General features: G+C 39.9%; 2 protein-coding genes across 2 annotated transcripts; one reads left to right on the plus strand and one right to left on the minus strand.

Moving 5' to 3' along the window:
• Positions 1–70887: 70887 nt before the first annotated feature.
• Positions 70888–101592, minus strand: LOC139468007 (ubiquitin conjugation factor E4 A-like). The gene is made up of 19 exons (XM_071249657.1): positions 101477–101592; positions 99770–99902; positions 98144–98284; positions 96147–96250; positions 92634–92798; positions 92079–92220; positions 91351–91562; positions 88482–88667; positions 87024–87141; positions 85763–85978; positions 83632–83898; positions 82012–82268; positions 80390–80550; positions 79078–79270; positions 77460–77573; positions 73754–74005; positions 72851–73102; positions 72051–72208; positions 70888–71031 (listed from the first exon to the last, which is right to left on the minus strand). Exons 2-19 carry the CDS (start codon positions 99879–99881, stop codon positions 70908–70910), a joined length of 3174 nt encoding a protein of 1057 aa, XP_071105758.1. The 5' UTR covers positions 99882–99902; positions 101477–101592; the 3' UTR covers positions 70888–70907.
• A 220-nt stretch (positions 101593–101812) lies between these two features.
• Positions 101813–117153, plus strand: LOC139469031 (uncharacterized). Its single transcript, XM_071251164.1, has 6 exons — positions 101813–101995; positions 104217–104327; positions 105398–105467; positions 113910–114042; positions 116005–116113; positions 116744–117153. Exons 1-6 carry the CDS (start codon positions 101876–101878, stop codon positions 116879–116881), a joined length of 681 nt encoding a protein of 226 aa, XP_071107265.1. The 5' UTR covers positions 101813–101875; the 3' UTR covers positions 116882–117153.
• Positions 117154–123316: the final 6163 nt, after the last annotated feature.

Genomic DNA, 123316 nt, shown 5'->3' on the forward strand with positions numbered 1-123316 from the left:
AGCATTAACAAATATTAAAATGAACTAGACAAAAGAAACTATTTGGAGCTGAAAGTCTTCACATGGTTTTCATGATAATGAAAAAATATAAAATTGACATGGCGCCCAAATGGAGACTGCTCAGTATCGCTTTTGCATGAATCTGGAAGGGAACAAAGTGTCAATAAGAGCTCGTCCCTTGAATTCGTTGATATTGTAATGGCAAAAGTCATACTAAGTCTACAATTTACTCACATTCGTCAAAGAAGCATTGACAATCCAGCTGCAGGTAACATAAAAAACAGACGCGATCCTAAACATAAGAAGCACCATGGGTGCATCATATGTCTAATGACTCAAGACAATAGCTGGCAGGTGTAGATATCTACAATGTATCTCTTTATTTTAATGTACGACATTGATAATTATGTTTGATGACAATTAGGACACGGCCTTTCCAAGGTTTCTTGAAGAACTGCCGACTTTATTGTATTGTATTGATACAGAGTAGGTTGGCATATGCCTCCGATCCTATAATGTTGGTAGGATCTATATACTAAAATGTTCATCAATAAGATGCTTTGTTACGGCACATTAGTTGGTTGCGCCTCGTTAGGGTTAATCTCAAAGATGTAAGGTAAATGGTGGGTTTGACTCGTCGTTTCAAGAATTGAAGATCCGGGTTAGAGTATTTCTTCAGCAACCCATGCTGGCCTTAAAAGGCGACTCTGCTTGTCGTAAGAGGCGACATACGGGATAAGGTGGTTAGGCTCGCTGACTTGGCTGATGCATGTCATCGTATCGCAATTGCGTAGATCGATGCTCATGATGTCAATGACTGGATTGTCTGGTTCAGACTCGATTATTTACAGACCATTGTCTTAATGCTGGAATATTGCTGGAGTGCAGCGTTAAACAACAAAGAAGCAGACATTGGAAAAATTATTCCTGTCACTGTGTATCAGGGATTACTATCGAGAGCATTTTACAATTAAATTGTGATAGTTAAGATAGTTACTACGTGTAATATTTTAGCATGTCTGAAAGGGCACAGAAGGAACATACCTCATACACATACATGCACACAGATTAGTGTCGAAAGTCCAGAGTGTAAGTCCACCAGAATACCACTCACGTGTCCACTCTTCCACCAGATCCGTTTATGGTCACGGTGACTTTCCTTTGAACAAGTCTTCTAAGGCAATTTGCTTTGCAGAGTTGCGCACCCTAAAATGCCAGAAACCTATGATCGTGGGTTCGGATTCCGTTTCGCCTTGATTATGTTTCCTTTGTAAGTCAGCACCATACCCATGCTCTTGGGATTCACGAAAGTGGCAAATGTCTACGATCTGCATCACTCCAGGCGTTCCTCCGCCATGACGTTGACACGCCGTAATATAGCTGACGTTAAACCAAACTACTTCGCTGACTCACTTCTTTTATCTCTACAGGCCTATGATATAGATATAGTTTTTTGGAGTTACCCACCTTATACGTGCAAGGATCCCGTAATGGTTTCTCCAAAGCGGTTTGACAGTCATTCGAATGGTTACCCATCTTATGCGTGCAAGGATGCCGTAATGGTTTCTCCAAAGCGGTTTGACAGTCATTCGAATAGTTACCCACCTTATACAGGCAAGGACCCCGTAATGGTTTCTCCAAAGCGGTTTGACAGTCATTCGAATAGTTACCCACCTTATACGTGCAAAGACCCCGTAATGGAAGGTAAATGCTTTGGCGAAGCCATCAAGAGGTCCTTGCACGTCTAAGGTGGGTAATTCCGAACAACGAATTCCGCCGCCTTTGTCGCCCGAGCCACCCGTGTCACTGCATAAAGCGATGGGCGGGGCACACTTTAGGCTTCACACAAGATACCCATATGAGGAACTGAACGCTTTAAATATTCTGGCACACACACCACCTCACGCGGGGGCTGTGGTGTCTACACTTGTGAAATCAATTAGTACTACTTTAGGGTTGATTATTACCCGATTAGTTTCAGATTAGTTTTCAATCTGTAGCACAGATCATTTCACGTTCTGTGTGATCTGGAAACTGAAGCTTCCTATTTAGGAACCTGAAACGGGCATGGGCCATAATAATTTGCCTAAAGGTACTTCGAATTGATTCAGACCTTATTAAAACAAATTTGATCGGAATTTACTCTCCTGTCGTCATCCCGTGTTAGAAATATAACCCAGCTATATGTAGCTGCCTGTCTTGCTAGATGACGTGGTGTCTTGGTTGATTGTGTGTCAACGTGCCCGACGGCGTTGGTCGTTGCTGATAATGCCCATCCTTGTGGATTTTAATCACTTTATTATCTTGTACAGACTCCATTATTTACAGGATACCGAAATATACAGTAAACAACATTTATAACGAACTGACGGATATAACTAATTATTTTGGTCCCGTCCATTTGCTGCACATATGCAATATATCTGCTCATAACGAACTACGGTTATAACGATTTATGTAATTAGTGGTCCCTTTGAGTTTGTTATAACCGTAATTTACTGTAACTGGAATGTTATGCGTTATACAGAAAGCAATCAAATGAAAAATGAACATTTGGGCCCACTAGGGGAGTTAGCTGAGCCTAGAGTGAGTGTTTTGAGCCTAGGCTCAGATGACTCCAGAATGATTTAAGGCTAGGCCCATATGACTCTAGAGTCAAATTTAGGGGGAGTCGTTTGAGCCTACTACACCGTGACCATGGGCAGGTCTGAGAGCAAGTGGGTCACATGAGCGTTCTCAACACGTCGAGGATTCTGGTGTACGTGACGCTATGGACTTTCCACACTATCATTAGATCTGAGTACATATATATGTATGAGGTATGTGTCTTCTGCGCCCTTTCAGACATGCGTAAAAATTATACGTCATCGTCAGAGAATAACCAGTCTCGATTATCCGTCGAAACAGACTCCACTGGGCGTAGAAAAAAATAAAATAGCGGTGAAAATTATATGAACGGAAAACAGGAAATCAGTGATGACAACAGGTTTTCGCCAATTGCCACGGATCATGGTACTCGGTTTGACCCAGTCTAAAAGGACTTCGACCATCGCTGCCAGGAATTCCTATAGGAACTGCTTTCGTCACTAAAATTCACCAACCCCGAAGTCCCATTTCTTTATGCCATTACGAAAAAAAGCGGTGACACTGTAAAAAAGTCACCAAACATTTCACACAAAACTTTAAATGATGCAAGTAACAAAAACAATAATATGAGGAAAGAAAACTAGACGGAGGAAGCTATTGTTGATTTGATTTTACATGGACTTCAATCAATGGAAAATCGACTGCGTTCTTTCAGAAAAAATACCATAAGAAATTCTTGTTTATTTCGAAGAAATGGAGTTTCTTGTTTTGATTCGATTTCTAGCTCAAATAAACTCATTCTTTGATCGCCTCTACTTTTGTTCCCTTGTTGACAGCAAGAACATCAGATGAATTCCGAATAAGATGGCAAAAGGTTTGAGCGAAGTCATACTGAATATTGTAAGGAGAGTTTATAGAAGCGTTAAAGGTAATCATTTTGGTAGTTTTATTTCAAAGAGTACACAAGCATAAAATATATTAACTTGTGTCGCAGACATGGGACCCTTGCTGATTCTTTTGCATATTCATTTGGGTTGATAAATGTAAACTGATGATTATTAATTAATTAAAAACAACATAGATCGTAACAAATACTCGCCTCCTTGTATTGTTTTGATATAACAGGGTTGATATACAGTTCGAGTATCTACATGTGCAATCTTACTCTTGTTCTGATAAAACGGGATGGATATATACCCCAAGTTCCCTCTTTTGACAGATTCTCACCGACTCCGGATTACCGGGTTGATACGTACCTGTATGTCTACCTTTACATACTCTACCCCGCGTTTTGTTCGAGTATGACAGGAAAAAGAGGTGACAGAGGGAGGGGTACACAATGTAGAAGTCGCTCGTGAAGTTGCTGGTGTAGTTGCCGATGTATTCGTTGGTGTAGTTGCTGGTGTAGTTACTGGAGAAGTTGTCGTAGTCGCTGGAGTAGTTGTTGGTGTATTTACCGATGTATTCGTTGGTGTAGTTGCTGGAGGAGTTGCTGGTGTAGTTGATGGAGAAGTTGTCGTAGTCGCTAGTGGAGTTCTGGAGTAGTTGCCGCATATTCGTCGGTGTAGTTGCTGGTGTAGTTGCTGGCGTAGTGGCAGAAGTATTTGCAAGTGTAGTGGCTGTAGTAGTTGGTGGTGGGGTCGCTTGAGGAGTAGTTGGTGTAGCTACTGGTGTTATCGCTCGTCTACTGGAGTAGCTGTTGTAGTCTCTCGTGTAGTTGCTGGCGTAGTTGCTGGAGTAGTTACTGGGATAGTTGCTGGAGTAGTTGCTGTAGTAGTCTCTGGTGTAGTGGCAGGAGTAGTTGCTGATGAAGTTGCGGGTGTAATTGCTGGAGTACTCGCTTGTGTAATTGCTGGAGTAGTTGCTTGTGTAATTGTTGGAGTAGTCGCTGGAGTAGTTGCTGGTGTAGTTGCTGGTGTAGTTGCTGGTGTAGTTGCTGGAGTAGACGCTAGAGTAGTTGCTGGAGTAGTCGCCAGAGTAGTTGCTGGAGTAGTTGCTGGTGTAGTCGCTGGAGTAGTTGCTGGAGTAGTCGCTAGAGTAGTTGCTGGAGTAGTCGCTGGAGTAGTTGTTGGTGTAGTCGCCGGTGTACTTGCTGTTGTAGTCGCTTCTGTAGGTTCTTGTGTAGTTGCTGGTATTATCATTGGTGTAGTTGTTGATGTAGTTGCTGCTGAAGTCGCTGGTGTAGTTACTGGTATTATTTATTCATTGTCAATGGCCCATGTAAGGACATTATAAACTCCACGAATCCTCATCACTGTCAACAAACCGCATCGTCTGTGTTGGGACATACACCGACCGACAGGAAAGATACTGCCACATTTCAGTGTTGTGTGTAATGTGATAGAGAGATGGGCGACCGAAGCATCTTCCACATGTGGTTTGTCTCAAACGCAAATAGAAACTTGAGATGTGTGTCAATATCCAACGTGAACTTCGGTGTGATCAGATTTATGTCATTAGGTGTGAATCTATGGTTGATCCTAAAGCCATTACAGTCTGGGCTGTAGCCATAACGACTTAGGATGACCTTCCTGTGACGCCGGCGACTTCGTTGACGTTCTACAGCACACTAAAGTATCAAACTCCATACACTCATATTTGGATGTATGAGGTGAGATAGGTATATAATGATGACTTTAATCTGTCTTCATGTGTGAATTACCTACTTTCGTTTCACTTTCAGTCCACTGATCAGGGAAAGATCAATTTTTAACGTTCAATTTTGACGCTTTTTCGCTGTGGGTCAAATGCATGGAAGATTGATTTTGTAGCATGACGCGTTTTCTTTGCGAACGCGTTAATTCCTGTAACAAACTTTCAACTAGATATGTACCCTGTATATCTAATGCTGTATCGATTCAATGAGGATTATTGATGATTAGCTCTTGGGTACGCTGTATCTAAGATTGATTGCAGTACAATCACTCACTAGTTATTAACGAGGGCTGGTCAAAAAGTTCTAAGCCAAGCAAACAAACCAACAATTGTTAAAGTGGTTTTCATTTATTTTTCAACATAATCTCCCTGCTTTTCCACACACTCTCATATCAATAGTGAAGCTCTTTAAATCCAGTCAGGAAGAAGGTTTGTGGAGCAAACCTGAAAAAAAATTCACGTGGTCATCGGGGGTCACCCAGTCATCTACTGTGTCCCTAAGTCGTCTCCCTGGGTCGTCTCTTAGACTATCATCGTTGGTTCGAATCCCAGGTTCGCTGTGGCTCTGTTGCTACATATTTCAGCACCACGTGCACATCCTTGCTCGTAGGTTCACCAGAGTGGTGATTACGTTAAACGTCTGAACCTGCATCTCTTCCGTCCCACCTGCGCCGTGATATAAGTGTATTGTTCAAAGCGGCGTTAAGAAAAATTCTCTCACTATTAATTCAACCGCATTTGCAACGAGGTAACTCTTAAACACGGGACACATTTACATGTGATGTGTATGATTCGTGTCGTTTCTTCTTGGTGCATTTTGTTCTCTCATGTTTTCCTCGAGGATATTCGCAAGAAAAAGATATTTCGATTTAATTCTAAAAACCTAGGGCGGTTGACCTCTAAGATTGGAATCTGAAAGGCTATATTTTCCATTGAATGATGGCTAAACATGAAACAAACAAGAAATGATTATTCGATGTTGACGTATTAAATACGGGTGAAATCGTTGTGGTGGACGTATGTTTTCGTTTTGGTCAAATCCAATTTTCAAGTGTGTACTTTTTCCCCCGACAGTGTAATTTTACTAATTATAGTGGCAACACTAACAATTCTATCTGGATAAGTTGTATTTCCTGGAGTTACCTGTTTAATAGGGAGATGTATACCCATTCATTTCAAGATTTACAGTATTATCGGGATTTTATTGGAGAAAATAAATTGTCCCCGAAAATACTTGGAATTTTTTTAAATAATTTGCTTCATATTGTAGGAATACAATGAAATTGTCTGTCACAAAAAATACATTGCTGAAATGTGATTTTTAGAAAAGAATATTTTGGGGAATCAACTCGCCACAGTTTTAAATGATTCGGAGACATCGATACATTTGTTCCAGTTAATGATGCTGTATTTCACCACCACCACCCCCCCCATCCACCCCCCCCCTCCCCCTCCCTGCCAAAAAAACCCAAACCACAATGGACAGACCCACTAACTGACAACTGTTTCCTGATTAGGAGGTGATACTAAAGTGGGCCTTTTTTAGGCATCATTTTTGTTCATGATTAAATATGACGTTTTGAAGTTCTACTGAATTATTTATAAGAATTAACTTCCATATTGTTTGCATTTCTGAAGATGTACACGTTAAAACCGGCGTGCGCACTGCAAATCACCGAATTTACCCAAAATGTGAACACCGGTTTTTACGATTATTTTGGATTTATATTGTACACTTAAGGCCTGCATGATTACAAGGACTTTCTGATCTTTCCCTCGTTAATTCCTAATGTAACCCAGTACCAAGAAGCAATCCACAATTTTATATCCTAGAACCCAAAGGAAGCTCTACCCAGCGACTAAGGAGGCAAACAGTTGTTCAGACATACACAGAACTGATCACCATATTCACCAGCATTGTAACGAGTGTTCCCAATCAGTTTCTGCGAAATATAGCCTACAATCTCCATAAATACAGTTGTAGAGCAGCATCACATGTAAATACGAGCCAGGAACTGGAGTCATCTCCCATAAATGGCTCATTTAGAACTGAGTGAATATTCCTAAACGCTGCATTGCACTTTTTTCAGGCGAGGAGCAAATCGGGAGACGGCATCTTAATCTGTGTGGGTGCGTGGAAGGCGTCCATGATCACAATCTGGTTGTTTTTCAAATATTTTATATTACATCATTATTTGATAATATTCATAGGATATGTGTTTAACACAAAGGCCGTGGGGTGGTGGTGCTTGCAGTTCCACTGATCTGTCCGTTGATTTCTGTATGTGTACCATTTACATGTATCATGGACGGTAAACTATGGCCATTGCTTGAGAATGCATGTGTGAAGGTAATAGGTTCTGTGTGATGTCTTTGTGAAGAAATAAGTGTGTCCGTGTCACAGGTACAGTGTGGCGGTGTCTTGTGACAGGTACAGTGTGTAGGTGTCCGTGTGACAGGTACAGTATGAAGGTGTCCGGGTGACAGGTACAGTGTGTAGGTGTCTGTGTGACAGGTACAGTATGAAGGTGTCTGTGTGACAGTTACAGTGTGTAGGTGTCCGTGTGACAGGTACAGTGTGTAGGTGTCTGTGTTACAGGTACAGTATGAAGGTGTCTGTGTGACAGGTACAGTGTGTAGGTGTCTGTGTGACAGATACAGTATGTAGGTGTCTGTGTGACAGGTACAGTGTGTCTGTGTCTGTGTGACAGGTACAGTGTGTAGGTGTCCGTGTGACAGATACAGTGTGTAGGTGTCTGTGTGACAGATACAGTATGTAGGTGTCTGTGTGACAGGTACAGTGTGTCTGTGTCTGTGTGACAGGTACAGTGTGTAGGTGTCTGTGTGACAGGTACAGTGTGTAGGTGTCTGCGTGACAGATACAATGTGTAGGTGTCTGTGTGACAGGTACAGTATGAAGGTGTCCGTGTGACAGGTACAGTATGTAGGTGTCAGTGTGACAGGTACAATGTGTGTCTGTGTGACAGGTACAGTGTGTAGGTGTCCGTGTAACAGGTACAGTATGTAGGTGTCCGTGTGACAGATACAGTGTGTAGGTGTCTGTGTGACAGGTACAGTGTGTAGGTGTCTGTGTGACAGATGCAGTGTGTAGGTGTCTGTGTGACAGGTACAGTGTGTAGGTGTCTGTGTGACAGATACAGTATGTAGGTGTCTGTGTGACAGGTACAGTGTGTCTGTGTCTGTGTGACAGGTACAGTGTGTAGGTGTCCGTGTGACAGGTACATTGTGTCTGTGTCTGCGTGACAGATACAATGTGTAGGTGTCTGTGTGACAGGTACAGTGTGTAGGTGTCTGTGTGACAGGTACAGTATGAAGGTGTCCGTGTGACAGGTACAGTATGTAGGTGTCAGTGTGACAGGTACAATGTGTGTCTGTGTGACAGGTACAGTGTGTAGGTGTCCGTGTAACAGGTACAGTGTGTAGGTGTCCGTGTGACAGATGCAGTGTGTAGGTGTCTGTGTGACAGGTACAGTGTGTAGGTGTCAGTATGACAGGTACATTATGTAGGTGTCTGTGTGACAGGTACAGTGTGTAGGTGTCCGTGTGACAGGTACATTATGTAGGTGTCCGTGTGACAGATACAGTGTGTAGGTGTAGGTGTGACAGGTACAGTGTTTAGGTGCCTGTGTGACAGTTACAAAGCGTGTCTCTGTGACAGGTACAGTATGTAGGTGTCCGTGTGACAGGTACATTGTGTTTCTGTGTGACAGGTACAGTGTGTAGGTGTGTAGGTGTGTAACAGGTTTAGTGTGCAGAGTTCTTTGATTCTTGAACGAGTGCTTGGGTTCCTCACTCCATATTCTTCTTCGAGGTTGAGATAAGTAAATATGTTGTGTCGTTCATCATCCAGACCTAATCCCTCCGGTCTCTCAATATATAGACATTATATATAATCGTCACGAAGAAAACAGTTTACCCGGTTTCTATTATCGTGTATATTTATACTTCTGGTGGATTACATTTACTCAGTAACAACTGATTCCAGACAGGCCACAGATGGCCGAATATTCACGTTATGTAGAAGCGAATTGATATCGTGTGATGATAATGTCATAAACCCACTGCCCTAATGCCTGCTGTCACGGAATGTAAATGGAACAACATATAGTTCCGATTAATACACATATGCATGGTACTTCAATTTTTTTCGTTTCCAATCGTGAGTGGAATGTGGCGCCGCAAATCACTTTATCATATATTACAGTACATTACTGCTCCAGATTGAGAGTGAGTGAGTATTGTTTTACGCCGCTTTTAGACACCCCCCCCCCCCCCCCCCACACACACACCCAACCCTTAGCTAGTGGGCAAAGCGTCCGCTCGTCACTTCGAAGGCCCGAGTTCGATTCCCCACATGGGTACAATGTTTGAAGCCCATTTCATGTATCAGAAAAGCACTATCTAAGGTAGTGTATTTCAGACATTCGTCATACGGGTGGCCCAGTCGTCTGAGGCGCCGCGATTCGCTGTGCAGAGGTGCGTCCCTTGGGCACGCCAGAAACCTATGATTGTGAGTTCGAATCCCGGTTCGCCACGATTATGTTTCTAGGTTTGTCACCACCATACCCGTGCTCGTGGGTTTCACCGAAGCGGTAAACGTCTGAGACCTGCATCACTTCGGACTTTCCTCCCACATTTAGCTGACACGCCGCGATATAACTGGAATAGTGTTAAACCCGGCGTTAAACCCAACTCACTCACTGATATTAATTCATCCAGAAATATTTAAGCAGTGACACAATGGACAGTGAGTGTCCCGTGCCTTAATATTGCTGCAATGTTGCCCAAAGTGGCTTAAAACCATACACACAGGAATATTTCACATGAAAGGACCATTTTCCAATGCTCAAACAGTGGGAATGGTGGTCCCTACACACTCTCCTACCCAGAGTTCCTTGCGATCAGCCTAGTACCCCTGCCACAGGCCAGTAGTATGTAGTGTTTGTCACATCTCACAGTCCATTCAACAAATTACAATATTTCTTCATCTGTTTCATTTTATGAATATCCACACATTAAGAAAAACAAATGTCTTTAAATGGTGAACTTTCACTGTGTAAATATCCTGCAAAGTGAAAAGATATTTTCCATTTGCGCCTGTGTCACTATGTTGTACGATTCCATGTGCAAGCATCGAAAATAGCGAAGCCTGAGGGACAACTGGCATGTGTAAATATATATACTGCTTTACTCCTTGGTGTCGCAGGTGTCGTAGAATTTATTTATAACTGTTCAAAACAAGATGAAAGAACACTGACATTCTTCCATTGGGCATGTCAGCTCTGCTTTCTGAATACGTGCGTTTGTTTACAAACAAGTAAAATAACATGCAGATTAGCTTGAAGTAGAGGTATAATGATAATATAAAAAAATGAACTTCATACGGATGGACTGCTGAAAGCAGTGATGACACCAGGTGTTCGCAAAAAGGGTAACATGTCCTCCCCTACCGGTAGCACCCGCCACAATTTGAATAAAAATATATTTATTGCCTGACACCGCACAGTATACGTAGTAGTCATATCGAGCAACGACGGCCTGTATACAAACCAGACACTCAAGTGATCGATCCACCAGAAAAACCAATGACACGAAAGTGCATTTACTGAATTTGTTGAAACAAATGAAAACGATATGGGAGTTTTGAATTACGTCTGTTGTGCTTAGTCACCGATGCGCCGGAGTGTAGACCCAGAAGTGAGACGCCGTGAAGGACCTCCCAATTCATACCCCGGGAGTTGGGGATGCTGTTTGCGACATATAATTTAAGTCAGTACTTCATATAATCAAGACATACACATTTGTCTCAGAAAGTAGGTTCCAAATAATTAAATTGACCCATAACTCCTTATTCTTTTTGACAACATCTCCTGTGCAGTGATTGACTACTGTGTGATCTAAAACGAATGGGGCGGTCGGGTAGCCTAGTGGTTAAAGCGTTAGCTCGTCAAGCCGAAGACCCGGGTTCGATTCCCGACATGGGTACAATGTGTGAAGCCCATTTCTGGTGTCCCCCGCCTTGATATTGCTGGAATATTGCTTAAAGCGGCTTCATATCGAACTCACTCACTCTAAAACGAATCACACCCCCCCCCCCCCCCCCCCCCCTCCCGCAACAGTATCAACGTGTCCACCTGTAATTTGGACTCTTTAGTTCTTGGTTCGATTCCTAGATTGCCTTCGATCGTATGTTTCATTGGAGTGGACAGCATCCCTAACCTACGTCACTGCTCATGAAGCTTACCCCTATCGGCACCAAGACGAAGTATACAGATTGCTGAACGTGTGTTTGTGCACCAGCCTTTGGTGTCAGCAATTTGCAACTTTTAGGTACCATCGAACAAGCTCTATCTTCGAAGATTTCGCAGAGCGTCAAACGATGCCACAGTAAAGCCTTCAAAAAGTGGTATGATCGACAAGTTGAGGACATTTCAAATAACAATAAACATGTCCGATACAATTCCCTGTTTTGACTAATACCATGCATGTTACTTGGTTTTTCAGGTGAATAATTGACTTGCCTTTCCATGTGTTTGTGACGGGTGCCACCGTTGGGATATGTACACCTTTTCACGAACACCTGGTACCATCCCTATTTGTTAATGCTTCATAAAGAAAGGCTTATTATATACAATGGATTCTGCTTTCAGCAGAGATTTCGTATGAAGGCAAAATAGTGATGAAAACAATATGAACGGATCCCTCAAAACCAGTGATGACACCAGGTGTTCGCGAAAGAGTAATTAACATACCCTGCACTAACGACAGCACTCGCGACTCATAATTTTCATTCAAAAGAATTGCCGCACCAAGCAATACTACGGCTACCTCTAAACAATCAAATCTGAACCAGGTATTATAACACTTTAAACAGATGGTACCAAATCTCGCATGTAAATTTGCTCTTTGAAATCGTCCCTTTTACTCATTTCTTCCAGACATTTCTCGCACTGCTACTTTAAATACTGAAAGATAAAAAGATAAAAGTGAAATCACGGCGGCGTACACTAAGAACGGGAAACACATTGTTCCAAGGCAGAAGATATGCCAATGCTCTAGGCACTCGTCCATGCCTCCGCCATTCAGTCCAAAAAATGAGTGAATGCCAAAACTTAACACAGCATTATTCTTAAAATAGAACTCTCTCTCTCTCTCTCTCTCTCTCTCTCTCTCTCTCTCTCTCTCTCTCTCTCTCTCTCTCTCTCTCTCTCTCTCTCTCTCTCTCTCTCTCTCTCTCTCTCTCTCTCTCTCTCTCTCTCTCTCTCTCTCCACTGCATCATAGAAACACGTGCTCATTGTTTATCACATGCCCCTAAAGGAATTCACCTGCTAATTAGATAATTAGCAATAGGTTGACAAGTTCTTCAGTAATTTTCATTGAACATTTTATTTTATGCTTGTGGCTTTCGGGTGTTATATAAGGTAACTGAATAGGGACTTACACCACAGGTGCACTCGGCAGGGCAGTGCCTGCTCTCCCATATTACGAACACCTGGTGTCGTAAAAAGAGTCGTAAGTGAAGGTATTTTAATTTCTGTCAAGGTCGTCAGCCGTCCCTTCAAATATATTGGCTCGTCACGTCGAAGACCCTGGTTCGATTCCCGACATGGGTACAATGTATGAAGTCCATTTCTGGTATTATTGCTGGAATATTGCTGTGTGTTGCGGCCTTGGATGTTTGTTAGAGATAGAATATTATTGATTCATCCTCTGCTTCATGATATACAAGAAGCACAAATTACTACACACTTTTTTCGGGCCATCAATCACGTCCGAAAAACAATTATGTTCTAAAAGAAGAAGCAAATTGTGTTTCCAGTACTTCTGGCAGTCCCTTAAAATATGTCACAATGAAGCAAAACGCATACATTTGGCTGTGTATTGTCATCAGGAATACATATGTAAGGATATTCTAGGTTACTCTAGCTGATGCAGAAAAAAAAACAGGATTCAAATGTGTTTTGTTCGTGCATTCACTGTTTTTAGATTCTCACAGCCAGATACCTGTACCCACTTCTTCATCACCAGCTGCAGTCTCCCTTTAGGGTAAATACAATCTAATCATCTCCTGTTTCAGCAGCTGAATCCTCAGGAGGAACGAAAAAACAGACACAGAAGGTAGATGCATCTATAACTTAATAAACACATAATACAAAGTTACCGGTGGCTACAGGTATTTATTATGCGACGGTGTTTAAAAAGTTTAAACAATTTAATTTATGTAAGATAATATCTATCAACAGTACACAGAAAAAACCCTCCGCTGGCTTGTCACGCTGAAAACGATTCCCAACATGGTCGAGTCTTGAGTCCGCTGACCCCATGAAGATCCGGATTAGAATTGGTCTTCAGGAACCTATGCTTGTCGTAAAAGGCGACTAACGGCATCGTGTTTTCATTCTCGCTGACATGGTTGATGCATGTCATCGTATCCCGTTTGCTTAGATTGAAGCACATGATTCAATCACTGGGTTGTCTGTTCCAGACTCGATTATTTACAGACCGATGCCGTATAGCTAGAATATTGCTGGAGTGCGGCGTTCAACAACAACAAGCAAGCAGACTTGAGTCCGCTAAGATATGGTTGGAATAGTTCTAGAAGTGACGTAAAAGTCTTGGTGAACGTATTGGTACGAGCCTGGACAAATTAATAGACTAAATGCTGTATTTTTTTATGACAATGATTTCATATTATCCTAACCACGTAGAACACACATAGTGAAACTAACATAGGGGTATTCACGGCTTGGTGGACATCTACGGATTTGAAGAGGTGCCCAGTTGGAAGCCATGTTTGTATGGAGACAGGGAAGAATCAGTTGGTGCAGTGTTACAAACCTTAATATAAAAATTACTCTTAATGCATTTGTTTTACATTAAAGGTTATGTGTTAACTCTTAATGTAAAAGAAAATACATTAAGAGTAACAACCCGCAACCTTTGATGTCAAAATTATTTATTAAGGGTTAATATCGTACATATCGCCCCTTAATGTAACATATTCTTACAAACAATGTTTGATTGGAAATATTGCAACTATTCGCAATAAGCGATAGCGTGAGGAACTGACTTTGTTCAGATCTGAGAACAAGTAGGGCTATTATAAGCATGAGGACATGCCAAGACTACATGCCAGCTACTACTCTGGAAGGTGATGAGCATCAGTTGTCGGCTCCAGTCGCAGATCGCGACTCAAGTGGAACATCGTCAACTGTGGATCAGAATCGGGTGCTGCCGTCAAGGTCGAAGGTTATGCAAAAGCTTATCTTTAATATAAGTTACACTGCAAGGAATATAGAAGATTTAACCAACAAACTGTCCGACATTGGCTTTGTTTCTTTTATATCTGAAGATGACATTGTTTCTTTATATGAAACACAGTCAATAGAAAATTACTTTAGTGACATTTTTCGCGAATATGAATTTTATGGTTTACAAGCCACAAAAAGGTCCAAGTTCGGGAGGTATTCGGGAGGAATACTTTTGATAAAATATTCACTGGTAAGGTATGTTATTGATGTTCGATACAGAGAACATGCTATTCTTACTATTCTGTTGGATAAAAGTATGTTTGGTTTCAGTAGAGCTACATTCTGTGTATTTACATATATCCAGTCGGAAAGATCGACCTGGTATAATAACAAAGATAGACAAAATGGGGTAGAGATTTTGCTGTATTTTGTATTGAGTACACTGGAAGAGTACCCAGCTATTTCTAGCATTGTACTTGGATTTGTTTGTTTGCTTGTTGTTTAACGCCGCACTCAGCAATATTCCAGCTATATGGCGGCGGTCTGTAAATCATGGAGTCTGGACCAGACAATCCAGTGGTCGACATCATGAGCATCGATCCATGCATGTGGGATATGATGACATGCATCAACCAAGTCAGTGAATCTGACCACCCGATTCCGTTATAATTAGTTGCCTCTTACGAGCAGCATAGTCGCCTTTTACGGCGAGAATGGGTTCCTGAAGACCTATTCTATCCCGGATCTTCACGGGTCCATTGTACATGAACAGTAGAACCGATGTTACGCGGGACTATGTGGAGAACGATGTTATTCACCATGTTGAAAGTAACAATTACTCAGAAGATTTTTTTACACAATTTGAGATGGAAAGATATTCATGTGATAAATTACTAAAACACTTTGGAAAAAATCTTTTTGAAATGTGTTCAATTCTGAACATACATATTGTGAATGGAAGATTTGGAACTGATTATCAAATCAGTGACTGTACATTTATTGGACATATAGTGAGTGAGTGAGTTAGTGATTTGGATTAAACGTCGCTTTTAACAGTATTCCAGTTATATCACAGCGTGTCAGCTTAATGTGGTTGAAAAGGCCTCAGACGTTTACCACTTAGGTGAAACCCACGAGCACGGGTATGGTGCTGATAAACCTAGCAACATAATCGGGACGAACCGGGATTCGAAGCAACAATCATAGGTTTTTGGCGTGCCTAAAACATTTTACATCGAGAGTAATATTTACATTAAGGGTTGTAACAAGAGTCAACCCGCAACCCTTAATGTAAAAATATTTACATTAACAGTATTTTATACATTAAGGGTTGTGACAAGAGTTAATCCGCAAACCTTGATGAATTTTTTTTCACATTAAGTGTAATTTTTACATTAAGAGTATTTTTACATTAAGATTATGTTTTACATTAAGGGTTGTAACAAGAGTTAACACGCAACCCTTAATGTAAAAATATTTACATTAAGAGTAACTTGGCTCATTTATCATACATATGGTGTGTATACAGTCACAAATACATTTCATAGTCATCCATGATCAGGGTCACGGTTATGTAATTGCCAGCCCTGATTGGGCATTTCTGAAAAAAATATTGCTACCCTCTCATTGTTTTTTGTTAAACGCACTTGAGAGACTTGCACAAGAGGTGTGACAACCTGGACAATGTGAGCACACGAATGCATTGTCTCATGTAAACATATGGATCAGTTGTAATATGCGACGATCGATGACATCACCCCTCTTGGATAGGATGTGAACAAAGTCACACATGCATTTCGTGATTATCCACATTGGGGACACAATTACGCGAGTGCTTGCCCTGATTGTGGATAGTTAGCCAGTCGCTTCCTGTTTATGGTAGAATCACTGGAAAGGTTTAATCAGCCATGTGCAAGAGCATTGAATCGATAAAGTGTCTCGAATGTTTTAAAAAAAATAAATAAACGGTTATGTTTTGTTCCACCCACAATGTAAAGGTTTTAAAAGCTCATAGAATCCACCATGGGCTTAAGTGAATACAAACATATATAGTCCAACCAATTCTAACCCGGATCTACACGGCGGGACTGACAGTAGAGCATTTGACAAATACACATCAGTTCAATCTTAAGTATATCGTGTCGTACTAATATATATTTTGTTGATCTTAAAGTTATATATACATACGATCTTCTGTTCAACAAATATTATATAAATCGGATTTTAATCAGAAAGCCATTTTTGTGAACACCCAACGTATTGTTTAATCTTTACCATAACCTTTGCTTCGAACATAAATCGATATCACATCTCACCCCTAAAACAAGTCTATTTTTACAACTCCTTAACATTGTGCTGTTCTAATCATTATCACAGAGATGTTGTGCAAGGGACCGTGTTGTGATGTTATACAGGTTATACCTGATACTGTTACAGACACAGGTAAGTGTTCGACGAGAAGAAATCAGAAACCTCGTTAAGTGGCTGACAGTATGGAAAAAAACCGGGTAATATTGCCAGATAAATCCGTTAACTGCGTCCTCTTGTGGTCCCAGCTTGCATGTGCGACATCACGCTGTCACAAGACTTGACTTAGTTCTCTCTAATGGTGTAATTGAAATAGGAGAGAAGGTCAACTTTGTTGAGTATCCTGTCCAACGAGGCATCCAGACAGGCTTTCATGTAGATTTTGAATGACGTTTTCATACAACTATGCCGAAACGTTAGGTGATGTATTACTTGGATAGAGATGAAAGCTTTCGGTCCTTAGTTTTATCTTGTGAAATAAACGTATTTATGCTGTAAGACGAAGCAAGGATCTTTACATTGCACTGAGTCTGTACATAGTTTTTAGTTCAGTGTATTACTAGGGTCGTTTCAGTGTGCATGAGAGGACAGGGTCAAGTGAGTGATGATTCCTGGTTGTTGGGGTGAAGTAAATGTTCTTGTGCTTGAAATATGTCATGGCTTTTACAGTTCATCTGTTTCAATGGGCAATATTACTTTATGTGGGGGCATGGGTGGCCCAGTAGTCTAAGGCGCCGCGATTCGCTGTGCAGAGTTGTGTCCCTTGGGCACGCCAGAAACTTATGATTGTGGGTTCGAATCCCGGTTCGCCCCAATTATGTTTCTAGGTTTGTCAGCACCAAACCCGTGCTCGTGGGTTTCACCGAAGTGGTAAACGTCTGAGACCTGCATCACTTCGGGCTTTCCTCCCACATTAAGCTGACACGCCGCGATATGACTGGAATACTGTTAAAAGCGGTGTTAAACCCAACTCACTCACTCACTCACTCACTCACTTTGTCATGGTGGACAATTGTAAACATTTTCCACTTTTTATCTACGTTGTATATGATTCAATTCATGAAGATCCAGAAGGTAATAAATGAATATTTAACTGTTTAAAATGAAGAAATACGTTACTCTAATATAAACATAAACACTCCTCAGTAAATTTAGTTTGTGTACGAATAGGTATTACCTTAAATATTTTCTTTCTGGTTCAAAGTTTTGAACTTTGGACGTTTCATAATACGATGTCGCAAATATAAGTAGTAGGATGAGGTGTGGATTCCTTGAAGTGATATCGTCGCGTTGCCGCATTGTCTCATTGTCACCAATTCAAAAACAAGCAAAAAGTGTCAAAATGAATCGAAGCGCGACAATGCCACATTTGTAAATGTTTATGCAAATGTTCTTGCCACTTTTATTTAGGAGAAAAGTGATTCATGCATATCTTGTTTCACAGAATGCTCGTTGGTTGTTGGTTGTTTTGTTGTTTAACGCCGCACTCAGCAATATTCCAGCTATATGACGACCGTCTGTAAATAAATCGAGTCTGGACCAGACAATCTAGTGATTGATAGAACGGTCGTTTTCGTCATATCGTTAGTATATTGTAAAGAAAGTTGCGTCGTGGAGCAGTGCTGTATTTTTCGAGCACCAGCCTCAGATTGCATTGTCATTGCATTTAAGGGCTTTTGATAACCATTAGAGTGTTGGTTTGCCGAAGTGCCTGAATTATTTACACAAATTATGGTTTATCATGGTGTGGCGCTCTAACGCTAGTCATTACTGATTTATGTGAAGGTTTTGACATTTCAGTATGAAAATAACATTTATCTTCATGACGACAATAAAAAAAGATAATTTACTAATTGCTGCAGCTTGGCATGTTACTCTACTGATAAACATTTTTAATTATTTTTTTAATTTGACCAATATGAATTTTTCATTTGCTTTCAATGTCAGGTAAAGGGTAGAAAAGGAGTTGGGTTTAACTCCGCTCTGAGCATTATGTCAGGTACGGTGGGAGCAGAGGTTAGTGTGAAATAGAGTGTAGACATTTTTGTTTGGGCTACATTCACGATTCTCGGTGATAATAATCAGGGCAAACCTGAGACTCGAACTCCCGACCAGCGGCTAAGATAACTATACAGCAAAAACTGCTCACATGGGAAACGTCTTTATTCTTGGTAAGTTTTGGCTTTTCTCCCAACATCAATCTGACACGCCTTGATATTTCTGAACAAAACACAGCACAACATTATGTCAACCCAACCCAACCAAAATGCGTTGGTGCAAAATATGAGGGAATTGCGCTTTGTTATTTGCCTGTGACGCCTTTTCGTGATAAAGGGGTACATCTGACATATTGTCGTTCACACTGAAAGTTGTCTTCAGTGTGCCTGAACCTACGATGATGAGTATGATGATGACATGGATGCGGAGACAGACTTAAGAATGAACAAATCATTTAGACATAGTTTGCCATATGTGCTCAAATGAATGGGAACAAGACTTAGCTCATTTCAAAACATATTTATCGGACTTATAACAACACCAAATGTACTTTCTAAATTGTGTCCAAAAGGCTGATGTTGAGAATAACAACCTTCGTCAGTTATTCAAACGTGGACCAACATATTATCATGAGCAGCCTCCTACCAATTGGTATCAAAACTTTAAAATCATTCCGGATGCTGTCGAAGCATATGCCAAGAAACGGGCCAAATGAGAAGATGAATATACTGAATGCCTTTTCAGAGCGGTCAGTGTGGGATGTTGTCATTGGAAGAATACACAAATCCCAAAAGGGACAATAAGCACATTGTCTTTCAGACACCTGCGATCCAAGGTCTTGCTCCCCTTTAATTAATTTAACCATTTTATGCATGCATTCCTACATAAATTGTTTGACCAAAGAGCATAAAATAATGCCATATATAAGTCAAGGACTTAATTGAAGAAGAAATCTGCTGAAACCATGCATAAAGTACCATCAATTGTTTACTTCACGCTAGATCCTGAAGACATGTCCATTCCTCATTTGTACTGGATTCCAAAGCTCCATTAAACACCCGTACACAGGCATGAGGCGTGAGGCATTAGTTACATACTTATCTTTTCAGAACAATTTGACAGTGAAAGCGATGCCATCTGAAACCTACTGAGAAAACAGTACGTGAAATGCTGGACTTCCGTATTGATAACATTTATAAAAAATATGGGGTAAGACATAGGGGCAAAAGAAGGCATCCCCATGGGCACCAACTGTGCTCCCCTTCTTGCTGATCTGTTTCTTTTGCATATGATTCGGAATTTCGAAACAAGGGAATTTGGCCATTAAGTTAAACTTCAGCTTCAGGTACATGGATGACCTGACACAGATCCATAACAGTCAAATAACTAATTCCCCTCCTCCTGCACTAGAAATAAAGGAGACCAGTGAGAGCACCTCGTTTGTTTCATATTTAAAGCTATGCAAAAGGATACAGGGTGAGAAGCAACTCTCGACAAGACTGTATGAAAAGAGGGATGACTTCAACTTTCCAACAGTCAACCTTCCCTTTATGTCGAGCAATATTCCAACAGACGCCTCTGGTGTCGACATTTCACAACGTTTGGGGTACAGTCGAGCATGCTTTTTATGCGAATATTTCAAAGAGCATTATATGACTCTTGCGCAAAAGTTGTTTGATCAAGGTTACAACATTCACGACTTCGGTAAAATTCAAATCGTTAAGGAGGAATTTTCCATATTTGACGCTTGAGTGACCAAACTTTGCTATTGTGACTTGTACCATACTGTTCCCGTGTTTTTTCACGTAAACAACTGACTTGCTTTTGCATGTGTTTGTGATGGGTGCCACCGTTGGGGCAGGATACGCTCACCTTTTCGCGAACATCTGGTGTCATCACTATTTGATAGTGATTCATAAACACATGTTCATGATATAGTCGCAATCGCACAATCGGCTCTTCTGATGAATCGGGATTTCTTATGAATTCGGAAAGGGTTTTGTCGCTTAAATATACAGTGGCCACCGGAGGTCCAAAAAGAAAAAAAAATAGAAATCGAAGACTAGTTGTGAACTATTTGTAGATTAACATAATAGCAATATTTCAAAGTTTTCCAAAAGTTCAATTACCTACAGTGTATCAAGACTAATCTTGAGTCTGCAGACCCAGTGAAGATCCGCATTAGAATTGGTCTTTAGCAACCCATGCTTGTTGTCAAAGACGGCTATGCTTGTCGTAAGAGACGACAGACAGGATCGGGTGGTCAGGTTCGCTGACATGGTTAATGCATGTCATCGTATCCCAGCTGGGTAGATCGATGTCAATCACTGTATTATCTGACCAGAATTGATTATTCACACAGATTACATAGCTGGAACATGCGGCGTGAAACATCAAACAACTAAGCAAACAAACAAACAAACAAACAAACTTGAGTCCGCAGTTATATGGTTGGATTAGTTTTTGGATTAGTTCTAGAAGTGGCGTAAAAGTCTTGAACGTGTTGGGAACAGGCTCGACTAATCAATAGGGGACTAGATAATGTATAAAGGACGAGAAGGATAACGATGTCATATTACCCAACCATGTAGAAACTAACAGGCATTCACGATGGTAAAAGGCGACTAACGGGATCGGGTAGTCAGGCTCGCTGACTTGGTTGATGCATGATGTCATCGATCCCACTTGCGTTGATCGATGCTCATGCTGTCATTTACTGGATTGTCTGGTCCAGACTCGATTATTTACATGTAGAGCGCCGTCATACCTCTGGAACATTGCTGAGTGCGGCGTTAAACAACAAACCAACCAACCAACTAACCATTCACGATGGCGTGGACATCTGCGGACATGATCGGACACTTGATGCGTCATCAGGGTGGGAGCAAGCTTCTGCCTCATGTATGTACGGAGACAGGGGGATTCAATGTGTAACAATAGTAACAATAGTAGCATATCTGGAATATCGCATGCGTTGCAATAGGCGGTGATCGATGCCACTTTACCTTGTCTGAGCCATCATACATATAGAGTGCATACAGTGAAATATAAGCCCTTCATAACCATTCACGTTCAGGGTCACGTGATTGACAGCCCTGATTGGGCATACCTGAAACAATATTGCTTTCTCCTCACCGTGTTTTTGCTACCCCACGTGGGAGACTTGCACAAGAGGAATAACAATCTAGATGTAAGTACAAGGAGGCATTGTCTAATGTAAACAGATCTAACTATCGACCGATTGTAATAAGCGATGATCAGGGACACTTTACCTTGCTTCGTTCTCGTTGATAGGATGTGTAGTCACACATTCATTCCAATGTGGTGGTGGTGGTGGTTTGTTGTTTAACGCCGCACTCAGCAATATTCCAGCTATATGACGGCGGTCTGTAAATAATCGAGTCTGGACCAGACAATCCAGTGATTGATATCATGAGCATCGATCCCCGCAATTGGGATCGATGACATGCATCAACCAAGTCAGCGAGCCTGACCACCCGATCCCGTTAGTCGCCTTTTACGACAAGCATGGGTTGCTGAAGACATATTCTACCCCAAAATCTTCACGGGTCTCATTCCAATGTACTGGCCATTATACCATAACTGCTTGTCTTGAAAGAGCAATATTTAACCATGCCAGCTGCTTCCTGTTTATGGTAAAATCACTGAAGAGGTTTAGTTTGTTTGTTGTTGTTTAACGCCGCTCTCAGCAATATACCAGCTATATGACGGCGGTCTGTAAATAATCGAGTATGGACCAGACAATCCAGTGATTGACATCATGAGCATATATCCACGCAATTGGTTTAGTAAACAGTTTATATGTGTATATCTGGATTCGGTAAAATACACTGGTAAGGCGGATATGATGTCTCGTTACATGTATGTTAAATAAAAGTTGACCCGTGAAGATCCGGGGTAGAATAGATCTGCAGCAACCTATGCTTGCCGTAATAAACGACTATGCTTTTCGTAAGAGGCGACTAACGGGTTTGGGTGGTCAGGCTCGATGACTTGGTTGATGCATGTCATCGTATCCCAAATGCGTGGATCGATGTTCATGATGTCAATCACTGGATTGTCTGGTCCAGACTTTATTTACAGACCGCCGTCATATAGCTGGAATAATGCGGAGTGCGGCGTTAAACAACAAACAAACAAATAAAAAAAAAAGTTATTTTGTCCCAACCTCAATAATAGTTTGCCATTTTACAAAAACAAACAAATACTATTTACTTTGGTACATCAGCATCACAGATGGAAATTAAGATCACTTCATTCCGATTGGCAGGAACAATTTACAGATTATTAAAAAGGTCAAGTGCGTCAAGTATGGCCAACTTCAGCATTAAACGTGAAGTGGCTGATTGACCCGTGGTCATCATGATCTATTGTATCAGTTGACCACCAAGGAGATACTTCCTACATCAGTACTAATGCCCTTGTGTCCGTGAAAACTCTTGTTGAATTGCTCAGGGTTGAATGAGAAATATGAGGCAAAGTTCTTTATGAATGTGCAGTCACAGTTCAGCAGTGATGTGACGAATTTGTAGTTCTCCCGAAGCGATGTTCGGGTCGGGCAAAACAGTCTTCATAATTATTGCTCCTCGAACAATTTCAGTGGGATAAGGCTAATTGGGAGATCTCCCAAGGTTTTTGTGAGATCCCTAAAAGCGATGTTCAAACAGAACGCTGCACATGTTTCTGGGGGTCAGTTGAAAGTCAGTGGAAGACAAACGAAGGATACTTTTTTTCTTGTTAGCAAATATGATAATATAATGAAGGTTAAACTGATATATAGAGAGTATCTGTCTTTCATTGTCAATTAACATATTATAATTAAGGAAGATAATTTGTGGATGCCAACTTCTTTATTATGAGGAACACATAATTATATACTTACTCCTTCATCAGGTGAACCTCGTGTTCCTCATTATAAAGAAGTTGGCATCCATAAATACTCTTCCTCGTGTATATTACTTCTAAATGCAATAATATATTCAAAGACTTAATTGACATATTAATCTGATTGTTGACATTTGATATTTTCTTGAAAAACATACACGTAGCCAAAAGTGAGAATGACATCACTCGTTGAGAATATTTTTATTATCATTATTTGACAAGAGTGAGAGAGTGAGTGAGTGAGTATGGTATTACGCCGCTGTAAGTAATATTCCAGCAACATCACGGCGGGTGACACCAGAAATGGGCTTCATACATTGAATGAATGTTGGGAATCGAACCCGGGTCTTCGGCGTGACGAGCGAACGCTTTAACCACTAGGCTACCCCGACCGCCCCTACTTGACAAGAAAATACATATGTTTTATGTATCATTTTTTTCTCAATTAACATTCCAGAACTTTGTCTCAAAACAATGGAGTCACAGGGGCAGAGTGAAAGTAGCGGGGGCAGATTGTTTTTCTTTCCACGGGTGAGATATCAATTTGATATATTCATATAAATTGGTAATTCGTCCCTGAATAAGCATGAAAGTGAATGTTTGTCTTTGCATAATAAATGTAAAATTCAGCCAACGTTTGGATACACCAACGCCCAAACATGATTTATCATTTTGCAAAGCTCTTATAAAAACCTAAGTGTATTTGTCAAGAAGTGATTGCTGGGCTTGGATTTAACGCGACTTTGAAGAGTACTTGTCAGCTTAATGAGCGAGGAATCGCTATGTAATATTATACACGGAATGATATAACTCAAGAACTCAAAGGCCTCAAAAGCTAACGACTTGAAACCTCTTTCATCTTGAACGCAGCCATTTCTTACTTTAATCTGAAAAGCCGTTATTGTGAACACCCAACGTATTGTTTAAAGATCAATTCTTTATCATAACTTTCCCTTCGAATATAAATCGATATAACATCTCGCTAAAGAAATAGGCCCATGTTTTTCTACTCCTTTACATTCTGCTGAGATGTGCTTTCTACTCCTGTCACAGAGAGGTTGAACAACGGTTCCTGTTGTGATGTTAAACAGGTAAATATCTGATACTGTCATAGACACAGGAAAGTGTTACACGGGATATAATCAGGGACCACGTTACATCGCTGGCAGAATTAAATAAGCAGTAGTATTGCCAAATCAATCGTGTTCTCTTGTGGTCCCAGCTTGCATGTACCACATCACACTGTCACAAGACTTGGCTTAGTTCCCTCTAATGGTGCCGGCACAACATGAGTAAAGGCCAATTTTGTTGAGTATCCTGTCAAACGAGGCATCCAGACAGGCTTTCATGTAGATTTTGAATAATAGTTTTACACAACTATATCTAAACTTTAGGTGATTTGCTACTTGCATAGTCGAGATGAAAGCTTGTGTGTGTGTGTGTGTGTGTGTGTGTGTGTGTGTGTGTGTGTGTGCGCGTCTCTCTCTCTCTCTCTCTCTCTCTCTCTCTCTCTCTCTCTCTGTGTGTGCTTGTACAAGTCCGTTCTACTGCCGGTTCAATAGTACTGGCCAACTGAGATACCATGCCGCAGAATACTTGTATATCTTCTGCTCTCCGGGCAGACGACGGAGGCGGTCCTTGGTGATCAGGACGACGACAATGTCACGTTTTGATATATATGTATAAAGATTGGTTTTCATAGCCATGTATAACATTGATTGATTGTTTGTTGTTTAACGCCCGCACTTAGCAATATTCCAGCTATACGACGGCGGTCTGTAAATAATCGAGTCTGGACCAGACAATCCAGTGATTGACATCATGAGCATCGATCCACACAATTGGGATTCGATGACATGCATCAACCAAGTCAGCGAGCCTGACCACCCAATACCGTTTGTCGCCTTTTACGACAAGAATAGTCGCCTTTACACGACAATCACGGCTAGCTGAAAGCCTATTCTACCCCGGATCTTCACGGGCCCCTTGTATAACACTAAAACGTCCAGTGCACCGCCCCGTGTTCACAGAAGTACCACACATGGAACTACAAACTCTGTGACATACTCCCAGAAACAAGATTCGAGGAATTAGTTCCGACGGAAACGCTTGCATCTGTCAGTGTAAACACTAGATTCGAACATGGATGAAATATTCAAACAGTAACGACTACTGTGAGATGGATTGATAAATATTTGACAATTATTTGCTTTCTGATAACCATCACCGTGTTTGTTCTCCGAAGCGCTTGAATTATTTATGCCAATAATGGTTTTCTATGATGCCGTGCGCTAACGCCACGAATTTAGGTGAAAGTTTTGACATTTCAGTAAGAAAAGGACATTTATCTTCATGACGACAATAAAAAATATAACTTGCTAATTGCCGAAGCTCGTGATATTTCTCTGTTGATTAACGCAATTTGATTATAATCAATAATGCATATATCATTTTGCTTTTAATGTCCGGTAAAGGGTAAACGTTAACATAAGAAAATGAGTGAGTGAGTTTAACGCCATTCATTTCAGTTAGTGTGGGAGAAATGTAGACATGAATGTTTTCCCGTAAAATCCACGAGCCATGTCTATGGCGATAATATTCAGGTGATTTTTTCATATCATATATATTATAGCATATCATAATTTATCATTTGAGTCTCGAATCCACTATCAGAGGATGGTGGCACAACAGAGGGACGTACGCATCCCTGTAACACGTCAACAGAGATATGTATACCACTTTAACGTTCAAACTACTCTTTACAATATCACCTCACAGTATGTCCCGAATGAATCCGGGCGACAATCTATACACTATTTGGAATCTTAGAAGGCGCTTGATAAAAAACCGTACAATCATAGCTAAACTGGTATAAATTGCAAGTTAAATGCATCTTTTGTTCAAGGAGAAATCTTCGTTTCTGAATGGAGTCTGCGTGACAATTGTTGTGCCCAATGCTTTGTTCGTTTGATCGTGATCAATGTCAATCACCTTGCGTGTTTGATCTTAGGAGCAGGATCCATGAACTGGGAATGATTGGTTTTCGAGTGATTAGATTTGCTTGCTGAAACTAATTTTTGAAACTGGTGTCATTTGTGTTTTCTGTCGATTATTGCGCTATGTTATTTAATGAACCAAAAAATATATGTGTCGTTGTGGAATCTTTGGCTTTCTTTTCTAGAAATGTTGTCACTGCGTTAATTAACAGAAGCAAGAGGACATATATGTGGCATCGTTTCCGTCACGTTTCGAGTTGTTATTGACTTGCGTTGGTTTTCCTCTGTGTTTCTCGGTATTCAGGATTACTTGCTTATGTCGGCCGTGTGTTTTTGATAGACACCTTCCATAAAGGGACCAATCATTTAATATTCTGGTTGGGGACTGAGGGGCTGAGGGGCTGGGAGTTTGTATCGAGATTAGATATTTTTTTTTCAGCTACAGCTATAAAACCAGGTATACTTTTTAATTTAAAACTTTGAGACTGATTCCGTAAAAAGAAGAACACACTGAACAATGTAATTTTTTGGGCAAGCCATTAATTTTCTTTCTTTTTCAAAAGTTTGAAGCCTATTTATTTTCAAGAATTTTATTGGAGAGTGTATTATTTTCGATACAATTGGTCTGTTTCTAAGCATTTCTCAGTGATTTGCTGGAATTAAATTAAACTGACAAAACCCTTAAACACATTGAAACATTTCTGAACTGTACCATAGCGAATAGTAACGCGGAGCAGTAATGGTTATGTAGCATATATTTAGTGCATAATATTTTTATGTTAGTTAGTGTCAATTATGCTTTGAAATACAAGTATAAAAATATAACTATCAAAAGTAGCAAAAACTTAACATGATATTTGAAAACATTCCCTGCATACATCTTACATGACACAACCTTTCAGCCGTCTAAGTAAGGCATAAATATCACCCTGCTCAAACTAGATGTGTATCACGTCCCTTGCAAATTGAATCTGACAGATACCAACATCCAAACAGGCATTGTGTGTGTGTGTGTGTGTGTGTGTGTGCGTGCGTGTGTGCGTGCGTGTGTGTGTGTGCGTGCGTGCGTGCGTGTGTGTGCGTGTATGAGTGGATGGATGTTGGCGTGTGCGTGCGTGTACGTGCGTGTGTGCGTGCGTGCGTGCGTGCGTGTATGCACGTGTACATGCTTGACTGTAAAGGGAAAGTTGACTTGGTAAGATGAAGTCACCCCTCTTGTCATGCAGCTTTATGGATACTTTATTGTCAATATGAAACAGACGAGGCGATTTCTCTGATTTCTTCTATTTCTACGTCAAGTGGATAAACCAGTGCAAGCGAATTGGTAACTTGACCACTATTGAACGATATTTGACCACCGATTTTCCTGAAGCTTAAGTTAAACTTCTTGCCAAACCATCATAATCGTTTTATTACATTTGTATTGCACACGGATCATTCTCACAATAACATTGTTAAACAGAACTTGTAAACTTTATCAATATTGCTTGCCATGACACCTGAGCATTTTGCTACATTAAATTATTCTGATAATTTAAGTTGACTATTTTGGAAAGTTGGCAGTCTTAGCTGTTTTTTTAGCAAATGGGTTTGTGTTTTTACAAATATATCCAAAATATAAATAGGGTTATTATTTCTTTCCGGGAAACCATTCATTCTCCTTGTGAAGAACGATATTTAACTCTGTTTTCTCAAGAAGCCAACTTTCCAAGTATGTCCAAAAGGGACTCCTGAATAAGACTCGAATGCATAAAGAAACACACAAGAAAACCTTTTTATGCGAGGCATCAAGACGACAGTGGACCAAACATCATGTCTTTAATGACAAGCACTTAAAATTTACAATGACATAATTTTCCCAAAATGTTTCATCAACACAGGCATGTTTAAAACAATATAAACAATGTTGTATAATATATAATACTAAACGAGCTCCTGTGTAATACCAATTTAATGAAACTCAGATCCCACAACTATTCACGAGTTTCATAAATTGGTTTTACACGGGAGCGAGTTTAGTATTTTATTTATTACTTGCCATATATAACGTTTTAGAATTATACTGTTGAGTGTGAATAGGCAGACACCTACACGATCCACGGCATCCATTAAACGGGCGATCTCTTCACGGGCAAGTAATAAATTGTTGTACATACATCCATACTTAATTTGATAAAGACGTTCTTTCCACAGTAAATGAGAGCAATAGTCTATTCAAGCCACATGGTCGCCACTTTAACTGTTGTGATGAACCGGCACGTAGACGCTGTCTCATTCCCATTATTGCGATATGCTTTCCAACAAATGTCATGCATTTCGGGTTTTAAATGAAACTTAAACTGACCAACTAACACTAAATCGGGTTTTAACATAAAGTAGATCAAATATGACATGCTGTAAACAAACATTTTAAAAACCTGTTTACGGGTGTACTTTCTATTCTATTACCAATAAGGTCCATATAGTTTTCAGAAAATTATCACAACTAAAAACAACCATGGCGGTATGGCCGCCGCTGAATCAGCAAGGAGGGGCACATAGTTGGGCCTATAGGCTATTTTTTGCCTGAATGTCCCATCCCCAAATTTCACATTGATGTTTACAATGACAAAGTCTAACATTTCAACATAGTTTTCTCAGTAAACCTCAGATTACATTTGCTTTCGTTTGAAACGAATAAATGCCTCATGAATCGAGGAATACAGTTTTCCCTTAAGTTTGTCATGTGGGATAGTAGTGGACAAATTTGAAAAGTCAAATGTTTGAACATAACTGAACTTAAGCTTGGTTCTTTTCTGGGGTTGCAAATCAATTAATGTTTTGAGAATCCACATGGTATTTCTCTTATCTCAGATGCTTTCTGTGAATATAAAGAAAGTCTTTCCATGATTGTATTAAGGATTATGGTTAATCTTTGAGACAGGAATCTGGTGGTTCATTTGCTGGAACTAATTCCGATTGTACAGATTTTTAGAGAGCTTTGGGAATCAAATACAAAAGAGGTATGGAGATTTTAGAGTCAGGCCTAACGGTGACATTACTGATGGGTGTCTTTTGACAGATTTCTGTCTATGTTAACACACCGAGGAGACATGTACCACTAGGTGAGAAACGTATATATAAAGTCTCACATAATATTTCAGCGAGATTAGAGATATGAAACTAATTCACAACACATAACAGCTGTAGAGACTAGGATTGACGGGGTTCCACGTGGTCCCGACAATGTGTGGCAGTTCCACTGTAATAGTGAATTAATTGTCTCACTGTATTACAGTAACTTGTCCTTTCTGGTGTTAATTGGACCACAAAATGTCAGCTAGCAGAGAAGTATCGTGTTGGTTATCGCCCTGAAGTAAACTTATTGCGTATGAAATATTTCTGTAGTCAACTCTCCGTTCCCTTCTATATGTTCTTAAAGGGACGCTATGCTCCAGGCCTTGGTGTCGATTTCCAAGGTCTGTAAATAAAGGCGATAGAACCATTTCCAAAATCATAAGAACTCCACCGTACGATTCGGACTATATCATAAGCATATGTTCATGAATCACTATCATGTAGTGATGATACCAGGTGATGCAAGATCACTCGCACAATTTGCATAAAAAGAAGTAAGTGAATGTTAGTCAGCTGAAATAATGGCCCAATTTATAGTACAAAAGTCTGTCATGCACTGCATAATTAGGGTAACATATTAATGCTTCAGTACGCATTTAAGGAATCCATGTGCACATGTACTGATTTCACCAATAATATGTCAAGGAAAAGTGTTTTGGAATACACTGACCTTGTTGAATCATAAATATCAAGGCATCTGTGACTTAAAGCAAAGGTATGTCTCCTGAATGCATAACCTTTAAACTTCCAAACTTCGGGGCGTATAGAAAGTTATTGTCGTTGGTGTCTTGTTGTAACATGAGAATGTAGACTGTAAATACCATTATTCCATCAATACAACAACATCCAAACAATTAATACCAAAATGAGTAGCAATGCTGGACATGTAACTGGATCGTTGTATTTAGTTTTGAAAACTATACAAACATATATGGATGGACATGGAGTGTATACGGTACCTTTCGTGAAATACCTTTGGATCGTGGGCACTGGGTTAAAGGTTTACTTTGCCTGGGAGACCTACTGAGAAATTGGTAAAAGAACACTGTATATGCCTCGAGATTGTCGTAAGAACTGTGTCATATCATCTGATGAAAAGAAACAGAGAAAAAAAATTGAAAGAGTAGTCAAATAACTATTAAAGTTTCTCCAACTTTCCAGATATTGATGCAAAATCACACATTGACGGTTTCGAGTGGGAAGTGACTGGTCCTAAGAGCAAACAGAAAGCCAAGCGAAGGACTCTGCAGGGTTGCTGATCTTCTCAACACACTGCATATAAACTCGATGCAGTGGCCGTTCAGATAGCTTCTTCTTGACAAACACTGGGCCGATTTGATAAGACACTTCGCCAGGTTAACACTCATTTCTGTACCGTCCAGCAGCACAGAACCATCAACAAAATCAACACTGACATTGAGATTATGTCCTACATCCTTGGCTCGCTTAAGAAACCTGTGGAATGCCTTGTTTTCATCATGAGTCTTGTTGCCCTAGGTGCCCTGATATTTACATTCCCTTCTCTTGTCAATCTATCTGTGATTGACATTGCTTATGATAGTAATATCGGTTTCTATATTTCAATATGTGTACCACCTGTGACTAGCAGTATATAACATAATAATAATCATCATCATTTATACCAATATTGCAGATATGCAACTAGACACATACATCTTTTATGCGACAATATATGCACCTTGCGAGTCTTATGTCGGAAATACTACGTCTGGACAAAGTGTTTCACAGTGTATTGACCTTCTTGTAACCTTAATGCCATTTATGTCATGCTTATGGCGTATGTACGTACACTGAATATATGACCTTTAACTTCTGAGTTATTTTGGATCTTTCAAACTCACCTGATCCTCTCCAGGGGAAAGCTGGTTAAATGCTAAACCTGACATGGTGCAATCTCCTGACAAATCTAAAAGTGTTTTTTTGGCGATGTGTCGTGACCTCTTTCCACTCTGTCCCACCTCTGTCCTTGCTACAAGTGTCGGCCTGTAATAAAATCAAATTCCTCACCCTTACAACATTTTCTTTTTCTCCTCCCGGAGGCTGAGATGGTTCCACCATGCCCCAGGTGCCCTGTCAAGAAGAGCGCCGACACTCCCTATCTGTTCAATCTATCTGTGATTGCACCGATCCCAATCCTGATGAATTTCTGCGGTGTCCCCCTACACTTAAAGAGAAGCTGACATATCGTTGGGAAAACCTGTTTAATCCCCTTTTTTTTGCTTGGCTTTACATGTAACTAATATGAAAAAGTTAAATTTGATCCTGATATCTTTTCACAACTGGATTTAGCGTTGCCCATTTGGCCTCGGCACGTTTTGACATTCCGGGCCATGTCATGAAGCAAATACCGTCCGGTTCCCCTCAGACAATGTAACCCTTCAAGCCGCGATCTGACGATTAGCAGTCGTTTAACGATCTCAAGGTTATCATTAATTGAAAACTCTGCACACGCCTCCAGCCATGGCTTTACGCGAATTTTTGAATAGTTACGGAAGAAATACATTGCCGTTTCGCAACACTGTTTTTTGTCATTCGTATCTAACTTGTCTAACAGCTTATCTCACCATGCAAGGAATCGACCACTGATTAGGAGTCGAGTAGTCCACTCAAAATAGTGGTGTGGTGTGGTGTGGTGTGGTGTGGTGTGGTGTGGTGCAGTGCTGTGTGATGTGTGATGCATGATGCATGTGTGTTGTGTTATATTGCTGTGTGGTGTGGTGTGGTGTGGTGCGGTGTGGTGTGGTGTGGAGTAGTATTGTGTTGTGGAGTGGTGTGGAGTAGTATTGTGTAGTGTATGGTGTGGTGAGAGATATGTGGATAGATGTGTGTTATCTCGTGTTGCCGTGTGATGTGATGTAATGTGATGTGTGGTGTGTTGGGTTGTGTATGTGATGTAGTGTGATGTATTGTGTTGTGATGTGTATATATATTCACGCTTTCGCGTGACACACATTATGAAATGAACCAAAGATCATTATCGGTGCAAATCTGGGATTCGAACCCTCGATCGGCGGATCCTTGCACAGCGACGAGAATCCTAACGCGTTTCACCACAAAGGCACGCATGTCACTTTTGTACTTTTGTCACCTTGTGAGTAGAAGTGATACAGAACAGTAATGACGCCTGGTGTTTTAGATCACACATCCAGGACACCAATCCCCTGTTTTCAGCAGGCCAAACGTCATTCATTTTTGTGACAACATTTCCTCGTGAGTCAATACATGTGTCTACAATCTTTCCAGGACAGATGAGTTTCTAAATGAAGACAACAGCAGTCTTCCCAACATGGTCATCATCAATCTGACCTTGCCCTCCCACACCACAAGCTTCGGGATGCACTATAGTCTGGAGACGATCTTCCTGTCTTTAGTTTTAAACATCACTGGTGATTAGATTGAGCAAATAGATGGCTGTCTTCTAGATCGCTGAAGCGTTATCCAATCTAGAAATTACACAGATGTGTGCATGATAGTCTGTTAAAAAATGTATGAGGAGGAATACCGTGTTAGTCAGCTCAAATGATTGATGCCCCTTTAGACTAAACCTATTTAGCCGGAGGGGCGATCTTCCGGATGGCAACATTTCCATTTGGTCTGATACAATTAATTAGATTTAATTTTGCTTGCACTATTACATCCTATCAAAGTTAAAATGTCCAGGATACCATGACTCTGGGCTGTTGTGTTTTATGGCTGTGCATTATCTAAGTGCCTACATCTACGATGGACTGACATTTTACATTTACCATACACTTCCAGTCTCGTCTTCAGTAGACGTGTTTTGTTTACATGTGTTGGAGTTGGATGAAACACATTGCCTGTGAATTTGATAAAGCAAAGTCGTTGGAATACACAGGTATGAAGTATGGTACATACAGTTCGAAATACAGATCAATGGTTAAAGCCATCACATTAGCTTATTTCATACATGATTTATGTTTAATGACGCAAACAATTAAGACGATCTTGTTGTTTCGATAGAACTAAGATGAACGACGCTTTGAACAGTGTTAACTTTTCCGGTTATATAACGGCGTTTCACCTCAATGTCCGAGAAAAGTTCAAACTGATGCAGGACTTGGGTGTACAAGGCAACTTGGTGGTGAAAATTATACGAGTGGATCACTTTGAATCAGTGATGACACCATGTGTTCGCGAAAAGGGTAAGTATGACATGTACTGCCGGTAGCACCCGGCATGATATGATTTGCATGAAAAAGAAAGTTGTTGTGTCCCCTTCTCTCTTTCCATCAGTGTATTCCGATGGGGATTCCGAGTTCAAAATGGAACCGAACAACCTATGCTTGTCGTAAGAGGCGATCTCATTGATCGGATGGTCAGTCTCGGTTTCTTCGTACCCCGACGGCGTGGACCTTTGTTCAGAGTATCAATCACTGGATTGCCTTACGTGGCTCGAATATTCCGGAGTGCAAATCATTATTGTACTACACATCAAGAAGAAATAAACAGCAACAATTAACGAGTGAGTGAGTGAGATGTACGTTAACAGCAATATTCCAACAATGTCACGAGGTGGGACAGCAAGAATGGGCTTAAAGATTGAGCCCAAAGTATTCAACTTGGCAGCGAACGCTTTAACAACCAAGCTCAGATTATTCAAGTGCATTGAAGACACGAGTGAAACATTCGCTTTATCGCAATGTTGCAGTGTTGCGGGGAAGGAGTCTTTGTAGAAGGTGTTTCAGGCTAAATTAATAATCAGATCTTAAAGCGTGTGGGGAAATGGTGGTCGGGCGGTGTAAATGTCATTTACACGGTCCGTACAATACACTGCATTGGGACGTTGACTCCCGGAGAACGTAGATAATTGGGATGTGGGAACATGAGCGCAAAATCAGGCGTAATTAGTAGGGGAAATACCGTTACGTCCAGGAGCGTGAATCTCAGCATCGGGATGACCGCGAGCGTCAAAAGCTGGATCTCAGAAAGTGTGCTACTACTAGCTCTTACCTTTGCATACGCACAATACTGTAGATACTATGTACACGATAAAGAAGAAACGATCTGGTACTATCTTTCTTTGTTTCTTTTGTTGGTAATATAACGCCACGCTATTCCAGCAAAATGATGGCGGTCTGTTAACAATGGAATCTTGACCAGACAAATCAGTGATTGTTATTGTGAGTAACGATCCACTCAGTCGGGATACGATAACTGACAATCACAAAAGTCGACAAGCCTGACCACCCATTCCATTAAGTCGTCTTTTTGGAAAATCCTTGCTGGGAACTAATTCTAACCTGGAATGCTCAAAGGAAGTACCATAGAATCACGGATTATCTGTCCAGAAGGAATATAAGTCCCGAACCTTCAAGAGGAACAAATACCCAGTAGTATCGTGAAGGTCATTCTACACATTACCTTCTGATTACAAAAAGAAGTCTAACATCAAAGGTTAGAGAGGCAATGATTTAAGGAATGGGAATGACTTTCAGGAAGGCCTCGATTTGAAACAGATATGAGTTACTGTCAAAATAGGTTAAATAGTGGGATTTTAGTTCATATGCTTAGGTGCGCATGCTTCCATTAGCTTGAGTGCACACATTGCCAGCCTGCACTCATGTATCATAATACGTTTGTATCCACCATGACATTGGACTTTGACACCATTTGGCGTAAAAGTTTCCTTACGTTAGACGATTCCTGCTTTCCGGCTCCATACATTGTGGTTAAAGCCTTTGATGTTTGTAATTAATGTGATTAACGTCATCAATCATGTAATGTTCAATACACACTTTTTGAGACAGAATAAATAAGGAAGGAATCGTTGAAAAAATCGTAGAATTCAATAGTTTTTAATGCAAAATGTTGATCTCTTTGGTGCTGACCTGTTTAACTTAATACGACACCAGACTATTTCTGTTATCATTCAACCCGTGCAAAAACACACGTGACTTTTAAACCTTTTGTTGTATCATGCTCTCGAATGAAAAAGAAAATTGAAGATGGTTTCGTCAGGTGACGTTTCTAATCAGCCAACCAATGTCACGGCTGACTTTTCTATCTCGAAAACGAACCAAAACGGATGGTTCTGAATGTAGTGAAATAAGGCAGACTGCCCGATCTTACGGTAAACAAGATCTGACTGATTTTTATATACTTCTGGGAATAAATTTTAAAATATAAATATGGTTTACTATTATAACAAAGGTGTGTGTTGTTGTTGTTGTGTGTGTATATTCATGTATAACACAACGGACTCCCAGTTCACCGTCACGTGTCATGCGCCTCAATTATTCATACCAATAATGGTTTCCTTTGGTGCCAGTGATAAAAGAATTTAGGTGAAAGTTTTGACATTTCAACATGAAAAGAACATTTATCTTCATGACGATAATAAAAAAAGATTATAGCTTGCTGATTGTAGAAGCTCGTGATATTTCTCTATTAATTAACACAATATAATAATGGCAAATTAGCATTTTTCATTTCGCTTTTAATGTCAGGTAAAAGGTTAATGTTATTATGAGTGAGTGTGTGAGTTTGGTTTAATGCCGCTTTTAACAGTATTCCAGTTATATCACGGCGTGTCAGCTTAATGTGGGAGAAAAGCCCGAAGTGATGCAGGTCTCAGACGTTTACCACTTCAGTGAAACCCACGAGCACGGGTATGGTGCTGTCAAACCTAGAAACATAATTGGGGTGAACCGGTATTCGAACCCACAATCATAGGTTTCTGGCGTGCCCAAGGGACGCAACTCTGCACAGCGAGTCGCGGCGCCTGTGACGGCTGGGCCACCCATGCCCCCTAATGTTACCATGAGAAATTGAGTGAGTGATTTGAGTTTAGCGTCACTCTGAACATTATTTTAGTTAATGTTGGAGAAAATACCAAACTGTCAAAGAATGTAGACATGAATGTTTCCGTTAAATCTACGATTCGCGGCTATGGCGAAAATAATAACTCGAATTTCTCAAAACACTTCATACCTTATCATAAGGGACTTGAATTTGCGCAGAGGCACAATAGAGAAACAGAGAAACTCTGTATGTTGATATGTCTACAACTTTCAAACTACGCTTTACAATATCACCTCACAGTATATTCCGACGTTATCTGGGATACAATCTATACACTTTGTGGAATCGTAAAAGGCGCTTGATAAAAACTGTATAATAATAGTTAAACTGGTAACAATTGCAAATTATATGTATCTTTTGTTTTAGGAGAAATACTTCACATCATATTTTATTATTTGGATTCGACGATTACTTCCAGGAGGCGACTGTATGCGATTTATGACTTGCAGGATCGAGATAAATAATGTCTATCCTAGTGAGATCTTTTGGACATGTGTTTGTACTGTAAGACGAAGCAATGACCGCTAAAGTATCTTTACCTAGTGCTTAGCTTTATGTATGATTACACTAGTTTCATCTAATGTTTACTGAGAAAACAATATGTGAAAAGCTGGACTTCCTCATTGATAACATCTATGTGAATGTGTTTGTAACACATTTTGGCAAGAAGTAGGCATTCCCAGTGGGCACGTGTGTGTGTGCTGCTTGTACTGGTCCGGACTACATGGACCAAATGTGGGATGCAGATGTACTTGAAGGGCCTTGCATTACATTTCTTCTGATGCTAGGGGTCGTGATTTGGTTGAAACAGTGTCATGTTATGTTACTTTGTCGCACTCTGGTGGTTGGGGTTTGGCCTTCCACAACTCTTGTTGAAACAGACTGATAACGTGTGATCACATTTGTATAGTGCAAAGACACGTTAACCACTGCGAGCATCAATATTCGAGCAATAAAGTACCAGTAAACAACACATTTGCTTAAATGGACCTACCAGCCACGGAAAGAAAAAGCTGTTCCATCTTTAGGAATGGTCTGGCTGGGTGACTTGGGTGACTGCGTTTCATCATACCCAGACGGCGTGAATCGATACTCGAAATATCAATCAATCACAAACAAACACACAAACATATGTTCCTTCCGTGATGCACTGATCAGAGAATTCTTTTCTTGAAGATTTCAGCGTCTCTCCTCAATAACAGTATATTAACATATAAAGGAACATCGGTCTTAATCAAATACTTTATGTTGCTGTGGCATTTCTTTGGTCCAATCACCCTAAAACGTCAATAAACAAATGTGTGCTTGATAATAAGGGCATTGCATCGAGAGAGAAACACATTTAATCAATATTAAATATGGTTCTCCAACGAATCTTGTATTCGGGTCTCCAGGAAATTGGTTATGTTTGGTTCAAGGGAAGGTTGTGCCTAATTCTCAATGGACTGACGGTGCACGTTCTCCAGGTTTCAATAGTCCCTCAACGTAGGAAGTTGCTGGTTCATAATGTTGTGTGTAGATGTTATTGTCAAAAGCCTGAAATATGAGAACCTTATTTATCATCCAAAACTGGCTCCCACAGGAGATATCGCTTGGATGAGATCAAGCGATATCTACACTGTAGATATCGCTGCAATGAAATTACATCACAATGCTTTGCAGACCATTGTGACGTCACTGGTTACCATGACGTCACAATCAAATGACATCACTAATGGCTCTGCTACTGAAGCTGTTAGCAGTACTTTTTACACTGAAGACACTGTTAATTACTGTCTACAAATTGAAAAAAGTGGAAGAATGATGTTGAATGATAAATAAAATCTCACCCTCGTGTCTTTTGATATCAAATATATCAACACTCGTTGATAAAAGTGGCAAAAATCCTCGGCAAGCCTCGGAATTTTTCCACTTTTATCAACTCGTGTTGATATATTCGATATCAAAAGACACTCGGGTGAGATTCTCTATATCATATTGGCTTTTGTTATATACTGATCAATAGAAATAGAGGAACACTTGTTTTTTCATATGACTATCATTCTTTATCTTTTGAGAAGTATGTTTGTCTTATCATAGTCGTATAAAAGCTAAAAACTTTCATTGTCAACGAGAAGGGAAATGTCTTTAAAACATCTGGGGAAATTATTTTTTTTAAAAAAGGCTGGTTAGGTTCATTTCCCATAACAACATATTGTAATTCGTGACTATCGTTTTGACACCGATACTATCAATGTAATTCTCATCGAGACACTCAAATATATCTTCAACCGTTATTTTTCATATCAGAATATTTTTATAGAATATCAATTTCTGATGATCTATATATTTGCTGCGCTGAATATAAGCTATACAACAGGTTAATCTGCAAATAATAGGTTAATATATATAGGTTAAACTACGTCGTTAAACGACGAGACCTGCTCAACCGAAATAAATACCCATGGCAAAATGGTCATATATTTATCAAAGTTTTAATATAATTCTATAAATGAATTTCCACAGTTGTTCAGTAAACAGAAACAAGATCATATTTGACATTCTGCCAGAAGGCGTATTTTATATCAATGATATTTTCTTTTATTTACTTATTATCATTTGTCTAACTAAGGATGTACATATTTAGCAGTGGCAAAGGTGGCGTGGCAAGGGCTAGCAGATGCGCTATGTTTCCAGTATATTGGAAGTAGTGTGTAGAGAATTGATCTGTACGTTCACTTCCTTGTGTTGATACTGGACATGGAGAAAGTCAGTGGTGTGGTCATTGGGTGCAGTTAGATTGTGTGTCTACTAATCAACGACCAAGAAGCCTGTGATTTGCTTTATGAATAAAAATCCCTGCACACTCTGAAGTAGTACGTGGATTGTGTTCCACGTCCGTCCTGTGATTATTTCATGAACCAAGATAATATATGTGTTGTTGTGGAATCTTTGGCTTTCGTTTCTAGAAATGTTGTCACTGCGTTCATTAAAAGAAGCAAGAAGGCATATATGTGGCATCGTCTCCGTCATGTTTCGAGTGTTTATTGAATTGTGTTGGTTTTCCTTTGTGTATCACAGTATTCAGGATTACTTGCTTATATCGGTGTTTTTTATACACACCTTCCAATGTTTTTAAAGGTACTGTCCATTCGATATTCTGGTTGGGGGCTTGGATTTTGTATCGAGGTTAGATAGTTTTTCAGCTACAGCTACAAGACCAGATATATTTTTTTAATTTAAACTTTGAGCCTGATTTCGTAAAAAGGAGAACTCACTGCAGTAATGTTAATTTTGTGGCTGGCCATTTCTTTCTTTTATAAAAGTCTGAAGTATATTTTTTTCAAGAATTTTCTTGGAGAATGTATTGTTTTCGATGAAATGGTATGTACCTCAGCATTTCCAAGTGATTTGCTGGATCAAATTCCTTGTAAATTAAACTAACAAAACACATTGAAACATTTCGGAACTGTACCATAGCAAAGAGTAACGCGGAGCAGTAATGGTTATGTTACATATATTATTTTAGTGCATAATTTTTTTATGATATTTATTGTCAATCATGCTTTAAAAGAGAACTATAAAACTATAACTATAACTAAAAGGAGCAAAAACTTGAATCTGACAGATACTTGCATCCAAACAAGGATAACAGATTCCGTGAACCTTTAAGCCTTTATGGTATATCATTTTTCTTAAGTAAGTGTTCTGAAAGTAAATGTATGCATATATGTATAAATGGATGGATGTGTGTGACATGAGTGTCTGCGTGCGTGCGTGCGTGTGTGCACGTGTACATGCATGACTGTAAAGGGAAAATTGACTATCGGTAAGATGAAGTCACCCTTCTTGTCATACAGCCTTATGGACACTTTATTGTCAGTATGAAACAGACGAGGCGATTTTTCTGATCTCTCCTATTTCTACCAGTGCAAGTGAATTGGTTATTTGACCATTATTGTGAACGGTATCTGATCACCGATTTTCCTGAAGCTTAAGTTAAACTTCTTGCCAAACCAGCAGAATCGTTTTATTACATTTTTATTGCACACGGATCATTCTCACAATAACATAAAAAACATATGACATGTTGACCAGAACTTGTAAACTTTATCAATATTGCTGGCCATGGCAGCTGAGCATTTTGCTACATTAAAGTATTCTGACAATGTAAGTTGACTATTTTGGAAAGTTGGCAGTCTTTGCTGTAATTTTCGTAAATGAGTGTCTGTTTTTACAAAATATAGCTATTATATTTAAAGGGTTATTTTTTCCTTCCATGAAACCAATGTGTATTCATTCTCCTCGTGAAGAACGATTTTCAGTTCTGTTTTCCGTAAACCGTAAAGAGGTGTACTTTCTATTCAATTACCTATAAGGTCCATATATATTTCAGAAAAGTATTACAAATAGATCACGGCGGTATGGCTTCTGTTGGCTATTTCTTGCCTGAATTTCCTATCCCCAAATTTCACATCGATGTTTTCAATGACAAAGTCCGACATTTGAATATAGTTTTCTCAGTAAACTTTAGATTACATTTGCTTTCATTTCAAACGAATTGTCTTGAACTTGTGAAGATGGAGATTTCTATGTATCTATGGTCACCGCGTTTAGTAATAAATGCTCCATGAAAAGAGGAATAAGGTTTTCCCTTTTGTTTCCCATGTGGGATAGTAGTGCACAATCCCAAGCAAGTACAATTAAGAGGAATGGCGATATCAGAGTCAAGACAAACAGTGGCAGTACTGATGGGTGATTTTTGACAGATTTCTCCCCAAGTTAACATACATGCACTGAGGAGACATGTACACCTAGGTGACAAACGTATATATAAAGTCTCACATTATATTTTAGAGAGTTTAAAGATATGAAAATATTTCACAACACGTACCAGCTGTACAGAATCACGAGGCTTGATGGGGACTCCACGTAGTCCCGACAATGTATGACAGTTCCATTGTAATAGGGAATTAATTGTCACTCTGTATTACAGTAACTTGTCCCTCTGGTGTTAATTGGACCACAAAATGTCAGCTCGCAGAGAAGTAACGTTTTGGTTATCCTGAATTAGACTTATTGGATATGAAATGTTACTCTAGTCAACTCTCCGTCCCCATGTATTTGATACATTTGCTATGCTCCATTCCTTGGTATCATTGTAAAGAAAGACGATAAAACCTTTTCCAAAATCATAAGTCCAACGTACAAATCGGACTGTATCATGAGCATATGTTCATGAATCACTATCATATAGTTATGATACTAGGTGATGCCAGATGAAAAGGTGAACTTATCCTTCCCCACTGGTGGCACATGTCTCAAACACATGCAAATGCAGGCCAATTGTTCACAAGGAAAAACACAATGAGAAAGTTGCATCGTACATCATTTTTGTAACTGATCCGTCAGTTTGGAAATGTAGGTGAAAGATGTTTTCATCCTAAATGGGGTATTATTTGACTGTCAGATTTATCTGATGTTTTATTTATGTTATAAAAGTTAAAACGTCAGAAAAACTGATAAGTGTTTTCCTGATTTGAATCAAACTAGCTGGGGCCCCAACCTAATCCCACCTTTGCTTTAATTCCTCGGATCATAAGAAAGGCATTGGGCAAAGAATTTGGTTTGTAATACCTACTTCAACAAGAACATGACAATGTTAAACAATTAAAAACCCTACCGCATTTGGAATGTAGTCCCACAGTTCCTTATTACTTCTCACATAACAAAGCGTCAACGTCAGAGAATATATCAGTCTCAAATAACCTGTCGAAACATATTACATTTGACCTGAAGGTAAAATAGCGAAATACTAGACTGTAAATACAGTTATTCCATCAATACAACAACATCCAAACAATTAGTACCAAAATGAGTAGCTGGAAATGTAACTGGATCGTTCTTTTTGGTTTTGGAAACTATACAAAAAACATATATGGATGGACATGGAATGTATCGTGAAATAGGATGACAGGTCCCTAAAATACATTAACAACATATTAAGCTGGAACATGTTTTAAAATTCTGATTTAAACTGACTCATCCAACTTCTATATTTTCGTATATTCCGAAATTGCACGTATCCTTTGTTTATATCTACATATGACATTGTGTTGAAGGTTTACGATGCCTGGGAGACCTGCTGAGAAATTGGTAAAAGAACACTGTATATGCCTCGAGATGGTCGTAAGTACTGTGTCATATCATCTGATGAAAAGAAACAGAGAAAACAATTGAAAGAGTAGTCAATTAACTATTCACGTTTCTTCAAATTTCCAGATCTTTAAACGCCGAATAAAGATACGTCATTTACATCTCGCCTTCACTGACTGAACTAAAAGCTTTCCTGTGCTCTTCGAGCATACATTGCGTGTTTTGCCCTGATATTTACATTCCATTCTCTTGTCAATCTATCTGTGATTGACATTGCTTATGATAGTAATATCGGTTTCTATATTTCAATATGTGTACCCCCTGTGACCAGCAGTATATAATATAAGAATAATCATCATATATACCAATATTGCAGATATGCAACTAGACACATACATCGTATTTGCGTAATGCACCTTGCGAGTCTTATGTCGAAATACTACTCCAGGACAAAGTGTTTCACAGTGCTTTGACCTTCTCGTAACCATAATTCCATTTATGTCATGCGTATGGCGTATGTACGTACAATGTATATATGACCTTTAACTTCTGAGTTATTTTGGATCTTTCAAACTCATCTGATCCTCTCCAGGGGAAAGCTGCGTAAATGCTAAACCTGACATGATGCAATCTCTCGACAAATCTAAAGGTGGCTATTTGGCGATGTGTCGTGACCTCTTTCCACTCTGTCCCACCTCGGTCCTTGCTACAAGTGTCGGCCTCAAATAAAATCAAATTCCTCACCCTTACAACATTTTCTTTTCTCCTCCCGGAGGCTGAAATGGTTCCACCATGCCCCAGGTGCCCTGTCAAGAAGAGCTTCCACACTCCCTATCTTTTCAATCTATCTGTGATTGCACCCATCCCAATCTTGATGGACTCTGCGGTTTCCCCCTACACTTTAAGAGAAGCTGACATACCGTTGGGAAAACCTGTTTAATCCCCTTTTTTGCTTGGCCTTACATGTAACTAATATGAAAAAGTTAAATTTGATCCTGATGTCTTTTCACAACTGGATTTAGAGTTGCCCACTTGGCCTCGGCACGTTTTGACATTCCGGGCCATGTCATGAAGCAAATACCGTCCGGTTCCCCTCAGACAATGTAACCCTTTAAGCCGCGATCTGACGATTAGCAGTCGTTTAACGATCTAAAGGTAATCATTAAGTGAAAACTGTGCACACGCCTCCAGCCATGGCTTTACGTGAATCTTTGAAAAGTTACGGAAGAAATACATTTCCGTTTCGCAACATTTTTTTTGGTCATTCGTATCTAACTTGTCTAACAGCTTAACTCACCATGCAAGGAATCGAGCACTGATTAGGAGTCGTGTCCACTCAAAATATTGGTGTGGTGTTGTGTGGTGTGGTGTGGTGTGGTGTGGTGTGGTGTGGTGCAGTGCAGTGTTGTGTGATGTGTGATGCATGTGTGTTGTGTTATATAACTGTGCGGTGAGGTGTGGTGCAGTGCTGTTTGGTGTGTGTTGTGCTGAATTGCTGTGTGGTGTGGTTTGGTTTGGTGTGGCGTGGCGGGGTGAGGTGTGGTGTGGTGTGGTGTGGTGTGGTGTGGTGTGGTGTGGTGCAATGCTGTGTAATGTGTGATGCATGTGTGTTGTGGTTTGGTTTGGTGTGGCGTGGCGGGGTGAGGTGTGGTGTGGTGTGGTGTGGTGTGGTGTGGTGTGGTGTGGTGTGGTGTGGTATGGTGCAATGCTGTGTAATGTGTGATGCATGTGTGTTGTGCTGTATTGCTGTGTGGTTAATTGCGTTGCGGTGTTGCGTGCTGTTTTGTACAGCAGTGTGTTGTGTGTGATGGATGTACAGATTTTAGCCTGGTTAGTAACACACATGACAAAATCAGCCAATGATTCATCAACTATCCCTTCTCTGTTCAATCAACATGCACGAGTATGATGCTGACAAACCAATTATAATAATCGGGGTAAATCTGGGTGTTGTGTGTGATGCATGTGTGGAGCGATGTGGCGCGGTGTGTAGTGGTGTGGTGTGTAGTGGTGTGATGTGGTGTGTAGTGGTATGGTGTGGTGTGTAGTGGTGTGGTGTGTAGTGGTGTGGTGTGTAGTGTTGCGGTGTGTAGTGGTGTGGTGTGTAGTGGTGTGGTGTGTAGTGGTGTGGTGTGTAGTGGTGTGGTGTGGTGTGGTGTGTAGTGGTGTGGTGTGTTGTGTAGTGGTCTGGTGTGGTGTGGTGTTGTAGAGTAGTATTGTGTTGTGTATGGTGTGGTGTGTAGTGGTGTGTAGTGGTGTGGTGTGGTGTGGTGTTGTAGAGTAGTATTGTGTAGTGTATGGTATGGTGAGACATATGTGCATACAGGTGTGTTATCTTCTGTTGCCGTGTGATGTGACGTAATGTGATGTGTGGTGTGTATGTGATGTAGTGTGATGTATTGTGTTGTGTTTATATGTTCGTGTCTGACGTATGTTCACGGTTTCGCGTCACACACATTATGAAATGAACCAAAGATCATATGCGGTGCAAATCTTGGATTCGAAGCGTCGATCAGCGGATCGGATACAGAACAGTAACGACGCCGGGTGTTTTAGATCACACATCCAGGAAACTAAAGTACTCATGGAAATGAACAAAATATGGTGTGGTGGATTTAATAATCGACACAAAGCATTACGTAGATGTAAATACGAAATAACAAGATAACTGGAAGAGTACTAGTCTGGATTTGCTAGTTTTATCTCAGTGCTCAATACAAATTGTACTTTACAGGAGGTAATTTGTAGGCACTTTCAACATTCAAAAATAAAACTAAGCCCAAATTGACATGGCAGAAACAGGCTATAGGCATTATGCAAATTAGCCAGGAAAAAAGTTATTGAAACAATAAAAATAACAGCTATGTTTATGTACATAATAATAATGACATGTAAGTTGTTGTTTGAGAAGGGAGTATGTTACTTTTACATTCTGATATTTTGACGATGATTCACTATCCCACAATGCCACTCACAAATCACTAACCACTGACAAATCACATGCACGTGGGTTTCAAGCACCTGTTTTCACCTGTCGTCAAGGTGCCATAGGTCATGGACATTCACCTTGATCTACTAACACCTGGTTATGCTCAGTTTCACAATAGTCTGTTTTGTTCATATTTTTACACACTTTTACGTGTAAAAAGACATAAAAACCTTTGATACGCTGTATTTGTGCCAAGGCCCAATTAGTACTAATTGAGTTGTTTGAATATTTATATATTTTGTATATAAACTGCATTTATCTAAAATCTGAGATCGAAAAAACAGTTTGTTTTTTTCCATTTCCGTGAGTACTTTAATCCGCTCAGGCCAATTCCTCGTAAGTCAATATATGTGTTTACAATCTTTCCAGGACAGATGAGTTTCTAAATGAAGACAACAGCAGTCTTCCCATCATGGCCATCGTCAATCTGACCTTGCCCTTCCACACCACAAGCTTCGAGATGCACTATAGTCTAGAGACGATCTTCATCTCTTTAGGTTTAAACATCACTGGTGATTAGATTGAGCAAATAGATGGCTGTCTTCTAGATCGCTGAAGCGTTATCCAATCTAGAAATTAAACAGATACGTGCATGATAGTCTGTTAAAAAATGTATGAGGAGGAATACCGTGTTAGTCAGCTCAAATGATTGATGCCCCTTTAGACTAAACCCATTTAGCCGGAGGGGCGATCTTCCGGATGGCAACATTTCCATTTGGTCTGATACAATTAATTAGATTTAATTTTGCTCGCACTATTACATCCTACATCCTATACACTTGTAAAACACTCGCTTTATCGTAACGTTGCAGTGTTGTGGGAAAGGAGACACATAGTCTTTGTCGAAGGTTTTTTAGGCTGAATTAATAATATTAAAGCGTGTAGGGGATTGGTGGTCGGGCTGACTAAATATCATTTAAACTGTCACGTACAATACACTGCACTAGGACGTTGACTCCCGGAGAACGTAGCTAATTAAGGTAGGGTCAGGAGGGCGAAATACCGTTATGTCCAGAAGCGCGAATCTCAGCACTGGGGATGACCGCGAGCGTCAAAAGCTGGATCTCAGGAAGTGTGCTACTACTGGCTCTGTGGATAAGCACAATACTATATATACTATTTACACGATAAGGGAGGAACTACCCGAAACTATCTTTCTTTATTTGTTTCTTTTGTCCACCATCCATTCCATCAGGTCGTCTCTTTGGAAAATCATAGGTTGCTGGGAACCAATGCTACCATGGAATCCTCAAGGGAAGTACCATGGAGTCACGGATTATCTCAGTATGAATATAAGTCCCGAGCCTTCAAGAGGAACAAATAACCCGTAGTTTCGAGAAAGTTACCCTTTGATGACAAAGAAAATGTAACAATGATCAACCGAACCTATAAATGTTGACGGGCGTAATTTGACAATGAGAACTATATCTTTAGATTCGATAGATTATGAATAATGGTATGGGAATTGCTGTAGTATCTACCCCGGAACAGAACATAATGTAACTTTCAACAAGGACCCTTAATAAGACATATTTTGTGTGATCGTAGGTTTTGCGCATGTTATATACAAGAAAACGCTATAGGACAATCACTATGTCCACCAACTAAGCATCAAGCATAATACTAAACGCAAATTCTAAAAACGACAGGATTTTGGAAGATAATCTAATATTTCACAAGTCAACTCCAAAAAGACACCCACTCCCTTTCACACTTCAATATTTCTGCAGGTCTGTTAAAAAAGCTTCAGTCAGCGGTTCATTACGTCCTACTGGGAATTTAATCACACCATCTGTTTAAGACAGTATAAAACTAAATGGTCCTCAAGCAAATCTCTTCTCTGGAGGGGACAACTGTAAATCAGAACCAATAAAATGACTGGCTTCTTTTATCTGATGTGGCCAATCATCACGCTAACAGTAGGACATTTTCCTGATTTGCCACAAGCAGGTAGGTGTCTGTTGCCCACAGTGAGAGCGCGTGGTAATCAAACACGACCTGCGCCCTGAAAAAGCTCATCAGTCGTCCAACAGTCTCATATTAGTGGTGATCAACTGTGCTAGCAAATTGGAGCTTTTCTCCTTGATTAGCAACACTTTGTGGAATTAACTCGATGAGAAAACGTCCGTTAATATGAACAGAGGGCACAAGTAATTCATTTTCCCAGAAGTGATCTTTGGCCCAGACAAGGTCTAATATCAAAGGTTAGAGAGGCAAAGATTTAGGGAATGGGAATGGCTTTCAGGGAGGCCTAGTTTTTAAACAGAAATATGAGTTATTGTCAAAATAGGTTAAATAGTGGGATTTTAGTTCATATGCTTAGGCGCGCATGGTTCTGCTTCCATTAGCTTGAGCGAACACCTTGTCAGCCTGCACACATGTGTCATCATAAGTTTGTAAACACCATGACATTGGATTATGACACCGTTTGGCGTAGAAGTCTTCTTAGGTTAGACCATTCCTGTTTTCCAACCCCATGCATTGTGGTTAAAGTCTTTGATGTTTGTAATTCCATGATTAACGTTTCCTAATAGCATTCATTTCTATAAGGTATTGACTGTAAACCAACGCATCGATTATGCAATGTTCAATGCACACTCTCTGAGACAACAAAGATAAGGAAGGAATCGTTGAGAAACTCATGAAATATTAACCATTTTCTGTAGAATTCAACAGTTCTTCATGCAAAATGTTGATTTCTTTGGTTCTGACCTGTGTAGCTTAATACGACGCCAGATTGTTTCCTGTTGAAACAGTGCAAATACACATGTGACATTTTTTTAAACCTTTCATTGTGTGATGCTCCAGAATGAACAAAAAAATTGAAGATGGTTTCGTCAGGTGACATTTCTAAAAAGCCAAACGACGTCACGGCTGACTTTTCCATCTCGAAACCGAACCAAAACGGATAGTTCTGAATGTAGTGAAATAAGGCCGACTGCCCTATCGTACGGTAAACAAGATCTGCCTTATTTTGATTTAGTTCCAAAACGGAAAGTTCTGAAAGTAGTCAAATAAGAACGACAGCCTGATCTTACGGTCAAGATCTGACTGATTATTTAATATAGTTCTTCAGGAAATAAATTTTGAAATTTCCTTTGTAATGGAAAAATATGAATGTGGTATACTATAATACCAAAAGTGTGTGTGTTGTCGTTGTGTGTTCGCTGTTGTTGTTGTGTGAGTATAGCCATGTTTAACACAACGAACGTCCAGTTCACCGCCACATGTTAACAGAAGTACCACACATAGAACTACAAAGTCCGTGACTTACTTTGATTAGAAACATTGATGAAATATTCAAACAGTAACGACTGCCGTGAGGTGGATGGATAAATATTTGGCACTTATTTGCTTTTCGATAACCATTACCGTGTTAGTTCTTCGAAGCGCCTGAATTATTTATACCAATAATGGTTTCCTGTAGTGCCGTGCCCTGACGCCAGTCATAAAAGAATTTAGGTGAAAGTTTTGACAGTTCAACATGAAAAGGACATTTATCTTCATGAGGAAAATAAAAAATATAGCTTGCTAATTGCAGAAGCTCGTGATATTTCTCAGTTGATAAACACAATATATTAATGACCAATAATCATATTTCATTTTGCTTTTCATGTCAGGTAAAAGGTAAATGTTACCATAAGAAATTGAATGAGTGGGTTGGGTTTAACGTCATTCTGAACATTAGTTTAGTAAATGTGAGAGATAATACCAAAACTGGTATAGAATGTAGACATGAATGTTACCGTATAATCCACGATCCCCGGCTATGACGACAATAATAAGTCGAATTTCTCAAAATATTTTATACCTTATCATTTGGGACTTGAATCCACTATCAGAGGATCCTTGCACAACAGAGAGACGTGCGTTACTCTGTAACACTTCCATAGCGATATGTCGACAACTTTTAACATTCAAACTACGTTTTACAATATCCCATCACAGTATGTTCCGACGTAATACGGGCGACAATCTACACATTATTTGGAATCGTAAATGGCGCTTGATAACAAATGTATCATCATTGCTACACAGGTAACAATTACAGGTGACAGATTTTCGTTTCTGGATGGAGTCTCCGTGACAATTGTTGTGTGCTATGCTTGGTTCGTTTGATCGTGATCAATGTTAGTCACCCTACTCGTTTGATCTTAGGAGCAGGATCAATTAACTGAGAATGATTGGTTTTCGAGTAAATTAGATAACTTGCTGAAACTAATTTTTGTAACTGGTGTCATTTGTATTTTCTGTTGATTATTGCGCTGGGTTACTTCATGTCGTATTTAAATACTTGGATACGACGATTACTTCCAGGAGGCGACTGTATGTGATTATGACTTGCAGGATCGAGGTGAAAAGTTTCTATCCTTCGTTAGATCTTAAATGTGTTTGTACTGTAAGACGAAGTAATGAACCCTGAACAATCTTTACTTAGTGCTTAGCTTGATTACAATAGTCTGATGTTTACTGAGAAAACAATTTGTGAAATCCTGGACTTCCTCATTGATAACATCTATGTGAATGGCAAGAAGTAGGCATCCCCAGTGGTGTGTATGCATGTGTGTGCTGCTTGTACCGTTCCGGATTACATGGACCAACTGTGGTCTGCAGGTGTACTTGACGGGCCTAGCATTATAATTCCTCTGAAGCTTTGGGGCGTGATGCGGCTGAAACAGTGTCATGCAACGTTATGTATAGTGCAAAGACTCGTTAACCACTGCGAGCATCAATATTCCAGCAACAATGTACCAATAAAAAACACATTTGATTAAATGGTCCCACCAGTTAAGGAAAGAAAAAGCTGTTCTATCTTTACGGACTGGGTTCTGGGATTTTTAGATCATCCTTTCAACACATGTTTCTGTTATTCCACAAGACAATTTATTTACTTCATCAATAACCCCGCGAGGACTCCTGGTTAAAATGTATCCCGAGCAATGTACGCTGGTCGTTAGAGGTGTCTAAAAGGATCGAATGGTCTGGGTGGCTTGGTTGACTGCGTTTCATCATACCCAGACGGCGTGAATCGATACTCATAATATTAATCAATCACAAACTAACATATCTTCCTTCAGTAATGCACAGATCAGATGATTCTTTTCTTGGAGATTTCAGCGTCTCTCCTCAAAAACAATATGCACGTATAAAAAGAAACATCGGTCTTCAACAAATACATTATGTTACTGTGGCTTTCGTTGGTCCAATCGCCTTAAAACATCAATAAACAATCAAATGTGTGCTGGTTAATAGGGCATTGGATCGAGAGAGAGAGAGAGAGAGAGAGAGAGAGAGAGAGAGAGAGAGAGAGAGAGAGAGAGAGAGAGAGAGAGAGAGAGAGAGAGAGAAACACATTTAATCAATATTTAGTATAGTTTTCCAAAGAATCTTGTATTCAGGTTTCCTGGAAATTATTTATGTTTGGGCCAAGAGAAGGTTATGCCTAATTCTCAATGGACTGACGGTGCACATTCTCCGGGTTTCAATAGTCCCTCAGCGTAAGAAATTGCTGGTTCATAATGTTTTGTGCAGGATACTATTGTCAAAAGGTTGCATGATAACCTTTATCCTCACATACTGGCTTTTGTTATATATCAATCAATAGAAGAAAAGGGACACCCGGTCTTTTGGGGAGAGGCTGGGATTCTGTATCGAGATTAGATATTTTTCAGCTACAGCTATAAAACCAGATATATTTTTTTAATTTAAACCTTTGAGCCTCATTTCGTAAAACGTAAAGTGAAAAAACACCCTGAAACAATGTAAGTTTGTGGCAGGCAATTTCTTTCTTTTTCAAAAGTCTGAAGCATATTTATTTTCAAGAATTTTTAGGGACAAGTTATTGTTTTCGATAAAATGATCTGTCCATAAGCATTTCCCAGTAATTTGCTGGACCACATTCTTTGAACATTAAACTAACAAAACCCTTACACACGTGTATACATTTCTGAACTGTAGTATAGCGACAAATAACGCGGGGCAGTGACAGTCATGTAACATATGTTATTTTAGTGCATATATATTTTATGTAACTTATTGTCAATCATGCTTTAAAATACAACTACAAAACTATAACTATCAAAGGGAGCAAAAACTTGAATCTGACAGATACATGCATCCAAACAAAGATAACAGATTCCGTGAACCTTTAAGCTTTTGGTTTATCATTTTTCTTAAGATAGTGTTCTGAAAGTAAATATTTGAAAACATTCCCTGCATACATCTAACATGACACAACCTTTCTGCTGTCGAAGTAACGATGCTCAAACTAGATGTATGTCACATCTGACAGATACATGCATCCAAACAAGGATAATAGATTCAGTAAACCTTTAAGTCTTTTGGTATTGAGATTTATCATTGTTCTTAAGTAAGTGTTTTGAAAGTAAATGTATGTATATATGTATAAATGGATGGATGTGTCTACATGCGTGCGTGCGTGCGTGCGTGCGTGCGTGTATGCACGTGTACATGCATGGATGTAAAGGGAAAGTTGACTATTGGTAAGATGAAGTCACCCTTCTTGTCATACAGCCTATGGACACTTATTTTCAATATGAAACAGACGAGGATATTTTTCTGATCTCTTCTAATTCTACCAGTGCAAGTGAATTTGTTATTTGACCATTATTGTGAACGGTATCTGATCACCGATTTTCCTGAAGCTTAAGTTAAACTTCTTGCCAACCAGCAGAATCGTTTTATTACATTTTTATTGCACACGGATCATTCTCACAATAACACAAAAAGCATTTTAATATATGACCAGAACTTGTAAAACCTGATCAATATTGCTGGCCATGGCAGCTGAGCATTTTGTTACAATATAGTATTTAGACAATTTATGTTGAATATTTTGGAAAGTTGTCACTATTTCCTGTTTTATTAGTAAATGAGTGTACGTGTTTTTACAAAATATAGCTTCTCAAGAAGGCAACTTTCGAAGTATTTCCAAAGTATACTAATGAACATGACTCATATGCATATTGAAACAGACAAGAAAACGTTCATTCGCGTCATCAACACGGAAACACAGGACATCATGTCTTTATTGACAAACATTAAATTTACAATAAAATCATTTTCCCAAAATGTTTCATCAACACAGGCGTGTTTAAAACAATATAAACAATGTTGTATACATTGTTGTACATACTTCCATACTTAATTTGATAAAGACGTTCTTTCCACAGTAAATGAGAGCAATAGTCTATTCGGGCCACATGGTCGCCACTTTAACTGTTGTGATGAACAGGCACGTAGACAATGTCTCACTCCCTTGATTGCGATATGCTTTCCAACAAATGTCATGCATTTCGGGTTTTAAATAAAAGTAATACTGACCAACTAACAACATATCAAGAAATGTTTACAAAGTAGACCAAATATGACATGCTATAAACAATAATTTTTAAAAAACGTAAAGAGGTGTACTTTCTATTCAATTACCCATAAGGTCCACATATCTTTTAGAAAACTATCACAACTAGAACACGGCGGTATGGCCGCCGTTGAATCAGCAAGAAGGGGATCACTATTTCTTACCTGAAGGTCCTATCCCCAAATTTCACATAAAATTTTCTCAGTAAACTTAAGATTAATTTGCTTTCATTTAAAACGAATTGTCATGAATTAGGGAAGATAGAGTTTTCACTGAATCTATGGTTTATGGAACCACGTTTAGTATATAAATGTCCCATGAATCAATTTCTATTCAATTACCCATAAGGTCCATACAGTTTTCAGAAAACTATTACAGATAGAACACGGCGGTTTGGCCGCCGCTGAATCAGCAAGGAGGGGCACATAGTTGGGCCTATAGGCTATGTTTTGCCTGCATGTCCTATCCCTAAATTTCACATTGATGTTTACAATGACAAAGTCTAACAATTCAACATAATTTTCAAAATAATTTTCTCAGTAAACTTCAGATTTACATGCCTTCGTTTGAAACGAATTTTCTCAAACTTTGAAGATAGAGATTTCACTGCGTCTGTGGTCACCACGTTCAGTAATAAATGCATCATGAATCGAGGAAAAAGTTTCCCGTTAAGTTTCTCATGTGGGATAGTAGTGTACAAAGTTGAAAAATTAAATGGTTTGACATAATTGAACTTGGTTCTTTTCTGGGACTGCAAAGACTCAAGCAAATCAATTGAGGTTTATAGAGTTTATATGTCATTCCATGATTGTATTAAGGATCGGTTAATGTTTGAGACAGGGATTTGGTGGTACATTTGCTGGAACTAATTCCCGAAAGACTTTTATAGAGCTTTGGGATCAAGTACAAAAGAGGAATGGAGATTTTAGAGTCAATGGTGGTTTTTGACAGGATTCCTCATAAGTTTACATACTGAGGAGACATATAAAACTAGTTGACAAACGCATATATAAAGTCTCACATTATGTTTTAGGTGAGTTTAAAGATATGAACATATTTCACAACACATAACAGATGTACAGAATCACAAGGCTTGAATCGTCCCGACAATGTATGACAGTTCCATTGTAATAGGGAATTAATTGTCTCTCTGTATTACAGTAACTTGTCCTTTCTGGTGTTAATTGGACCACACAATGTCAGCTAACAGAGAAATAACGTGCGGGTTATCGACCTAAATTAAACTTATTGGATTTGAAATGTTGCTCTAGTCAACTCTCCGTCCCCATGTATTTGATCTTAAAGGGACGCTATGCTCCATTCCTTGGTATCATTGTAAATAAAGGCGATAAAACCATTACCAAATCATAAGAAGTCCAACGTACAAATCAGACTGTATCATGAGCATATGTTCATGAATCACTATCATATAGTGATGATACCAGGTGATGCCAGGTGAAAAGGTGAACGAATCCTGCCCCACCGGTGGCACACGTCACAAACACATGCAAATGCAGGCCAATTGTTCACAAGGAAAAATGCAAAATAGGAAGTTGTATCGTACATTGATACGTCAGTTTGGAAATGTGGGAAGATGTGTGACATTTTTCATTATCATTAGGGTACTATTTGACTGTTAGATTTATCCAATGTTCTAGTTATGTCATAAACATAAGGAAAAACTGAGAAGTGTTTGGGTGATTTAAATCAAACTAGCTGGGACCCCAAAATGGACCAAACCTAATCCCACTTTAACTCCAACTTCTGGGACAATTAGAAAGGCATCGGGCAAAGAACGTGGTTCGTAATACTTACGTTACCAAGAACATGACAATGTTAAACAATTAAAAAACCTATCGCATTTGGGATGTAGTCCCACGGTTCCTCATTACTTCTCACATAACAAAAGGTCAACGCTACAGAAAAAATCGGTCTCGATTACCTACCAAAACAGATTATAATTAACAAAAAGGCACAAAAAACGAAATTACATAAATGGGTCACTGAAAATCAGTGATGACACCAGGTGTTCGCGAACAGGTAAAGCATGCCCCACCCTACCAGTGACACTATCATCAGGGGAATGCTGGCTAAATGTTAATCATGACATACCACAATCTGCTTTTGAATCTAAACTTGAAATTTTACCCACGTAACGTGAAATCTTTGCCCACAGTCCTTCAATTATCTTGGTCTTTCTCCTAAGTGGTGGACAGTAATGAAATCCACTTCTTCGTCCTTAAAAGATATTGTTTTCTTTTCTCGGAGGTTGAAGTGGCTCGACCTTGCCCTAGGTGCCCTGACAAGAAGAGCATCAACATGTACACTCTTCTCTTATCAGTCCACTTTGGTAGAGATGTTTTATGATTATGGTTGTTGTCGCTCTTATTAATACCGATCTCAATCCTGATTAACAATGATGTGTCCTGGACACGTAAAGAAAATGGGAGCTGACATTTAGTTCTGAGATAATGTTTAATCAAGTGTTTTGTTTTTTTGCCTTTCATATAACTTATATGAAAAAGTCTTTGAGGCGTGTTGTTGCGTGGCGTGGCGTGGCGTGGCGTGGCCGTGCGTGGTGGGGCGGGGCGGGGCGGGGCGGGGCGGGGCGTGGCGGGTCGGGTCGGGGCGGGGCGGGCTATTCTGGTATAGAAAGTTGCCTTGTTGTGACATGAGGATGTAGACTGTAAATAAAATTATTCCATCAATACAACAACAACCAAGCAATTAATACCAAAATGAGTAGCAATGATGGACGTGTAACTCGAACGTTTTATTTGGTTTTGAAAACTATACAGAACATACATTGATAACATTGAATACATTGATAACATATTAAGCTGGAACATGTTATAAAATTCTGATAAACTGACTCAAAAAAATTCTTTATTCTCATACATTCCGAAATTGCATGTATCCTTTGTTTATATCAACATATAACATTGTGTTGAAGGTTTACGATGCCTGGGAGACTTGCTGAGAAATTGGTAAAAGAACACTGTGTCTGCCTCGAAAAGGTCGTAAGTACTGTGTCTTATTACCCACGTGGAGAAGATACAGGTTGTAAGATACTAAATCCGTACGTCACACGTGTGTCGTACAAGGTTGACCTTGTTTTATTCGTTTTGATTGGATAACCGTGACCTCTGTCACACCGGGACTACTTTTTTCATTCATAAAAAATCGCGAGACGTCATTCATTTTGCGATTACAAGGCAGAACTGAAGAAATTCATGAGAACGAGAGATATTTACAAACACTTTATTAAACCAAACAAGATAGTCACACGCATCAAATTCGGTTTGCATTCTATATAAGTTATGCATAGAGCTCCTACAGACATATAATCGAGCTAGATCTATAAATCGATTTACAATGTACGACTGCCGATCGAGCGCGTCCCTTGAGCGTGACGCACCCGACCATTTTCGCAACTTTCAATTTGATGTAACGTAAAAGGATAAGCGTGGTGAAATGAAGTCTGTTTAAACTATCTGGACAGATATCTAGACTTACTTGGGATGATCCGGTTGTGCCATCGGTGTCCCCTTTGAAGCGTATGTTGTGGCGCTGTTTCGGGAAGTGTTGTTCATGAATGAACGAACACGACAGCACGACCAGATCACTTAAAGTTCACAGTTCCGATACAAATCATTCGAAAACTCCGTGGAAGTGTGCCTGACTTCTGATTTTGTGGCCCCAAACATCCCAAATGTGAATAGTAACATTCCCTATCTCTAGCGTAAAACGCTGTGAGTGGATCGCGGTTGTCTTTTCTTATTCCGGTGGCGACCTTGCCCTTCGATCGTTCGAAGCTGTCACTGACATGCAAGCAGATTTGAGTTTGTTGATTTCCACGTCTTCAGTAAAGGGTGGTACAGTTAACATGAATGTCTTTGGCGAACAGTCTGATTTCCCTCTTCCAAAATGGTACGGACATGATATAAATTCAGCTGATAGATCAAGGAAACCGAACCATTTTGATTGCACAGACGGGACCCCGGCAGTGTGATGCGTGTGACTGTTGGTCCGATATTCAAAGCGCGGCGCTAATGTGACATTTCAAATTTTCTTATCGGTGTCCTGCGTACTAACAACATGGCGCTTGAATTACCATAAGTTGAAGACTTTCTTCCAAAAGGATCTTGAGCGTCGGTGCTGGTTTGTTTGCAAACAGATCAGCAGGCGCATGTTGTTAATACGTATGCATAAACATGTCAACAATGCCCATATTTGGTCATATACCAATATTCATGCGCAACCAAATTTTGCAACCGGTTTCAGTTTGGTCTGTCAACGAACGCAAGTTGTTATGTATTTACGCTTTAATATATATTTAACGTGGGTAATAAATAAAATACCACACTCATTCTCGTTAGATACCATTTTTACGAAACTCGTGAACTTTCTATGGTATCTGACCTCGCTTTCGCTCGGTCAGATACCATAGAAAGTTCACTCGTTTCGTAAAAATGGTATCTAACGAGAATGAGTGTAGTATTCTCTATATATCATCTGATGAAAAGAAACAGAAAACAATTGCAAGAGTAGTCAATTAACTATTAAAGTTTCCAGATCTTTAAGCGCCTATAAAAGATACATAATTTAAAGCTCGCCTTCATTGACTTAACTAAAACCTTTCTTGTGCTCTTCGAGTATACATTACTTGTGGGTTTATGTATCTGGGCTATTATTATTATACTTTTCGGAGAATGTGAAGACTCCCGAACACTGCAGCCTTCTGCATTACCAAAATTGTCAGAAGAGCTGTATTCCTGGTAGCAAACCCGGGTACTCTCCCAATGTCAGTCAACAGATTGGGAGGTACCAAACCTAAGGCACCGAGAACAATGGGGAGTCGGACAACTTGGTTCTTAGGATGCAAGCGTGACATTTCGTAAGTGAGGTCTGCATATTTGGCATGTTTTACCTCAATCTTGTCAATCACATTAGTGTCAAAAATGGCAGAAAATCCAATAATATATATGATTTCATTGGATTTATGAAAAAGGACAAGATCAGGTTTGTTGGTCTTGATACATGAGGCTGTATACGGGCTTATTAAAAAATTACAGAATTTTGTATTTATCATTTTCCATGACGCCCTCTTCATATTCTGGGTCGTACCATGGATGGATCTCTGTGTCAAAACAATAAACATCGCGAAGACTGTAATAAAATGATCGAGCCACTCCATCATGTCGCTTAAGATACTGAATTTGTGCCAAAGCTGGGGATCCACTGACAATGTGTTGGACAGTCTCATTAAATTCATTACATAATTTACAATTTGATGCAAAATCACACATTGACGGTTTCGAGTGGCAAGTGATTGGTCCTGAGCAGCAAACAGAAAGCCTTCTGTTTCACTTTTCAGGACAGCCGACTTCATCAAAGGGAAAGACTCTGCGGGGTTGCTGATCGTCTCAACACACTGCATATAAACTCAACGCAGTGGTCGTTCATATAGCCTCTCCTTGAAAAACTGAGTCTGGGCCGTTTGATGAGGCACTTCACTTGGTTGATACTCATTATTATTACTATTAGTGGTGGTAGTTGTAGTAGTTGTAACAGTAGTAGTGATATTGTCATGGAACTTTTCCAGTTGCCCTAGGTGCCCTGATATTTACATTCCCTTCTCTTGTCAATCTATCTATGATTGACATTGCTTATGACAGTAATATCGGTTTCTATATTTCAATATGTGTACTCCCTGTGACTAGCAGTATAAAACATACTAATAATAATCATTTATACCAAATTGCAGATAAGCAACTGGACACATACACGTTTTTGCGACAAGGCACCTAGCGAGTCTTATGCCTGAAATACTACGTCTGGACACAGTGCATAGTATTGACCTTCTTGTAACCTTAATTGATCCGACATCTTACGCCATTTATGTCATGCGTATGTACGTACACTGAATATATGACCTTTTTTAGTAATTTTGGGTCTTTCAAACTCACCTCATCCTCTCCAGGGGAAAGCTTGGTAGATGCTAAACCTGACATGATGCAATCTCTCGACAAATCTAAAGGTGGCTATTTGGCGATGTGTCGTGAAATCTTTCCTCCCTGTCCCAATTCTCGCCACAAGTTTCGTCCTGTACTAAAATCAAATTATTCAACCTTACAACTTTTTCTTTTCTCCTCCCGGAGAGTATGGAAGCTGACATATCGGTGGGAAACCTATTAAATCAGATGTTTTTTTCTTGGCCTTACATGTAACCAATATGAAAAAGTTAAATTTGATAGTGATATCTGTTACAACTGGATTTGGCCTTGCCCACTTGGCCTCGGCACGTTTTGAGATTCTGGGCCATGTCATGAAGCAAATACCGTCCGGTTCCCCTCAGACAATGTAACCCTTCAAGCCACGATCTGACGATTAACAGTCGTGTAACGATCTAATGGTTATCATTACGTGAAAACTGTGTACACGCCTTCAGCCATGGCGTTACGTGAACCATTGAATAGTTGTGGGAGAAGTGCCCTTTCGCAACATTGTTTTTTGCCATTCGTATCTAACTTGTCTAACAGCTTATCTCACCATGCAAGGAATCGAGCACTGATAAGGAGTCGTGTTATCCACTCAAAACATTGCTTCATATCGACAGGTAATCGTTTAAGAACGAACTGATGGGTTCAGGAGGTAACAGGCAATACACAGTGATTGGGGAGACGAGACAATGAACTCATTTGTGCCAGATGATTGATCGACTGCTGTGTGGTGAGTAGCGTTGCGGTGTGATGTGTTGTGTTGTGGCGCGTTGTGCTGTGCTGTGCTATTGTTTTGTGGTGATTTGCGTTGCGGTGTGATGTGGTGTTTGGTGCTTTACTGTGCAAGTTTTCATCTGACTTGGGACACAATTTATAAAATCAGCTAATGTTTGATCAACTATCACTGCTTGGTTTGGCGTGGCGTGGCGTGGCGTGGCGTGGCGTGACGTGCATGTGTGATGCGGTGTGGTGTTGTTTGTGATACGTGGGTCACTTTTGTACAAGAGTACAATACTATTATAAGATAACATATGAAGTGATACAGAACAGTGACGACGCCTGGTGTTTTAGCTCACATATCCAGGAAACCAATCCCCTGTTTTCAGCAGGCCAAACGTCATTCATTTTTGTGACAACATTTCTTCGTAAGTCGATATATGTGTCTACAATCTTTCCAGGACAGATGAGTTTCTAAATGAAGACAACAGCAGTCTTCCCATCATGGCCATTGTCAATCTGACCTTGTCCTTCCACACCACAAGCTTCGGGATCCACTATAGTCTAGAGACGATCTTCCTCTCTTTAGGTTTAAACATCACTGGTGATTAGATTGAGCAAATAGATGGCTATCTTCTAGATCGCTGAAGCGTTATCCAATCTAGAAATTACACAGATACGTGCATGATAGTCTGTTAAAAAATGTATGAGGGGGAATAACGTGTTAGTCAGCTCAAATGATTGATGCCCCTTTAGACTAAACCTATTTAGCCGGAGGGGCGATCTTCCGGATGGCAACATTTCCATTTGGTCTGATACAATTAATTAGATTTAATTTTGCTTGCACTATTACATCCTATCAAAGTTAAAATGTCCAGGATACCATGACTCTGGGCTGTTGTGTTTTATGGCTGTGCATTATTTAAGTGCCTACAGCTACGGTGAACTTACATTTTACATTTACCATACACTTCCAGTCTCGTCTTTAGTAGACGTGTTTTGTATACATGTGTTGAAGTTGGATGAAACACATTGCCTGTGAATTTGATAAAGCAAAACCGTTAGAATACACAGGTTTGAAGTATGGAACATACAGTTCGAAATACAGATCAATGGTAAAAGTTATCATAAAAGCTTATTGCAAAATACATGATTTGTGTTTAATGAACTAAGATTAAAGACGCTTTGAATGGTGTTACTATTGCAGTTGTATAACGGCGTTTCACCTTAAAGTCCGAGAAAGGTTCAAATGGATGCAGGACTTGAGAAAACAATAATTATGATCAGTGAAAATCTGGATTCGAACCCATGGTCACAGATTGTGGCACGCCTGAAAACAGAAATGTTCATAGAGAATTGCGATGACTGAAACAAGTAGGCGACCCGTGCCCCTTATGGCATTGTTATGTACAGGGGTAATATACTGAAGGAACGAAATAAGGGTACATTAATCAACAAAGGGAACAGATACAGTTCAAACACCATTGTGTCCAACTCCAAGGTGTCGACCTCTCGATTGTGTGCCGGGAAATTCTATCCATTTTTATCATTACTGGACAACTCATAGATAGTCAATAGAAAGAGAATAACTAGTTTCGATTAACCGCCGAAGGTGATTTCATTGGGTGGCAAAAATTATATGAATGGATCACCATAAATCAATTTTGACACCAGGTGTTCGGGAAAAGGGTAAGTATGTCCTGTCCTATAGGTTGCGCCCGCCACTGATTTGCGGAAGAAAACGCTTTGTTGCCTGACGCCGTACAGCAGCATCCTCTAAAAGTATCTGTGTCCCATTCTCTCTTTCCATCAGTGTATGATAACGGCTCTTATGGGGATCCCGGGCTCAAAATGAAACCCAGCAACCTATACTTGTCGTAAGAGGCGGTCTAATGGCTCGGATGGTCAGTCTCGGTTTCTTCGTACCCCGACGGCGTGGACCGTTGTTCATTATATAAATCACTGGATTGCCTGTGCAATGTTAAACAACAAACCATTACTGTACTACAGACGATGTGAGTGAGAGAGGGTTACTTTATCAGCAACATTCCAACGTCATGAGTCGGGACAGCAAGAATGGGCTTAAAAATGTGCCGCGGCTGTCCCATCGCGTACAACAAATAAGGTCAGATTCCGTAGGCAGTCAAAAGCTCGCTACAAAAAATTCGTGCCCTGATTATTCAAGTGCATTGAAGATATGTGTAAAACATTCGCTTTATCGTAACGTTGCAGTGTTGTGGGAATGAGTCTTTGTAGAAGGTGTTTTAGGCTGAATTAATAATCGGATCTTAAAGCGTGTGGGGGATTGGTGGTCGGGCTGTGTAAAGATCCTTCACACTTTCCCACAATACACTGCACTAGGACGTTGACTCCCGGAGAACGTAGCTAATTGGGGTGTGGGGCCATGAGCGCCAAAATCAGACGTAATTAAGGTAGGGGCAGGAGGGCGAAATACCGTTATGACCGGGAGCGCGAATCTCAGCACTGGGGATGACCGCGAGCGTCAAAAGCTGGATCTCAGGAAGAGTGCTACTACTGGCTCTTACCTTTAGATAAACTCAATACTGTAGATACTATTTACACGATAAAGAAAGAAGTACCTGTGACTATCTTTCATGGTTTGTAGTATAACGCCACGCTATTCCAGAAAATGTATGTAATAATCGAATCTTTACCAGACAATTTAGTGATTGGTATTGTGAATACCGATCCACGCCGTCGGGGAACGATAACTGGCAATAAAAAAAGTCACCGAGCCTGACCACCCATTCCATCAGATCGTCCCTTTGGAAAATCATAGGTTGCTGGGAACCATTGCTAATCTGAAATACTCAGGGGAAGTACCATGGAATCTCGGATTATCTGTCTAGAAGGAGTATAAGTGTCCGAACCTTCAAGAACAAATTCATCGTAGTTTCGAGAGGGTCATTCTACACATTACCCTTTGATAACAAAGAAAATGTAACAATCATCAACCAAACCTGTCAATTATGACGGACATAGTTCGACAATAAGAAATATATCATAAGATGATGTCGTTTCGTATGATTATGAATAATGTTATGTGAATTGTTATAGTATCTACTTCGGAACAGAACATAATGTACCTTTCAACAAGGACGCTTGATAAGACCTATTTTATGTGATCGTAGGTTTTGTGCTTGTTATATATGCTATAAGACAACACTATATGGCAATCACTGTGTCCACCCACGAGGCATCAAGCACAACACTAAACGCTTAAGACGACAGGATTATGGAAGGTACATCTAATATTTCAAAACTCAACTCCAAAAAAGCATCCAGTCCTTATCACACTTCAATATTTCTGCAGGTCTGTTAAAAAGCTCAGTCAGCGGTTCATTACGTCCTACTGGGAATTTAATCACACCATCTCTTTGAGACACCTACAAAAATAAATGGTCCTCAAGCAAATCTCTTCGCTGTTGAGGACAACTGTAAATCAGAACCAATAAAATGACTGGCTTCTTTTATCTGATGTGGCCAATCATCACGCTAACAGTAGGACATTTTCCTGATTTGCCACAAGCAGGTAGGTGTCTGTTGCCCACAGCGAGAGCGCGTGGTAATCAAACACGACCTGCGCCCTGAAAAAGCTCATCAGTCGCCCAACAGTCTCATATTAGTGGTGATCAACTGTGCTAGCAAATTGGAGCTTTTCTCCTTGATTAGCAACACTTTGTGGAATTAACTCGATGAGAAAACGTCCGTTAATATGAACAGAGGGCACAAGTAATTCATTTTCCCAGAAGTGATCTTTGGCCCAGACAAGGTCTAATATCAAAGGTTAGAGAGGCAAAGATTCAATGGCTTTCAGGGAGGCCTAGGTTTGAAACAGAAATATGAGTTACTGTCAAAATAGGTTAAAAAGTGGGTCTTTAGTTCATATGCTTAGGCGCGCATGGTTCTGCTTCCATTAGCTTGAGTGCAAACCTTGACAGCCTGCACACATATATCATCATACGTTTGTAAACACCATGCATCGTTTGGCGTGAAAGTCTTCCTTATGTTAGACGATTCCTGCTTTCCGACTCCATGCATTGTGGTTAAAGTCTTTGATGTTTGTAATTCCATGATTAACGTATCCTAATATCATTCATTTCTTTATGGTAACGAAAAGAACGAATCGTTGACAAACTCATGAAATATTAACTATTGTTATCGAATTCAATAGTTTTTAATGCAAAATGTTGATCTCTTTGGTTCTGTCCTTTCAACGCCAGATTGTTTCCTGTTATCATTCAACCAGTGCAAATACACATGTGACTTTTATACCTTTCATTGTGTTATGCTCTCGAATGACCAAGAAGTGTAAACATGGTTGGATCCCCTGCAACAACAAACTTTGTGTTTCAACGAAGCTGTCGAACGTTTTGTTTGTTGTTTAATGCTGCACTCAGCAATATTCCAGCTGTATAATGGCGGTCTGTAAATAAATTGGGTCGTCTGTTACGGCAAGCATGGGTTGCTGAAGACTTATTCTAACCCGGAGCTTCACGCGTAGAACGTCAATGTGCTCTTCTTGAGGAATACCACTGTTGAGAATTCAGCGTTTGGTGACAAACGGTTATGCTGCAAACAGGAATGACGCAAAACTAAGTCACCGACATTTTAATGTTCATCGCAACTCAATATCACATCTTTGGGGACGTAGGTGTAATCTACAGCAGGGCAACACTCACTGAGTTGCCACAGGCCGGTCGTCCACTTGTAACAAGACAACTCTATTCGGTTATCAATGCATGCGTTACTCAACGTCGTCAGTATGGGGCTGGAAGTGTAATGGCATGGGATGGCATCACAACCCATGGGAGAAATTAATTACAATTATGACTTTGAGGGTTCCGGAATGGTAAATAGATTATGCACTTAACATTGAGGCTGGTCTAGATATTGAATTTGAATTTGTTCATCCTCGTTTTACTGTTATGTTCTATGAAGGTCCTTAGACAATTGGTACCATCTGATCTAGTAGGTGGCATAGCAATCCAGTGAAACCTGGTTAGTCTGGACCCGCTTATCCGTACCATATGTTAATCTGTTAATCTGTTAATCCTTACCGGCGAGTATCAGTGGGAACTGCTGGGAACGTGTACATATATGAGACAGAAACTGCCCATACCCAGGATGCGTTAACCCAGATATTTAATCTGAATATCAGTTGGGATGCTACCATCAGGATTCTTGGTGTCTCATTGTATATTTGTTTGTGTCAATAACAGAATTAACACCACATTCATTAATATTCCATTTACAGGTAAATAATTGAACCTGAATCAGACAGTCCAATGACTGATATTGGCAGCAATGATCCCCGCTGTCGGGGAAGATGACAACCGTTCAACCAAGTCACTGAGCATGAACAATCGATCCTGTTACGGTCATTGCATGTTGCTGTGAATCAATTATAACTGAGAAACCCCATTGGGCCACTGCATATAATAAGCAGGATCTTGCCTTCAGAGACCTTCTGGTCGTTTCAACACAGGTATTGGTAAAACATGAGCTGCAGGATGCAATGTCAGGAAACTCTCTGAGAATGTTTCACACAATGAAGTCCACAATCACATCGGAAGATGTACCAGTAAATATCAACTAGAAGTATTTAAATACCATACAAAAAAGAGACAAATCCTGTAGATGATTTGTTGATTTAATCTCAGTAGTATCACATTTAACATCCGGCAAAAATGACAATCCCTGTTGAACATTCATATCCATCCAGTGAGTGAGTGAGTTGGGTTTAACGCTGCTTTTAACAGTATTACAGTTATATATCGCTTAATGTGGGAAGAAAGCCCGAAGTGATGGAGGTCTCAGACGTTTACCACTTCGGTGAAACCCATGAGCACGGGTACGGTGCTGACAAATCTAGAAACATAATCGTGGCGAACCGGGAATCGAACCCACAATCATAGGTTTCTGGCGTACCCAAGGGACGCAACTCTGCATAGCAAATGGCGGCGCCTTTAGACGACTGGGCTACCCGTGATGAAAGATATCACCTCAAAGCAACTGTAATCTATTACGTTACCTCATACACCATCCTGGATATAGTATCCTCAATATTCCAGCTATGTGATGGTGGTTAACACATATTCAAGTCTGGACCGGACAATCCATTGATCATCCCAATGAGCATCGATCTAAACATTTGGGATACGATGACATGCATCAACTAAGTCAGAAAGCCTGACCACACAATCCCGTTAGTTGCCTCTTATGACAGGCATTTGTTTCTGAAGACCAATGTGGTTTCACAGGGATATACAATCGGAACAATGACTATGAAAAAAAGAAAGATTTTGATTGATCCTTAATATGGTTCTTCAAGAAATAAAAATTGCAATTTCTTTTGTAATGGAAAAATGTGAATATTGTATACTGTAATACCTCCATAATCAAGGTGAGTGAGTGAGTGCGTTATGTTTAAAGTCGCTTTGAACAGTATTTCAGTTATATCATGGTGTGTCTGCTTGAGGAGGGATGAAAGCACGATGAATCACGTCCTTGACGTTTAACACTCACGAGAATCTCATGTGCACAGTTTCGGTGCTGACAAACAAAGAAACATCAAATGGTTGAATCTGGAATTCGAAAACTACGATCACAGGTTTCTGGCCTGCCTAAGGGACACAACTCTGCACACCAAAGTGGCACCAGTTAGCAAAGGACAAGGTGTGACTTAGGCCCTGTTTCAAATTTGATGTTTCCAAATAGGCCAGCAGGGCCCTTATCCAACTTATCGTTCTTTCTGGATTAACGAATTATGTTAATGTTTCCAAGGACATATATATACAGATGTTGCCAACAACTGTCCCAGTTAGACAATGGAGTCCCAACTAATATTTGTTTGTTTGTTTGTTGCTTAACGCTGCACTCAGCAATATTCCAGCTATGTGACAGCAGTATGTATGTAATCGAGTCTGGACCAGACAATCCAGTGATTGACATCATGATCATCGATCTACACAATTGGGATACAATGACATGCATCAACCAAGTCATCGAGCCTGACCATCCAATCCTGTTAGTCGCCTCTTACGACAAGCATAGTCGCCTTTTACAGCATACATGGGTTGCTGAAGACCCTTTCTATCCCGAATCTTCACCGGTTCCCAACTTATCGGACAAAGTTACAATGCAATGTCATCACATGAATAGTAAAGTGATCTTCCCATTCTGTTTATTGTTGATTTGTTTACAGTAAGGTACATTACTTGACTTATCTTTCTATAACCATCAACACAACAATTAATAACATCATGTCTCACTGGCAAACACCTTCAGTTACATATTTAACTAGCAAGCATATTTCATTATAATTCAATGTCATACACTCATCACATACTAGATAAAGTCACAATTACATTAACAATCCTAATAATCAAACAATCAGAAGTAGATTATAAAAATACCTGTATTAACCACATAATCTACTCAAAAGAAGTTAAGAACCACCCAATCGTTTCACAATACTATAGTTAATCTGAAATGCCATGACACATTAGTAATATGAAAGAATCAGGTGGCTCTGAACTTCTTTTGAGTAGTATACTTTATGAAGCAGGCCCAGAACCATATTCTATCTGCCTACAAGTCTCCTAACCACAATTACATGAATTATAGCCTCTCCTTCCCTCTTACAGAAATAAACGAAGCCATAATGTCCTGAATAGCATCATTCTGAGGCGACTTACAAAAGCTCAATATTATGCTAATCATTGATTAGTTAGAGGACTTCAAAGAAAATACCTTGATCACTGTTGTTCATGACTGACTGTGTAGCCTTAACATTGATATTCTGGGTATTACAAGCTCAACTTGATTACAGTACATCATCATACCCTGCAGCTTTGACATTGACATCCTCAGTAGCAAATCCTCAGTCTCCTCATCAGTGGCTTAACCTCATCACTGTTAATTCCATTATGTGGAGCCATGGAAATGTCTCATGTATCAGCAATGGAAAAGACCCCCAAACCTGTACATAATAAATCTTTGTCATTGTGCACTTGAGCTCCTCCTACAAGTTCCGTCCTCTATGTTTTCAGGGCAAAAAAAGGTCTGCGAGCTACTATGATAAATATTTCAATAAAACATCTTTCAATTCCACACTGTTCAGGCTGCCACTTACACTCCTGTACATACATGTATCACCAAAACGTATGTACCTATCATACACACTCATGCACATATCATACACACTCATGCACATACCATACACACTCTTGTACATATCATACACACTCATGTACATATCATTATACACTCATGTACCTATCATACACACTCATGCACATATCATACACACTCTTGTACATATCATACACACTCATGTACATATCATTATACACTCCTGTACCTATCATACACACTCGTATACATGTCATTATACACTCCTGTACATATCATACGCTCATGTTCATATCATTATACACTCCTGTACATATCATTTTACACTCATGTACATATCATTATACACTCCTGTACCTATCATACACACTCGTATACATATCATTATACACTCATGTACATATCATTATACACTCATGTACATACCATTATACACTCATATACATATCATCATACACTCCTGTATCTATCATTGTACACTCATGTACATATAATTTTACACTCATGTACATATCATTATACACTCATGTACACATCGTTATACACTCTTGTACATATAATTTTACACTCTTGTACATATCCTTATACACACTTGTACATATCATTATACACTGTAAGTCTTGTACATATCATTACACAATCATGTACATGTTGTTATACACTCAAGTAATATCATTATTATGATTATACAGTTTATACAGCCATGGATTCTAAATACATATAAACAACATGATTGCAAAGTCACAGTTCTCATGAGTCCTGATGATCCTGATAAAGGAAACATGAAGGTTTAATTAAACATTGCATTATAACAATAAGTGGTGATAATGTTTGATTTTACTTTCACATCAATCAGGGTCACAGTGACCTGAGAGTGCATCCTCACCTGGTGGTGGTAGTACTGGGTCACTATGGCCTCACATGTACTCTTATGGTGGTGGTACAGGGTAACTATGACCTTACATGTACTCTCATGGTGGTACAGGGTCACTATGACCTTACATGTACTCTCATGGTGGTACAGGGTCACCATGACCTCGCAAGTACTCTTATGGTGGTACAGGGTCACTATAGCCTCACATGTACTCTCATGGTGGTTCAGGGTCACTATGGCCTCGCAAGTACTCGCATGGTGGTACAGGGTCACCATGACCTCGCAAGTACTCTCAGGGTGGTGGTACAGGGTCACTATGATCTCACATGTACTCTCATGGTGGTACAGGGTCACCATGACCTCGCAAGTACTCTCAGGGTGCTGGTACTGGGTCACTATGATCTCACATGTACTCTCATGGTGGTACAGGGTCACTATGGCCTCACATGTACTCTCATGGTGGTACAGGGTCACCATGACCTCGCAAGTACTCTCAGGGTGGTGGTACTTGGTCACTATGATCTCACATGTACTCTCATGGTAGTACAGGGTCACTATGACCTCACAAGTACTCTCAGGGTGGTGGTACAGGGTCACCATGTTTTACCTCACATGTACTCTCATTATGGTGGTACAGGATCCCCCATGGCCTCTCATGTACTCTCAGGGTGGTGGTACAGGGTCACCATGTTTTACCTCACATGTACTCTCATTATGGTGGTACAAGGTCACCATGACCTCACATGTACTCTCAGGGTGGTGGTACAGGGTCATCATAACCTCACATGTACTATCATAGCGGTCATAGTACAAGGTCACCATGACCTCACATGTACTCTCATGGTGGGAATACAAGGTCACACTGACCTGATATTTTGTACCAGGTACTTCATATGTGTACATAGATGTCTTGGTTGGACAACATGATAGGTCAAACATCGTACAACAATCATATTATGCCACATTAGTCCCCAACAATAATCTGCAGTTACCACCCCACCCCTACTTGGATATCTTTTATCTACTATTTACATAACTAGTAACAGTGATCATCTACAAAATAAGGCCATAATACATATAAGGCTTAAAAACAATAGTTTTTGTTCTCAGGCACCACCCGCATCATCATTAAGTCCGGGCATGTTTCCTTTTTATTTCAATTTTAAAAGAAAAAAATCTTTAAGTATTCCATGTCTCGAACACACAACCCCAGCAGTGAAATGCGATAATACTCAGGAACAACATGACTTCGCCAATATTATTGGAAACTAAATCTGGTTACATACTAGCTTGAACAAGTTTTAAAAAAACACCACCGCCTGCCTGCATTATATTTTCAAAAGCAATTGCCTGAGAACCCTTTCTTTTATTTTTTTAGCCTAATATTAGGTTTTCATCACTGACAGTCTCAATACAAGATACCCTACCCATATCTTTCTTCACCATCTCAAAGCACCTACAGACAAGGAAAATCACTGTGTGGTCCAGGCTGTTCCCTTCTTGCCTTAATTCTTGAAATACACCATAGACATAGCCCTACTTTACATTCAAGCCTCATTACAATACCTTCCATGTATTGTTGGTGTACATAGATGCCTTGAAATGTTTGTTAAAAAAATATAATATAACATTTTGATAATGAATGATTAACATATTGTGGCCTGAACTATCTATAGCCAACATATTGATGACATTAACATTACTATGTACCTGAAACATGATTGCACATTCACCTATAACATGATGACAACTAAAGATTTATTCCATTGAGACCAAACACAAAATGATGGACACAGTTTCCTTGAGAGTTCACTGATGTAGCTGTCTCCTGAATTCAGTTGGGGAATTTATCCAAATATCACAAATCCCCATCTGATGAAGTGATCTTCACCTTGGGAACGTCTGTCAGGTTCCAGTGGTAGAGTCTGATCCTGATCACATCGTAACATGCAAGTGTTTCATATCTTGTGTGCTATGACTTTCCTGCTTTGGACTTTGTTTCTGCTATCCATGCATGTATCTTTGCCTTTAGTTCTAGCTGAGGTTCAACCATCTCTAAGCTCAAAGGGGATCTGTTGAATGGATCCGACTGATCGCTGAAAGAAGAAACAAATAGTGTCATGGCCCTGTAGCTCACCTGGAAATGTAGTCAACAGTTAAGGACTTCAAATCAGATAGCCACATTACAAAAATTAGAGTCACTGGCCAATGTGAAAATCGGAATTGAACATCTTAAATAAATATCAGGTGCCATCATTGGTGAGAACAAGCATGTTTCAGCTTCATTGGGCAAAGGCTTCTGAGGACATGATGTTAACACAACGAAGAATTGCATTTTGAGAAAAATTAAGAGCATGGTCAAAGTGCAAAGGTCAAAGTGCAAAGGTCAAATTGCAAAGGTCAAAGTGCAAAGGCCAATTCAAAGTCAAAATTTGAAGAACAAAATTGAAAATGGATGATGTGTTTTGAGCCCCTCGAGTTACTACACTGTCTGCACAAACACCAAATTCATTACAGCTTGAACAACAAGGACTTAGTAAGAAGCTTTCCGTGATTCATATTGTTGATGTGCAACTAAAACATCACAAAAAACAGAATACACACGTTGAGTCCCACCCACTACAAATTACACATGTACCAAATTTCATAACATTTTTAAACTATAATGACCTAGTTACGGCCATAAATAACTTTTACAATATGGCTGCAATGGTATATACATCTTCATAAAACATCATCTTGACAAGAGCAACATGTTCATTATGTTAACATGTAGCTTTGAGGCATGAGTTATTTTAGGGATGTTTTTTCTTGTGTTTCCATTTAATGCTGCACAGTGCAATATTCAGCTACATGACAGCCAACTAACTCTCGACCAAATAATACCAGTGATTGATATTGTAAGCAACGATTCACAGCATTGGAGTATGATGACGAGCATGGATCCCCATGGGTATGATGGGGGGAAGCTGGTGGCTTTATTGAATGGATGGTCAGGCTCAGTGATTGCGTGTCATCATCCCGACAGAATAATAATAATAATAATTCCTGGATTGTCTTGGGGATCTAGAACTAATTACTTACAGGCCATCGTCACAAGGAGTGGCAGACTCACCTGAGTATATGCCTGGAGATGGTGGATTTGTCTACAATGTTCTTGGAGGAGGGCAGCAGGACAGGATCTTTCATCAGAGTTCCCATGATTGGGTCCAAGAACTCCTCAGGAACATCTGCTAGGAGCTCCTCTTCCTCACGCAGACTGTCAGCCAAGCCCTGCAAACATGGGGAAAACATATTATGTACACTGTTGTAGCCATGGGAACACATGATATCACATACACTGTGGTAGCCATGGGATAACATAGCACATACACTGTTGTAGCCATGGGAAAACATCATATCACATTCACTGTTGTAGCCATGGAAAAACATGATATCACATACACTGCTGCAGCCATGGGAAAACATGATATCACAAACACAACTGTAGCCATGGGAAAATATGATATTTCATACACTGCTGTAGCCAAGGGAAAGCATGATATTACATACACTGTTGTAGCCATGGGAAAATATGATATTCATACACTGCTGTAGCCAAGGGAAAGCATGATATCACATACACTGTTGTAGCCATGGGAACACATGGTATCACATAGACTGCTGTAGCCATGGGAAAACATGACATCACATATACACACTGTTAAGCCATGGTGAAACATGGTATCACAGTGAATTTTGAAGCAATGGTGAAACATGACATCACAAAGGGGGTGTTATAGCCATGTCCTGGAAATGGGAAATCCTGACATCATGACAGTAACCTGAAGCTGAGTACAGGTATTGGTAATGTAGGCCACTTGGGCTGAACTGGTTCCTGAGTTCAGAAACAAAAGCCTAAAATCTAAAACTTACTCTGATCTTGTCCTCCAGACCAAGGAAGTCGCTCATGACCTGTGGCATTGTGCTGATCTTCTGCAGGACTTGTACAGCCTTGGCAAACAGTTCGGGGGAGTAGGACCTCTGGTCAGCTGACACTGCCTGGCAGAACATCTCACTCTCCCCCAAGTTCAGGTAAATCTTAGTGATGTCTTGCACGATCTGCTGAGGCTTGAACTCATACTCATTCTTGTCCTTTACATTGAAATTTCTCTGCTTGGGACCAACCTGCATTTCAGGAAAAAAATGAAATAAATTCCTATTCATTAATTTGTTGAGTGAGGGAGTTGGTTTAAATGCCACTTTGAACAGTAGTCCAGTTATACGTGGGAGGAAAGCCCAAGGTGATGCAGGTCTCAGACAATAACCACTTTGGTGAAATCCATGAGCATGGGAATGGTGCTGTCAAGCCTAGAAACATAATCGGCGAGCTGGGATTCTAACCAACGATCATAGGTTTCTGGCGTACCCAAGGGAGGCCACTGTTGCGTCTTAGATGACTGGGCCACCCATGACCCCTCCTATTTATTGAGGAAACTAGATAAGATATTCATGTCACAGTTTGTACCATCATGTTAGAGATGAACTATTGCCGATGTGGCTCTAAAATTTAACTCACTTACTCACACTTTACAGTATGTAAAAAGTGTCATAATTCGACATTTAATACCACTTTAAAAAAAGTAACTTAGTCTAACATAACCTAAAACAATCACTGTTTCCATAAATGTTATAAAACAGAGGTTTCCAGAGGTTCTTAAAGCATTGAGAACACCACCATTTATAAGGAATAAATACATGAGAGCGTTTACAGAATTTTTTCACACTGGACACTGGGACTGTTCTGAGGCTGTGTTACACTGTTGTACATTTGCTCACCAGATGCAAGAGAAAGTAGTTGAGCATGCCTGCGATCCTGTCGACTAGCATGGAGTGACAGAAGATGGACTGGATCTCCCGCGTCAGCAGTTCCAGGGCGTGGATGGTGTAGTTGGCCATGACGTTGTGGTAGCGAGCCAGCATCCCCAGGTGGCGGAAGTTGTTATCCGTCTCCTGTCGCTGTCGTGGTTCCAGGTTGTTCCAGTCCCCGCGCTCCTTCTCCTGTTGCTTCTCCTTGATCTGGCTCATGTACTGGAACAACCATCACAGAGTTGGTTTAAGGTGAGGTGAAAAGTTTGGTGCAAAGAGAGATGAAATGTTTGGTTTAAGGTGAGGTGAAACAGGGGTTTAAGAACAGGTGAAATGTTTGGTTTAAGGTGAGGTGAAATGTTTGGTGCAAAGAGAGGTGAAATGTTTGGTTTAAGGTGAGGTGAAACAGGGGTTTAAGGACACGTGAAATGTTTGGTTTAAGGACACGTGAAATGTTTGGTTTAAGGTGAGGTGAAATGTTTGGTGCAAAGAGAGGTCAAACGTTTGGTTTAAGGAGAGATGAAATGTTTGGTTTAATGTGAGGGGAAATGTTTGGATTAAGATGAGGTGAAATGTTTGGTTTAAGGTGAGGTGAAATTTTGCTTTAAGGTGAGGTAAAATGTTTGGTTTAAGGAGAGGTGAAATGGAGGTATGTGTTCGTGTTCTCAATGACGGTGGCTTCATAGTGTTAGCCAACTGAGATACCATGCCTTAGTTCAACAACAATATCCCACATCATTATCGGCATTATTGAGTGATTTCCTTTGACTGTATCTCACACACGTTTGAGATGTTCAAGACTGCATGAAATAAATTTGAATGTACTCGCTTCTTTCTGAATTTTGACAGAATAAAGTGAATATTATGTAGGCCCTGCATTTAAATATAATCGCATCATTCTGAATTTTGACAGAATATCACAAATATTACATATGTCATGCTTTTCAAATGGAATTGGTTATTCGTGTTGACTTGTGAAAAGCTCAGCAGACGATCTCTATTTATTAAAAGAAAAAATCCACTTCTTTTTATTTCTTCAAGCCCACTGCTGTAAATTCTAATAAAGTTACTGCAGACAACGAACAAGGAAAACAGCCTGTATTGCCGAGTGCTAGTGCTGACATTGAAATTGGAAAATTCTCTAAGAAGTGAAAATGAACATGTGACACGAATGACACATGCATAGTACAGATGAACCAAAGCCAAAGTTATCTAAACTTAAATCAACATGGGGCATTCCCAGTAAATGGCCTCTTCTACAAATTGGGTTTACCGTATTCGACGTAATAAGCACCCCACTCTAATAAGCGCCCACGGCAATATTTGCTGATATATTGGCTAGTAAACAATCCTAATTAGCACCCCTTCCGATTGATCAATGAACACAAGACTTATTTATTTGCATATATGCACACTCGTGTGTTATATGCACCCTTAATTATGGGCAATTAAATCTGGAAAAATATATCTGTCATACATAAACCACGAAATTTATCTTTCAACTCTGTTTTTTTCTCTCACCAAAATAATATAGTCTAATAAGAGCCCCATATTTTTAATTTTGAGAGCGCCCTGGGCGCTTAATATGTTGAATACGGTATATGTGACAAGGATAAAAAAAATGATATTTTGCAAAATTTGCAAAGAATATATCAGTTGCAAAGGATGGAAATATAAAAATATTCTGCTATGGTTCAAGGTGTTTAAGAACCAGCAACTTTGAAACAGGTGAGCTCAAACAAAATTCTCAAGATTTAATACCTCACAGAATAAGATTCCAGTCTAACATTTGTCTAAGGCTGATCCTCTGAGGCATTTAATGATGATGATTTAGCACATTAATTGAAGGCCATATATTTCAAAAGCTGGAAATGTCGTCAGGGTCATTTTCAACCCTCAGGGGATCATAACTCTATAATCAATCGGTGAACGGTGGATCAGGTGGGAATGATTGGGATAATTACACCTCCATATGATACAGCCTGATCAGTTTAAATTTCTCAGCTTGACGAGTGGAGACCGATTGAAGTTTCTTATCCAAACTCTGAGTGGACCGCTTGTTAAGTACCTAACACGACACACAAGCCTCACAATTTTCTCATCAAATACATGTAAAAATTTATAGTAATAAGTTCAGATTTCTTGACTCAACTGAAATTACTAGCCAAGATTTAAAGTAATTTCCAAAATGATTGAAATGTAGGATTATGATATGGTACTTTACTTAACATGCTTAAAGGGAAAGAGTTAATAGATTCCAATTGAATTTCTAAACCGTTTTATATTTGAACTGTAGAGTGGGTATTTTGATCGCAGAAAGTTGGATATGTCTGCTAACTGTATTACCATATTTTCTTAGTGCACACTTTTTAAAAAAAAAGCCAGCTGTGTAGAAGGGAATGCACATTATACATGCCATTTTTTAAAATGTTTTTTCCCCCAAACATAAAGATATTGTATCACTTTATATCTGGACTTATGTTTCTAATCTATTTCATTAAATCTATTCAAAATATATTTCAATATTGTTTAAATTAATATCGGCGAAATCGTGTGTGAAGTGATCGTTAGATCTCACCGTTTTCTAAAGCAACCATGGTCAGATTACCGCTATTAACACTGGAAACGAATTTTAGATGACAGAGAATGGAAATATATATCATAAATGCCATACTTTGACGATTCTATGTCAACATATAATTCTCGCGATCACGAGCAGGAGCCTTGACGGTAACTGGCCAAATTGTTGAATGCGGAAAAAAATATCCAGCAAAAGCAATCAGCTGCACTGACGTGCTACGCTTATGGTTATTATTATTTTAAATATATATAGGAGAAATGGTAGAAGCTACAACTAAAATAACATGATATTGGAATATATTATTCCTTATAAATAATACTTTCACATACAATTTTTTCCGATCATTGCATCAAAATTCTTTCAAGTTATATCATTAGGTAAGTTTGACCCAGTAATTGGTAGATTCCATGAAAACGTGTGTACCGCTGATTGCTGTTTCCAGCTTACTTTACGAGAAAATACACAAGGTAATCTTAATCTCTGCATGTAAAACAAATGCAACTAAACAGTAAATCAACATGGCTCAATCTCAATCCCATGTCTCAATCTTAATCTCAAATTTCAAATTTATACTGACCAAGTTTCTTATCACCCGTTCATTTACCTGAAGGGTGTAATTTTTTTCTGAGCATAATACTATAAAAAAGAGGTTTTACAAAATACTTAATCCCCTAGAGAAGATGCACATTATACTTGGTAACTGTACTTGGAAACTAGATTGATAATGGTGATCGTCTTCATATTTCAATCATGACAAGTAGCACAGGAACTATTTGCCAGCAGAGGATAATCGACAATAAAGGTAGGCATTGACTGAATCAAATACATGGCACTTATCAGACCAGACTGTGATATGTAGTTATGGTAAACATGTGATTGTGTCCCTTGGCAGCAAAAATAGGAATATTGATTATATCATAATTGATAACATGAACAAGAAATACTTAAAGGGCCTAATTCATAAGCTGTGTTTAATTACTAAAGTGATCGAAGCAATTATTCAGAGGATATATTGAGCATTAATAAGACATTTTTTATCTTTTGATTAAAAAAACTAATCTTGGAATTCTGCCATCACATAACAGATATTTTTACCTGTAATGCCTCATCAAGAAGAAAGATAGCATCATTAATAAGCAGGTTCACAAATCTCAAGAAGAGTGGAGGGTCAGTGTCCTCGATGTGGGCTTCGGCCATCACTGACAATTCCTGGAACAGAAAAAGATAAAGTTTTACACCATCCTAGATTACCCAGTACAATAAATAGTGGTGTTACGATTCAGTGATACAGTATATACCCAGATACATGACCCACGATACAATACATTTCATTTACAACCCCTGTATCGCAATGCATACACCATGTACACACTATATTTAAAATCATTGATGTAAAAACATGTGAAAAATAACAGAAACTGTACCACCAGCTCACACATATTCTCCAGCATTTCTTGGTTGGCTATAAATAGACGAACATAATAACATTCACAATGCCGTCTTCCCCTTATTATTTCTGCCCTACACTATCCTATCTTTATTCTCTGAAATTTAGAAACAAATGATTCAGGGTTGCAAAAAGAAAGAACATCAAACTTAAGAAATAGAGTAATGTATCAAGATACAAATAGTATCTCACCCATTGTCTCGGGATACGCATCGTATCGTTACCCTACTGTATTGTTACACATTAAACAATAAATCTCCTTTCCACAATGATTAATACCCTGGATCCATTTGAAACAACAGATTCGGGGGTTGAAAAATCCACTTGTCTGCTTATATTGACAAGTGGCAGTATGCATGGAATGTGCAGGGTGAGAAAGAAGTGAAGAAATGCCCATCCAACCGGGCAAGCACATATTCTTCAATTGTATAAATTCATCACCAATCGTTTACAATAAAATATGCAATAAAATATGCAATAAAACGAAAAAGAGTGTTTGCGCAGCAGGTCCCAAACTATTTTGCCAGAGGCATTATATTTATTTTTGTTGTTCTAAGTGACTGCATATTCTCAAAAGTCAAAGCAGAAGTGAATGACTTTTTGAGGGTAATGGCTGTTATTAATAGGGAATGGTGGGGTTGACGTGACAAAAACATGATTTGACTACCAAAAAGTGCAAAAAATGAATTTATTGAAAAAAAAACAGTATGACTGTAAAAAACAAAAAACAAAATTTTATGGCTGAGTGCTTTTGAATGGGCAGAGATGAACGAAGATGGCCTTGACTGTGAATTATTTTGTACTGTGTCGTAAATATCCTCAACTCAAAGCTTAAATGGCTTACTTGGCCTAATATTATAAGAAAGCTCAAACCCATGGTGTCTCAAATTCCAGGGGATAAGACTGGTAAACATTGTAAATGGAAGACAGTTAATGTAAACATAACATACCCACTGCTGATGTCTAATATGTTTTTTCATATTCATTTGGCATTTTTTATCATCCAACACTCCTTCAACATGTTCAACACTTGATTAGTTTACATATTTTAAAAGAAAAGGGCACTTTGTTTAACTCTGTGTATGTAGACTACTCAAAATAAATTAAAGACCATCCAATTTTTTCATATTACTATCGTTAATCTGTCATGTAAAACAAAACTTCGATTGAATAAAGACAGATATTGACAGAAAAATTGGACATGCAGATTATTTTGGCCACAAACAAATTGCCACATAGAAAGAAGAAAGTAGATATGTGCCCCACCTTAATGGCTTGCTTGTGTAAGTCTATCTCCCAGATGTACTCCAGCACCTGGTACATGGGGCGGCGGTAGTTGAACTTCTGCTCGAACTCCACACTCTGCCCTGTCATCTCGATACTGACGAAAACATGAAGCAACGTTGTGGAGAGCTGGGCAACCTGGGGGTGCTTCACAAACAGCTGGTCTCGGTGGAAACTAGAAACAGAAACATTTTTGTTTCAACTAGCTGATCACACAAGGAGCTATATTATGTACAGACTTAGGACTGGGTACAACCAGTCTGCGACTTAAGCCACTAGTCTGTGACTTCAGCCACTCGTCTGAAGCGTTTAAACTATGAACAATACATAATCTTTTCATGATCAAAACAAAAACGCTTGGGGGTATTGGAAGACCAGACATCTGGACAATTTACAGGAAGGTAACATGTTCCTGCTGTCAAGTAAAGTGAGTGAGTGAGTATGGTTTTAAGTCGCTTTTAGCAATATTCCAGCAATATTGGATTTCACACACAGTACCCATGTTGGGAATCGAACCTGGGTCTCGGCGTGACGCACAAACACACTAACCACTAGGCCATCCGACCACCCCAGTCAAGTTAAGAGAATGTTTGTTTGCTGCTTAACTCTGCTAAATGTCCTGTATATCCTGTAGCTCATATACAGCCATGATTCATCTTCCCAAGGGAAAGGAGTTAACTGACCGTAAAACTAGCTGAACTAGACTGGAAATTCTTGGCTCGATCGTTGCGCCACCAGTGGCTATTATGAGTTATGTCCCTTCTATGACCCTCCTACTGACCAATCAGATTCCACCAGTGATATCACTGGCATTTGCTTCAAACAAAATGGTCGCGATCTGTCATGATGATCTGATCTACATTGTAATATAACAGGTCTTACCTCGCAAATTGCATCAAATCACATGAGCACCTTGATTACAAACATCCTTTGCAAATCTTGAAGTCGACTGAAATCTGACCGTTGCAATCCATTTTGTTTACAGACCAGATGTTGATTCTGTAATGTGATTTTGATTGGACTATGCATAGACTCGTTAGTACAGCCAAAATATAATATCCATAATTCCAGCCTAGTTCAGCAAGGGTTGAAACTGGACTTTTTCAGTCGGTCAACTCCCTTGCCTCGGGAAGAAGTTGGGTATGATGACACACTATTAACCGAGTCAGACCACCAGATCCAAAAATCATCTCTTACAACCAGCATATGTTGCTGGGGACCAATTTTAAAATGGAATCCCCACTGGGGAAGTAAAGATAGAATTCTGTATTATTCAAAGGAGTGCTAGACTGACCTTGAGAGTATTCCGCTGCGGTTGCTGTTGTCCTTGTCCGGCATGAGAGCAGCCAATGTTTCTGCGAGTTCAGCACGCAGGTGGGGGTTCTTCATCCGCTCGGGGCTTCCCATGAACACCAGGATGAGGGTCATCAGATGGTTGACTGCTTCTCCGGCCAGCTGCAGAGACAAACACATCGGTTCATTCCATCACCTTTCACTTCAGTTGCAGAATAACATCACGGCAATGGGTCGTGAGTATTTATATCAACCAACATGAGCAATTGTACCCATCTTCCCGAGGCAAGCGTGTCCACTAGCCTAAATCAAAGCCTAGTTTTAACCCTTGCCACATCAAGGCCACTTTTCTTGGCTCCACCCTGTCACCACCTCGTGTAGATCAGAGTTGTGCCCCTTGTAATGAAAATGCGATATCCAATCAGACCGCTGTTCAAATCTTGTAGAGCTTCACAAAGATGGCGACTACCATAAGTGATGGCCTAATCGATCAGTTAACGAAACAATTCATGATTTCATCCCTGACACAAATTATAGGCAATCGTTGGGGGGCAGCGGTAAATTACTTTCATACGAGGGTGTACCAGTCGTGGATGTTGATTTTGTGAAGCGTTCTCTGACTGGAATATCATAATCATCATAATTAGCACAAGAAAGTGGACTTGATGTGGTAAGGGTGGAAACAAGATTCTGACCCTGACTAATGTTTTTGGAGTCATTATATTGGCCAGTCAAAGTTCGCGAATGACCAGTGTGAGATGACCTCAAATGGGATGCCCTCAGATTTGTCTGTAAGGGTAGTGAGCACCAAGATCTGACTTTGATGATAGTGTGTTCGATGGAAGGAACAGGCATTTTTCCAACAACACATCATCTAGACTATCAGCAATAATCTCCAAACAAACGATACATCCAGACAACACTGGAACTGCGTAGGAAAGGTGGGAATGAAGGAGATTATATGTACATATTCTGGTTTAAACATGGTAGTGTTGGAGTTTGGTCCATGCTGCTTTGAACAGTATTTCATCTATATCAGGGCGTTTCATCTTGATGTGGGAGAAAAACCTGAAGTGATAGTCACCTTAGAGTCTTACAACTTTGTTGAAACTGTATACTGTGCACAGGTCACAAATCAGGTGAAGTTACGTAAAGTTAGTCCAAGAGAGTAGTTGGATGAGTGACAATATTCAGCAGCTGGAGAGTTTCTAGTGAGTGAGTGAATATGGCTTTATGCCGCTCTTAGCAAAATCAGGTATATCATGGCGGGGGACACCAGAAATGGGCTTAACACATTGTGCCCATGTGGGGAATCGAACACAGGTTTTCAGCATGACAGTCGAATGGTTGAATATCACTGCCCAAGAGAGTTTCTAGGGTTTTGATCCTGCCCTACACTGAAGCACATGTAGCACATGTGGCGTCTTCTAAGACGAGTACTTGGAAGGATGAGAAGGCAATGTGACTGTTAACCTACAAGCACCTACTAGTATACCTTAGTTGCATACTCCCCAGGGAGATGAGAATGAAACTCGAGTGCACACTCATCCATTCACCAGGGTATTAATAATGTATAATGCATGTGAGCTGGAACTCTGTGTTACGTAAATAGATAATTATTACCTCAAACATGTCATTCTTGAACCTCTGGCAGAAGAGCACGAAGTCGGTAAGGTTTCCCATGAGGAACTCTGGAATGTACACCAGTGCAGCTGGAGCTTCTGAAGGGAGGGGGAATGTGACTGTCTGGAACTTGCTGACATCGTCGTGGACAGCAACCTGCACCAACCACGCCGCTGTTGCCATGTGGAAGTTGAGAGACATCTCCATCAGCCTGGGCTCAGTGAGGGCTGCCTTCATACTCAGGTACAGAGTCATGCCTGACAGAATAAGATGCAGATCAGGTAGTGTTACATCAGGTGTTACAGGTGTCTTACATTAGGTGTGACAGGTGTCTTGTATTAGGTGTGACTTGTGTCTTACATCAGGTGTGACATGTGTCTTACATCAGATGTCTTACATCAGGTGTGACAGGTAGTCTTACATCAGGTGTTAAAGGTGTCTTACATCAGATGTCACAGGTGTCTTAGATCAGGTGTTACATGTGTCATGCATTGGGTGTCACAGGTGGGGTTGAATTAGGTGTTACAGGTGTCTTACAGGTGTGACAGGTGTATTTTATCAGGTGTGACAGGTGTCTTACATCAGGCGTCACAGGTGGGGTTGAATTAGGTGTTACAGGTGTCTTACAGGTGTGACAGGTGTATTATACAGATGTGACAGGTGTCTTACATGAGGTGTGACAGGTGTCTTACATGAGGTGTGACAGGTGTCTTACATGAGGTGTGACAGGTGTCTTACATTAGGTGTGACAGGTGTCTTACATCAGATGTGACAGGTGTCTTACATCAGATGTCTTACATCAGGTGTGACAGGTAGTCTTACATCAGATCAGACAGGTGTCTTACATCAGATGTCACCGGTGTCTTACATCAGGTGTTAAAGGTGTATTATATCAGGTGTTACATGTGTCATGCATTGGGTGTGACAGGTGGGGTTAAATTAGGTGTTACAGGTGTCTTACAGGTGTGACAGGTGTATTATACAGATGTGACAGGTGTCTTACATCAGGCGTCACAGGTGGGGTTGAATTAGGTGTTACAGGTGTCTTACAGGTGTGACAGGTGTATTATACAGATGTGACAGGTGTCTTACATCAGGCGGTACAGGTGTATTATACAGATGTGACAGGTGCCTTACATCAGGTGGTACAGGTGTATTACATCAGGTGTGACAGGTGCCTTACATCAGGTGTTACAGGTGTATTACATCAGGTGGTACAGGTGTATTACATCAGGTGTGATAGGTGCATTACATCAGGTGGTACAGGTGTATTATACAGATGTGACAGGTGTCTTACATCAGGTGTTACAGGTGTATTACATCAGGTGTGACAGGTGTCTTACATCAGGTGTGACAGGTGTCTTACATCAGGTGGTACAGGTGTATTACATCAGGTGTGATAGGTGTATTATACAGATGTAAATGGTGTCTTACATCAGGTGTTACAGGTGTATTACATCAGGTGTTACAGGTGTATTACATCAGGTATGACAGGTGTCTTACATTTGGTGTTACTTGAGGTGGATCTATAAAGACCCACCCAATACATAATCTCAAAGGACACATATCCGGTGTATAAGATTTCAATACGTATATCTGCTGTAAAGGGAGATAATCTACCTTTCTCCATCTGAGCCTTGACACTGCGCATCGGCTCCTGTTCCTCGTCGGGCGCCTGTCCCCGCATGTCGTTGTACACTCTCTGGACTCGGTGCAGGTCCTGGTTGAGCTTGAGGAACTTGTCATGCACCATGTGGAAGCCCATGTTGAGACATTGCTGTGTGAGGAAGAAGCACTCCGTGATGAAGTTGTACGTTGTGTCGGAGGAGGGAGACGGCTGAGCTGACTCATCTTCTATCTGGACTAGCTTTGTTTCAGTGTTCAAGCCTGAAAGGCATAAGTTTCTTGATTAAAAATATTACACAAATATGCAGAGGGTGTGTGTATGTGTTTGTTGTTTAACGACGCACTCTCAGCAACATTTCAGCTAGAACAGAACAGCCTGTAAATTTATCGAGTATCGGCCAGACAATCCAGTGATTGATATTGTGAGCAACGATCTATCTTGTTGGGGTATGGTGACACGCCATCAACCTAATCACCGAGCGTGTCCACCTAATCCATTAAGTTGCCGCTTACGACCAGTAAAGGTTGCTGGCGACCAACCCTAAGCCAAAATCCCAACAGAGGCTATGCAGTGGGAATGCAGGCTGTTAAATGCAGGCAGTGTTGAATTCATCAAGTGGTTTGGTTTGGTACTGTTCCATACTCCATACTCCGCTCTGCTCAAGAAGTTTTCTATGAAATGGCTAGCAACAACCTTGCATGTTTTCATGTCACAAATAAGTGACAATACTTAGAGTTTTTAATGCTTGAATCACAAATTGAATGACATTACAAACTGAAATAAAAAAATATACATATGACTTTTGACAAATGGTAGGTGTTGTCCCAGGAATATTGTGGAAGTGATATAATTGATATCTGATTGGAGTATGAACAACTACAAACCGATAGCTGCTTTAGTCATCAAATGTAACTCGGATGTACAAACTAGTTTATGTTCCCCTCAAAATTTCACTTGATTTTCTTGACAAAAAGTAATTCTGCTTCAGATTTAAAAAAAAATAGATATCATTATTCACCGGAAATGTTCGATGTAAAGTTACATTTTTCCCCCTTTTTCAGAGAAAACTATTTCCCGTCATTGTGAGTGACCAAGAAAATGATTCTGTCTCTGATAAAATGCCCAGGCTTCCCCCAAAAAGAATAGATCAAAGTACATCCTCTGTGTCTCCAGGGCTCTCATTTCGGTAAACCTACACTAACACTATCATCCATTCCAGTGGTTCTTGCGATCTCAAATTACCTGCCCTTGATTTTCATTAGCCAATTTGATTTGCTAAGCTATTCAGTCTAACAGTCCAATCAGAACGTGAGTTACAAACCAGTCACAATGTTTGTTTTGTGATATCAACAACATGGCTGTTAGTCCTATTAATCAAGATAGAGTTTATGAGAAATTCAACACTGAAAAACTGACTGACACAAAAAAGAAAGCCCTGAAAATGTTTTGATGGAAAGGATGTCTACAAAGCATTCCCTGTGATATGAAAGGAGGGGATTCTGAGGTGAAGCTGCTGGTGACTTCTTCATTGATTTCTATAATGTCGGAACAGTGTTCTGAACTGACAGTCTTGGGTTTCCTGCCTCATACATTGGGAAAAACAAAGACAACGACGAGAATATGCCATGGCATATCCCTGCATGCTGGCGTTTGACTAGGCTGTTTGAGAGATGAAATGTGATCTGTTGGTTGGTTGGTTTGTTGTTTAACGCCACACTCAGCAATATTCCAGCTATATGACAGCGGTCTGTAAATAATCGAGTCTGGGCCAGACAATCCAGTGATCAATATCATGAGCATCGATCCATGCAATTGGGGTTCGATGACATGAATCAACCAAGTCAGTGAGCTTGACCATCCGATCCTGTTAGTCGCCTTTTATAACAAGCATAGTCACCTTTTATAGCAAGCCTGGGTTGCTGAAGACCTATTCTACCCCGGAATCTTCAGGGGTCCTCAATGTTTGATTGATCAGTAAAAGGTTTACGAAAGTCAAGGGTAATTTGAGATCGTGAGAACCAAGTGAATGGATCCAGGGGTTCGTGCAGGTTTACGGAAACGAGAGCCTGGAGATATAGAGGATGCTCCAAGTACTGTTTGTTTGTAAGTGTAGAATGTACTCACGGCCTGCATGGATGCTCCTGGACTTGACCTCTCCGTCACTTGCAGCCACGGCGCAGGTATAAGATGGCTGGATCTTGAGTAGTTTAGTTGAGGTAGGGTTGGAGAATGGTTGACAGAGTTTCAGCATCACATGGCACAGGTTGAGACTGAATCCCTCGGAGCAGTACATCTGGTTGAACAGCTGAGGGATCTGATTGGACCAGATCTTTGTCCTACCTCAAATGCAGAGTGACTGAGTGAGTATGGTTTTATGTCACTTCAAGCAATAATCAAGCAATAGTACAGTGGCAGACACTAAAGATAGGCTTGACATGTTATACTATGGGAATCAAGCCCCGGTCTTCAGTGTGACAAAATACTGCCCAAGAAATACAGAATGAGTTCTATTGCATTTCATGGGTAACAGGTGAGGTGAAATGGGGTTTAACGTTGCGTCCATGATTATTGCACTTATATAGCGATGTGCATGCACGTGTGTCTGGCTGCTTGTACTAGTCCGGACTGATGTCGATTAATAGTGTTAGCACACTGAGATACCATGCTGCAGTTTAACATGAATACCCCACTCAGACACAGTATACTGACTCCGAGCCGACCAGTCCTTGTTCTAGCCCTTTAATGCCGAACGCCAGACTGGGTAACAATATTTCTTTACTAATATCACTGCATAGTGAGTAGCTTTGAATCAATTTCTTTTGCACTAATGTGGTATCCATTTTGCACTTTGGAATTGAGGAAAAAAGATACAAGAAGAGTATAAAACACAGCGAAAAGTCCAAAAGATTTCAGGGATCCCATCCCATTTAACAATGTTTTACAACAATCAGCACACATGCCCTTGCCTTCTACAGTTCCTAGCATCCTGCTTGTAATGTTTGACACATGCCCTGATACTGAACATGTTGAAGCCCTGGTACTGAACATGTTGAAACCCTCATATTGAAACCTATTGTGTCATGAATATGATACAGTATTTGATATTCAGTGAATTGTTACAGGCCTATTACCAAGATTTGTTGCTTTGTTGTTTAACGCGGCACTTAGCAATATTCCAGCTATATGACGACAGTCTGTAGATAATCAAGTCTGGGTCAGACAATCCATTGATTGTTATCATGAGCATCGATCCACGCAATTGGGAAATGATGGCATGCATCAACCAAGTCAGTGGGCCTGACCATCTGATCCCGTTAGTCGTTTCTTACGACAACCATTGGTTGCTGAACTATTGCCAAGAATGCTTCATATGACCTCTTTATACCTGAATTAGCCTGCAAACATTTGCCCAGCCAGGTAAGGACGGTGTGGCGAAGGTCCGGGGAGAGTCTGATCAGAGACAGGAACAGCTGGTGGACACGCTCACACAAGTTCGACAGCGGCTGAAAGAAAGTCAAGTCATATAAACCTGTGTTTGATATAATGAGCAATGTCCAACTTTGCAGGAGGAAGATGACACACAATCGTCCAAGTCACTGAGCCCGACCACAGATCCAATCTTGTTTCTTATTGTTTAATGCCACACTCAGAAATATTCCAGGAATATGATGATGGTTTGGAAATAATTGAATCTGGACCGGACAATCCAGTGATTGACATCAAGAGCATCAATCTATGCAATAGGGATACGATGACATACATCAACCAAGTCAATGAGTCTGACCACCCGATTCCTTTGGTTGCCTTCTCCGACAAGCATAGTCGCCTTTTATGGCAAGCATGGGTTGCTGAAGACCTATTCTACCCCGGAGCTTCACGGGTTCAAAGATCCTTTCAGTTGCCTCATATAAAGATCATGACGAGAACAGGTTGCTGCAGACATATTCTGTCTGGAAAGCAGTTACTGCTGCATTGATCAATACGGCGGAAGCCAACAATGAGGGTCACTTTTAAGGATCTGAACCATTACTCTCAGGGATGAGAGCAAATATGTTATGAGGCAGAGTCAAATGTTTAAACAGCTGGTTACATTATTACTTTGAGCAGTTTGGTTCAACTGTATATATTTGGCTAAATACAACAGAGTGAGTGAGTTGGATTTAACGCCGCTTTTAACAGTATTCCAGTTATATCACGGTGTGTCAGCATAATGTGGGAGGAAAGCCTGAAGTGATGCAGGTCTCAGACGTTTACCACTTTGGTGAAACCCACGAGCACGGGTATTGTGCTGACAAATCTAGGAACATAATCAGGGCGAACCCACAATCATAGGTTTCTGGTGTGTCCAAGGGATGCAACTCTGCACGGCGAATCACGGCGCCTTAGACGACTGGGTCACCCGTGCCCCCAATTTCAACAGAAGGTTTGTGTATGTAATAAGTAGTTGTTAACCAGGTATCATATGACTAAACACAACCAGTGGAAGGAAGACAGTGGAATGTTCTCAACTGTGGGTCAAGGCCATTTAACTCTGCCTAATAACCATAACACGTTTGTGTGTTTGTTGTTTTCACAGCAATATTCAAGCGATATGACGACAGTCAGTAAATAATCAAGTCTTTTCCAGACAACCCAGTGATTGACATCATGAGCATCATTCTACGCATTGTTGGATACGATAACATGCATCAACAAAGTCAGCGAGCCTGACCACCTGATCCCATAAGTCACCTTTTATGACAAGCATAGTCGCCTCTTACAGCAAACATGGATTGCTGAAGACCTATTCTACCCCGGATCTTTGCAGAAAGGACAGTAGATGTGCACATGGTGTATGCCCTACCTGCCAAATGTTGGCCTCGGTGATGTCATGCTCCTGTTTGGGAGCTGAAGACGGGCTGTTGAAGAACTCGTACGGTCCAGTCTCATTCTTGGGTATACAGCTGAGAGACAGGGCTGCTCCAATCAGAGTCATCTCAAACGCCTTGCCATTCTTCCAGTCCCATGGTGCATTGTATGCCATGAAAGCCTGCAATACACAATTCAGTATGAAGTGATGTTTTGTTTGTTTGTTGTTTAATGCAGTATTCCAGGTACATGACGCATCGTTGGATACGATGACATGCCTCAACCAAGTCAACGAGTCTGACCACCTGATCCCATTAGTCGTCTCTTTTGACAAGCATAGTCGTCTGTTACGGCAAGCATGGGTTGCTACAGACCTATTCTACCCCTGGATCTTCTTGAAGTCTTGAAGTGACATAAAACTGATCATAAATACTGATACTGGCAAGAATATCAAGGAAATAACTTTGTTATCTATGAAATATATTATTTTGCTTTATACTCATTGGCTTTCTACAGATTCCTACAAAAAGAGAATTTGAGTAATTTATAGAATTAACCTACTTGTAATTCAGAATTACAGATTATCTATCCCAAGTGAATTAATCATTGTTCAAGTTAAAAGCTCCTGGAAATGGCATGGAAATAAGAACATGAATTCACTTGTCACAGATGAGCCATTAGTTTTATTACTTTCAAAAACAAGTATACGCTATTTACTAAACATTCAAGACTTTTCAAAATATTTCTATGATTTTCAAGACTTGACACTTAAACTAAAGACCAAGGCTTTTCAAGTAGGACCTTAAAAAACAAGGACTTTTCAAGATTGTACGAACGTTGCAGCACTGCCTTCATTATTTAGCCTTTTGAAGAAAGGGAGGTAATTTGTATCCCAAACTGAATTACCTCCCATTACAAAGGAACATTCACAACTACAAGTCTAGCAACTCATTTGTTATGAAATAACACATCATAATCATTTCAACATTGGTCAACTTTTGGCAAAAAAACTGTTACCATGGTTACAGCGAGTTTCCAATTAACTGTTTTGTCTGGTCCTACTCGCAGATCAAAAGCTACAAAAACCTCAAACTTCAATACATATCTCTCTGTGTCAACAGCTGACAAACCCACTATCAGGGCACACAGGTGGAGAATTTTCCAATCAGCCAATCAAGTCTTTTAATTATTGAAATGAACAAGCCAAACATTCAGATCAGCATATCTGATTTCTCCATCTCGAGAATGCACAAAAACAAGCACAAACAATTTGGAGTATCTTTTCTGAGGAACATGGCACCTTCACGCAAAAATGTGCATCCTGTTATATAGTTGGTTGGTTTGTTGTTTAACGCCGCACTCAGCAATTTTCCAGCTATATGACGGCGGTCTGTAAATAATCGAGTCTGGACCAGACAATCCAGTGATTAATATCATGAGCTTCGATCCATGCAATTGGGATCGATGACATGCATTAAACCAAGTCAGCGAGCCTGACCACCCGATCCTGTTAGTCGCCTTTTACGACAAGCATAGTCACCCTATACGGCAAGCATGATGGGGTATCCACAAGTTTTAGAGGGTATTTAACTTAAAACCTGTTTTGTAACAATCTCTGTGTATCATTCAAAACTATGTGAATAGTAGTATGCCCGTCTGCTTGCAGCTCCCTCTCCGGGAAGCCATTTTTGTTACAAAACCTAGCATTCTAAGAAAGGCATTATTATTTTCATTACCAATCAGCGACTTATTATTATACAACATGTACATTGACTAGGCACGATGTGCTTTGCAATTGGCATCTATCAGTATGTTTGTCACAGAAGCTTTTCCAAAGGTAACTGTTGGTAAGCGAATTTGGCGATACACAATCATAATTATCTAACAGTTGTAATGTACGCAATCATTTTATCTAATAGCTGTCATATACAATAACAAATTTATAGTTTTTGTTGCGTATTTGATACGCTAGGATTTGATTTGTCTGTATAATTCAGTTTATTTAATGCATATTTTACACAAATACGCAAGACAAAACTCCAGAATTGAGGCAGTAAAGAAATGAAGCATCTGATTGGTGAGTGAGTGAATTGGGTTTAACGCCGCTTTTAACAGTATTCCAGTTATATCACGGCATGTCAGCTTAATGTGGGAGGAAAGCCCGAAGTGATGCAGGTCTCAGATGTTTACCACTTCGGTGAAACCCACGAGCACGGGTATGGTGCTGACAAACCTAGAAATATAATCGTGGTGAACCAGGATTCGAACCCACAATCATAGGTTTTTGGCATGCCCAAGGGACGCAACTCTGCACAGCTAATCGCGGCACCTTGGACGACTGGGCCACCCCTGCCCCTCATCTGATTGGTACAAGAATCTATGGAACCTCCCAGTTAGATTGGGTGATCAGAGTTTCGCTCAGGCTTCACATCAATGGAGGGTTGGCCAAACCTTCATGCGGAGGTATAGGAATGAAAGATCTGATAGATTTAATAAGATCGTACAGGACCCCAAAATGTTTATTTCTCATGGACACTTGCATCATTTGCTGCACTCCATATGAAGTCTTTGTTGTTGGAGTCACATGAATGGCAAGAAGGGCTAGCTAACCTTAGCCATGTCATCATATTGACATACGGAGTGAGTGAGTGAGTAAGGTTTTACGCTGCTTTTAGCAATATTCTGGCAATATCACCGCAGGGGACACCAGAAATTGACTTCACACATTGTACCTATGTCAGGAATCGAACCCAGGACTTTAGCGCGACGAGCTAACACTTAAACCACTAGGCTACCCAACTTCCCCCCAGAAACATAATGCTTTTAAGAAGAAAAAACTTCAACCTGCAAATACCAGTGCCTACCTCTCCCAGTGGAGCTGATTTACTGAAGAACTCCAGGAAGGCCACGTAGTAGAGAGTGTTGGCGTGAGTGAGGGACAGCTCCTTAGTGAACTTCTCCTTGACCACCTCCAGGACTGGCTTGAACACTTCCAGCAGGGAACCCTCCTCCTTGTTGATGTTGATCTCGCGACACAGATGGAGGAAGAAACTCTCTGCCACTGTGTGTAGTCCTCCTGCAGGAGAGGGCAGAAGTCAGGCTTTGGACACCTTTTACAGCATATAGTCATTCTGCCACCATATAATTGTGGACGCCAGTGTTGAACAGTAACACCACTGAGCCTCTGATTGAGGTGAGAACACTGAGATCTTGATTCACATATTGAAAGGAAATAATACACATTCACAAGGAAGACAAAAATGGGCTTCAAATATTGACTATTCATTCACGTTAATGTTGGTAACATCAAAAAAAGGCTCAATTTTGCTTGGGACATCAAGAAAGGACTTTACATTTTGGCTTGAGACATCAAAATTGGGCTTAACGTATTGGCTTGGGACTACAAGATTGGGTTACACATATTGGCATGGGACATCAGTAAAAGGCTTCACATATTCATCAGGGATATCAATAGCTTCACATACCTTAATTTGAAAAATGACATTTTTCTCAAAAGCTGTAATTATTATTTTAAGGTTCTACATGACAAGCATCATTTTTCAAGCAAAAATTTTAAATACTTTATGCGTACCTGCCAAAAACTCGAACTCCTCTTGGAATATGTCCAGGAACTGAAGATGGACCTTCTGCTCGGGGAACAGCTCGGTCTGCTGAAGACAGTTGCGGGCGTTCATGATGATAAGGTCCTCACACTGATGGAAAACAGCTGTCTCCTGCAAATCAGAGTATCAACCACAGCATTAGAAAACAGGACAATATCTAAACCGACCCTGAATATGTCTTCAGCAACCCATGCTTGCCGTAAAAGGCAACTATGCATGTCGTAAGAGGCGACTAATGGCAATGGGAGGGTCAGGCCCACTGACTTGGTTGATGCATGTCATCATATCCCAATTGCGTGGATCGATGCTTATGATGTCAATCACTGGGTTGTCTGGTTTACGGACCACCGTCATATAGCTGGAATATTGCTAAGTGCAGCGTTAAACAACAAACAAAAAACATCCAAACCATCATCCTGATCCTGAAATAAGAGAAGATCCTTTTTCTCCATTTCTGTACCAATTCCACAGGGGTATTTATCAATAAGTAAACAATGATATTTGATGCTGTGTTTACGGGTTACCTGTAGTTCCTCTGTGGATGCTTGTAACCGGGTGTAGCACTGGAACAGGTATCTCAACACTTCCGCCTCGCATGCTGCTGCTGCTGCCCGGACATCCTTCCCAGAGGTCCGGGATGTCACCATGCTGTCGGCAGGGTTCTCCATCATCACTCTCTCAAACACTGCCTAGTCAAACATCAATGACCCAATTACATCTCTCAAACACAGCCAAGTCAAACACAAATAGATCACATTACACATCTCAAACACAGCCTAGTCAAACACCAATAGATCACATTACATATCTCAAACACAGCCTAGTCAAACATCAATAGACCACATTACATCTCTCAAACAGAGCCTAGTCAAACATTTACCTAACAAATAACATCTCTCAAACACTGTCAAGTCAAACATCAATAGATCACATTACATCTCTCAAACACAGCCTAGTCAAACACCAATAGATCACATTACATCTCTCAAACAAGACCTAGTCAAACATCAATAGATCAAATTACATTTCTCAAACACGGCCAAGTCAAACATCAATAGATCACATTACATCTCTCAAACACAGCCTAGTCAAACACCAATAAATCACATTATATCTCCCAAACACGGCCAAGTCAAACATCAATATATCACAATACATCTCTCAAACACAGCTTAGTCAAACACCAATAGATCACATTGCCGTAAAAGGTGACTGTGCTTGTAGTAAAAGGCGACTAACGGGATCGGGTGGTCAGGCTCGCTGAATTGGTTGATGCATGATAGTTGCTCATGATAATAATCACTGGATTGTCTGGTCCAGACTCGATTATTTACAGACCGCCGTCATATAGCTGGAATATTGCTGAGTGCGGCGTTAAACAACAAACCAACTAACCAACAGATCACATTTCATCTCTCAAACACCCTAGTCAAACGCCAGCATGCAACATTACATATATCAAACATGACCTCGTCAAACACCCTAGTCAAACGTCAAATGGCCTTGTCAAATATCAACAGATCACACTACATCTCTCAAACACGACCTCGTCAAACACCAATATAGCATGTGAAATAAATGATAAGCCACAAACATAACCTTGTCAAACACTAATAAATCACATTTCATATCTCTAAAACACGGCCTGGTATAACACCAGCATATTACATTACATCTCACAAACAGGGCCTAGTCAAATATCAACATATCACACAATCTAAATAAAATCAGATCTTAGTTCTCGCTATCGCTAAACAAAGATCTGAGGACATCCCATTACGGGTCGAGTCAGAATGATCTTTCATCTGACCAATCAAATTGTCCTTTACCAGATCATGAAAGTGACAGTCAGAATGTGTTTTCTAATCACACAACCTCAAAAATGTTAACACAGGGTATTCTGAACTACAGTTACCATGGTTACAGCCCTTACGACTGATTCCTTCAAAATTATCGTCTATCTCTCGCTTCCATGGGATAAACATTTTAACGGAGGAGGCGTTGCACATACAATCTCAACCATATAGTTGACATTCTGGAATGTCAGGTTTCAAATTTAATTGAGAACTGTATCAACATATTTTTCAAGTGTAGTCTGAAATGGAAGTCGCCAGGTTGAAACGAGTGCCGTAAAACTTGAGAAACCTACTTTCTGATTGGCTGATGTCGACTTTTTGTTTGTCAATTCAGATCACATTACATCTCTCAATCACAGCCTAGTCAAACATCAATAGATCACATTAAATCTCTCAAACACGGCCTAGTCAAACACCATAATGTCACATTTCATCTCTGAAACACATCCTTGTCAAACATCAACATATCATAACACATCTCTCAAACACAGCCTTGTCAAACACAAATATAGCATGTAACATAAATGATGTGTCACTAAAAAAACCTAGTCAAACACTAATAAATCACATTTCATATCGCTGGAACACAGCCTAGTAAAACTCCAACATATTACATTTCACATCTCCCAATCACAGACAGGTCAAATGCCAATATAATGCTGAGTGACTGATGTAAGGGAGGTAACTCTATTACTTGGCAATAACTGTAACCAAGATGGCATGATTTTAGAATTTTGGAATGCCAGTTGGTGAGCTTAGAATGTTTTGAATGAATGGAATTGTGTGAATGGATTGCCATGGTGAGGACAATTAGGAGTGAGAATGTTCAACTTGTCCTCATCAGTGGTATCTTTGAGTTCATGTGATAAACAATGTTGACCTACAGTTGGCCTTTTCGTCTCTTCAATATCATATTTCAATAGAAGCATTTTTCATTTTGCTTTTAATGTCAGGTAAAAGGTTTACGTTACCATGAGTGAGTGAGTGAGTGAGTGAGTGAGTGAGTTGGGTTTAACGCCACTTTTAACAGTATTCCAGTTAAATCGCGACGTGTCAGCTTAATGTGGGAGGAAAGCCTGAAGAGATGCAGGTCTCAGATGTTTACCACTTCCGTCAAACCCACGAGCACGGGTATGGTGCTGACAAACCTAGAAACATAATCGGGGAGAACCGGGATTCGAACCCATGATCATAGGTTTCTGGCGTGCCCAAGAGACGCAACTCTGCACAGGGAATCGTGGCGCCTTAGATGACTGGGCCACCCATGCCCCCTCATATCTCTTACACAAGGACTAGTAAATCGGCAGTTTATCACATTTCATGCCTCTCAAAAATGGTCTTAAGTCAAATACCAACAGATCACATTTCTTCCTCCTATTCATGCAAACACATTCCTCCCCAGTCATGGGAGTCAACTGATTGTAAAAGTCCAGTTTCTACCCTTGCCGAACTAGGCTGCAATTTTGTGGTTCGATCATAGCGCCACCAGTGGCGATTATGGGTTATGTCTCTTACATGTCTTCCTGTTGACCAATCAGATTCCACCTCTTTATATCACTTGCATTTGATTCGAACAAAATAGTGGTGCCCAATGAAGACAATCTGATCGATAATCAAGATGTTTTTTGTAATAAAATTGGTCTCACCTTGCGAAGTGCATCAAATCACTTGAGCACCTAGATTAAAAACACGAAAAGATTTGGAAAACATATGTTGAGGCCTATTTGACGGTACACATGCTCTGCAAATCCTGCAAATGACACGGCAGTTGCCATATTGTTTATGAACCATATGTCAATTTCGTTCCATAATTTTGACTGGACTATGTATGGGCTTGTTATTCAAGCCTTGTTCGGCAAGGGTGGAAACTGGACTTTTATAGTCAGTTAACTCCTTTGCCTTGGAAAGATGTGCAAACACAGACATTTCACATTTGGTACAAGAACGTCCTTATAAAAATATTCATTTCCAAACATGACTTGCATCACAGCAAACGTACTGTTATGACTATCATGCCTTTTATAGTGTAACCAATGCAACAGTTCTTGTGCTGAGATAGCTTTACAATATGGGGCTAAGGTGACAATGACACAGGAAGATTTGGTTGTCCCTAGGTCATAAATTTCTGAAATTGATCCTGTCATTTTATCAGGTAACTGGTGTCAATCTTAAGCTCAGTACCTGTGGCAACGACTCTTGATCGAACCAAGTCTGCCCCTGTAGTGCTGATGCCATCTCCTCCAGGTAGACACAGCGACATGGCCGCTGCACATCAGAGCTTGTGCCTAATAAGGACAGGGTTGTAAAATATACATTCATTAATCTGTGGCAGTGTCATTTTTCATAGTTTAACTGTACATATATGGTTTGGTTTTAGACAGTGGATATGGTGTATTTTATTAGATTATGTATGGTACAGTTTCCAGCCTGATTGCTCCTAGCTGAACTTGGGCTGGTCAGTTCTTTTGTTTATTGTAAGGGGAGAGAGTAATCTTTTGTCTTGCTTTTAGAGGGTAAGCTTCCATACTAACATAAGCACTAAGTCAGTCTAGTATATACAACTCCACTGGACAGTCACCGGATGAGACGCGTATTATGACTTACAAGGATCTTCATAACTTCAGCTTTCTCTCACAAGGTTAGTTTTAATACTAAATGATAAGTGAGGTGAGGTATAATGGGGTTTAACGTCGCGTCCAAAATTATTGCACTTATATAGCGATGTGCATGTACGTGTGTGTGTTTGTGTGGCTGCTTGTACTAGTCCGGACTAATGCTGATTTATACTGCTAGCTCACTGAGATACCATGCCTCAGTTTTAACATGTATACCCCACTCAGACACAGTATACTGACTCCGAACCGACCAGTCCTCGTTTTAGCCCCTTAATGCCGAACGCCAGACAGGGTAACAACAAGTACCATCTGTTAACGTCTTTTGGTATGACGCGGCCGGGGATAGAACCCCGGACCTTCAGCTCTCTGGGCGGACGCTCTACCACTAGACCACGGAGGCGGTCACTAAATGATAAACATTATGTAGGATGTAATATTTGTTTTAGTACAGCATGTGTAATGTAAACTTTATTTCAGCGTAGGATAAACTTGTGTGATTTGAGTGTATGAATGTATTTCAAGTCATTTGTATAAGTACAGTAACGATAATAAACACACTATTCATGTATATGATTTTCTGATATAATTTACTATAATATTTTTTTATGATAAAGGCGACATATATTAGTATTTGTGTCCCCCATGTTGTTCGCCATGAGAAATGTGTGTTGTGTATAATTATGAGCATATTACAGCACAGGTAATGTTGTGTTAGTAAGGATTAAATAAGGGTATATCTATGTATGTTTATCTATGAACTTCTATTTGAGATTATGTTTATAGCAGGTTTAGAATGAATTAATATGGCAGTAGTTTACTATGTATATGATTTTATGATATTTATATTTAAGTTAGAGTGACATGTGTATGTTATTTATGGATGGGGATCTGCAGTGACAAATGATTTTGCGTACTTTCACCCGAGTGCCACACATTCGGTAGGCATAGTAATTTAGTTATTTATTGTATATATTTCATGTATGTATAATTTACATCTTGTATATAAAAGAGAATTAATGCAGTATATTACATGTGGAGAACATCATGACATCATTAGCATTGATCTACGCAATTGGGGTACGATGACATGCATCAACCAAGTGAGCAAGCCTGACCACCCGATCCCGTTAGTCACCTCTTACAACAAGCATAGTCGCCTCTTACGGCAAGCATGGGTTGCTGAACACCTATTCTCCACTCGGATCTTTACTGTTTACAACAAGCTCAACATTTAGAAGGCTGCAAAAACAAAACATGGGTTGCTGAAAACCTATTCTCAACTCGCATCTTTACTGTTTATAACAAGGTCAACATTTAGAAGGCTGCAAAAACAAAACATGGGTTGCTGAAAACCTATTCTCAACTCGCATCTTTACTGTTTACAACAAGTTCAACATTTAGAAGGCTGTAAAAACAAAACATATATCCCGGTTTGGCCATGGAATGGATAATCGGTAGGCAATATTTCTTTTGTCATTGTTCCACTTCTAAAATAGTTGAAAAACATTCATGTGAAAATTTGCCACCAGCCTGTATGCTTTGATGAGTGTTACATCTACCTACCCTTGTCAAGTGTTATTAGAAAGATTTTTTCCACTGCTTCATTGAACTCCACTGCTGCAAGGGCCTTAGTTTCCATATCACTTTCATCCTGCATAATACTGGTAGGCTCTGCCTCTTCTGTGGTGTTGGTAAGACATGACACTGAAATCAGTAACACAATAACACTAAATTAAGTTCTATTGCAAGTAACACAATGTTGGTTGTTTGTTTTTAACGCAGCACTTAGCAATATTCCAGCCATACAACAGTGTTCAGTAAATAATCAAGTCTGAACCAGACAATCGAGTGATTTGACATGGTGAGCAATGATCCATGCCAGAGTATGATGACACAGATTAAAACAGTTCATCCTCCTCATCTTACTTCTTTCAGGTAGCTGAAATGTAAACATGATTCACATCTTCTCTGTAACGACATCAGCTGCCAAACGGTCATTTCATGTTTACGTCATGCCGTACACTGGTCTACAACCGACTCTCAAAAAACCTGCCTTATACACAGCGACATACATCTTCCCAAGTAGAAGTATACTGACTGTCCAAGTCCAGTTGCCGAACTAGGCTTGAATTTCTGGGCTCCATCATATCACCACTTGTGGCGATGAGTTATGTCCCTTGTATGCCCCCATCTACTGACCAATCAGAATCCACTTCTCATATCACTTGCAAATGATTCCAACAAAATGATGAAGCCCAGTCAAGACGATCTTATTGATAACAAAGATCTTTATTGTAATAAAACGTGCTTTAACTCCCAAGGTGCATCAAAACACTAGGGCACCTTGATTTGTGAGATTTGGAAAATATGGGTCAACGCGCAGTTGACAATGCATTAATCTCTGCAAATCCTGTAATGGACAAATTTAACACAGCAGTTGCCATGTTGTTTAGGTCAGTTAACTCCCTTGCCTCGGAAAGATGGTCTGGACCAGACAAACCAAACATTAATATCATGAACAATGTCCCATGCTGTCGGGATATGATGACACACAATCAACCATGTCATTGAGTCTAACAACCAGTCACATTAAAGCATTGTTTGGGGTCTATTCTAACCCAGGGAAGCCTAATGTCTACATTTATACAGGTTGGTTTGTTGTTTAACGCTGCACAGAACTACATGTGAGCGGTCTGTAAGTAATCGAGTCTGGACCAGACAATCTAGTGATTAATATCATGAGCATCTATTCACGCAATTGGGATTGATGACATGCATCAACCAAGCATGGTTTGCTGAAGACCTATTCTACCCCGGATCTTCACTGCCTCATACTGGAGTACTGAGGGTATGAGCAAATTCTTTGAAACTAAATAAGCACCTGAAAATGAAATACACTACTTCGCTTTGGAAAGGGATACAGAAAAGTAATATTCCTACTATTAATATGTACATACTAGATGTTTATGTCAATAATAGCGAGTGAGTGAGTGAGTATGGTTTAAGCAGTATTTCAGCACTATCACAGTGGGGGACTCCAGAAATGGGCTTCACTTGTACCCATGATGGCAATTGAACCTGGGTCATTGGCACGGCCGCAGCGAACACATGAACCATTAACCTACCCACCACCCCATTGGAATAATAAGAAAATTCCCATCGAAGATAATTGGTATATGTGCTAAAAACCTTCGGAGACAGGTGTTTTGCTGGCTGAGATTGTACTGCTGTACTGTTGAGCCTGTGTCAAGGTCGGAAACAGGGCAGCAAATGGGTTGTCTGCGATGCTGTTGTCACCCATATTTCTTGTCAAAACTTCAATCTGGAAAGAGAGAAAAAAGCATTGACTTAGAAATATTGAGAAATTTTCAAACATGGGACTTCTCTTAACATAACCATATTAATGTTAGCATTTGGCATATAATCTCAAAAGAGGTTTCCTTGCTATCTTTGGCAGATGATATAGATGTCCTGAACGTGTGCATAGTGCAGTTAGGTTTGCTCAAACTTGATAAATATGCAAATATGTGACTCAGAAAGTGATGACGTGTGTGAGCAGAATCATAGTATCTGGTAAGCAGTCCTCTCATATCCAAGTAGTTTTCTATCCATGGTGTCATTTCGTAACCTTGTTTTGTATTCTTTGGTCATCTAATATCCCTTCATATGACAGTGTTATAAACTGATTTAGTTGCAAGTTCAACTATTTGGAATAAGGCTTTTTCAAGGACAGGAATTTCTCATTGTAGCCGACAATAACTGTGGACCTAGTTAGTTACAGTTTTAGTAGAACATGCTTTTACTAACCATGCTAAGTGGTTCCAATAATACCTATCATGCCTCTGTGCAAGTGGATACTTTCAGTAACATATTTTAACACTGAAATTTGATTAGCTGCGGTAAGCATATCACCGAGATGCTCCCTATAAAAGGTCTTCATATGGACTTATCACTACACAGAGCTATGGGTGGGTGTATGTAAATGTGTAACACCAACGAATTCAAAGAGAAAATGAGAAATTTCATAGCCAAAATCAAAAGTAATTTAATAGCCCTATGCAATAAGCAATGAATTACACTGTATAAAATATAAATTTAGATTTAGAACAAATCGACATATTATGAAAATTTACTCATAGGGGCAATACTTTATTTGAACAAGAACAAGAACATATGGGGTTTATCTGTTGACCAAGCTAATCTCCAAGAAAACACATGCAGTGATTAGCATCGATCGACACAAATGGGATATTGGTTGTTGCTTTACTGTGATGTGTTTGATTATGTGTTGGTGATAGTTGTGTATATGTGTAGGTTGTCATGAATGTTAAAGAAAATGAATGGTTGACTTTATGAATGTGAATGCAATGACTGCATGGTGATAAATTTGTTTTATGAAATCTCAACAGTGTCAGTTATGAACATATATATATGATGTTTGGAAACCTAAAATCCCACAATAATATATTGCCATATAAAGAAATATTTAGAAATACAAAAAGGGTTTCAGACTTCTAGGGGTATGAAATCATTATGTGCTGTCCCATATAGGCCTAGTGTAGAAAGATTTGGTTACTGCGCCTGGGACACGAAGTGACAAGGAACCTTTCCGTTTACTGGTAGTTTGTACAACTAGGCTTAGCAATAGTAGTGTGTTTTCCACAGACTGTATAATGACTGGTATAACAGTGTAAATAGTACAACTATGAATTTTAACTACAGTAGTCAATATTATTCCACACATTTAGAAGCTATATCATAAATATCACGATGTATTTAGGATCCTTTAGGCGAGTAGTAGAAAATTCCCGGCTGTTCCCTGATATATGATCGTGAATTTTAACACTACTGACTACAAATTGATAGCTAAGAAGCTAAGAAAAAACAGATGCAAACCTGTGGATGAAATTACAAAGTCGTCGCGAACTTTGAGTTTATTAATACCGTAGCATCGCTTGCAAGTAATATCACTGGTTATCGTGGCATTACCGCAATGAGCCTCACAACAGCTGTTACATGGCAAAAGGAAGCGCGTCCGCTAAAAGATATAATTTTATTTACAAATGAATCCGAAGCATTGTATAAGCATCTGCAAATAGTTGCATCTCATATTTGCAACAAATTTTATTTACAAAAGTGCCACAAAGAGCTAATTCATATTCGTTCCGATATATTTTCTGTATTTTATATCCTTGCGCCATGCCGTTTCCTGTTTACAGCGGAAGAGGAAGCAAAAGTACTGTCATCTAGCGGTAAATTCAACACGAAATATTTGATGCCGTGGTTACATTCACCATGTCTAGGAATGTATCTGCACTTGATGTAACGCAAAACCCATGGTCATCGTCTGACAAAACCACTCTAGCTCTACGCAACGTACTGTTCCTAGCCGAAAAAACGGGACACACAAGAAAGGTGAGCTGAAAAAGGATTTATGTACACTGCCATTGCAAGTAGCAACATGCTTCGGTATCGGTAAGTGATTTTTTGGGAAATGTAGAAACCGTGGGGACAAGGGAGTAGTGCATTATACTGGATGGGGGCGCACTCTTTCAGATAGCCCGGATGTCAATTAGCGCCATGTGGAGAGTCGAACTTGCGTTGCGAACTTGCTATCTTGCAAGCACCTAAGCTGGGCGGGTTATAGCTAAAACGACACCTCAGCAAAACGTCACCAAGTGAAAACGGCACCGATTGGCGAAAACGTCACCTCGCTTAAAGCGAAAACCATTCCTATTGCCTGACAAAGACAGCACTAAATATTTTCTTCACGTTGGTACTGAAATAGGTCACTTGCAAACACAGATAATTGTGAAATTTTAATCGCCTTAAAACAAGTTTACATTTGAAATAAGCCCCTTATCCTATTTACTCGACGATTACTTATTGTGAAAACATCAAAATCAATGCTTTGAAGTTTTAAGTACCTTTACTCAAATCAACTCTGTGTCAAGCTGAAACTGTAAAAGGCCTAACATGGTGCTGTCAGATCACAATTAGTGTGGTGATACAGTTAGACGACTCCTTTAAGGAAGGGAAACACCACTACTACAACATAATATAATAGGGCATGTAAATAAAGAATATTTACAACTACATAAATCGTTCTTATCATTATTGAAAATTATTGAAGTTCAGTTCATGTACATACATCAGCTGAACCTTCTGAAAGGAAACCTAAAAGTACCATCAGCAGCGAGACCATTCATTCCTGTTAACCTATTATACTGCAGTGACTGACAATTTGCCAATATCCAATGACGAAACATGTTGCGTATACAAGTAAACACTTACCCAATGCACATCACTTGTTTTAATACAGTGGAAGGCAGTGCATGTATCATGACTATAACCACTGGGTACACATACACATTTTATGTCCCTTGCCATGGTCTGCCATGCAAACCATCAGAAGAGTAGGAAGTTGAAGAGAACACAAACTTGAATAACTATCCTTTTTAACCTTTATCTACCGACACCGAAATGTCAGTTGGTAGGTATAGATTAGAATTCATAAAAAAATATTACACACTAATCATGCTAATGGTACTGGGCGATCATATATAGCTGAAAATAATCTACTTCGTAATCCATGAATCAAGGTGACGAATGGCACACGTGAATGGATGATGAATGGAAATAGCTTCAGTAAACAAACATTTCAGTCCTGTGCAGTGGAATTTTCGTCATTTTCTTAGAGTTGAATAGATGAATATCAGTGAGTATGCAAAATGAAATCAAACATTTAAACCACAATTTTCTGTGCTCTTTCCTTATATCCAATTATCCATGAATCAAGCTTACACGAGGGTACTCAAAAAAGCAAGAACCCTTATTTTCAGGCAAATTGCATACAATACTACTCCCTTCTTGTCATCCATGTTCTGTAGCATAACCCTACACCAGTGAATTTGTTGTCATTCACTAAGCATGCTAAATACTCAGTTAATGACCTTTTAATTTTACGGTATAATCTGTGGTAGAACCACTCAGATTACCTGACAAAAACTATGCAAAATAATCTTCACTCCCATCTCTTGGGATATGATGACATGTGTCAACCAAGTCAGCGAGCGCCTGACCAGCCAATGCCGTTAGTCGCTCCTTACGACAAGCATAGTCGCCATTTACAGCCAGAATGGGTTGCTGAAGACCCCATATCTTCACGTGCTTTGTATTTCATTTGCTGATGGCCCAGTGGTCACACCTGGACGCCCTGATGGCAGATCTGTATACGAAATAAGACAAGATACACTTTTTCCATGCTTGTTAAGTTGTTATAGATATCCACAACTAGTAAGAGTGCACTGCACTTCTTCCTTGCATGCCACTTCTGACTAGCTGATTCTGCTATCTGTAATATTAGATTGTTTGCATGTCTGGTGAAAAGAATTTCTGGTTTGATTTTCTTCAGTTATTGTAGTTTCATTGACCTTCCATGAAGGTGCTGTCAGATCTTCACTCAGAGAGGGTATTGTGTAGGAATAAAAAATCTGATTTTAATAAGATTGACTCAAAACGTATATGTGAAGTACATGGAGTAGTTTGATTGGTTGATTGGTGTATGCAATGTGTTTTGCTAATACAATCAGGTGAAATAATTTCAATAATGTCCTTGATTCGTTGATGATTTCAGAGGAGGGGGTATGAAAAAGGTCCAAGTGAGGAGGATCAAGAAGAGCTGCCATCTCTCAAGCTCATAGCATTGCAAAGGGAGATAACCAAGAAGAAGAGGGAGCTTCAGAAGGTGGGAGTCTTCCTGTGTCCCTGGATATATAGGATTCCAGACTTAGTGCATTGAGCATTCTAGGCAGACAACTGGTTTAAAATTGGGACTTGTCTTTAAGTTTTTATCTTCCTAAATTGAGAGAAATTTTAACCATGTTAACATTGTATTTTAACATTTAAAGAATGAGTGAGTGAGTTGGGTTTAATGTCGCTTTTAACAGTATTAGTTATATCGCGGTGTGTCAGCTTAATGTGGTAGGAAAGCCCGAAGTGATGCAGGTTTCAGACATTTACCACTTCGGTGAAACCCACGAGCACGGGTATGGTGCTGACAAATCTAGAAACATAATCGGGGCGAACCGGGATTCATAGGTTTCTTGCGTGCCCAAGGGATGCAACTCTGCACAGCGAATAGTGGCGCCTTAGACGACTGGGCCACCTGTGCCCCCAACATTCTAAGAAATAGTGTAAACATATGTATGAAAGCCTTTTCCTCTTTTCATGTTTACTGGTCCTGTTATCAGTGAAATACATGTCATCTCTATAAAGCCATAACCATAATAATCTATTTCATAACTATATTATAACAACAATTCGCTGATAGCATCAGTCAAGTTGGTGTAGCTGTAAATAATAACTATAGTAACCATGGTGATATCAATTGGGAATTGGGATATGATGACATGCATGAACCAAGTCAACGAGCCTGACCACCTGATGTTATTAGTCGCCTCCAAGACAAGAATGGGTTGCTGAAGAGCTATTCTAAACTGGATCTTCCCGGGTCTTTTCAACTTCTAGCAAAATTGCAGTTGACTTTTTTTGTTGTTGTCATGTTTGCACCCTGCTAAGAAGCTAGACTTCTGTAATGACTTTTTGTACGTAATCATGATAATGATAAACCTTTTTGCATGTGATGGCCATAGAAATTAATCATGTTCATAGAAATTGATATTTTGCAATAATTTGTTTGAGAATTATACACTAACAAGACATGGTAAAAAGAAAGGACATTTTTCATCAGTGTTTGTTGCCATTACAGTCACCATCAATGTTAGAATCAGATGAACATAATCCAATGGCTTTCAGGTGAATCTGGAGATGCAGTGCCGAGTCCAGGACAAGGAGACAGCTGACATCACACACATAGACATCCTGAGTAAGTACATACACAGAGGGATGCTTACTTCTGAATGTGCTAAATATAGCAGCCCACTCAATTCCAGTCACCATGGACCCCTGAAGATCGGGGTTACAATTGATCTTCAGCAACCCATGCTTGTTGTAAGAGGCGGCTAATGAGATCGGGTGGTCAGGCTCGCTGACTTGGTTGATGCATGATATCGTATCCCAATTGGGTTTATCAATACTCATGATGTCAGTCACTGGATTGTCTGTTCCAGATTCAGTTATTTACAGACCGCTGTCATGTAGCTGGAATATTGCAGAAACAATTGCTGTTCGACAACAAACAAACAAACAAACAAATAAACAAACAAACAAATAAACAAAACTGTCATCGTGGACATGAGCGAGAGACATTCAGTGCAAAGGTACTGAATTGATTGACAGCGTGTCCTTGTACCATAACCCATAACAGTTTGGATGATTGATTACAGTATTGATCATTGGATAGTCTGGTCCAGTTTTGTTTATTTCTAGGCTGCCATCTTATCGCTGGAACTATTATTATTTGGGTGTTCGGGAAAGGGAGATAAATCTTGATGGTATAAAGGGAAGCACCAACAGCCTATTTAGTTATCAACTACTGATGCAAGCAACACTAGGCAGTATGGAAGTCCAGCCATCTGTTACCTGGGATGTCATGTCTGTGTAATATTGATTAGAAAGAGTTCAAAACATTCATATAAATAATATGATCATGTTGGTTTTGAAATATGTATGTCATGTTTATTGCACAATCCATCTTCATACATATACATGTAGTTGTACTATGGAGTCAGTCATGGGTTTGAACATGAGCTGTTGCTTGCATAACATATGTTGAGTTAGTAACCAGGGTAACTGCAAGTATATTGCTTCATTTGGTGAGAATTGTTCTGGTCTCTGTATAATTATTACTTCTTTGGTATTTTGACCGTGTTGTTGAAGTCATCTGGCATTAGGAAGTAATGATGTCCATAAAAGTTTTACATTTTTGTCTTTTCTGAGTGAGTGTGAGTGAGTATGGATTTACGCCGCTTTTAGCAATATTCCAGCAATATCATAGCAGGGGACACCAGAAATGGGCTTCACACATTGTACCCATGTAGGGAATCGAACCCGGGTTTTCGGCGTGACGAGCGAACGCTTTAACCACTAGGCTACCCCCACCGCCCCTGTCTTTTCTGAAAAGGCCTAATCAGCGTTGATGGATTCAGCTAAAATTTTGTGCCGATGTTTGTTACTATAAAGGAGTTCAATTTTGTTCAAGGCATAAGAATTAGAATTTAGATATGGCAGCCCGGTTGCCATCTTTGATTATAAACAAGAAAAATTCGTAAATGTTCTTCTGATGAATGTAGAGGGCCAAAGACCAAAAACTTGGTGGTGATATTGTTTGATTACAAACAAGAAAATACGTAAATTTTCTTCTGATTAAAGTAAAAGGACAAAGACCAAAAACTTAGTGGTGATATTATCATTTTATAAAGGACCAACTTTGTTCAAGGGGTATTGCTAGGACATAAAAAATGGCCATATTGGAAACTACAAAAAAATATTGAGTCTTCTGTCGTGATCATCTTCTCGTCAGAAACCACTTGACCAATGAAGCTGAAACTTCACATGCTTGTTCCTAAACCAATGATGACATCTGAGTTTGTGTTAAAAGAGGTTTGAATCAGATTTTAAGTATGTCCGCCACAGCAGCCATATTAACTTTGTGGCTGTTGTGGTGGGGAAGAGTTCCTGTTGCTTGACAGTAATGATAGAACAATGTCATCAAGGATATGTTAGCAAGCTCCTCACAGCAATAGCCCATTCACAGAGGTCTCTATATTATTGCTGCCACCAGTCAATGCTCCCCACTGTGATAAGTGGCTACAACCATGCTTGGAGTTGAACTTGAAACCAACTGACTGTTATGTTTACAAACAAGTGATGACAGCCGTGACACTGAATACTCTTACCTCTGCTAAATTATTTTCTTTGTTTGTCAATTTGAATTTCTATTTTATTTCAACTATCATGTAATTGATAAAGAAAGAGTGTAAGGGAGAAGTTCGTTCGTCTGCAATCCCGAACCAATATGATCAAACAAATGAAAAGTTAAATTCATCAAGGAAATGTTGTCAGTCGTAAACCTTTTAAAATTTCACAATGATGGCATTCGCCAAGACATTAACAGAAGTGTAAACATGACTACATTTGGGGTTAGAGGGCAAATTTCAAGATTCTTGTAATGGACGTGCCCACACTGAATTTAGGTAATTTAAACAGCGTCATGACATCAGCACATTATGATCTTTAAATGAAGCATCTCAGAATTGTTCATACTTTTGTCCTTAGTATTTATGCAGAACATATTTGAATAGCAATACTGATAGTAGCTGTTTTTGAGAGGGAGTCTTTGTTGCCATTTTAAACTGTTGACTAGGTGAGCTACCTTGCTGTGACATTATTTTTTGGGATTTGATGTTTCATAATGATAAAATGAAATAAATGTAGTTAAGATACATTTTTATTTGCTGAAATTGGTTGCCTTTGATCGAAAGACATGAAAAAAAGAACAAACAAAGAAAAACTATTAACTCTATAAGTAGAAATTGATGAAATTCATTATGTATATTTTCTGCTAATGCGGAAAACCCATAAGGATAACATGGCCCCCATAGCATGTTTGGGGTGGTGGAGTAGTCTAGTGGTTAAAGCATTCGCTTGTCACACCGAAGACCCGGGTTCGATTCCCCACATGGGTACAATGTGTGAAGCCCATATACAGTGTCCCCCGCTATGATACTGCTGGAATATTGCTTAAAGCGGCGTAAAACCTCACTAACACTCACTCCCTCACTCACTCACTCACTCACTCACTCACTCACTCACTCACCCAAAACCCACCCATAGCATGTTTTTGAGTGAGTGAGTGAGTTTGGTTTTAAGCCACTTTTAGCAATATTCCAGCAAGATCATGAAGGCCGAAGGGTATCAGTAGAAGTTGGCTTCACAGATTGGACCCTGTGGGGAATTGACCCATGGCCTTCGCTACCCCACTGCCCAGAGTACATTTGTGTTCATTCTACAGTAAAAACATTGTAAACTATATCATGATTATATATGCAAACAGCCGAAAGAAGTATGTACGTTAAGAAGAGATTTTTCTAATGTGTACCACTTAATGACAAAACTAACAACAAGTCAAGTGTTACCACAGTGTCTTTATTCTGGTCAAGATATGCTGCACATGATTTCCAAACTTTACACGCTAATCCTGGGCGAGACAAATGGTTCACCTCGAGTCATGGATCTATGATGTCATATATGATGCATCCATGAGCGTCAGTTCACCCAACATAAGGGGGCACGGGTGGCCCAGTCGTCTAAGGCGCCGCGATTCACTGTGCAGAGTTGCGTCCCTTTGGCACGCCAGAAACCTATTATTGTGGGTTCAAATCCCGGTTCGCCCCAATTATGTTTCTAGGTTTGTCAGCACCATACCCGTGCTCATGGGTTTCACCGAAGTGGTAAACTTCTGAGACCTGCATCACTTCGGGCTTTCCTCCCACATTAAGCTGACACGCTGCGATATGACTGGAATACTGTTAAAAGTGGCGTTAAACCCAACTCACTGACTCACGCAACATAAAAGTATGTTTGTTTGTGCATCAAACCAGCCTCATATCTCTTGAATATGAATAAATCTCCATATATTAACCAACATGCATGGTATTTGCATTTCTTTTGGCAGTGAGTATACAAGCCTTCCAGATCTCTCCGTTCTCAGTATAACCACATGTTACAAGTCCCAGAAACCCGTCTCAAAACCTTCGGTCAGAGATCTTTCCAGTTCTGCGCTTCCTCGCTATGGAACAAACTACCATCCGATCTTAAGCTGTCGCCATCGCTTTCATCCTTTAAGGCTCATCTGAAAACACACCTTTTCAGACAACACTATCAACTCGACTCCCCTTTCATTTGCATTATTTGCTAAAACTATGTAGCGCCATGAGCATTAACTTGGTGAATGGAATCTGGCGCGGTATAAATGGACTTGTTATGTTATAGTATGAACACATTTATCGTTTTCAATTAAACTGACTGACTCAGAATGTTTATTCTAAGGCCTCACTTTTTTTAATTGCTTTATAGATTTTGTACAGGAAAATATATTTTGGTAGGTGCTTGGGTAGAGGAAACTATTGAATATATTTTTTTTCAGTGCCCCTACAGGTCGACTAGTATAGAAAGATTTAATGATTTAATGTCGGAACACAGCTGTGGCTTTAAAACCCGGACGAAATAAGCGGGACACTGTTATGCATCTATGCTTCATATCAAATTCAGGGAAACCAAACAAACTATATTTTGACCCCCATGTTAAATATATGTCAACTTCAGTGGGTCCTTGTTTAATGGGACGGTCGGGTAGCCTAGTGGTTAAAGTGTTCGCTTGTCACGCAGAAGACCCGGGTTCGATTCCTGACATGGGTAAAATGTGTGAAGCCCATTTCAGGTGTGCCCCACCGTGATATTGCTGGAATATTGCTAAAAGCAGCGTAAAACCATATTCACTCACTCACTCCTTGTTTAGCATGTTTAGAAATATTTCTTTTGTGCAGTATCGACATATCGACTGGTTAATGAAATGAACTAAGTCTGAATATTTCATTTCCATTTCATCAAAATATTTACAGTCGGCTGATCTGTGAAGCAAGTAAATTAAAAAATCCTTGATATAAAATAATATTTAACAAAACAAAATTATTTTTATTTCTATCAACCCAACTATTCATGCTAATCATACAGCATGTGTTGCCTAAAGAGATGGTATATGTATGTGTGTGTTCCCTTGTATGTGTATCTCAGCAAGATGATTGCAACCAGTTTGTTGCATTGATTAATTGAAGGCTGTTCCATGCATCCTGGTTTGGTTTGGCCTTTGTCACTGATAATGATTGATTGTGTTCACAGGTCCATCCCAGCCATTACCAAATGTTACTGATGCCTTTTTATGTACTTAATTAACATTTAGTTTATTGAGACCATCTGTTACCTTGTTGTCAATAAACAGCTCACATATAGAGCTCACTGCTTGTCCATTGTGTTGTCGTCATTTTAATTTTTTCCTCAGAAACCACAGGACTTAATTTAATTAATGAAGCTGAAATTTCACATGCATTATCCCACCATAATTTGTTCAAAAGGTTCAAATCCAAATTTCAATATGGCCTCTGTGGCAGCCATTTTGAAAAGTCGTTTTATGACCACAACATGGCAATTTATATTCAAAATTCATGTAAATTTGCAAACGTGTAGTTAAACACATCCAAAGTAACAAGAAATAAAATGTGCCGTCTGTTTTTTCAAATTGGTTTCTCCATTGCCTCGCCCATCTTTCTTAATGAACAGAAATTGCGATGGGGCTAATGATCAAAGATATGTATAAATACAGAAAAGAAAATTACAATCAAGCATCGTTGTGTTGAACTGTTTTGAGTCAAATGAAGCTGAATGCCAATGGCTGCTCGCTGGGAGATTCATTCTTTCTTCATCATTATTTGTCCACTAATGAGGTGATTGGATGTGCCAGTTTTGTAGTTGGGGCAAAATACTATTGGGGCCTAAATGATTTTTTTCTGGTGTACATATGCATTGACAATTCACATTTGATTGAAACTAATATGAAACGTTAGATGCCTAAATTGATTTTAAATGATCTAATCACAATTTTTTTAATTATTTCACCATGAATAGCCTTGTCAGTGACACTTAAGATGTCCCCTCTCATTTGCTGCTCACTTCAAACAAGACTTGAAAGCTGTTCTCATGTCTGCATTTATAGTAATTAACTTTTTCCGAGATAGGTATTTTTATGATCGGAATGGTTTAATCAAGTGTCCAGGGAAAATAGGTTACTGTGCATTCTATTGTGTGCTGTGAAGAAACTTGGTGCAAAATTAACACGTTACTGTAGAGGAAATTCGGGTATTCATGGTAATCACTCTTTGTTCACAGATTTTCATCATGTTTATAAAAGTATGATTATTCGTATTCAAATTTAAAAAAATATTTTAACCACAGATGCTACAATATTTTTCTGAAAGAAAACATTAATTTCTATGTTTGTTTGCATATTTTTGAGCAAATCCGAAATGGATCATTATGCACACATTTTATCATTATTTCATTTTTAATCGTCTAATATCCAACCAGTGCTGCTCAGTGGTACTGTCACATATTATTACCCCTGTTTTTGGATCAGTGCACCTGATGTTCATTCTCAGCTCCCTGGGGAGTATACAACCCAAGCTACCTGTGAGGTGCTAGAAGGTTAACAGACACATCACCATCTGATCCTACGGGCACCCATTCACTGCTTCGTGAATGGAGGCATATTTACGAACACTGTCACTTGCCTTAGGTGACACCACATGTCTCTCACCCTAGAACTTCACCTGATTTGCAACCCCTGCCCTGTGCACGGGACCATGCACTACCACAATTTCCTTCAATTTCTACTGTGCAGTGACATTCCATTGAGGATGTCTTAGGGACCGACAAATTGATATTCTGTTGGTCATGGGAATTTCTCGAAAAAAAAATTGTCCCCAAAAGTTCTTTTAAAAAAATTAAGATTATGGTTATTAGAATTGCCTGCTACAAAAATTACGTTGTTGCAAGTTTTTTTTTCTTTTAAAAAAAATCAGACTCATAGTTTTAAATTTAAAAAAAAAACAATCTTATTTCTGGTGCTATCACAGAAATGTTGCTAAAAGCAGTGAAACAGCACACTGACTAACTCAATCCATAAGTCTTTCAAGGACTCCTACCCTGTAAAGACCTGGGTTAGAATTGGTCTTCAGCAACCCGTGTTTGTCGTAAGAGACTATTAATGGGATTGGATAGTCAGGCCATCTGGCATGGTTGGTGCATGTCATTGTATCCCAACTGCGTTGATGCTCATGATGTCAATTGCTGGATTGTCCAGTCCCAATTTCATTGAAATCAGATCTTATTTCTCGCTACTGCTCAACAAAGATCTGAGGACATCCCATTACGGGTCATGTCAGAACGACCTTTCATCTGACCAATCAGAGCATCGCTTATCAGATCATGAAAGTGACTGTTGGAATGTGATTTTTGATCGTGCAACCTCGAAAAAAAACCACACAGGGTATTCCGAATGACAGTTATGGGCTTTATGTCTATAATCAAACAATCTAGATCATATATTAGATATCCCAGAATGTTATTTTGTTCAGTTTTTACTTTTTTAATCGAGTACGTGTCAAAATTTGTTTCAAAGCGTGGTTGCAATCGTAAAGCTCAATTAAGCTGCCTTCTGATTGGCCATTGTCGACTTCTTGTTAGTCATTCCATTGGTCAGTCAAAGTTCGCGAAAGGTCGCTCTGACGTGACCCATAATGGGATGTACTGAAATCTTTGTTTACTGAAAGCGAGAACTGAGATCTGATTGTAATGAGATTGGTCAGGTCCAGACTGGATTTCCTGACTGGTGTCAGACTACAAAAAAACAAAAAAACCTTATTAAAACCAAAATTGTATAATGGATAATAAATTCACAAAATTATTTATTTATGATAGGGTATACATTCATCTCCCTGTGTGCCAGATTGGGTTTGGGTTACAAATAAAGAATAACCTTTTAGCTTAGAGGATTTACTAGGTACATTGCAGAATCTTTAGTCCAACCAAAACAGGAATATTTGAGATTAAATAATTTTTATCTCATTAAATCATATCATAATTCTCACTACTGATTAACAAAGATCTGAGGACATCCCATTACAGAATGTGGTCCGAACGACATTTTGCGAACTTTGACGAACCAATAATTTCACTAAGAAGAAGTCAAAATTGGCCAAGCGGAAAGCAGCTAAAGAAATATTGGTTCCAAATTTGAAAACTGAACAAAAGAAATTTCTAATAGATGGCTGAGATTGAATCGCAGTACTTTCTATGGAAATTCTCTTTTTTTCAAATGTTTATCCGACTGAAGCTAGAGATAGTTGGAATCAGTTGTACTGTCATTCGGAATACCCCGTTTTGACCTTTTCGAGGTTACAAGATTGAAAAACACATTCTGACTGTCATTTACCTGCTCTTGTAAAAGACACTCTGATTGGTCGGATGAAAGGTCATTCTGTCCTCAGTCCTCAGGACTTTGTTAAGAGGCAGAGAGAACTATTATCTGATTTTACTGAGATTGATTGTATTTCCTGAGGGTCTGTAATTCGGAATTGTGTGTTGGTTATTCTGTATTATACTCGCACTCTATTCTTCTGAGAAAATGAAGCAAAACTGAGTTTTGCAATCTCAAGTGATCAGTCAATCTGTTGTTGAAACCATGTGACAATGCCAACTGACGTTGTGAACAATAGACAACACAAATGCATTGATATCTATTCAATTATTACAGAGAACAAAGTCGAGAAAATCCAGAAGCTGAATGCTCACATAGAATCTATCATGGAGAAGAAAGATCAACTGACAGGTCGACTTCAGCAGCCATTTGTGGGCGACTACATCAAGATGGATGCTGCATTCCACAAGTATGGGCTCAACTTTCTGAAAATATACCTCTTCATAAAGGTTCAAAGCCGAATTACATTGTTATGCCTCATAGACTCTTTTAAATATATAATGTCAATGCCAGAGAATAACAGTCTGGAGTCTCCAAGGAGACAGATTCTAATGGCAAAATAGCAGTGAAAATTATATGAATGGATCACTGTTATGATGACACCATATCTTTGCTAATAGGGTAAGCATGTACTGCCATACACAAATTTGCAAAACAAAGTATGTGTTGTTACCTGACTCTCATCTTCCTGAGGCAAAGGAGTTAACTGACTATAAAAGTCAAGTTTCCACCCTTCCTGAACTAGCTAGAATTTCCAGGCTCGATTGTAGCGCCACCAGTGGCTATTATTAGTTATGTCCCTTCTATTTCCCTCCTATTAACCAATCAGATTCCACCTCCCATATCACTTGCATTTGCTTCAAACAAAATGGCGGCGACCAGTCAATACGATCTAATCGATAAACAAGATCTATATTGTAATAAAATTGGTCTTACCTCACGGGGTGCATCAAACAACTTGAGCACCTTGATTAAAAACATGAAAAGATTTGCAAAATATCTGTGGATGCCCATTTGGCGATGCTATGCTATGCTATGGAAATCCTCCCGTCGACCGAAATCCGCACTTTGAAATCCATGTTGTTTATGAACCGTATGTCTAGTTCGTTTCGTGATTTTAATCGGACTATGCATAGACTCATTAGACCAGCCAAAATGTAACTCCGGAGTTCCAGCCTAGCTCGGCAAGGGTGGTAACTGAACTTTTATAGTCAGTTTCCGCCTCTTGCCTCAAGAAGATGCCTGACACTGCACAGCATAACTACTGGCATGCAATGGTGGTTTGTAAACACACCAGACAATCAAGTGATAGACCTGAAATCCAGTCACATGATGGACATTATTCACTGATGAATTTATTTTTCAAACTACAATAAACTACGGTTATAACGAACTCAAAGGGACCACTAATTTTAGTTCGTTATATTTGTAGTTCGTAATAAGCATTTCGATTGTCACAATGTTCATAAAACACCTGGGTTTTACGGATTTACCAATCACTGAAAGTTTACTGAAAATACTGAATTTCCTCACTCTAGTCGTTGCATTTTATACACAGAATATATCCACTTCAAAGGCCATAGCCTAATCATGGTGTTGGTATTGTTAATTTAGGGTGTAATTTGATGACAAAGTACTTAAGAGTAAATCAATTGCCTTCAATTGTTTATTGTCGTTTTGAAAAGCCGTATGTCGCCACAGATGTTTTGATAGGCAGATTGGTGACATGTGAGCAGCTCAGCTCAGGGATTAACAGTTCTGTATAAACTTGAACATTATTATAGACAGAGTACACACAGGACCACATTATGAGTTCGCTATATCTGTTATTTCGTTATAAGCGTGTTCGTTATATCAATCAATTTTATATGATAAAATATACAGGAAATAGCCGGGACCAAACAAAGAGTTTGATGCATCCGTCAGTTCGTTATTAGCTTGTTCGTTAGTAGTTTACTGTGCTTGATTTATAAGTACAGTGGAGAAGTTATGGACTGTCATAGGTACAATAAACATACCAGAAGATTCCTAATTTGCATTTCATCTCTACTGTCATGCTGTTGTATTTAAGAAATCTTTCATTATGACATATATCAGGTAAATCTACCTTGTTCACAGGAATGGACACCATCAGTTCATTCTCATGGGTCAATACATCTTTTCAGATAAGTAATTAAAAAACTACAAGAGAAAACAAGTAGTCCTTCATAATTCTTTTCGTTTTGCAGGATGAGCAGACTGGTGGATGTGTTTAAAAATACTTCAGGATCATTGATGGTGTTTGATTTTTGATGAGAGAAAATGCTGGTATTGTTATTCAGCGATTGGAATGCCAATGCTGGTGGTGTTTGATGTATTTGATACATTCCAGATATGCCAGTGAGCTGTTCCCGCAGATTGCTCCTATCCTTGGAGATCTCAACTACAACCTTGACAACATCAATTGGACGAAGAGAACGAACTTCTCCGAGGGAAAGATGGTTAGTCATGGCACCAGCAAATTCTTTGTTCTAGATTACCAGGACACCTTGTTTAAGATTAATAGTAACTATGCATCAAGATGGGTTTCATATCGGACACATTGATGTAGTACAGATTTCCAATGCTCTGGCGAATCTGCTGAAGGTAATAAATATAAAGCCGTATTTTCTTGTGGGAGCCATCAACTGCATTCATGGTCAGTGCTCTTTATTTTGTATCACAGTAGGACATTTCAATAGCATAACTGTCATGCCCTTTCTAACATGCTTGGTATCTCCTTGCATGACATTCTGATGTGCAGATGTCCAATATGCTTCTAATTTATTCTTTTTGTATTTTTTAATGACATTCACATAGGTTCAGTGCTCTTTCCAACTTCCTTCACAACTCTTAATTTGTCTTGTAGTACACCCCTATAGCAGAGAGGTCTTATGCAGTTTCAAATCTGCTTCTGACTTTATACTTTTTAAATGTCTTGGATGACACCCTTTTAGAACAGATATCCAATGCTCTTTCCAACCTGTTTCTCTACTCTAAACTCTTTATTTCCTTCAAGAACACCATATAGCACAGGTGTTCAGTGCTCTTTCAAGCATGCCTCTGACTTTATACTCTGTATTGTCTTGTAGGACACCCTGATAGCACAGATGTCCAATGCCCTGGCTGACATGCGCCTCCAGTACAATGCTCTGGTACAGATGCGGGGGAGCATCAATGACATTCGAAGACACAGAATCTCTCACCTGGAAACATCTGTAGCAGACTGATGGCAACAAGACTAGGTTGTCAAGGAAGGACAGATATTCAATAAGTGTTCCTATAAGGATACCTTCAGTGGGAATACAGCGGTACAGTACATGAGTAACTGATGCTGCATCTGTGTGGAAGATGTCCTGTAAAGGATGGATGATTCTTCAAATGTGTGGAGCCTTTCATTCATCATGAAATCACGGAACTGTTAAGAACAGGGATAATACAATTCAACTTTAAAGGATGAAGATGTTTCGTATTTGCTTGTATGAACTTCCTGCTTAATAAACTATTTTTCTGTCACAAGACTATATTGTTTTTTATACCATATTCATCATAAGGAGATCATGGCCAGGAAATGTTTGTAATGTTTGTTGTATAAGTTATTTATGTAGACACCCATATTGAAATAATAGCTTACACATTGTCCCATTGTCCCAATAAATATGCTACCAGCCCAATAGCTTCTGAAACATCTCTCACTTTCACAGCAGCAATGAAACCATTAAGAAATTATTAATAAAACTTTAAACATATAAAACTCCAATGAAGGGTCATTTTGATAGAAATGTCTCTGTTTCAAGATATGATGCAGAGTGTAAAGAACAGGACAGATAATTCACACACATTGTAAGTTATCAAAGATGCAGCCAAGTGTTCATGAAATGGGTGAGCATTGTCTCCCTTCCGGTAGCTGCAAGCACCAAGGTGAATGAAATGTGTGAGCATTGTCTCCCTTCCAGTAGCTGCAAGTACCGAGGTGAATGAAATGGGTGAGCGTTGTCTCCCTTCCGGTAGCTGCAAGCACCAAGGTGAATGAAATGGGTGAGCGTTGTCTCCCTTCCAGTAGCTGCAAGCACCAAGGTGAATGAAATGGGTGAGCATTGTCTCCCTTCCAGTAGCTGCAAGCACCAAGGTGAATGAAATGGGTGAGCGTTGTCTCCCTTCCAGTAGCTGCAAGCACCAAGGTGAATGAAATGGGTGAGCATTGTCTCCCTTCCAGTAGCTGCAAGCACCAAGGTGAATGAAATGGGTGAGCGTTGTCTCCCTTCCAGTAGCTGCAAGCACCAAGGTGAATGAAATGGGTGAGCGTTGTCTCCCTTCCAGTAGCTGCAAGCACCAAGGTGAATGAAATGGGTGAGCATTGTCTCCCTTCCGGTAGCTGCAAGCACCAAGGTGAATGAAATGGGCGAGCGTTGTCTCCCTTCCAGTAGCTGCAAGCACCAAGGTGAATGAAATGGGCGAGCGTTGTCTCCCTTCCAGTAGCTGCAAGCACCAAGGTGAATGAAATGGGCGAGCGTTGTCTCCCTTCCAGTAGCTGCAAGCACCAAGGTGAATGAAATGGGTGAGCATTGTCTCCCTTCCGGTAGCTGCAAGCACCAAGGTGAATGAAATGGGCGAGCGTTGTCTCCCTTCCAGTAGCTGCAAGCACCAAGGTGAATGAAATGGGCGAGCGTTGTCTCCCTTCCAGTAGCTGCAAGCACCAAGGTGAATGAAATGGGCGAGCGTTGTCTCCCTTCCGGTAGCTGCAAGCACCAAGGTGAATGAAATGGGTGAGCATTGTCTCCCTTCCAGTAGCTGCAAGCACCAAGGTGAATGAAATGGGTGAGCGTTGTCTCCCTTCCAGTAGCTGCAAGCACCAAGGTGAATGAAATGGGTGAGCATTGTCTCCCTTCCAGTAGCTGCAAGCACCAAGGTGAATGAAATGGGTGAGCATTGTCTCCCTTCCGGTAGCTGCAAGCACCAAGGTGAATGAAATGGGTGAGCGTTGTCTCCCTTCCAGTAGCTGCAAGCACCAAGGTGAATGAAATGGGTGAGCATTGTCTCCCTTCCAGTAGCTGCAAGCACCAAGGTGAATGAAATGGGTGAGCATTGTCTCCCTTCCTGTAGCTGCAAGCACCAAGGTAAATGAAATGGGTGAGCGTTGTCTATCTTACGGTAGCTGCAAGCACCAAGGTGAATGAAATGGGCGAGCGTTGTCTCCCTTCCAGTAGCTGCAAGCACCAAGGTGAATGAAATGGGCGAGCGTTGTCTCCCTTCCAGTAGCTGCAAGCACCAAGGTGAATGAAATGGGTGAGCGTTGTCTACCTTCCAGTAGCTGCAAGCACCAAGGTGAATGAAATGGGTGAGCGTTGTCTCCCTTCCAGTAGCTGCAAGCACCAAGGTGAATGAAATGGGCGAGCGTTGTCTCCCTTCCAGTAGCTGCAAGCACCAAGGTGAATGAAATGGGTGAGCATTGTCTCCCTTCCGGTAGCTGCAAGCACCAAGGTGAATGAAATGGGCGAGCGTTGTCTCCCTTCCAGTAGCTGCAAGCACCAAGGTGAATGAAATGGGCGAGCGTTGTCTCCCTTCCAGTAGCTGCAAGCACCAAGGTGAATGAAATGGGCGAGCGTTGTCTCCCTTCCGGTAGCTGCAAGCACCAAGGTGAATGAAATGGGTGAGCATTGTCTCCCTTCCAGTAGCTGCAAGCACCAAGGTGAATGAAATGGGTGAGCGTTGTCTCCCTTCCAGTAGCTGCAAGCACCAAGGTGAATGAAATGGGTGAGCATTGTCTCCCTTCCAGTAGCTGCAAGCACCAAGGTGAATGAAATGGGTGAGCATTGTCTCCCTTCCGGTAGCTGCAAGCACCAAGGTGAATGAAATGGGTGAGCGTTGTCTACCTTACGGTAGCTGCAAGCGCCAATTTTTAAGGTGAATGAAATGGGTGAGCATTGTCTCCCTTCCAGTAGCTGCAAGCACCAAGGTGAATGAAATGGGTGAGCATTGTCTCCCTTCCAGTAGCTGCAAGCACCAAGGTGAATAAAGCTTGAGATCACAGAACAGAAGGCCTTCTACTGAGTGTGGAAGTCATGATAATATGGGCATTCAGAGTGTGAATGGATCCCCAACAGCTTGTCGCAAGTGGAGACAAATAGATCAAACCTGATGGCATATGATGTTGCTCATAATATTAATCACTGGTTTGTCTGGTCAGTATATTTATAGTATATAGGCTGCCATATTATAGCTGGAATATTGCAGATCACTACCTGAAACAACAAAGAAACAATTGTGTATCATAATCTCCCATTTCTCAAATTCACAGTTGTCCATTGTCCATGTTAGCAAGGGTCAAACTTGCTTCCATGTGCTTTGCATAAGACTATCATAGAACTGCATAACATGCAGGGTTAGGGTTCTTTGTACCCCTACCTCTTTATTCAGTAATTCGTGTCTGTGCAGCTTCTTATTGGAATAGGGGTGGTCGGGTAGCCTAGTGGTTAAAGCGTTCGCTCGTCACGCCGAAGACCCGAGTTCGATTTCCGACATGGGTGCAATGTGCGAAGCCCATTTCTGGTGTCCCCGCTGTGATATTGCTAGAATATTGCTAAAAGCGGCGTTAAACCATACTCACTCACTCACTCAATTGCATGGATCGATGCTCATGATGTCAATCACCGGATTCTCTGGCCCAGGTTCGATTATGTACAGACCGCTGACTAACAGACATATTACTGAGTTCGGGGTTAAACAACAAACAACCAAACAAACATCATTTTGAAGCCAATTTCTGGTGTACCCCACCGTGATATTGCTGGAATATTGCAGGAATATTGCTAAAAGCGGCATTCAACCATACTCACTCACTCACTCTTATTGGTATATACCTAAGTGAATATTAAAGGAAATGTCCATATATCAGTAGCTGGACAAGTAAATTATTATGGTCACTTAGGTGTGGATCTTGCTGTATAATTCCAACAATATAGGCGTTTGTATTGACAGTGTAATGGACAGCTTGGATGTGTGGTACACTCTGGTTTTCAAGTTTGCTAAGTTATGGCTTTTACATCAGAAAGTAAAGGATCTGAAACTATAATACCCACATGCAGGCATGGACAATGTTTCCAGCATTTTCATTGCATCTACTTCTTCCAAAACCATCACCTTTGCACTTTGAACATTTTTTTTATTACCCATGTGACAGCTGCCTTGTTTGTCAATCACTTATTACTTTAAGGATAACCCATTTTTTCCTAGTTGTAAACTTGGCTTTTACCTCAAGTTATATCGGCCAGCATTTGGAGGAATCCATATTTGGACTGGATTTGCTGGAATCACTAGTTCATGTGACTCACATTACACAGCCTGATCATACAAGTCGTAATCATTATATGAATCTTGCTTGGTAATAAATTGTATACCTAATTTCCATTAACCACAAGACAGCTTTTCTCAGAATCGTCCTGAGTGTAGCTCGATTTGTGTTTGGGCTTATACCAGTAGCACTACTCCATTGCTTACTGAGGTAATATGTAGTCCACGAAGTAAGCACATTGGATCTGAGTAGATGTTAGGTTAGTCAGGTGTACTTGAGATGGCTCAGGCTAAAATATCGAATCATAATCAGCCTGATGCCTTGAACTGATTAACGGTAGATGTAGATAATGAATCCTAAATATGTGCAGTCATGTACTAGTTTCATTTTGTTTGTTTATTTGTTGCTTAACACCCCACTCAGCAATATTCCAGCTATATGACAGCGGTCTGTAAATAATCGAGTCTGGACCAGACAATCCAGTGATTGATATCATGAGCATCGATCCACGCAATTGACCTATGATGACACCAACCGAGTCAGTGAGCCTGACCGCCCGTTAGTCACGACAAGCATAGTCGCCTTGTACGGCAAGCATGGGTTGCTGGAGACCTATTCTACCCCGGATCTTCACGGGTCCCAGATTTTGTGATGCAGCTGGGAAAGTGGTGACTGAGGCTTCCGTAATTTGATGTCGACATTTCAAAATATGTTAAATGTTCTTGGATGTAAAGTACATGTAGTGTGGATACCAATTACAGCTACTCTAGACAATTAAGTAGATATTTGACCGACATGAAGAAAACTTTCGACGGAAATCTGCAGACCATCTCTAAGTGTTTATCATAAATGTTTTTTAAACGTTTATAACTCCTATTATGTTGTATCATTGATCAAATTATGTGATATTTGTAAATTCGGCATGAAAGGATGTGGATTTTAAGTACGTTAATAATTTGGAAATATACACGTCAACTTCTTGAGCAGAGAGTTTATCGCCTGACATAAAGGGGAAATTGACAATTGAGAGAGCATGCATCAATGTGAGACATGCCCATGTCTTCCATTCTATTCATTGATCAAGGTGAGAAAGTGATGAACTGGATTCAGTGTTTAAGCATGTTTCTGGTTCAAGACATCCTCATCCGTTTCGGTAACACCTGGTGTCATCACGGGAAGTTTACAGTCTTGCCTGATTGTGCGCATGACTGGGTCCCTTCCTCTTGGACCCCTGTTTCCTTTCATGTGACAGAGATACGAGTATTAATATCCCCTAGGCATTGGCGTTTATTGGCAAAAGAAAATCAAGATGGCTACGGTTCTGGCACAATCAGTGAGCAGTATTGCACAAGAGTGACTTATTAATCAAAGCGATACAGCCATGACAGTCTACGAAGAAACAGTATTGGCAAATTGGGTTAACAATGGGCGACAGTCCAATATATACAAATGGAAATTGTAAAACGAATTGAAGTGAGTGTGTCAATCTGGCTGGTTAATAAACGTTGTTCAGTGGGATTCAAGGCTTTGAAATCCTGTGGATATCACTGGGTACGAGTACTGTTCTTGACAAATATCATGTCAAAAAATGATAAAATGCATTGGTATTCTTCGTAACGACATGGATATTGTAATTTGTATTTTGCATTTGATAAATGTTTATCAGACAAACTTCTATTTAGTTGATTAGTTTTGCAAACAAGGATGGTTCTGTTGAATAGCAGATTCTGAAGACATGTCGTTTTTACCGACGCAGTCAGCAATATTCCAGCTATCACTAAACACACGAGCAATGGCCAATGCCAATCGGGTACGGTGGAACTCACGGAGCCTCGCACAGATTCCCATTTTAGTAGTTCGCACTTACGTCAATCATCACCACCAGATCCCCATTTCCGTCTGCCTTATGTCAAGCATGACCAGTATATTCCCATTTCAGTTGACCCTCACGTCAAGCATGACCACCAGATTACAGTTTCAGTTGACCCTTACGTCAAGTATGACCACCAGATTACCGTTTCAGTTGACCCTTACGTCAAGCCCTGCCACTATCTTCCCATTTCAGTTGACTCTTACGTCAAGCATGACCACTATCTTCCCATTTCAGTTGACCCTTAAAACAAGCATGACCACCAGATTCCCGTTTCAGTTGACCATTAAAACAAGCATGACCACCAGATTCTCGTTTCAGTTGACCCTTACGTCAAGCATGACCACTGTCTTCCCATTTCAGTTGACCCTTACGTTAAGCATGACCACCAGATTCCCGTTTCAGTTGACCATTCTGTCAAGCATGGTCACCACATTCCCATCTCGGTTGACTATAATTCTAATTTCTGATGGTCCTCATGTGTCAAGCATGACCACCAGATTC

The sequence above is a fragment of the Haliotis cracherodii genome, unplaced genomic scaffold, assembly GCF_022045235.1.
Source record: "Haliotis cracherodii isolate W230 unplaced genomic scaffold, xgHalCrac1.p SCAF_2, whole genome shotgun sequence".
NCBI classification, from domain to species: domain Eukaryota; kingdom Metazoa; phylum Mollusca; class Gastropoda; order Lepetellida; family Haliotidae; genus Haliotis; species Haliotis cracherodii.

Excerpts from the sequence above, each read along its gene's own strand:
- LOC139468007 (XM_071249657.1), bottom strand. The coding sequence starts at position 99,881 with ATGGGTGACAACAGCATCGCAGACAACCCATTTGCTGCCCTGTTTCCG. Across the intron at positions 83,899-85,762 it reads CAGGAGCATCCATGCAGGCC|GCTTGAACACTGAAACAAAG; the intron begins GTGAGTACATTC and ends TATGCCTTTCAG. Across the intron at positions 80,551-82,011 it reads TCAAGAATGACATGTTTGAG|CTGGCCGGAGAAGCAGTCAA; the intron begins GTAATAATTATC and ends TTGTCTCTGCAG.
- LOC139469031 (XM_071251164.1), top strand. The coding sequence starts at position 101,876 with ATGTCTAGGAATGTATCTGCACTTGATGTAACGCAAAACCCATGGTCA. Across the intron at positions 105,468-113,909 it reads CACACACATAGACATCCTGA|AGAACAAAGTCGAGAAAATC; the intron begins GTAAGTACATAC and ends CAATTATTACAG. Across the intron at positions 114,043-116,004 it reads ATGGATGCTGCATTCCACAA|ATATGCCAGTGAGCTGTTCC; the intron begins GTATGGGCTCAA and ends GATACATTCCAG.